Genomic DNA, 121,896 nt, shown 5'->3' with positions numbered 1-121,896 from the left:
TATTTACACTTTCTTTAACATTGTGAGATCAGGCGTTTTGCCAAATTTTCGTTATCTCGCTGAAAAGAACGCTACATACTTCTGTTCAATTTCCAGGTCACAATATCTGATGGCTTTCATTCTTATATGCTGTTTTAATGGTTTTATTCTGTCTTTAAAGAAGGCAAAAGAAATATCAAGTACCTGATAATTGCTGGATGCAGTAGTACAATTGCAGGATGCTCAGGCTGCCTCTCTCGGCTGCCTGTGGTCAAAGGTCAAAAGAAATCAACTCTATGGCCGATAATTATTTCACGCAGCACACTAGAGACAGACATTTGATCGTTCATGTGCGAACAAAAAGTTTAAGTGACTTGTGTTTGTTTTAATGGATGTGGTTTAAGTTAACCCATAATAAAATACAGATTATCAGAGTTTAGTTAAGTTTGTTTCTGGCTCATTCAAATAGTACAGAATGTCCTCAAAGCACATTTTTGGACGTTATCCAGCTTCAACCAGTTCCAGCTGTGTCTCACCAGAGAGCACCACACGTGGCTGACACCAGGGGGCAGTCGCGTCCAATCAGCGGCGTTTAAACTGCTGAAAATAAAGAAGAAGAAGAAGAAGAAGGTAACCCGGAAGAAGGACTGTAGCTGCAGCCTGTAGTGTCCACATGTATCCACACCGCTGCGATTGCTCACATGCTGTCTGATTTAAAAGCTGTATAAAAGTGTTTAAGATTGAAATGAGACAAAGACAAGTCCTGTAGCTCTTTTAAGGTAAGATTTTTATACCTTACGGTCATTTTCGAGAACAGACATCAGTATCAGTGGGCTGACGAAACATTTCAGCAGACGAGTTTGTCAAACTGTCAGAAGATGTCTGTAAACTTTGTCCTCCTGTGTGGAAAGTTAAAACATTTTAAAGTAATTTAACTTTATCTGCTGTCGCTAGCATTGTGTATAACATGTCAACAAGCTATCGTTAAACACACTTTTACGCTAACGTAAACAACAGCCCTGACCTGGCACTGATAAACATGCATGATGACTTACAGTGTCGTCTTTAAGTAAACTTAATTATAAAGTCAGCTATGTTAAAATAACAACAGCTAAACCTTTGCTGTTGTATGGCAATAGTCAGGTAATTACACAGATCTGCAGTGTAATAACAATGTAGAAAATGAAGCTGATCACAGCCAGAACATGCACTGATTATTATATTACTATTACAGATCACACTGTAAGCGTTTTCTCTTTAAAATCCTAGTTTCACCTTCATTTGTGTTGCCTAACAGCTGGGTTCACAACAATCATAATGATAATTGAATACATTGAAATACATACACTAAAGAATAATCTATTTATTCTTGGTCATTATACTATTGTGATTTTCTTTCATGTGGAGTTTAAATTTACTGATATCAGATCAGTCAGTGAGGCTTGTTTATTTGACAATACATATGGGCATTGTTACATATGATTAAAATGCAACATATGTAAAGCGTCCAGTTGTTACTAATTTGCATTCCTTGTCCCTGGTTAGGCTTCTGTGGAATAAAACACATGATACAACACTTATTCTGACATAAAAACTATCGATACATAGACATAGTCAAGCAGCCGCTACAGACGGTGATTGTAACGACAATGACAAAGAACAACAATTAAGAACAATGACTGAAAATAATGACGAGAACAGACAAAAGTAGTCGTTAAATGTGCTGTGGTTTGAACCAATGTTTGTTTGTGGTTTTATTCTGTTCATCAGACGCTGTTAAAAGATGTTGAGTGATACTGAGGCTGCAGAGCTGCTCTCCTTCCTGGCCCGCGACACACGTCCTGATGTCAAAGGTCAGGCCACAGAATACATCCTGGGACTGTCTGGAAACAGGTAGGAGGAGGATGATGGTGATACCATTGATAATGTCGACCAATAAAAATGGTAGAATATCCCTCAACCAGACCAGAGTAGGGCTGCAACTAATATTTACTTTATTTTCGATTAACCTGTTGATTATTTTCATAATTAAAAGCTTAATTGTAAAAATTGTAAAAAAAATGCTTATCACAATTTCCGAGAGCCCAAAGTGACGTCTTCAATTTGCTTCCTTTGTCCAACCAACGGTCCAAAACCCAAAGACTCTTCATTGACTTTCATAAATGAAAAAGAAAAGCAGCAAATCCTCACATTTAAGAAACTGTTTGAAAAGTGACTGAAACGAATAATCGATTTTTCAGATAGCTGGTGGTTAATTTTCTATCAATGGACTAATCAATTAATTGACAAATCGTTGCAGCTATAGACCAGACTCTGATTCCACCGCAGCCCGATGTGATAAATTGATTTTATTTAAACTTGGGGCAGGATGCACATTACAGATGTGTGTGTTCACATCACAGATGATGATCAATGGCAATATAATTAATACATGAATATATTACTGTTGTGGTGAACTGTAGACTAACTGGGCAGTGGTTATGAATAACTTAGAATTTATAGTAATGATTGGCAAATGTAGAAAATGCATCACTAATAATGTGTAGCATTAAAAGACTAGAAGTAAATTATCAATAAAAGCATTCAGAAATAAAAAGGTGTTTTTATGTCAGCTGCTAACGTGTGTTAAGACACACAAGGAAAATCATTTGCAGGATTTATTTGGACAGATTTACATCTTTGTGCACCGTCACTCAGCTTAAAGTTGGTAAAGTAACTCACTCTCTTTTTCATTTGTGTTTGTTTGTTTTCAGGGATGGCTGCCGCTTCCTCCGCACTAAACCCGACGTACTTGCCGCCCTGTTTGCTCTGACCTCTGACCCCTCCATTGCTATTGTGAAGGACTGTTACTACATCCTCGTCAACTTGTCAGCTGACGAGACCCTGCACCAGGTGATCAGTGAGCTCTTAATAAGTCAGCTGTCTGAGAGTGAAACACTTGTGAAAACAGACATATGACAAATAAAACAAAACAAAAACAACAGTACATCTAAATAGATGTGTTGGATTTGGTGTTGATTTCCTCCTTGAAGACAAACATGTTACAGGTGTCTGTTCTTGCTTTTGTCTCATTCAGGTTTTGGTGGCAGATGTCAAAGTTCTTCCAGTGTTGTTGAAGAACCTTGAGGATCCAGAGTACCCGTTCTCTGACCAGATCTGCACCATCCTGTCCAACCTGAGCCGCCATGACAAGACCTGCAAGACCGTTTTCAAGGTGATTGATCTAGAAATGTTACAGGGATTGAACAAGGTTTTGACTCACAGCTGCTGAACCTGTACAAAGACTCTCAGGTCATAAGAACAAGTGCCTCAGGTCAAAGTGCTGGATAGTGAGAGATGAGGTGTTCCTTTGCCGTTTTAGGTCCTCCAGGAGGGAGTTGGTTTGGCTCAGCTGGTGGAAATCTTCTGCACTGAAGATTTCAACAAGAAGGCGAAGCTGCACTACCTCGGCCCTCTGCTGTCCAACCTGACACAGCTGCCCGAGGCCAGGAACTACATAACGGACAAGGACAGGTGACTGATTGCACAGAGGAGAGATCTGTGTCTCCCAGTTTTAGTAATTTATTTCAAAACTGATTATTCACAGTAAGTTCAATAGAAATCTGGACGTTGACATCATGTTGTAATCGCGTGTGTTGCAGGTGTGTAATCCAGAGGTTGCTGCCCTTCACTCAGTACCAGGCATCAGTGGTGAGGAGGGGCGGAGTCATTGGCACCCTGCGCAACTGTTGCTTTGACCACAGTGAGTCACACACGGAGACCTCACTTACACTTGATCACTTCGTATGATCGGGGAGTTCTTATTACACTGGGGACTCTCTTAGACACACAGGCAATATTTACTCCTCCTAACTGTATCTAAAAGTCAATAAGCCCTCTGGGGAAGTAGCATCTTTAGTCCCCAGTGAAAACACCAGTCAAAGTGAACCTGAAATCCGAGGCATTAGATCCTCTAACATTTTGACTGAGCGCTAAAATCATAATAATAAAACAGAAAGAATAATTTAGAGAAATATTAGAGATGTTGCACCATGTTTGTCCTCCCCGATCTGTAGTCTAACAGTACTACGAGTTTTCTTATCAAACCTCTCCTCAACCTGTCCAGCACATCACGAGTGGTTGTTAAGCGACGCTGTGGACATGCTGCCCTTCCTCCTGCTGCCACTGGCCGGTCCAGAGGAGCTGACAGAGAAAGAAAATGATGGTGAGTTTTTGTTTCTGATAGTGACCCGTTTTGTTAATTCAGTCGTTCAAATTTTAGAGGAGTCTGATGATATTCTCGATTTCTCTGTTTTGTCAAAAAATCCAATGAACAGACAAAAAAGCAACAATGACTTCATCCCACGAAAAATGTTTTATGTGTTTATCTATAGCCTGATGCATCTTACAGGGATCCCTTGAAAGTGTTTGGTAATAGACATAAATAGACATGGGTCATTGAAAGTGCTTGAATTTAAATATTTTACAAGAAAAATCTATTTGAAATTCTTTTGATATATTCTCAGCTTTGTTACAGTAATTAACCTTGATTGGTGTCTCAAACTATGCCATGTTGGGTCCTCCTGATCTTCCTCCTGCACAGAGCTCCATTTTTGTTGTGAAAGTATGACACAGTAAACACATTAGTGGGTCACACTGTTGCAAAGGTTTTTTTTTAAATTAAACTTTATATTTTTGACAGCTTAATTAAGGTTTATGTCTTCAGCAAGAACCATTGTTGGTTCTGCTCAGATTCTTGTAGAGAGAAAATGTTTTTAATGAGCACAATTCAAAAGTCCAGATGAAGTAATGCTGGTTCTGACTCTAACAGAAGTTGATGTGATGTTCAGGTCTGCCTGTGGACCTGCAGTACCTCCCAGAGGACAAGAAGAGAGAAGAGGACCCTGACATCAGAAAGATGCTGCTGGAAACACTTTTCCTGGTAATACTGCAAACAAACACGCACGTAGACTCAGTCTTGTTTTCATGTTGAGTTCTTGACTGTTTTGTCTCTTGTGCACTTGTGCAGCTGACAGCGACCAAAGACGGCCGGCAGACACTAAAAGACAAGAACATTTATTATATCCTGAGAGAGTACCACAAGTGGGAGAAAGACGTCCATGTTTCAGCCGCCTGTGAGAAACTGGTCCAGGTAGGAATCATCAAACAATCTTTTCTGCTTAACCTACGAATAATGAAAAGTACTACATCCTTCAAAATTACCATAAAATTAAATCAACACCTCTGTAAAACAGTCTCAAAAAAAGCTGAATTTTGTATCCCTCATGGGGGCAGGTGTTACTGTTTGATTAGACCTCATTAGTTTTAGCTTGGTGGACCTAATTACCTGGAAACTGTGTTCGTATCCAGGTGCTGATAGGAGACGAGCCGGAGCAGGGGATGGAGAACCTGATGGAGGTGGAGATTCCTGAAGACGTGGAGCAAAAACTGAAGGACGCTGACATCAAAGAAGAAGAAGAGCTGCGGAAGGAAGAGGAGAGGATGAGACAGGAGGAAGAGGAGGAGAAGAAGAAGAACAACAGTGAAGCAGAGGGGTCAGACAAAAAACAGGAGGATGGACTGATACGATAAATCCTGTGTTTGAATCTGGAATCTGTAACATTTGTCACTCAGACATGACTTTCAGTTAAATGTTCATTACAGCGTCATTCAGACATGAGAGGACATCTACAGAAATAGACACAATGCTCCAGAGTGAGCTGTGTCACTGCTGGAGAAAAAGTAAAGGAGTGTCACAGGCTGCAGCTGTGATGGATTTTAAAAAGATACTCACCATACCCCTCACATTGAATCCACTGATACATTTCTGTAGTTTGAACAATGGCTGCACATCACGAAATTGAGTGTAAAGGGTGTTGTTGCTGTCAAGCTGTTTTTGATTGACTGACCAGCAGGGGGTGTCAGAGCATTTACTGTTTCTGTCATTTCTCTACGCTGACATTCAATCTAAAACCATTCAACAGTTGCACCACTGCTCTCCTCTCTGCGGTTCAACTTGAAAATAAACAGAAGAAAAAAATGTACAAATGATTCAGATCTCACAAGCACCTCACGAGATGACTAAGTAGTAGGTCAAAAAGCTTAAAGTTGAATCATTTTAACATAGAGTAATGCATCATAAATAATTGTGTGACTATGTGTGAGAATTGTGATATTGATACGTGCTCTGATCACCTTGGGTTGAAACAGACTGATAGAAAACTGCTGTAAACTTTAACCTTTACACAAGAGACAAGATAAAACCAGGAAATACAACACAGCCTCTCTTAAACTTTCAAAATGTCTTCAGTCTCAGTGTTCAAGCTCAAACTGGTACTCACAAAGACAAAAAAAACAGAGGACACACACACACATAGGGTGGGGGCCGTTCTCCATCAGGGATAATAGCTTAGCTATCGTCCTCGTCATCTCCTTTCTCCTCAGCAGGTACAGTCTGAGAGTTTTCGGTAATTCGTACAACACTGTTCAAAACAGTCCTTTTGTTACAATCAGCGGAGTCTTTATATAGTTACAGCCCGGACACCGAACAGCTTGTGGTCAGAAACGTACTCGTCCCTTTCTGGACGCGAACCTGCCACCTCCGTATCTCACCGGCTGAGCGCATGCGTACTGGGGACATTCGAACTTACATCTACGTAAACCGCTCGGCCATCGCGGATAAGCGGCCGCCGCCGTGAAAAAAAGGTGTCACCTGGTGCTCTTAGTGTCGGTTTCTCAACCGTGTCTAACGTACATGATGAATTAGAAATTGACAAAACACGGACTCACTCAATGACGCCACTATTAAAGGACACAATCTAACGACGTTTTGTCCACCTGCCATATCGATGAGGCACCTGCCTGCAGGCCCAGGTGTCAGAGGCGGAAGATCTCCTTCTCCCTCCAGATGCGTCATTTTTCCAACCTCCCAAATAGTTATTCGCTCCTCTGAACCGTTTACACATGAAGTGAAGACACTCAAGGAATTCGTGGTTCAGCCTCATTTCAAGGTCAGGATGTGGGAGAGAGCAAAAAAAGCCAAACAAAATAAAAACGAAACACTGATAACTGATTGCTGCTGAGACGGTCTCAGATGATGAGATGTGTGGATCATTTTCTCATTTTGTCAAAGTCTTCAAAAATGACTTTTCTGTCAAACTCATCGCTAAATAACTCACCGCAGCCTCTCTGGTGGCCTCCGGCTTCAGCCACAGCCGACATGCAGGGTGCGTGACCAGCCTCCACAGGAGGCCCTCCGAGCGCGCGCTGAGCGAGCAGACATCTCGCCACTTAGCGCACGATCGTGAGGACGGTGTGCGCCCTCCATGCGGCTCTGGGTCCGCAGCAGCCACGCGCTGCCCTGCAGGTGCACGCTGCTTGGCAGAGGGTGGCTGTTAGCGGGATCTGAGCGCCAGGATGGATACCTACGCACAGGTGAGGGTGGTTGCCAGTGTCCCGGCATGCTTCTCGGCATGGCCGGGCTCGTAGGCACCCTCTGGGGGCCACGGCCGCGTCATCAGATATATATCTCTGATAGATATCTATGATGACGCGGCACGTCGGCCCCTCAGTGCGTGAAGAGAACTGCGGTCGAAATCAACTCACTTCAAACTACTGAGGAGTTCCTGAGCTATTTAAAGGCCTCCACGTCGTCCTCGTGTCACTCATGGTGCCAACTTTAATTTTTTTGCTCATTATTTTGTTTCTGCCTGACGCACAGTCACAAACAAAACTCCCTCATCACACAGTTTTCACGTTTCAAACTGCTTTACTGTTCAAATGATCGGCCTCCATTTGGCTGAGAGGCCTGAAAACAAGTCTCATGACGCAGGTGCATTTTTAAAATTCCGACTTGTCTTTGTTTGCAGTTGTGAATCTTATTTACGGCATTTTATCACAAAAACATCAAATGTCATGATGCTGATGATTTATTATTGATATTATTGTGATGATTATTTATTTTTTATTATTATTATTATTATTATTATTATTATTCAGTCATGTTGTGATTGGTGAAGCGGGCTACAGCCTAAAGCACAGTCATTAAAGCCAGAGCACGAGGCGTCTGTCTGTTGTATGCGCACACATACAAACACACTGGAGGCCTTTAGATTCACACTTGTTAGACTTTGGTGCCCCCTGGTGGCAGCATCAAGGAGACACTGTAGTTCATCTACAGTGTCTCCTTGATGGATCTACGAAGGAACCACATATTATAATGTATTGTCACGTCTGAGATGGAGAAATTGTTGCAGATTAGCATTTTAATTAGTTAGGTGAACACCAACATTGTATTTATAAAGATGATTAGCCTAATACAGTTTCTCAGAACACTTTAAAGTATCTTGTACACCTTCAAACACCTGAAATGTCTATTGGAAAAGACCGGTACTGGTCAAAATGTACATAAATGATAACACATTCACGTTTTAAAATCCTTGTCACTATCTGTAGTCGAATAAAATGAATTTCTGCTCACTCAACACATACAATGGATGAGGTGTCGACCTGTATGTTCGTTTTTGTGTGTGTTTATTTATTTTTTTTCAAGCCCAGTATTGATTATTAGTGATCAAGCAGACAGAAAACCCACATTTGGAATCACGAAACCAGTAGAAATGTAAAACTCGGTGTCAATATTTACAATTTGGAATAACTCAAACTCCAACACAAAGTTCAGAAACAGTTTCTGACAGTGTTGAAAAGTGAAGACATTTTGTTAAATGAAGAGTCAATTTTGGACATTTTTAAAAGTGAGGAAATTTTGTCCTTACAAAAAGAGAAGTATAAACCTTTTTTCCAGTTGTTGATTTACTTTCCTTGAGGTAAAAAGGTCAAGAAAAAACATTATTTCAAACAGCGACCTGACAGGTATAGAGGTCAAACAGTGTGTGTGTGTGTTTAAGTCTAACACACTGACTGGCATCTGTCCTACAGTGTGTGTGTGTGCTGACCGGGTGTTTCTTTATCAGCGTCTCTGTGAGTTTTTCCACCTCGACACAAGGTCAGATCCTAACAGTGAAGGGGAAAAAAGGCACCGTCAGAGTCAATCTAACCGTCTGTCAAGTGAGGAAATGAAGAGAAACAAAAGTCAAACACCTCAGTCAACCATCAGTAACAGACACAGAGGAATGGCTGTTACATAAGTTACTGTTCTCTTTCAAGTAAAGTCAATCCACATTGATTAGATGTCCTGTCGCCTACATATAAATGGTTTGACTCTGGTAGTATGTAATCTGCTCCATTACAGATATCTGGTGAATAAGGACACCTCACACTCAGTTGCTTTATGTCACTTCTTCTACATAAATTCTACAGAACGTCTCTTTAATTTGTAGATTGATGGTGTCACTTGAGCCGGCGTTGGCCAGGAGAGCTGCCCTAGAGCCTCGAGTAACATGTTGAGACTGAACACACCGCTGCATATTTGCTCGCTGGAGGGTGAACACAGGAAGGAGAAGAAAAGAAGACTTGTGTTGAACGGATGAGTTCAGCGTCACCAAGCTGTTTGGTAACCAGGCAGATCTGTGTGTCCCAGCCAGCCAATCGGACGCTGAGGTTTCCTGTTTCACTTCCTTGTGTGTATCCTCGGTGCACACACACACAAGCGTTACGTGTCAGATGTGTACCACACACCAACAGTTGTGCGTGTTGTTTGTATTGTCAAACTTCTGTCACAGCTGGAAATGAAAGTACTGTGCTACTTTTACTACACACGTATCAGACAGCTGGATTTACTGAGTGCTTTATCACAAGCTTTAACATGTAAAACATAATGCAAATCTTTATTTTAATATTTATCGTTGACTACGTGCCTTCACGACTGACTGACTGTTCTCAAAGAATGAAAGACTTTGTAATCGTGCTACAAGTGCAGTAACTTCATTTTCATGCTGATAGCGCTGTAAGCTGCAGACACAAGACACTCTGTCAACCACACAAATGTCACGACTCAAAGGACATTTTATCCTTAATGAATTGACCAGTTTTGTGATTGTTGTGTTGTAGCAGTGCAATTTTATGTTATACCTCTGACCCAATCACATTACGGCAAAAAAACAGAAAAGTTCGAAGTCAACTTTGCTTTATGTTCCAACTTTACCTTTGTTTATATTCAGTTTTCTATTTCTCAGTTGTCACAACGCTGCTGTGCTTATGGTCTGGTTAGGTTCAGGCACAAAAACACTTAGCTTTAGATTGCGGCCTGTAACACGACACGTTTTTTTCACAATTTACAGTAAAGTTTTGTGCAGTGATGGAATGTTAATCAGCACATTTACTGAAGTACTGTACTTAAGTACTTGTACTTTACTTGAGTATCTCCATTTTCTGCTTTCTGAGGCAGATATTGTACTTTGACTGCACTTCCTTTCTCTGATAAGTTAAGTTACTAGTTACTTTGCAGATTACATGCTGTATCAGAGCCAAAGTAGCACATTTTTAAATTAATCCATTAGATTAAATATCAGAATATCAGATATGACAATCAGTCAACCCATACGATACAGTATAAATATCTTTATTTACTTGGAACAAATCGAGGGTCGAGTGAAAGAGTGTTGTCAGGAACATACTACAGGCATATAGCAAATATGTACATCAGTGTTAGGGTGCACAGTGGACTTCAGCAGCCTGAGGTGAAGCAGGTGTATGTGGACTGACTCTGTTGTCACACAGAGTGCAGTTAACTATTGTTGCAGTCCAGGAAGTAGCAGTTTTATGATGAGGCAGTGTTGGATTACTAGTTTTATATCCTGTCACAGTGTAAATATACGACCAATATATGACGCACACCATATACAGCCCTCGACAAGCTTTGCTGAGAGCTGTTGCACAAATATCAAAATTATAATATGATCTGACGAGCTGTGGGTCATTTTTTTGAAACTCAGCACGTCTCTTCTAAAAGTAAACTAACTTTTAATCAGGGTCGGACCAGATTACTTTGAAATGTAGTTGGTTAATGAAAATTGTATTTAATCAGTTACATAATCCATTGGATTACAAAAAAATGTAATCAAGTAACCCTTGACGATGTAACTGATGTAAAACCATATTTTTATATCATATTTAGTTTTTTGTAATGTGACTACGTAATCCTGCCACCAAACGATGATGACTGATGCTCTTTAAAGACCCGAGAGCGGCTCTCAAGGATGGTAGTTAAAAAAACTACCAGTATAAATAGTTTATAGTTTCTAGACTGTAAATTGGGAAGAATCACACTGTACGTTGCAGCTTATTGTAGCATTACACCCTCACATGACTCTCGCTCTGCTTTCTCAGTCCAAGCTCATTACACACAGCCAGTGGAATCCGTGTGTGTGTGTGTGTGTGTGTGTGTGTGTGTGTGTGTGTGTGTGAGTCTTTGAGTGTGTGTCTGTACCTTGAGGGGGATTGTCAGTCCTGTGAAACATTCACCACACTGCTGAGAGGATATCAACTCCCTCACTCTCTCTCTTCTTGAGTTGAGCTTGTGTGTGTGTGTGTGTGTGTGTGTGTGTGTGTGTGTGTGTGTGTGTGTGTGTGTGTGTGTGTGCGTGCGCGCAGTGCAAGCTGTCAGGTCAGTGGAGCAGCAGGATCACACACTCACACCGGTGAGTAGAGCTCAAGCGAGATCTGTGAGACTGAATTAATATGAATAAATGAATTTGACACACAGCTGAAGCTGCCCGGCTCACACTGGTTACAAGACACCCGACTTCAGAGGCAAGAGAAAACAAGAAGAAAGCAAGAGGATATATGGTACTGTGTAAATGTGAACACACTATATCAGAGATAAACTTAAAGTGGCAACAGACAACCTTTCCACCCGAGTCACAAATACTGTAGCAACAACAACACAGGACGTCATGAGTTTATTCAGACACTGAGTCTATAGTAGAAATGGATCTCCAGTTAATCTTCCTTTACCTGGTTGACTGTGCGCCTGGAGGCAGACAACATGTCCAGCGGTAGCAGAGTTTATAGGGAATCAATGTTGGAGACAGAGCATTTCATTATTCTATATCCATTATCTGTCAATCAGTCAATCAATCTTTATTTGTAAAGCGCCAATTCACATAATCCTTGATTTATTTATTTACAGTATCTCCTTTTTCTGGTTTTATTTCCTTTTGTCAAGCATTTTGTAACATTGTCAAGAAAAATGTGGATAAATAAAGTTTATCATGAATATTGTTGTTATTATCATTATTATTATTAGCAGTAGTAGTAGTAGTAGTAAGTGTCTGACAAACACATGATCACACGTGTTCATTAGCAACAGCAGTGGTTCATGTGTAACGTGAGCATCAGTGCTGCTGTGATTTAAACAGTCACACTTTTGTTCAGTGAATCTGTGAATGATCAACAGCTGCTGTGTTCTCTGTTGCTGGTTGACGGGAAACACTCATGAAACAGGAGTGTTTCAGATTCAGCTGAACACTGAGGGGACTTGATGATTGGTTACACATATTAACGAAGGAGGATCGATATAATCCTCACACTTTTGTTCTTGCGTAGGAAGGTGAGACTCACTACACCCCCAAACCTCTTTGTTTACTTTCTCTGAGTGTGTCTACTTCACCACAGCTCCATGAACCACATGTCAACATGCTGGTGAAGCCAAATCCTGACATGGGGGGGAGGGGTTTAGTGAACGGTTATTAATGATTCAGTTCTGATTTACTGTTTTGAAGTCTTTTTTAACTGTTTTAGTAAAGTTGCTTTAACATCTTCACAGTTCAGCTCAAGAAAAATATAAACTTTATCACAGAAGAAGCTGTTTCACTTCACTGGCTGATCTTTGAGACTGAAGCTTCTCACTGGAAACACTAATCTAAAGTTTACATGAAGACAGAGTTCAGACTGGGAGCCTCACTGTTGGTTTGTCATGCCGCTGAGCACGGCTGTCAATCAATGTGTTTTTCTGCCTTCTGATTGGCTGGCTTGTGTATTCAACAGAGGAGTCTCCGCCTCTGGAGCGGACAGCTGTACTTTTCCACTCCAAACTGAGATAGCATCCAACTCCATCCACTCCTCCTGCTCCTCCTCCCTCCATCACTTCATGTATTCATAACACACACCCCCTCCCCAATCACACACACACACAAACACTGAGGTAACAGAGGTTTCTTCCAGGATTAACCACAACGGCTGAGTTTACTCTCTGATTGGTTAAGAGTTCTGGTCGAAAAACACAAACCAGTATGCTCCATTTCAGTCTGGTTCCAGTGCAGATGTTTCTTCAACGTGACAATAATTCTGTCATTTGCTTGTCATGTCACGTGACCTTGTGAGGAAACACCAGGCAACGACCACGGCTTATCTTTCCAGGCATTTATAAAAACGTATAAAGATCACGATCTTCATCCTGTCACATGAGAATGTGTCTGTTTCCTCAGTCTAAGCAGGATCCGGTACAGTCTTGTTGCGTTGCTGCAGCAGGTTTCATGTAAATATGTCTAAAACCCACAGTGGATCCAAGCAGACTCTATCAGCTCTGATCACGTGGTGCATCATCAGCACCATCATCACCACAGGAGATTTATTTATTTAGTTATCTGGGTGTTTTCTTTTTATTGGACAGCCGTTAGTAGAGACGGACAATAAAACAAGTGTAAAGAGAAATCCTGGCGTCACATCCGATTTCCTTTTGGTTTTCATTCAGCACTTTTTTCATGTCTTTGTGAAAACATACAGTGTTATCTGTGTGATGTTATCACAGGCTGGTCTGAACCGAGAGCATCCTCTTCAGTCTTTGTTCGGCTCTTTTGACGAGCTGCGACTTCAAAAAGGTGCAATATGTAAGATATGGTTTTTGTGTTGCTTTATCAACTGAGCTTACTGAGCTAACTGGCTAACAGCAGCTAGCTAAGACTATTGTGAACAGTGGTTACTTTGATGTTTTCCTGCCACTTACATTTTTGGTGCTAACTTTGAATTCTGGCCATATTTTACTCTTTGGCCCCTTTAAATGCTTGATTTTAGTTTGCAAGTTGAAAGTTTCAGTAATCTACAACTCTGCAGTCGGCCTATATATCCCAAATATATTCCATTATGGTCTATATTAGCATATATTCCTCAATACTTTGGGAATGTATTTCGGGGCAGCCCTGAGGCACCAGGGGTCAAGACAATAATTGAACCACATTGTCTACAGTTTGGATTTGGCTGGGGACTGTTGTCGACTTGTTGTTGCACCTCTCTCTCTACTGGTTTCAGACAGCATCTAATAAAAATATAAACTAAAAGAGAAGATTTTGAAAGTACTCAGGTTCTAAAGCCTTTGCAGACACCTGCAGGCTGTCAGCATGACCATGGTTTTTCAATCACATGTTCAGCTCTCACACACCAGCTCGATATTCAGTGTATTTCTGTTCTACTGTTTATGTGATCATCACCAAATCACCTGCTCTTCTGAGCTCCCTGGGAAAAAAGGTTTCTGGTGCATTGACACGCAGTGACCTGATTATAAAAGACAACAGATATAAATAAAATATCAAACTTTAAAACTCACACGGTGGAGTCTTGTCAGCAGCAATTATAGGGCATTGTATGTGTGTGTGTGTGTGTGTGTGGGTGGGTGTGGGTGTGTCAGTGATTTCTCTAACCGTCGTCAGACTATAGCTCTGCCTCTACTTGTTGTTGGACGGCTGCCCTTTCACCAACAATTCACACTTTATACGTGGTGATGGTCATGTTGTGTTTTCTTGTCCTTCTTTGTGAGCACCAATTTAGGTTAAAGATTATGAAAGTGAAAATACTTTGGGGTTAAGACTCAGTTTTAGCGTTAATCAGGTTTATATAAAAGTCTGGATGAGGAAGTGTCAGAGTGGGTCGTCACAAGCAGAGACACACGAACGCATATGTGTCCACAGATTAGCATTAGCGTAGCTAGCAAAGGAAGTGTTCTGAGGCTACTGATCTACTTTCTGTAATCTTACACACACACCATCTTACTGCCATGGTGTGTGTGTGTGTGTGTGTGTGTGTGTGTGTGTATCAGCTCACTCTCTCTTCCTGTTTGGCAGAATCAGCTGACCAATCAGAGGCAGCATTGCACAACGGCAACTCACACTCAAAAGCAGAAGCTGCTGCTGACTGATGACTGCAGCAGAAAAAATAGACTCAAGAGCTTCAGCAGGCATTTTCTTCATGGCCTGCCCTGCTCTGATTGGCTGATACTGGTTCCCTTCGTTGGTTGGGTTGGTTATGTTTAGGTACGATTAGTGACATTGGTTAGGGTTAAGGAAGGCAATCAAATGCAAGGACAGGCAATGCCTTTGCCATCCTGGGAAAATAACATTTTAGTTGAAAAAAGAAAGACATTTAAAACAGAAGAGCTGTGACCTGCCGTAGTGTCCCTGAGCCAGGCAATGAGACCTCTGATAAGATAAGACAGTACAAACACACTGTTTGGTCAATGTGTCTGAATGTATGTGTTCTTGGTTAACACGCCCTGATCTGAAGGTCAAAGGTCAGTCTGAGGAGGTCAGACCTGTTTCAAAGCCTGGGCTCAGATGTTTGAATCCGCCCTGCCTTCAAGCAGTGGAACAGGTTGACGGTTCTGCCTGACGTCGGACAACCTGCTGCTGTCATGAGGTCACTTACACAGCACGTTTACTTTCAGGCGTGTCTTCATTGTGACACAAGTTTGTAGGAGTTACTGTAATGATATTCATTTCATATGTGTATTTATAAGGACAATGAACATTAATCAACATCAATTAGATGTCATAAAGATCATCCATAACAAACAGAGGGTCACTTATCCAATTTCTTTTTAATATTTCTTTAAAACACACTTTATATTTTGGTTGAAATAGGCTGTATTTTCTTTCCAGTTTCAAGTTTTGATTGTTCTGTTGTTTATTCTCTGTCTGTCCCTGTAGTGCCTCAAATTACATTTTTATGTTATGTATTGTAGATTTGGAGAAACAGGGGCACAGGGGTCCCACAGCTTAATTTTGCCCCAGGGCCCCCAAACTGCTCATCCCAGAGCCAGATACTAAAATTGGTTGCACCACAATTACTCGTGGCATGAGCTAACATGTTTGGAGATAAAGGCATAAGCCAAGTGGCCAACCAAGAGTTCTAGCATCAGGTGTGCACGAGCTTTCATGCTGGCAAGAGCAACTTGGCACATCGTAGCATAAGCTAGATCAATATTGAAACATCCTATCAATAAATTTGGTCTAGCGTGTTGCAAAATGGCATATAATTACTTAAGAAATGATGCTGTGGGCAGAGAAAACCGCTGTGTTGTGTGTAACTATTGTGTAACGTTTTAGTTGTGGCTTAGAGTTATGTTGTAATCTGTCCCTGGTGCAACCACTTTTATATTAGTTAATAATAAATCATGAGAAATGAAAGCCGGGCTAAATTTGAAGTTACACAGCTAATGCAACAGGCTGCTGCTCTTTTGTCACTTTTGAACTTTAATAAAAAAAAGCTCTCCACACTTTCAAAATTAAGTGGACTATTATTGTCTTGTAAATCCTCTTACATCACTGTAAATCTGGTTTAGAGGATGAAAACTGAACGGAAACCTGCTCAACTGTCCAATTAACAAAAAAATTAAATATAGCCTTAATATTCTGCACTACAAAGCCAAACACAGCAGGTAGGCCTATTTTGTGACATGTGTTACCACAGGCTATTAGAAATTGTTGTCAAATAAATGTATAATTTAAGTAAAAGCAAAAAAACAAACCTCTTCTACAGACAAACAGCCAGCTAAAGCTAATTTTACTTTTATTTCTCCCCTGAGTTGTAATATGTTATTGCAAAATATAATCAGAACATCTGATTCATCTGATTCATTCATTTATATTATATATATAATTTATTTTATAATATTTTATAATATATATATATTCATATAAATTAAAGTGAATTATCTTAGAGGCTGCTAGTTCAAAGGTATAAGAACATTTAGTTTATAGATGCAGCGTTCTCCTCTCACATGCCCTAATGTCTAAATGTACTGCGAGACCTCCTCTGCATTATGTAGGACAGTCTATCCCACTGGGGGGTAAAATAATCTGGCATAAATGTATAAATGTAAGGCACTACAACATTTCTCTCTATCGTCTACACTTTACCAGCCAGCCTGAAATCCTACAAAGAAAAATCCCTGATTTTCTTCAACATTTCTGCTACTTTCTCACACTGAAGGCCAGAATAACAGATCTTATGAATCAGAGCAGAAACATTTATAACCTGCCTGTTCCTCACACTTTGACCCGCTACCATTATTAGTTTATGACACACCAACACAAAGAGGCTTATAGCTGCCGGCCCGCCCACAGTGGGTGTGACCAGCCCACTTCACTTCATGTAATCCACTTCATCCACACAGGAACACAGTGTTCCTCCTGTCGCTCCTGCTTAAATGCCTCTAACATTCCTGAATAGAAAAATACAACTTTCACTACTGGTAGTGACAAGAAAATGTTGGATAAACATTGCCAGTTGCATTACTGTAAGTGTTTGGCAGCAGGGCATGTGGATGAATGTCTAAAAAAGTTTTATATATATTTGAAAATCTGTACATTTATAGATGTCTCTGTTAAAACCCATTTCAGTAAATGGGGACCAAGATAAAGACCAGCTGACTCAATGATTTAAGCTACTGAGGATACTTAAAAAAAACTTTTTATCAAAGAAAATAGAGGAGAAGACATGAGTATGTATGAATGACTGTATTCATTATGTAAAGGATCACAGTGGAAATAAGTTACATAAGCAAAAATTAAAGTGTTTTATCGTGTGCCGTGCAATTTCATTTATAACACCTCATTTGTGTTACATGCTTTTAAGTGTTTTGTTGATTTATTGCAGGATTAATGTCAAAATGTATAAATTTAACCGTTAAAAAAGTTAAGAAATGCTTATTTCTACACTTGTGTTATAAAGTTTATATTTATTGAACATGTTTTTCTTCACTGCTCGTCTCTGTTCCTGCTGCTCCTCTTACATATTATCATGTGAGTATTTACTTTCAAATAGTTTAACTGTTTAATTCAGTCAGAGCTGGCCTGGTGACTCAGTGACACACTGCCCTGATAACTCAACACTCACTCAGTTAAATCCACAAAGAAAGAATCCATACGCCCACATTACACCAATGAGATATTTATTTGTTTTTTATATTTTTATTCTGTACAGTAAAGGTTTTTTTTTTAATTTTTTTTCGTTAATGACAGTCTGCATCAGCCAATCATCTGCAGCCTAATCCAGGCAGCTCGATGCTGATTGGCTGTCAGGGCTCACTCCCACCACCGAGCCCATCTCCCTTTGTGTGCAACAATAACAACAGAAAGGCAGCACTTTACAGCATCCGGACACACTGAACATGACCAATCATGAACTGTAAAAAAAAACAACATCTGTCTTAATAATGTCATTAAATCTTTACATTCAATAAAAGTTTGTCCTTAAACCTAGAAAAATACAAGCAGGGTGAAATAGTTTCATGTGGTTCCCCTTGTTGTAGTCAGAACATCAGTGCCAGTATCTTAAAAAAAAAAAGACAAAGTAAGGCAGGTTGATGCGCGTTAAGAAAAATGACATTTGATTTTTAAAAAATGTTTTTAAAAAGTTGACTTCTGCTGGAAACTGATGGAATCGTCACACTCTGCGAGCATATTCGTAACACTTTAAGGCTGAACGAGTCAATGAGATGGAGCTTTTTTCTTTTAAAAAAAGAAACATTTTCTGTGAACATGAAGCAGAAACAAACCTGTTCAGTCTGAGGTTTGAGTCTCACACTGCTGAGGACAAAATGGCTCCCTGAAAGTTTCCCTTCAGGACGTCAGGATGTCACAGAACTCAACAAAGTCCCTCTGCATGAAATTCTGGCTCTGAATCAGGTCGTCTTCAGAGGGGAAATACTGCATGCTGTCCTCCTGCAGGCGCAGACTGTCCTCCTCCTGCAGGCGCAGACTGTCCTCGTGCAGACGCAGACCGTCCTTGTGCAGTACCACGATCTGTCCTGGTGGTGTCGTTGAGCCGTGCGGGTTGGGACTGTCCAACAGGGCTCCTCTGGCATTCTCCAGGACACCCAGGTACGAGTCCATGTCCGTGAGCTCCATGTCGCTGTCGGAGCTGCTGCCGCTGTCGCTCCCGACAGAGTCGGAGCGCATGTGCAGCATCTGGTACTTCTCGTGCATTAAAAACTGGTTGGTGTTCTTGGGTGCACGCATCCCCCTCGCTCTGTTCCCCTTGACGTTAACGGGCCGGAGGGACATCGCCGGCCTCTTGAGTTGGAGGGGATGATGGTAGTGAGGATGAGGAGGGTGCTGGTGATTGCGCCCTCTCGGCCACCCTCCCCCTCCTGTCCTCCGCCCCTGCAGGCGCCCCCTGCAGCTCTTGGACCAGCCGTGCTTCCTGCGGCTGGAAGGGTCCCTCTGCGGAGCCCCTTTGCCATCCTGCTGCTGCTGCTGCTGCTGCTGCTGCTGCTTCTGGCAGCTCCTCCTGCACATCATCTCTGAGAGCATTTTCTTGTCTTTCTTGCAGTCGCCTCCCTTCCTCCCTGCTGCTCTCCTTCACATCCTCCCTCAGTGGCCCACACAACAACAAAGAGAGGCTGGTTACTGGTTTTTCTGGCTCAGATCACAAATGACCCCTTTGACGCTCTGAGTCTACCTTTTCACTATTCTGTCGCGTTTTTTCTTGACCTCTGGCTTTGGCCGATGCATAGCCTGCTCTTCCTCCCCTTGCAGCAGCAGCTTGCCTGCTCGGCTGTCTGCCTGTCACGCCCTCCTCTTGTCTCTATAATCTCTCTTCTTCACTTGTCTACAAAGTCAAATCAGCTCTTTTCAGCTCTGATTAGTGAAATTAAGTGAGGTTAAGGGGTTTAAAGCGCCTTCTAGTTGATTTGAAGCAGTTATTTTCTCTGATTTAGGCTGTAGGTTGGTGGTTCACTCAGCTCAGACCAGCTCTGACTGTGGCTCTGCCTTCGCCTCACAGCCTGGATAAAGACACGGAAGGATCCATTCACAGGTTTAACAGAAGGAGGGGTCAGAGTTTGTAGGTCTGTCCGCTGCCTCGTAATAACATTGTAATATCACAGATTTCTACTAGTTATTACCTCTAGATACATTTCTAATATATTATAACACATGTGTCGGTCTGTAGGTGCCTCAGATCGTGTGCTGTGGTTGTGATTAGCAGACAGCTCCCCCCCCTGCAGCAGGATGGTTCACTCCGCCTCAGCTTTAGCAGCTGAAATCTGATCCACAGCTGCTGCTGCTCCTGCCCGCCCCTCTGAGGACAGACAGCAACAACAACCAGCAGATCTGGGGCAGGAGGGCTGGAGGGCTGTCATAGCAGTGACAGCAGTCAGTTATTGTGTCATGCACGTACAAGTACCACCCCCACATGGGCACCAAAAATACAAGTTGCAGTGGTGAAACGTTTGTCTCGAAAGGAAATAGTTTCCTATTCAAGAACATGAGATTGAAAACAAAGAACTTCCTGACCAGAGTTAACACATGAAACCTGCCACAGATAAGTTTAACTTGTGAAAGTTCAACTCAAGTGGTAGCAATGGTAGTAGTGACGCTCGTTCCAGCACTTTGGTCCAGGCTGAAAGATCTCAACAAATATCAGATGGATTAAGCTGAAGTCTTTTACAGACGTCAGCTACAGGATGTTGTCATGAAATGTGGTTCAGACATTCACATTCCCCTAAGTATGAATTGCTTTAGCTTCAGGATCACTTGACTTTGCATCAAGCGCCCTCATCAGGTCAAAACCTTTATTTGGTACGTTCCCATCAGCCTCAGTTGCACTTTGTGTTTGAAGGAGACCTACGAGGCATTTTTGGTTGAGTATTTTTCTCTCCGTCAGTGTTTTATACGTGTTCCTGTGCATGTAAAAGTTTTTGAAAGTAAAAAAAAGTCTGCACCAACAGAAGCTCCTCTCTCCCACAGAAAACACTGCTCCTGAAACGCCCCGTCAGTAGTCCCACTTTTAATTCCACGAGCTTGTGACATCACACTATGTCACATTGTCTCAGATTTGCTGATCATCTAGTTTGGCCTGTGAGAATGGATTTTGCACAGCTGCACTGTTGTTGTCAGCAGTGCTGGCTCAGGCGTGTGTGAGCTGACCAATCAGAGCGGCCTGACTGTTCTGGAGGTTGATAGTGACCCAACAATAAAATTATAAACCTGAAAATAAGCAGAATATGTCTCCTTTAATGCAAATTAGCATGCCAAACAAAGATAGTGAACATGGTTAAACATTACACTACACTAAACATCATCATGATAGCATTGTGAGTGTGAGCATGTTAGCATGCTTACATCAGCATTTAGCTGTACAGCCCGTCAGACCTGCTTGGCTGTAAACTCGCAGCCCTGATTATAATCATCCAACCAGAAAAAGTATTTAGACAGAAGAGTACAACTGGTAAAGGATAAGTTCACACAAAAAAATGGAAATTTAGTCATTATCTATGCAACCTCATGCTGATGGAAAGTCAGGGGAAGTTTTGTAGTCCACAAAACATTTCTGGAGCTTCACAGCAAAACAACGCTTCAGCTTTCTCCTTTCCCCTCCGATGGGGACTTGTTTGAAAACCTTTTTATCTTACGTTGTTAAACAAGCCTCCATCTTCTTCAGCTGTTTAGGAGAATGCTGCAATGTTGTTTTGCTGTGAAGCTCCAGAAGATGTCACCCTACTATCCATCAGCACGACCAGGGGAAGATAACAACAGAATTTTCATTTTTGGTTGAGCTTTTCCTTTAAATCAACACATAACAATGAACATAAACTTCATGTTCAGTGTTGCCTCAATCACATAACAAAGCATCTGCTCTTAAGGGAGACTACTATAACTAGTACTGCAGCAAACACATTTACTGAGATTACCTCAGTTCAACACAACAAAGACCCTGACATAATAACATGTCTATAAATTTGCAGCTGCACTAGTGACCCCATGTGGCAGAGATGTATATTACACAGAGCAGTTTGAGGCAGAAGGAGGGTGCTCAGTGTGGATTACAAGGGACTGACTTGCAAGTATTAATGGAGTCGTGAGTAACCTGCAGAGCAAACACAGGGCGTAGAGGACGATGACACATACAGTAAACTATGTACTGACTACTTCATAATTATACCTTCTAATCCAGCTGTTGCCATGGCAAGTTTGAGTTTATGAGTCTTAAAAGAGCACAAAAACTTCTTTTTTATGTTCTTTATTGGTCAAATGTTCAAGAACATAAAGTTACAATAACAGTTAAACACACTCAGGGTTAGACACTAACTTAAGTCAATAAATAAAACTAAATAAATATGTCAGGCAGCCTAATCTGACACTTACAGAAGATAAATCACACAGAGAGCTGAATCCAGCACAAGAAATCCAAACTGTCCTCCCTTCGGATCAGAGAAACAGGTTTCCAAAAATTTAGGTGGGACAAGTTTAAGCTTTCATTTATCTTGTGTGCAATAAATACTTTAAATTCTTAAACATTATAAACTGCCTCATAGTTCGCTGTACAGCTTTGTATTGTACTTTTCTCATCTTTAGTCTGTGTGTTGCAGCTTTCATTGTTTTTATCATACAGCCTTTAGTTTATTGTGAATTGCGTGCAGCACTTTAAATCTTGCCAGTGTGTTTGTTTCGTGTTTTATGATTTAATGTTGCCTTGCTGTAGAAAGAAGATCAGGAGTGAAGGTTATGAATGCACAGAAATCACAAACATCTTTACCAAAATTAAGATGTATTCGATATTATTTCAGAGTGGTTTCAAAAGAGGCAGCTGATGTCCTCAAAACACTTGAATTTCCCAAATAACGTATATGATTTTTTTAATCACACTACTGCTATGGTTCAGCTGATCCTCATATTAACAAATTTATGATTTTCTAATACCTTTTATTGAAAAGAGAACAACTTACAAAGAATACAGGTAAACCAAACAGTGGCACATACAAAACAGATATAAGTAATGAGAATACAAATAAATATATCTACAAAACACAAAATGAAAATTAAATAGAGAAAAATGAAGTAAGTAGACGGACAGATGGGTCCATATATGGATCAATATATGCATAATTAGACAGAGATCTCAGGATAAAAGGTTGCAGAATGACCCATACATGTATTAAATTGTTTTTGTTATTTATTAATTTAAGTGATTTAACTAGTGAGTTTAGTTCTGTAAGAAAAAATGGTATTATTACTCAACACTGCTCCTCATAGATGGATGTATTAAGTCTATTACATCATACTGCACCTCCGCCCGCCGCTGTCTGTTGTTAATAAAGATAATATCATCATAATGCTCGCGATAAACACTTGACAGACGAGGCATAGTCCTATTATCGGACAAAGGTCGGTGAATCACGGTCGTGTCGGTCGTTTTTACTTTTACTTTCGGATTTATTGTGGCTGTTAGTTTACTCACCTTGTCTGACTGCTCAGACTTTGCACGTATGTTTCGGGAAAGTTAAACAAACGATGTTTTTTTCACGGAATTAAAACCGTACTGAGAAAATTGTCACGGAGCTGTTGTAAATAAAGTTTGAGCGTTTTTTTTAAAGCGGTCAGCTGCTTCGCTCGGCATCACAACAAACATGGCGTCGGGAGGCGGCTAACTGGGAAGGAGCGCAGGAAGATCCTCCACAGCCGTTTTAACTAAGAGTTTTTTTTGTTTTTTTACTGAATCGCAGATTATATTTGCTCGGCCCGATCTCAAGATGGAGTCCACCCCGTTTCCAGAAGAGGTTTCGGAGAGGACAGTGTGTGTTGTCGGGTCGGAGCTGGTGGAAAACTACACTGTAAGCTACAGCTACGTCCTGGCTCCCTTTAGCTTAGCGCTAGTTAGCTTAGCTTGTAGCTACCCTGGCTTCAGGTCTGACAAAGTGACAGTGAGTTATTGTTGGAGAAATTACTTCATCAGTGAATACACAAACTGTGCACTTATTATACTTATTTGTTAGTGAGTCGTTTTGTCTTAATCCAGTTGAGGAAGGACTAAAAGGACGCAACAGAAATGTCATGCTAACTGCTAGCCGCCGTGCTAACCGAGCTGTCACTGCCGGTGTCAGTGTACAAAGAGTTTCCTCTGCAAGATACAGACGTTACAGCCCACTGCAGCCTTTTACATCTTTGCTAGGAGTTATATTTTATGTCTCCACGATGTAAAGGTCTGTACTGCAAGTTTTGACAGACAGCAGCCAATTACATGCCTGATTAGAAAAGCGTGACAGTTCCCCAGCCCCACAGCTCCTCTACCTTTATTTTCTGTCCTCACGTTTAGACTATTTTTCATGAAAAGTAATTTTCGTGCTTGAAAAAACGGCTCAGTTAGCAATGATCATTTCTAGCGTACTGTACCTTGACATTGCAGTTTTATAAACAAGTCTTTACACAATGTCTGCTTACTGGTAATGATTATGGAGCTTTGAGCCTCAGTGGATGGAGACTTGATGGGGATGGTTCAAGTGTTCATTAGATTTAGTTTCTCTGATAATCAAACAGTTTATTACATTTAATTTCATTACAACATTACAAATTATTTTGCACCTCGGTCTTAAACAATATATTCTGCCTTCCCTCCCGAGCTTGACAAACAAAGTCTCCTGCAAAAAATGTTCCCTTCCTAAAGCACAGCTCAAGTTTTTCATCGTCATCCAACTGAAAGAAATCATCATAAATGCAGAACATTTAAGGAAACAGTATTGTACATCCTTTACATCATCAAAGACAGGACAGCAAAACAAGAAATGAACCTCATTCTCAATTTCACCAAGCTCACACAACCAGGTTGTCATCCATCCATGATTGTCTGTTTTTCAGGTCTATATCATCGAGGTGACAGATGGAGAGCACAAGTGGACTGTGAAGCACCGCTACAGTGACTTCCACGACCTCCATGAGAAGGTAAGAGAGATAAACTGGAGCAGGTGAGCTAGTGGCCGTTTGCCCTAATCAGTCATTAATGTGCTTAATGTCACAGGTGTGATCGCTTTCATTACATATTTATTTTGTAGTCAGTCCGGGTGAACTAACAGCAGAACAAATGTGATTTTGTTTTGACTTCAGGTCGGTGCTGTGATGCATGAAGCAGTGTTTTCTTGTTGATTTGAAATAGACTTATTTTTATGCTGCAAAGCTCAAAAGTTGACGTTATACTTATTACACTTACGCTAATTATACTTGTGGCGTTCATTCCCAGTCACAAAGGAACCACACCCAACAGCTGTTGTAAGAAGAGACTCCGTGTTCTCAGACATCATTATTTCCTGAAATGCCATTATCAGAACAATGATTAATAATTCAAAATTTTCATCTACTAGTGGATAATACACAGACCGCAGATATATCATTCATCCACACTCATTAACAACCATAATGCATTACGTCAGTGATGCACCACATCCTTTCATAGAGTGCACTATTGCACAACTTGGACCAAACAATGTTGACTTAAAGTTGTCTGTGTTTGATAAGCAATCTGTTATTTCAAAAATGGTTAGCAATGGTGTAAAGTAAACATGACATAAATTACAGCATGGAGACTCTCAAAAAAGATTCATGTTTTATGTGATGTGTGTTTCCCTTCAGCTGACCGCAGAGAAGAAGGTGGACCGGCGGCTGCTTCCTCCAAAGAAGATGTTGGGGAAGAACTCGAAGAGTCTGGTGGAGAAGCGGCAGAAGGAGCTCGAACTCTACCTGCAGACGCTGCTGCTGCAGTTCCCACAGGCCACGCCCACTCCACTCGCCTGCTTCCTGCACTTTCACCTCTATGTGAGTACACCTGAAGCTACTACAACTCTACAACCTCAGCACTTACACAGTAAAGCTACGTTAACTCTACCGGATTTTGGCCCTGATTTTCTGCTCGCAGGCGGTTGTTTGGAGACAAAACACCCCAGATCAGAAGCAAATCAGTGCCCGTTCCCGTGTGTGATGATCATCATGTAGTGTGCAAAACTCCCGATTACAAGACAGAAAGTTGTGTAGTGTTGTGTAAGCGATCCTACAAATTTGAAAGTCATGCAGCGTGGCCAAGACATTACCTGATTAGATGCTTCAGCCTTCTAGTACTACACCTGACAGTACTTAGCCTGTAGGTACTTTAATTATGACAAGAGGAAACTATAACATGAGTATATGCTCAGATACTCCAGATTTCCTCCCATTCAGCCACAAAAGAAACAGCGAGATTCACTCCTAATGTTTGGTGATTGAGTCTGGCTCACACTCCCACAGATGATGGATGAGTTCGAGTTCAGGACTCTGCAGGCCACCTAAGTTCTTCCACCCCAAACTGGAAAAACCATTTCCCAATGGACCTGGCTTTGTGCATGTTGAAACAGGAAAGGACCTCTCCCAAACCGTAGCCACAATACTTTTGAGAATAACAGCAAATTACTGGAAAATCACCACTGATTTATTGTTCTGCAAAGCTGGATGACTATATAAAGAAAAATTGACAAGCATTCACTGGCTGCTGCATGAGGATATGCTGCTTTTTTCTGTTTTATATAGTTGGAAACTGAATCCATTTTGGGTTTTGACTGTTGGTTAGGGAAAATGAGGAACTTGAAGTTGTCAACCCTGGGAAAGCTGCATTGTTGTTCACTGTTTTTAGACATTCAATAGATTATACAATTATGTTGATGTTATTGGAAAAAAAAATTGACAGATTTATTTATCATTTGTATCTAAATGAGTGTTCGGTGCGGTAAATCCCAATGCTAAACGCAACCTGTCCTACACTAAAACCAGTTCAAATTGTTTTTGTTTCACTTTGTTTAGTTTTGTCTCAACTTTTTGGTGTTCTGGTTTTAAACATGTCAAAGTTGCTGATAGGCACAAACGGTTCGGACAGTGATATGTGTGCACAGTAATAGAGAGTTTGTTTTTCAGTTCAGTAAATTACTATTATTTACCAGATTTAGAAGTGCTGCTCCAGGCTGCCGTCAGCTGTACTTTATGGCTTTGTGGTGTCAGTGACTGTGATCATATGATGTTGTCAGTAGAACAGCAGACCAGTGTTTTCTGAGTCCTCAGGTCTCTGCAGAATAAACAGCCAATAGAAAATAATTCTCATGTGACCTGAAATGATCAACACATCGCTGTCACAGAGGAGTTTAAACGATCACAGAAAACAGTTTTGTTGTTGCGTATTATTCAGTTGCTCTAATGCTGCATTAGGACATAACTACTGTGTAATGTCACTGTGATGAAAACAATGATGTCCACAGCCTGAGGTGAGGTGTCTCACTGAGCCCTGTTCTTTCAATGTTGTGTAACTAATCGAGGATAACATCATGTTATCCAGCTTTGCTTCACTTGTTTTATTTTTTTGTTCTTTTGTTCTTGTTCTTAGCTGGTTGTCTGCTTTTAATGTCTGTTGCTCTCTCTTATCTTAGTATTTTTCCCAATTTCTTTCCTGAGGCGCAACATCTGTTTGTGAATGGTGCTATACAAATAAATTACATTCTTATCATAATGACTCAAACACAGTTAGAGTTTTTGTTAATCCTTGATTAAGATTCTTAACAAAAAGCATCTTTGAACATCATTAAAGAGCAGTGAGGAAATGAGAGTATTTAACTCTACAACTCTACTCTTACCTGTTTGTTATTTTGGAGTGAATCCAGTTTTTAACAAACTCTCTTTTCTCTTTCAGGAGATTAACGGCATCACAGCAGCACTGGCTGAGGAGCTGTTCAACAAAGGTTTGCTTCCTTTCTGACCTTTGACTGTTTTTCTCTCATCTACTGTTTCTACAACTCTGTTAACAATTAATGAGACTTCTTTAGAGTGGTGTGTTTCCGCTCCTTGTTGCTGTAGAGGATTTCTCCCTGTAGTTCTTCATATACTTTTAATGTAAGAGATCATTAAGAGATTATTTAGGAGAACATCATAAGGATGTAAACGTGGCACATAGACTGGGTTGACTCTTTGATTCCACAATGACTTGATGTGAAACAGAAGCCTGTTAAGTTTACATTTTTTCTCCTGAAAGACTTTGCTTTTGTGTTTTGGTTGCTCAGAGCCCCAAAATATTTAGCACTTTTCAAAGCTTATGATCTGTTGCAGCTGAACCCTGCTACTCTCAGCAGCTGTAACCATCCAGTTTCCACAAAACAGTTATTCAAGTTTAATCTCTCCCTGGTCGCCAACAGTTCATGTTTGTGCACCAAAATATAACTTGACTACTAATAAAAAAACATTTTTGTTGTAAGTTTCAGTTATTGTCAACATCTGGTTTGTAGATGTTCTGTGAAACAACAGCTGTGAACAGTAAACTGACTAACCTACAAAAAATGTAATTGTTCAGATGAAATCTTGCACTGTGAGCAGCTTCAGACCGCTGTGTGTTTGTTTCTTGTAGGTGAGCAGTTGCTGCAGGCTGGCGAGGTGTTTTCTCTCCATCCTCTGCAGCTTTACTCCGTCTCCCAGCAGCTACGTCTGGCCAAACCAACCTGCTGTAACGGAGACGCCAAGACAGACCTGGGACACATCCTCGACTTCACCTGCCGGCTGCGATACCTCAAGGTCACACACATCTCTTTATTTAACTCAAGTCAACTTCATTCAGTGTAGTGTTGTTTAAGGAGCAGAGGTAGTGAATGTTCTGACTGGGATTTTTCTCTGTTCAGATGTCTGGTACCAGAGGTCCAGTAGGAACCAGTAACATCCAGGAGAGCAGTCTCCCCTTCGACCTGTCTGTTTTCAAAGCACTTCTGCAGATAGAGGTCTGGACCTGTCTGTTTTTCTGTCTTCGAATTACTCCTGTCTGCACACATGTAGAATTGCTGCCTCATTCATGTCACACACGACCCATATATTTGATAATCGGATAATGAACACTATTTATAACAGACTGTGGCCCCCGGTTAGTGCAAATATTATGGATGGATACGAAGAGGAAATCTCTGCTGGCGTTGCTTCTCATTAGACCGAGCAAGGTTTTATCAAAATGGATGGTTTGATACAACCAATATGATAATTTACTCCATTCCCTGCAGTGTTTTACCCTGGTGGGGAATGACTATCTGTGGTATTACTCTGATCTATCTTTTTTTTTTTTTTAACTGTGCACCAGCAACAAAGGAATACTAGATTCTGAGTGGTTACAAAAATTATTTGATAATCAAACAGCTCACACACAGCAGCCGAATGATTCTTAATTTGTATTTGCCACAGAATATTAATTATCAGTACTTTTATTTTTATCGCTGGCAAGCAGAATAATCTACTTTTTTTAATAAGAGACTGTTATAAGAAAAAATAACACACTTGATTGCATGAAATAGCCTCTTTATATATATTATTTTTCAATAACTACAGTTAGACACCCCTGCAGTTTTGAGTGTATTCATAATGGTGTCGATCAGTAAGCAATGCATTTTGATGGAGATTTTATTTTGACTTTACAGAAAATCATTGAGATATAGATTGGAACAATAACTTCTGTCCCTCCCGTCCCTCTTTAGATCAGCGAGTGCAGCTCTCAGCAGATTCGAGGTCTGCCGTCTCTGAGGTCGAGTTTGGCGACTCTGAGTATCCACCGCTCCACGGAAACTATGATGGTACAGTTTGGACTAAATACTACTCAGCCCTCTGCCCTAACCCCGATTCCCAAAAAGTTGGCACACTGTGTAAATCGTAATCAGATGTTGTAAATCAAACATTCCACAGGTGAACAGGTTCATTGGTAACACGTGATAGTATCATGATCGGGTATGAAAGGGGCATCCTTGAAAAGCTCAGTCGTTCACAAGCAAGGATGGGGCGAGGTTCGCCACTTGTGATTGTATATAGGGTATTACTACATGGGCTCAGGAACACTTAAAACTGTTGCTGGTAAATACAGTTTGTTTGCAAACGATTGGAATTTGTTTATGTTTCACACAACGTCCCAACCTTTTTGAATCAGGTGTTGTATGTTGTGTGATATATGTTCTGGCGTCCTCCAGTCGATTCTGGTCCCGGAGGCGAGCGAGTTCTCACAGTGGGAGGCTGAGGGGGCGGAGTCTGGCTGTCCCGTCACAGCTGTCATTCCTGTGTGGAGAAACCTGACCACGCTGGACATGAGTCACAACTGCATCAGCACCATCGACAACTCAGTGGTGAGACATGCCCACCAAACCTAAACATAGTTTTAATCTTCAGTCAGATTACAGTGTTGTATCAGGAGGTCAGGTTGTTAATTTGAAATTTGAGGCTCCATACAGCAGTACATGTGTGCTGAAACAGGGTTTTTCTCTGTTGTAGAAACTGATTCCTAAGGTGGAGTTTCTGGATCTGAGCTACAACCAGCTGTCCACAGTGGAAAACCTCCAGGTACGTGAACATGTGACGAAGAACACGTTGGCTCTGTGAGGACACTCGTCCTTTTATATTAGTGTCATTATCATTTCAGAGGTTGCAAAAAATCATCATTTCCACTGTTGATTATTGTGATATACCTGTAGTTGTTTTTAGATTGATCAACATACCAGTTAGTATTATTTTACACTCAAACCTAGAATCAAAAGGCAGCTGCTCTTGACAGGTGCAGCAAGACGTCCCTGCAGTTTGTCATTAATAGCTGTACTGAAGTAACTGTTCTGTGGTTGCAGCACCTGTACAATCTGGTGCACGTGGATCTGTCTTATAACAGCCTGAAGGTCCTGGAAGCTGCTCACACCCGTCTGGGCAACATCAAAACCCTGAGCCTGGCCGGCAATCAGCTGGACCAACTGACCGGCCTCACTAAGCTCTACTCTCTAGTCAACCTGGACCTCAGCCACAACCAGCTGGCTCAGGTGATCACATTGTGGATGTCTCGATGGTCTCGTAGTCAAAGTGATGTAGATACATGCAACGATATCTTTCTTTTTCCGCCTTTATTGTAAGAGTGCAAGACACATTTCCCACATATTTTTTGTATTCAAAGAAAGTCATTGATTATCCATATTAATTGCAAATACCCCAAATGTATCATCTCTCAACTGTTCACTCTCCAATACACACTAATTAAATAAACTTAAGACCGTGAAGAAAAACATCCGACCATAGCTCTTGTGTAAAGTCCAGAATTTAACGAGGGTCTTGTGTGTGTTTGCAGTTGGAGGAGATCAGGAACATCGGCTCTCTGCCCTGTTTGGAGAAACTCAACCTGTCCAGTAATCCCATGTGCATCATTCCAGACTACAGAACCAAAGTCCTGGCCCAGTTTGGAGACCGTGCAGCAGAGGTACACCACCAAAACAACAACACTGTTAAAATTCTTGCTGAGCTAAGCAGGCGACTGAACCAAAATGTTTTTCTTCCTGTACTGTTACTGTTGCTCGTACTGATAATACTAGTGGGGTTTTCTTTATTTGTTTAACTTTTCTTATCTCAGGAAGTTCCTTGGGATTAAAATCTCTTTTAAGACCTGATCAAGAAAGCACCTGATTACAGAGTTGCAGAGACAACAGACAAGTCCAGCTTAGGAACAGCACTTGTACATGTTGGTTTCTCAGAGTTTCATCTGACTTTTGACCTCTCCCAGGGAGACCAAATCATTAAGATGGTTATTCCCTGACTAGGGCGCGGCCGAATTGCTACTATTAGCACTGCACAAATAAACAACCAGCGCCACCACACTGCTTCTCTCTCTGGGCTGCTGCTCACGCTGATACTACTTCCTGCATTTGAGAAACATTTCTAAAATAAGACCGTTCCTATCAAATCAGGATCTCATTAAAGTTGTTAATGCTCTGGTCTATCCCGGGTTAGACTACTGCAACGCTCTCTACTGTAATATAACTCAAAGTCCATTAGATCACCTGCAGCTAGTACAGAATGCGGCAGCCAGACTTATTACTGGTACAAGGAGATTTGATCATATCACTCCATTTATTTTTAGCCTCACTTCACTGGCTACCGGTTACATTTAGAATTGATGTTGAACTTTTAAAAGACCTTCCTGGTCTGGCACCTAGCTACCTCACTGAGCCTGTGGTCCCATTTGTGCCAAGCTGTAACCTGAGGTCCTTTTTAATAAGGCTCTGCTGGTTGTCCCAAAGTCTAGGGTGGTGACTGAGAGTGACCGGGCTGTTGCTATAAATGCCCCCAGACTCTGGAACAGCCTGCAGGAGGGCCTCCGGTTGGCTAACTCAGTAACCACTTTTAAATCACATTTTTACATAAAATGGCTTTTTAAAATTCGTAAGGTAGCTGGTTGGTGTGAGGACATTTCCTTTTTTAGGCTAAGTGCTTGTTGAAGCACCTTGTAACCTTGTTAAGAAAGGTGCTATGTTAATAAAGATATGATGATGATGATGAATATTATTAGTATTAGTGTTAGTATTGGTATTAGTACCAATACTGCCACTAATATAGAAACTGCTTATGCTACTATTTGTAGTACTTCCACAACTGTTTCTGCTACTTCTGATACTAAGAAGAATGTGCGCGCATGTGTCTCTCTGTCTTCTTTGACTTTGTGTCCTCAGGTTTGTCTGGACGGTAAAGTGACGACAGAGAAGGAGCTGGACACAGTGGAAGTTTTAAAAGCCATTCAGAAAGCCAAAGAAGTCAAAGACAGGATGAGCAGCAGCGACAAGAAGGTACGCTCTGTCACACTGAATCATACCGCAGAAGGCAGTACCAGACCTGCAGTGATCCCTTTTTGTGGTCAAATTGTTATTATTTAAGTCAGTTATCTTTACATACTGGTTGTACAAATGTTAAAATGTTATTTATGAATCTCTTTTCAGACTTTGACACTGTAGAGCTTAAACCAAGGCTGTTTACTTTAAACATCTTTGTGAGGTTCTCCCTGAAACCTGCTGTAGTGGTTTTATAATTCTAACCTGATCATAGAACAATAGTCCTGATATCAAGTTAATTACTAACAGATCTCTGAAGCCTGAAGCCTGACCAGCTGTTACGAACACACACTCTGTCAGTCACTACAGCAGCCTATTTTTGTTAAGCACCGTTGTGTAATAAGCTGCTGACGTGTTTGTTGGAGTCACAACCTGCAGATCAGCAAATACAACTGGACACCAAAAACAAAACAAGTTGACCTTTTTAGATTCAAGAGATGCACATCAGCAGCAGAGTTAATATAGCCAGTAAATTAAGAAGTAGGGACATAAAAACAGGTACGATTGTGTGTGTGAGGTTGTAATCTTGCTTGGAAACTTGTAACAAAAATGTACCAATGTAAACTTATGAGCTAAATCTGTGCATTTAAATAGAGACTGCCAAACTGTTGGAGTCTGTAGTTATATATTTATTTTTTTCTGTAAATTTTTAGAACATAGTTTGTGGACCTTTTTGTAAGAAGCTAAAATTATTTTTTCATTTTTTTGCAAAGAGAACATATGTGAGCCAAATGGCTTCCTCCTGCACAGGAAGACTGTACGTTTTCTGTTTGTTGACCATTGTCAGGGAGTCCAGAATAAACTAGTTTACTTCCTGTTTGAATGACGAGACTTTCAGGGAAAAAAGGCAGTTTAAAGCTCCTGTTAGTAAGATAGTAATACTGACGCTTTGGCAATGAGACTCGGAAATCAACTAGAGTGACAACCTGTACAGGAAGAACTTTGCCTACAAGGCTTTGATTGACAAATCATAGATGTGGGTAACCATTCAGAGCTCTGGGACCAGACTGGAAAGACGGACTTGAATGTGGCCAAATTATCTTTAGTTAGAATTGTATTTATTCATGAAATGCGTCTGTGCACATCACTGATGGTTTTTGTTTTACTGTAGATAAACTTACAGGTCCGAAGTTTCTTGATTTTGAAGCAAAAAATAGACGTCGCAAGGAATCAGGAATCATTACCATAGTAAATAACCTGAATCATTATATATTTTAGCTTCATGTTCTATCTTTAAAACAAAAGGTACCACAACTACTACTACTACAACAAACCTCTACAAAGTCTTTCTACTCAAGAAAACTGTTGACAACAAATGTTATCAAGTGTTCACAAAAGCAACATATTAATTGCAGTTTGTTTGACAGATTTCTGCACGTTTACAGAAAACCATAAAACCTGTTCAGAAGATCTGAAGGTTATGTTTAAAGTGTCAGCACACAGATTTAGCTCTTGAACTTGGCTTGGTTTTTCACACAACCTCACACATGTACAACTAGAGCAGCACTAGGCTAAAAATCAGGCTGAAGACGTCTGTAATAAACCCCGACTGACTGTTGCTCTGCTGCTGATGGAGCTGCTGGTTGCAGGTTTTAGGATGTGATCTGGTTGATGATGTAGGTGACTTCTTCTCTCTGAAGGCTTCCTCCTCTCTGTCCTCTCGTCAGATCAGTGAGGAGACCAGGCTGTCTGCTGCTGCACCTCCTCACCTCTCCTCCTCCTCTCCTCCTCCCTCCTCCTCCTCCTGCTGCTCCTCTGCTGTTGCTCCTCCTGCTGTCACCTCCTCTTCCTCTTCCTCCTCTTCCTCCTCCTCCTCCTCTTCCTGTCCGGCCCAACAGGCTGCCTGCCCCAGCCAAGGTAATCATGTATGTATCTGGCTGTGCAGGGCTGAGGGAGGGGGGACAGTGATTTTTACTTCTGCTGTAAGGCAGCGGTCAGACAGACCAGTATGTTTCTCTGCTGGAGCTGAGCCGCTGATAATTATCAAATTGTGGTTTGAATTGATAATTTCCTGTCCGTCAACTAATCAATTGATTGACCTATCATTTCATCTGTGCTACTTTAAATTTAAACAAAAATATTTTTCAAATGTATTAACATTCTGCTCCTAATGTGTGTTTCTTGTACACCTGTTTGACAGATAGCTCACAATTAGTGAACGCCAGAGGCTTAAATACGTGTTTAGTCTAGCTTAGCACAAAGAAAGGGAGCAGTGGGAAACTGCTAGTGTAGCTCCATCAAAAGTAAAAAATAAAATAATAATCCACCTTCTGAAGCAGTCTGAGGTGTGGAGAAAACATAAGATCTGTCTGGCTGCTGCTTTCAGTGAAGTTTAGTTTAATTCTCACTGACTTTGTCTACTTTCTTCAGATAATGAGGATAAGCACTAAAGCAGCTAACAGTGAAATGTTTTTCCATCGCAGTCATGTGATGATCTGGGTTTGGTTAGGCACAGGGTGGGATTCGTAAGTTTTCCTTCATGATACGTGTCATTTATCAGAGCTGTTAACATATGAACAAGTCACAGGACGTCACGTCTGCTGCAGTGGAAAGATCACAAAAGTGTCATCAGGTTAGCTGATGAAGCTAACCCGCTAAAGAGTGTCTTGTTTTAGCCCTTAAATCAGATCTCCTCAGCTGTGTATTACCTGTTGTAGATGCTTTGCTTTATACTCAAACTGAAAGGAAGACTGATTTTTTTCACTGTTTAAAACTTATTGTGATCAGTTGCATGTTGTTTCAGCTGTTTATATGTTCAAACTCTGCCTGTCAACATAAATGTTCACTAAGCTGACATTTATTCATCATGAAAGTTATTTTTTAAGTCAGCTATTAGAGTAGCCTGGTTCTAGACTTCCTAATATGAATTAAGATAGGGTGAAATATATGACATTCACCACCACTCGATATCAAACTCTAAAGCACCAACATCTCAGACCAAAGCAAATGCATATATTTTTTACTCAGTAGAGGTGAAGGAACAAAAGAAAGCAGCACCTAAATGCACAATACACATGAGCTCAGATCACTGTTCTGTTACTGGATTGTTTATTTCTCGCCTCAAATGTTTTCAGAAACATGTTTTGTCCACCAGGGAGCTCTGACAAGTTTATTCCTGAGGAAAAAAACAAACAATCCAAGGCAGTCTTCTGGCAGAAATGTTAAAAAGCCCTTTTTTGGATGGCTCTTTCATTCTGAGTAGCAACCCACGCGTAGCGGCTGAAACCGCCAGAGCCTAAAAGTGCCTTCATCACATTTTTTTTTGAACTTCCTAAAAGCTGTAGACTTTTTCTTTCTGCTCATTCCTGAAGAGTTTTGCAAACACACATTGAGTTATGTCTTAAAAAACAGCTGGTGAAGCACAACAGGCGAATAGTTAATCAGATCTGATATTCACTAATGTTTGGCTGGAGGCTGTGTGACACCCTGCTCATGCTCACTAACCTCCGTCTGTGACACTAATATTTGTTCTGGCTTAGAACAGGCTGCTTTCTCTGTGAATGTGAATCGAAACCGTAAGAACCAAACGCATGTCTGTGTTTTTTAAGCCTGATCTGTAAAACAGGATCTGACTGTTCTGTGGTGTTAATGTTTTGTTTTTGTTTTTCATGAAATTTGACATTTGTATATAATATATTTAAACTCTGCATGATGCCCAGTACCATGTCAACACATGTCAGAACCGAGTATGCATGAATTTTTAAGCCTCTTGTGTAGGGTTGTCACCAGTGATCATTTTATATTTCATTAACCTGCTATCGATTATTGTCTTGAATAATCACAATTTCCTAGAGCCCAAGTTGTTAAAGTCTTAAAATGTTAAGTCAAGGAACAGAATCAAATATTCATATGAAGAAACTAGAGCCATGAAATCATTGCAGCATGTGAACACAATTCATTCAGTTAAAACTTTGTGAACACTTGAAATTATTCTGATCCAAGATAGTCGAGAAATATTGACATCAGCAGCACCAACGCTGTCAGTCAAACTTTGCTCCTCACCATCGGCGTCGCTGATCTGTTTGATTTCCTGTTTCAGAAGTGACGAGCAAAGAAGAAGCCACCGTTCCCCCCAGTGTCCTCCCTCCTGTGGACGCTGCACCTCCCCCTGCAAGCTTTAACAACACTACACACCTCCTGTCTGCTGACCCTACGCAGGTCAGACGCACCTGAAACGCCTGAGTATATGATCAAATACCTGCAGAACTTCTGACATTCCCATTTGCCTCAGCTGTACCTTGACTTTACTGCTAATCTGCATATTGCCATGTAAGTTAACCAGGTAAACATGGACAGCATAACCTGCTAAGGAGTTCTGACATAGGCATTGTGAAGTTTGTATGCTAATATTTAGCGTTTAGCTCAAGCATTGCAGTGCCTAAGGAAGGCAGCTGAACATGCGGTGCACAGACGGAACTAGATTCTGTTTAGATGTTTGTGTTCAGCGTGCTTCTAATGTTGCTTCATGTGTTTGTCTGCAGGTACAACAACCTATTGTCAGTCTGTCTGAAAACACACACTGTGGAGCTCCCACAAGTATTACTACTACAACCCCTACTATTACTGTCTGGTCAGTATCAAATAATAGTGCTACTACCATAATATTAATTAAAGACTCTAAATAACTATGTAGCCGCTTTTACTTTAATCTACCGTCTACGAACTGAGCTTCTTGAGCCATGGGAAGGCTTTTAATGTGAAAAATCTGTGCAGGAAGTGTTGATGTTCAAAGAAAAAAATCTAAGAAGTGTCTGAAGACTGTGATCTCTGTTGCATGTGTAACTTAATTGACCTTTTTTATTGACCCACAACAGTAAACAAAATAACAAAAGTTACGAACAGTACAGATACAGTCGGTTAAATAGTGGCAGACATGTTTATGAAAGTGAAATTACGAAATCATCTTTCGTGACATTGTGGGCAATGAAAAGAAACCTCCACCTCTGTCTCTCTCTCCTCCAGTTGTGTCTGCTGCTCTTCCTCCTCTTCCTCCTCGAGACCAGTTGAAACGACTTGCTTCTCCTGCAGCGCTGCCTCGTGTCCTTTACTTCCTACTCATCTGCTCTCCCTCTCCTCCTCCAACAAAGACTTCATTACCCAGCTCTCCCATCTCCTCAGCTCAACCCTGAAGGAGCAGAAGAGGACGACAAAGGAGGACGACGAGAATGAGGAGGAGGAGGAGGAGGAGAGGGAGGAAGAGAAGATATCTGAACCCATAGAGGTTCAGTCCCATGTGGAGGGCACTGAGGTGGGAAGTCCCAGGTATTTAACCAGCAGCCTTCCATAACTGTTTTTTTTTAGATTCACAATGGGATCTGTGATCGCCTAAAATCCCCACTGGTTTCTGTGATTCCCTCGAGTTCTTACTCGTTTGTGGGATCCCAAATGTTTTCCGAGATTTCCTGAAATTAATGCTGGCTTCAGTTCCTGAGCCTTCAGAGATCCCCTAAAAGTCCTGCTGTTTGATGTTATTCCTTTAAGTTATTGCTCATTTGTGGGGTTCCCAAAGGTTTCTCTAAATTTTAAGCTTGTTTCTGGCACTATCATAAGCTTCTAGTCGTCCCAATGTTTTATGGAGCGTCTATAACTTCCTTCATTGTCAAGGGTGTCTGACGGTTTTCTGCTCATTTTTCCAGTCTGGGCTCCAGGGACGGATACTTTGAGATGGGTCTGGATGACTCTGTCGAGGAGTCGGTCTGCTCCTCCTCCACGTCGCTCCCTGTTCCTCCCGCAGAGGAGCCCGGAGGCCACCAGGGGGAGCTGTGTGACGAGGAGGAGGAGGTTCAGGTCAGCAGGGTTCTGTGGTGCTACTGTATTCAGGTGAAGGAGGAGGTGGAGCAGAAGGAGGCATGTCTGGTGCTGACAGACCGGCTGTTTGGCCTGCTGTACCTATCAGATGACATCACCAATCAGGATGCAGGTAAGCACCAGTTCAGCCTCAGTTAAACTTTGTTTCTACACTTGATGCAAACACATATGGAAGTTGTGGATGTCGCTCTTGTTTGTTAGCATGAATTGTGTTTTTCCCATCTTGGTTTGAATTAATTTACCATCAGTTTATTTATCATCCTTAACGCAACACAGTTGGACTGACAACAAACAGAAATCTTAAAATGTCCCGCTGCTGCAAGTTTGGACAATTTTGAAACAAGTTCAGTGTTCTTCAAAAGACAAACAAATCTGATGCAGATGCAGCACCAGACCTAATGCAGAACTTTGTTTAGTAACTGGAAGTGAAACAGAGCTCGAGTTGTGTGAAGACACTTCGGAAAAGCTAGTTAGCCTTCCTTAAAAGATGGAACAACAACAAAGACATGGAATTATTGAACATGACACAGATGACCTTTTTGTTTAGAAGTGAACAGAGGAAATGTGTAACAAATTAGGACATGACTGTTTTGTTTTTTTCAAATAAAAATGCCAAACATTTTCTAGTTTCAGCTTCTTCAATGTGACGACTTTATGCTTTTCTTTGTTTTATGTGATAGCAAACTGAATATATTTGGGTTTTAGACTGTTGGTTGGCCAGAAACAAGCAATGTGAAGATGGTATTTGGACATTAGACCCAACAATTAATCCATTAATCGAACAGAAAACAATCTGAAGATTAATCGATAATGAATCCTTAGCAGCAGCCTTTATGTGCAGCAAATTACATGATGTGTGGTAGAACTGTAGTGCAGAAATGATTTTGCTACATGTTGAAATATTAAGAGCAATCTGTTCTCCTGTTCTCAGACCGGGAGCAGAGCCCTCCTGTCGAGGAGGTGCTGTCCAGTCTGCAGGTGGACCTCCTGGTGCCATACTCTGAGCTCCTGCTCTCCTTCCAACCCGAGCTCCCCGACTCCTGCCTTGCCTTCGGCCTCCAAGCTGGTTCGACCCGCTGGTACATCTTCTCAGAGGCCGATGAGCTCCGGCAGACCAGGACCGAGCTGAAAGTGCTGATCCAGGTCAGAGAGCAGCACCTGAGTCATTTAGAGTCTTTAAAATAAAAGAACCATCACTGTTGATTTTACAGTTTTGATGAAATTGATATTTAATGAATATATATTATATAATGTATAAGTATTTTCAAAATGTGAGGTGTTAAAAACAAATGATTTTATTAGATATTATATGTTTCTCCCAGCAGAGAGCAGTTAATGACTTTATCACCTCAAAAGTGAATTTTAATTTGCGTTTTTGGCATAAAATTGATTCAGTTAGCTTTAATTTCTGCTGTATAGTTGTGAAAATGATGAGATGCATAAAGGACACAGGTCTTGCATGTTGCCATTTTTGATGCAGGAATCAGGCTGAACCTTGAGGCAACATCTGTAAAATAAAAACCTTCTCCTGTTGTTTCTCCAGGCAGCAGAGTCCCAAACTGACCCGGAGCCTCCCAACACTCCTCAGCTCCTCCCCCGCTCACTCATCAACTCCTGGGAGCTGGAGGAGAGTCAGGGTGCCCAGGGAGGCTATCCTGCCCACCTCCTCCCCTCCTCCTCATCTTCCTCCTCTGCCACAGACACCCATCCCCTCCTGTCAGACATTTTACCCAAGAGTGAGGATCCCAGCCTCCCTTCTCTCCTCTTTCTTACCCACCGACACCTCTGGGTGCTGAAGACAAACTTCAGAGAGCTGGCAGAAACGGAGAGGAGGAGTGTTGACCTTCATCACTCTTCCTCTTCCTCCTCCTGGTGCAGGCTGGTCCGTGTGCCCCTCGGCTCTGTGGTGCTTCACCCAGGAGAGAGAGCGTCTCAGGTTGGGGACAGAACCAGCAACACCGCCTGCCCCGACCCCAAACACCACCACAGGTAACTAATTATCCTCTATTCTTCAGTGTCCTAGCTCTGAAGTATTGTTTTTAATCTGCTTTTTAACCATCGTGTTGTGTCCAGGAGGAGTCACACCGTGGAGCTGCTGCTGGGCGGCCAGAGGCTGCTACTGCTCTTCCCTCTGGCCCAGGACAGGAGCTCCTTCCTGGTGGAGTTGAGTCAGCGGAGAGCCTCTCTGGAAGGGCTGAAGATGGTGGCCCTGCCCCGGGTCTGCACTCCCTGTCCACACCAAGGACCACACGCACAAGGTGAACACCAACTTCCTGCTCATACACTCAGACCAAGAAGGCCTTATTTCAGCTGATGGTTTCGTTGAGTTGGACCCTTGTTTGACACCTCCTTGTTGTTGTGTTCTCAGGCCGTCACAGATCCAGAGAGCAGTGCTGCTGTACCAGTACCGGGAAATCACACAGCAACAGCAGGTGCACTTCTGAAGCTCGTCTGTTCAGTCCGAGATAGATTACTTTCTCTGCATGTAACAGCAGCTTTCATTGTGCCTTCATTTACAGCTACATGCTAATACCAAGCTTGTACTTAGATCAAGGCCATGCAGTGTGACTCAGTTACACTGCACTAGTACTGTAAACACAATGTACTAATCTTATCATTTATCTGTGAGTGTATAAAACATTTATTTATCTAAAATAAACCATGAAGCAGTGCAAATGCTGATCGACGTCAATGAAGCTGCAGTTTCAGCTCTTAATCATAAGAGTCTGACTGATAGATTGGCATTGCCGATATTATGGGCTGATTTGATCTTATCACAGATAAGCATGTATGAGCTTTACGTGTGTTGGGTGATAAGTAATAAGAACATCAGAGATATGTTAGAAGTAATTCACAATCCGTGTCTCACTTACAGATAACAGATACTGTTTAATAGGTTTATTTTTACAGTGTTGAACTATGTTCAAGTCATATGTTATTGTTAAACGAAAAGTATTAGAGTTTTCAAAGTCTAAAATAATATTATTGGTGTACAATATTGGTATCAGTCAGGCTGTGATTATCACGTAAAATGATTTATTTTTAGTTGTTGAGTTTATTTATTATGAAATTATTTGCTGGAGCCGTCAAACCACTGCCTGGTATTTTTTTCATTTCATTCCAGTTGTGATTTGTCGTTCTGTTGCCATTAAATGTTGTATCTGCCAATTACACCATAATAGTCAAATAATTATAATTGCAGCGACACTGTGAAACATTTGTCTCCTTGATTGTACAATCTGACAATCAACACAGTGGTAGAGGCACAATGCTGTTTTATCTGTACAGTATTAACAGTTTATCACCTCAGTTAATCAGACCCAGTGAAGAACTCTGAGACCTGACCCGCATGACCTGAGTGGGACAAGGTCCAAATTATATTTAATCTGATCTGATACTTTTTTTCCTCGCTCCTCTCTCCTCCTCAGCTGGGACTCTTCTCGCCTCCAGATGGAGGACAACCAGCCGTCCCCCCACCTCACACCCGGTCTGTCCCCAGGATTGAAGCTCCTGGCTGGGCTCGGAGGACAGCAACTGCTGGCCTACTTTCACAGATATATAGCAATGGTAGGACACACAAACACACACACACACTGTTGTCTTCCCGTGCTCCCTAAACCCGTGTCTCACTATCGAAGGATGTGATGCAGCTGTTTGACTTCGAATGCTGCTTTTCCTCCATCAGGTTTCTATTTTAGACCAAAATCACCTTACTGCCGACCAAAATAACCACAGCTGTCCCTTGTATATCAGGAAACGACAAAAAAGTGTCAGTCAGAGGTGCAAAGAGCCCAAAGTTCTTCCGGAAATGTTCTTGTGCCATCTTTTTATTTTTTTATTTTTTTATTTTAAAATTCAAACAATTATTTCTTCTTCAGTCTGAGGCGGAGGAGGTGAGACAGGTGTTGTGGCTGTCTGTGGTTCTCTACAAGTCTCCAGAGTCTGAGCTCACCTGCTGTCTGCTGCTCTCCACTGATACGATCTACTTCCTGTTGGAAGACCCTGCCTCCTCACTCGGTCATCACTCAGGTAGGACAAACTGACACGACAGGTTCAGAGTGTAAAAAAAAGATTACATTTGAGATCACATAATGTAATGGGAGGATGCTTCTGCTCCTTCTCTCTTTGTATCTCTCTCCATCTCTATATCTCTGTCAGTGTTGGACATCATGGACTCTGGAGATCCAGATGTTTGTCTGTGCTGCTGTCTGTCCATCAGACTGTCTGAGCTGCTGTCTGTCAATGTGGGACTGTTCGACCAGTACTTCAGAGTCGTAGGTAAGTGGAGATTCACGCTCTTCAGTGTTTGCGGATGTCATAAAAAGTCATATCAAACTGCTGCTTAGTGTTCACATCACTCCATCTCATCCGCTTACCTTCTCTCTCTCTCGTTTTGTGTCTGCAGGTCGTTCGGCCGATCACATCGTGTGCTGTCTCAGCAGGGACAGTTATGGAACAGGCATCTTCCTTCAGGAGCTGATGTCAGCTCTCAGTCTGCAGCAGCAGCTTCCTGCTCCAGAGCCGTCAGATCAGGACTTCTACTCTCAGTTCACCAACACAAACACGGGTAACTACACAGGGATTAAGTGTATCTCCCTTTTACACATATACTGATTATTATACTAATTGCTGACCACATGATTTTTGTCTTCCTCCGCAGGTAAGATGCAAAACTACGAGCTGGTCCACAGCAGCAGAGTGAAGTTTATTTATCCCAGTGAGGAGGAGATGGGAGACTTGACCTTCATCGTGGCAGAGAGGAAAACTCCAGTCAGCACAGCTTCCTCATCCTCGCGCTCCTTCAACGTCCTGCTGTACCTGCTGGTCTTCCAGGTCAGAACTTCTTCTGTTATAGTTTGTGATTTTGGGGGAAGTTAACATGCTGGAACTATTTCTAGAAGAGCTGCAGTGTATCCATCTTCTGCTTCTTCTGTGCATTGTCTCCAGCCACAATGCAGTTTGCCAGATATGATCAATGCACATTTGGTTTTGGCCTCTGTACAGGCTTGATGCTGCCAAACCTGGCAACCTCAGTGTGGCGACAACAATCCGGGACGCTGCACATAGTGACTGTGCCAAGCTGTATGAAAAAATTGTTCCCACATATAACTGGAGAGTTAATGTTGCTCCATATCTGCTGAATGTGTTAAAGAGCAACTGTTTGCAACAAAGTTTGCAGTATCTGTTTAGTGATTTTAAACTCACTCATGAGATCATTATTACTCGTTTCACCTGCTGATCGCTCGTTTCCTTCAGGTCCAGATTCCCAGCAATCTGCCCAGCCAAGGCTCGACTCTCTCAGGCCACTCCCCCTCTGTTTCCAGCTCCGCCCCGTCCCCTGTTCTCCAGCCCAGGACTTTGATCCTGACCAGCACCGATGTGTTCCTGCTGGACGAGGACTACGTTAGCTATCCTCTACCCGACTTCGCCAAAGAACCTCCCTCCAGGTGAGCACACAGACCATTTTAGAAACTTTACCTATCTTCATCCAAGGGAGTGACTTAAAAGCAGAATTATTTACAGGGATGGCCTCTGGGCTTAGGAGGCAGAGCTGACAAACATTGAACAATATAAACTGTCAAGCATGTATTCTCCCCTGAATGCAGCAGATTTCTAATTTGGCAGCAAAAAAAAAAAAAAAGAAGAAGAAGAAGCTTTTCCCTCATGTTTGTTCTCGTCTGCTGTAGGAAAAGAGGAAGTAGAGCAGACACTGGCTGGCAGGCAAAATACTGTGTGCGAGTGTGTAGACCGTTCAATCACAAATACTGATGGTGTCACAGGGGAGATGGAGCACTCAGGAAAGAAAACAGCTGAAATCAATATAAACTGAAGCCTAAAAACAGAGCATCAGATCAGTCGCTGTAAGGAGGAACGGGAGACTGACTGAGCAAGAAATCAAACATCATAGTATCTTTGTTACAGACTCACCAGTAACTTTGCCAATTTGTAAATTATTTCGCAAATCCATCTTGCCAGGCTTCAAGCTATTCTCTTGTGGCTGAACACATGGAGAGTGAACCAATCATCATCCTATGAGGAACTACTAGGAACCACTGGGGGCATGGTTTAGATTGTGAGAGAAGCGACTGTTCATTTGAAAAAACGACTAGAGGTTAACGTAGTTGCTTCTAAAGCATCGGCATCACAACTGGAGCAGATTTCTTAATTGAAAGAAGAGCAAAGAACGACACTGAAGGCTTTTCTCACTGGAAAAGAAGTTTCCACTCTTCTGTCAACTTCGGCAAGAGTTTAATTTACCAACACGCTCCCCTGGCAGGGCTCCCCGACGGTTGATCTCGTTGGTTGAAGTTAGCCAGTGATAAAGTGCCTTTGCTTGCCCTTTTCCAAACCGTTTCTAGCGGCGCCTTTCCAGATGGTTGTGTGAAACGAACCATCTGGTGCGTCAGGTTAGTTAAATTACTCTTGAAACATTTTTTGCAAGCTTGATGAAACAGATGCACAACACTCTGCTCCCTCTTCTACCAGCAGAACATGTTTAAAAAGAGGTTTCTGGGGTGAGCCCAATGTTATTATTATTTTTTTTTCAGTTTTGAGTCAATAAAAGTTCTTTTAAGATTTGGCTACGAATAATCCAACACTGTTATTGCCTTTCATTTTAATGCTTTCTGGACTCCGGGGAATTGAACCCTACTTGTCACTGAAGATTTTAACACATCAGTATCAGCTCTGGACTGTCTGATAACATCAAAAATCTCCTACACATTAAATATGATGATTTAGCCCCTTTTGTCAGAGAAAAGAAGGATTACTTGATTGAAGTGATGTCTTTAAGGTTATTGTGATGGTTTTTGACAGTATGGTCATTTTTCTCATCATCTTCCTCATTATGTCCTCTTGCAGGGAGCGGTACCAGCTACGCGAGGCTCGGAGGATCCGCGACCTGGACCGGGTGCTGTTGGGGTACCAGACCTACCCTCAGGCTCTGACCCTGGTGTTTGATGACCTGCCCGGCCCCGACCTGCTCTGCCACCTCACCATGGACCACTTCGCTGCCGCAGAGGAGGCCCCACTCAGAGGGGGCGGGGCCAGTGGGGGCGCAGAGGGCGAGGTCCAGTGGTGCGTGTTTGTCCCGGGAGCCGACAGCCGAGAGAGGCTGATCTCACTCCTCGCTCGCCAGTGGGAGGCGCTGTGCAGCCGGGAGCTTCCTGTTGAGCTCACTGGTTGATTGGTCGAAGAGGATGACAGACAGATGGGTGACTGCTCAGCACCTGGGAGCTCAGCCTGCTGGTGGAGTCGGCGCGTGACCAGGATAGTTTACACAAAGATTCAGGGCTTGGTTGTCTGTTTAAAGGGCTCAGTATGCTTCAAACAAAGTCGTTTGTACAGGAGCAATAAATCAACGGTGCACAGTGATGCGCGCTGTTCACATGAAAAGATACAGATGGTGTGTGAAGAATAATAAAAGAGAGCTGGAGATTGTTTTAAACCACCAGTGCAGAACTTTTGTCTCCCCCTTCTGGCAGTGACAGTGATTGCACACAATTAAAAACCGTTTTGACTCCAAAGGCTCCTCCATACTCTTAGTCGCTACAGTTGTGTTCCCCTTCTGCCCTGGCAAACTAAACTTAGTTGGTTAAGTTAAACGCATCGCTACCAGGACATCAGCGCGGGAAAGTCGCCTCACACTCCAGATTTAAAAACTGTGGTATAATGCAAAATACAGAGAGATATACCTGGAGGTAAAGTCTTGCACTCTGGCTTTAAATACGGTCTACATGCACACCTCCCCACAGGTGTGCATGTAGACTGGACAAGTCGCCAATCACATCATATCACTGCATGGTAAATTTGTTTTAATCAGCTGTCTGTGGAGATTACTTACAGGAAGTCTGCTAGAGAAAACAAATAAGGGGGTTATCTTTAGGTTTGTCTTGACATTATGTTGCAACAAAAGATGAACCAGGATAAGTGTTTTGCCGGATGGCCCGGTGTTTTATTGTTCTGCTTGTCATTTTTATACTACTTTCAAACCAAAATTAGCATGTATAGATGTTTTTTTTAAACAAGCGTAAACCCGCTAATGATTTGCAATTAACTCTTTTCACATTGCGAGTGGACGGTGTTGCCTCTCTGTTTTTTGTGTGCCCCGTTCATCTTCTCGAATGAGCCAGAAAAACAGGTAACAGTAGGAAGCAGCAGATCACATATCTCATCAGAATACATCCAGAAGGCATTAAACTTGTTTTAAAAAGTCTTTAGCAAAAATACTCCTTACTTCCGTAGCTCTTGACAGAGAAAGGCCTTAACCTCAACACACGTCATAGCACCTGAGAGGGACAGTTAATTAGTGTGTTCACCCGGTTGTTGTGTTCGTATCATGGCCGAGCCGAACCAGAGGAGATAACAACCTGTGCACAAAAGTCAGATGTTTGTAGTTGAAGCATACTGGGGTCTTTAGCATTACTTCTTCAAGGCTGAAAGGGATGTGACTCTGAAAAAAAACAAAAACTGAGGGCTTGAAGGACTCATCGGGCACCAGGCCGCCATTACAGTCAGAAGAAATGGTCTCTGACTTCACACGGAGCCGAAATATAGGGAGTTTCTGGCACAACCTCATTTTCTTGTAAACTGTCTCACACAGAGAAGATTTACTTATTTGGTGGATGACTTGATTGACAGACAGACAGACAGACAGGCTGGTGTTGCACAGCAGGGGGCGCTGCAGACAGTCCACAGAAGTTCAACTACATTTTAATCAACATTTCCTTAAAGGACCAGCTTGACATTTCTGGTAAATCCTCTTGTCCTCTTGCCCTCTCCAGAGTCAGATTAAAAGATCAGTTTCATGTGTGTGTGTCCAGGACAAAGATAGGTCCAGGATGTGTTAGCCTAGCTCAGCACAAAGACTGGAAGCAGCTCCATCAAAAGAGAAAATATCCACCTTCCAACAACTCCAAAGCCGTCTGATGTATATGTTGTTATTTATGTAAAGTTGCTCTTAAAACCAAAAAACACTTTTATATATTTCCATGTGTACATCTGTGCAGTCTGACTCTGGGTAGGGTGACGAGAGGATATCCCAGACTGATGTTTTAAGTAGGACACACACACACACACACACACACACACACACACACACACACACACACAGCTGCTCGGCACAATCTGCTCTCTGAACGTTTTATTCCTTGCACATTGTAATTAATTAAGCAGTATTGTTGAACTGTTTATTGTTATTAATATTGTATTAATATAATTGTTTTGGGACGGACGGATGTTTTCCATCCTGAAGCAGATTTTGTACTAAACATGAAGGTCCTGATGATGTTTCCAATATGAACTCTGAAATGTCATATTTAGTATTATCATCGAGTATTATTTTTTATATTTTCTTTGTGTTTAATTTTTATCATTTGTTACGTGTTTTTGTACTCAACTATCGACGAATGGGAAGCCAACCAGTGTTGGACCCCCACCCCCCACCCTTCACCACTGTTGTTTATGTCATATGTTGTTGTCTTGTTAAAGGGGAATGCCACTGAATTAAAGTGTAAATGAAGACATGTAACAATATTCCTGTTTCGTTATGCGACCGCAGTTGGGTTCTTTGAAAATCAGCAGGATTTGACCACAGTCTGCACGCTTTTCAGCTGATGCAGCAATGGAAACCACAAAAACCGAGCTGTCTGTTGGGCAGAAGCTGCAAGAACTCCATGACATGCTTGACATGCTCGACAATATGATGGACACGGTCACTGAAAAAAAATAGATTTTAACATGTCTGCAAATGTTAGTCGCTTACAACAAGTAAAAAAATAGCTGGTGGTGTAATATTATTCCCTATTTTTAATAAGATATTCTTATAGTAGTGCAGTGATCAAAAGATAAAACATTTCAGAGGCGTAAAATCCCATCTCACAGTATTATGAACATCTATGCAGCGTCTGATAGGCCTTAAAATTCATGGACATGTTACCAGACGTCAAGACTGCATTAAAACAAAGCAAGGCCTTGTGTTACAGGCGAGTTGCTTCAGGTAACAGTGAAAGACGAGGCGAGTTCAGTTCACTCTGTACCTTACCTGACCTCACAATCAGTTGGTAACTTGTTGAGTAAATTATTATTCACTCCGCACGGGAAGTTAAAAGTTGAGCCGGATGGTTTGTCAGCAGGATTACACAAAAAAATGGGTCTCAGCCAAGATTAGACCGTTCCAGGAATTTTTTCACACTTTCTTTTACATTGTGAAATAGGTTGCGTTTTGACAGTTTTTGTTAATTTCTCAGGGAATAATGCTGAAAAACAATCTGGCGTAATTAGGTGGCTGGTATCTGAGTGAGTACACAAGGGGACTGTCGGGCCTGAGTGCCATTCTTCTTACTTACAATGACGGACACAACTACCGAAGGAGGATTTAAGTTGTAATCAACCAGAATGATCCTTCAGGCTCAGTCTCAGTGGGTCCACTGGAGGTCAAGCATTCAACAACAGATGATGTTTCTACTCTTTTGAAGACAATTTTGGGGGGCTTTCCCTCGTAACCTCAGTATTTCTAAAGTCGAGAACCTTTTGTCTTCCCGAGGAGACAAACAAACACCTTTAAAAACTTGCAAAGAAAGAATTTACTCGAAGTTCCCGTCAGCAATTCACCGCTCTCTCTGCTCAGCAAGGTTTTGATGACTCGGCGGTTCAGCAGCACGAAAAGTACCGCCACCTTTCAACTCGTTCAGCTTCCTCTATTTCCTGTCTGTTGGAGCAGCTCGTCATGAAATTCAGCTGATTTCCTTTTTCACGGACACTTTAACAGACTGGGGACAGAGATACTGTACCAGGAAGTGTCTGATCAGCAAAACCGGCTATCTGACCTTTGATTGGTATTCTCTGGGTTCCAGTGGGTCAACGGACCAATAGGAAAGAATTTCAGATCCAAACTCTGCTTTTCATTTGAAGATAAAACTGTCACAAAACAAACAAATTAAGTTGCCCGAAACTTCATGACACGGAGAGGCTGGATCCAAACAGGATTTCTGTTTGGAACAAAGTGACATGATGTGCCGCGATGACATGACGATGCGTTTTGAAGAATAAACAGCGTCGACAGTCGGGCTGGGAAAACTGTTTATTAGCTCTGCCCAGGAGGTTTTGTGTGGTGTCCCATTAGTTGTTAGCAGTATACCATCTGTATTAAACTCCTCAACATGGTTTTACTATTTTCTCATGAAGTGCTGCACTTACCGAAATGAAAACAATTAGCTCATATATGCTATGAGTGTTTATCATTATCTAAATAAGATATTCTGTGATCAAAAGACATTTAGAGGGATGTGCTGCCTTGTTGCCTATTAGCCTGTTATGTACTTGGACTTTTTCTCAGGCTATATGAACTTTAGGTTACCTGAGCGTGTAGCTAACTGAGGCCTTTAGAGGTCTTTCGGGGTCAAAAACATTTCACCCAACCTGAAAGTGTCGGGTTAGGTTAGCTAATAGTTCAGTTAAGCAACTAAAACTGTTCAAACTGGTTCATGTGAGCTAACAACTCAATTTAGTTGCAAAACACTTAGGTTAGCCAACGTTTTTAGCAGTAAGCAGTTTTATTCACGTTAGTTATCTGTCCTGTACTCAGATTAGCTAACAGGTCAGATTTTCTGTTAATATCTGGTTCTGCTGAACTCACTGTTCAGTTTAGGAAAAGTTTAGGAAAATCTCTGATCCAGGTTGCTAACAGTCGACACCGACAACAGTTTGGTTCAGGTTATTAAACAGTTTAGCTGCTAAAACAGTTTGGTTCAGTTGAATTTTGGGTGGGTTTGGTCCTATAGTTTGAGATTCAACTGGCGACCCAGTGTTGTTGAACATTAAAGTACATGTATTCATGATACTGGGAGGATTTCCGGATATTCTGTTGAATATCAGAGTCCTCATTGATAAACAGTTGGAGCAGAGAGACTTCAGGGAACACCAGACGGATGTGACACTGATAGTAAATCCTCTCTCACTTCCTCTTATCTTTCATGCCTTCTTTTCTTGTCTGTTCAGCTGTTTTCCAGTTCAGAGTGCTGATTGGAGGCATTTAGCGAGGTTGAGACGGTCACCGGGACATGGGCCGAGAGACATCCACGACCTCTGGCTCCGGCCCAAGGGTTTCTCTTTACTCCTTGATTCATGTTTTTCCTCACATTTTCAGGAGTCAGCAGTGACAGCGAGTGTGCGAGTGTGTGTGTGTGTGTGTGTGTTTGTTGGTGCCATTATGCCACATTCAAAGATAACAATTATCATGGTGTCCTTCTCACCATGTTTTATTTATTTGTTCTTAATCATTCAGGCTCAAGGCATCACAGATATAAAACCACATCACAAGTCAGGACACCATATCAGCCAGTCGGCAGCACGCAGGGACGGCCAGTATCTCAAACCGTTGATAAAACAAACTGTGTAACAGAATTAAGCCTTGCGTGGTCCAACAGTAACCCCTCTTTATAATGTCAGTATGTACACTGATCAGTACACATCATGCAACCACCGTGACCTTTACATTTTTGGTTATGAATTGGTTGTAATAATTTCGATAATCCCCTTAATTTACCTTCTAGCATCATTGTTGTGACAGAACACCTGTAAAATGATGACTTTCCCAGCAGCCTCAGCTGTTCTTTGCATATAATGCTAATTAGCAAATCTTAAAATGCTAACAGCTAAAGCAAGATGATGAAGATGGTCATTTTTTTGTTTGCATGACGGTTTATGCTCCCTTTACGTATGAGAATAGATACCTACGTAACGAGCCACATGCTTCCACGCATCCTCCACTTTGGCGCGGATATTAAGCGATACAACCAGTAGAGGGCGCCGCTCAGTCAAGTCGATCCTGCACCGAGCTTTTCCTTCGCCACCGTCCAACTCGCATTTAAATCCTGTTCAACCTCCTCCCAGTTGTTCTGTAGTAACTGTGTGTCTCTGTCGGGGCGAAGTAACATCATACAGATGTTTAAAACTTCTCACCAATTCGCATAACCTCTCCTCAAAAAGCCATTTTTGAAAAGTTCCTCTTGCCTCTTGGCTTAAACGGTCGGCTAAACAGCTGCGCTTCCCCCCAGGACAACTGGAGCGTGGACAGACGACTCCATCTGCATCCATAAGCGTTGAGCATAAATTAGCCTTTAGTCTCGTTAGGGATGTAATTCTGGAGGACAAAATTCCTGTCAAAAATGTCTCTTTAAACTGAGAATTAAGTACATTAACCATTTTTACTTTGTGCTAAAATTTCTAAAAATAATGTCCTTAAGAAATATATTTCTCAGTTGGCTAAATGGGGTCAGTATCATCATTTAATATTTATAAAATGACCTTTTAAGGCCGTCACGTTGACATTTTATATATAATTTATTTTAAACTCATTTAAAGGACAACTTGTCTAAAGTCAAAGCAGAGACAAGAGGAGACTCTGGGAGGAAGAAGTGAAAATCTGAAATTCTGGTGAAATTTGTGGTGACTGAGTTACTGTGTGACTGTGTGACTGTGTGACTGGAAGGTTGCTGATTAAAATCTCCCATCTGTGTCTGGAAATCTGACAGGAAGAATCTACTGCAGGAGACCCAGTGAGCAAGGCAGTAAACCCCGGCGTACTGCAGCAGTTTATTGTCCGCCTGCTTCCTGCAATTGTTCTGCCTGCTCGCAGTTTGACCTTTGACCCCCCCCCTCTCCTGTCAGGCTCACCTCGTCGCGTCTATCATGTGATCATAACACTGAATTGACAGAGGGACAGAGACTCGGCTTTCACATTTGTTCCCTTTCATTCTGAGAAGCAGACGAAGAGTTGTGTGAGTTGACGAGGAAATCCGTCCAGATCACGCCGCCCCGCTGGGACGACCAGGAGGGGAAATCCGCCAAAAACTTCCTGTCAGGAAGAGAGAGGACTTCTCACAATCTCTCTCTCTCTCTCTCTCTCCCTCTCTCGGCAGACAGACCTCATTATGTTATTTGCTTTTCTCAGTTACTCAGTAGTAGTGATGAAAGAGTTTTCTTTTTCTATCCGTACATCCACTTTGTTTAAATCATCCAAGAAAGACAAAGAACAGTTCCTCAACAAAACCCTGAGCACGTAAAGAAGAAAAGTAAAGCATCCTCAGGAGAGGGAAGATGTCCCCCGTCCTCAGACAACCTGATGTGCCCTCGGAGGGAAAAGGCAAATTACAGATGATTTTTATTTGACATGCAGTAATCCCACTATAATAACTTGAATCCAGGGTTTGAATAAATAAGAGGCTATGTAACAGATAGAATAAGCCAAACAAACATTCCCAATAATGGCAAAAATAATAGTATATTGTTTTATTATGTCATATTAAATAACTGTTTAACTTCCAAACAGTCAGAATGTTTAAGGGGCAGGGCCCAAGAAAATAAATAGGGCTTCCCAGAGGGCACTTTATCATGTTTGATCTGCATATAGTAGTACAAGAGTGTGTGTGTGTGTGTGTGCATACCATAGATCGTTAGTGTGTGACAAGTTCACTCAGTGTGACATTCCCGTCTCAGATTGTTAAATTGGAATCGTTTTCTCCAGTTTTTCAAAAGTAAGAAGCAAAGATTTGATGAAATGTCAGAAAAGTAACCATAATTTGTGAAGTCGGAAGTTCATTTTCTTTCTTTTTTCCTCACTGGTTGTTTGTCTTTTGTCTGCTTGGGTGTCCCAGTCCCAAAGTTGGAAACCAGTGGCCTATAGGAGCTGCAGTCCATGTACAATAGTCACCAGAGCTCTTGACGGAGGGAGGGAGTGGTGTTACTTTAACTATTGTGACTTGAACGAGTGCTACTGTTACAACTGCTGCTGCTTTGCCAGGACTAATACAGCTACTACTTGTCCTGCTGCTGGTACAACAAGGGGAGTTGTAGGAAGAGATGACCTCTGCTGGGAGGTTCCTACTGTGCCAGTTTCTGTTGTGTTTTTTTTTTCTTTCTCTTCCTCGATTAGAGAGGAAAAGACGTGACGCCAGCAGCAGCTCCAGCCTCTCTGGCTGCTCTTTGCTTCGTAGGACACTGAGCTGAGAGTTAATTTGTTGGCTGTAATTTGTTTGTTAGTTTCTACATTACAGGGTTTGTTGCCTTCAGGCTGAACATGAGCAAACAATACTGCTGATAATCCCAACTCTGCGTGGATCCACCCTTTAGTTGTTTTAGGTTTTTTTTAAACTTTTAATTACTTATATTTTTCCGTCTATTCACAGCAGGTAGCGTTCAGTTTTCCTATTGCTCCTGGAGTACAAGTCTATTGTTTTCTGATAGTTTTTTCCTGCACAGAGGATGTTGTTATCTGTGTGTTTTTTCCTGTAGCGAGTAGAGCTGGTTGTGAGAGGAGAAAACTGATGTAAAGATCCGACGCTGCCTGAATACGTCCCCTACTTTTTCTGCTGTTTCATTGTACTGACTGAGGAGGACGCCGGGTTGGTGGATTAATTGTTCCCCCTGGATGTGCCACTGTGAGCCATGCTGCTGCTCCTCCTGCTGCTGCTCTGCCTGCAAACTTCACTGCAACAACAGGTATCACACCTCCAACTCCATTACACTGAGATACTGTACCACCTGTTTATTCTCTCAAGGTATTTTTTTTGCTTATTTCTGCAGAATCTAAAACCATTTTGTACACAACTTTTCACCTAATGAATGAATGAAACGTTGTGGATCATATGGACTTTTTAATAAAAGTGAAAAATTCAGGTGTAAATGACTGTTTGTTGTACAATACCAGTAACTAATACAGTGCTGACAAAAATACAATGTAATGGAAGTGTAAAAGAGTACTGTAGCAATTCATGATCATACTTCTGCAAAGTTGGAGGACTCACATGAGACAGATGATCATTAGAGGCAGCGACATGCTGACATAGTCTCTAGAATAGATCAAACTTTATCCAGACTAAATCTTTCAGCCGTGTTTGCGGCTCTGTGCTGAGCTACAGGCTTCTATCAGCATGCTAACATGCTTGCAACAAGTGCTGATGTTTAGTCATCCAAAAAAGTGAAAGGATCTATGTTGTCACTAACGCTGGTGGAAGTAAATCTAAGAACAAATGGCTGTGCATTAAAAACAGGGTTGTTGCGATGCAGCTGCACCATCTTCGAAAAATAAGTTTCTGCACACATAAAGAGAAATGTTGAGAGAAAGTGATATCAGATTGTAAACATTGGTCGTGCAGTCACAGATTTCCTCTGCTCCCTCAGACTGCTCCTCCTGGTCGGTGTGATGTCTCACAGAGGGAGAGCCTGTACACCTCCTGCACTTCTTTGGCTGCCTGCGCCACCAGCAGCTGCCCCCATGGCTTCAGCAGCGTGAGCGTGACCAACTGCAGGTATGTGACGGGTTACAAACACACAGATCTTTTAAAGTAGCACATGATTGTTTTCACCTCTAATGCACACGCAGACCTTCAACGTACTGGAGTCAACTGTGGCTGAGTTGTTCACCTCATGTTCACTGTGTGTTGCAGTTATGTGGTGCAGATCGGTGGCAGGGAGACGGAGCTGGAAGGATGTCAGCACCTGTGCGTGAGGAGGTACATGCAGCCACGATGCTGCCCACAGCACTGGGGACCTCTCTGCCTCTGTAAGACACACTAACACACAAAGAGTGAACTCACATTAAACATGAGTGAAACCTAGACCCTATTTTTACATTTTGTTGATGGACTCGCTTTTCCAGTCTACTGAGGCCCACAGCGCTTTACAACACTTGTCACATTTACCCATTTTACACACACATTCATTCACTGATGGCAGAGGCTGTCATGCAAGGTGCCAACTGCTCATCAGGAGCAATTCGGGGTTCAGTATCTTGTTCAACTGAACCAAGAATGCTTCGGCACGCAGCCAGGGATTCGAGCCAGCGACCTTCCGATTACTGGACGATCCGCTCTACCTCCTGAGCTGCAGCCGCCCCACGTTTTGCTGCCTAAATGACTAATAGCTACAAAAAGATTTGCAATTGGTCTAGTGGATCGTCTCAGCCGGCAGCTGTGACACAGCTTGTAATGGCTGCAGTGTAATCCTTTGGGGCAACTGTGGTAATAATACAAACTCAGAAATATTTATTTTTTCCATAACTGCATAATCATAATAACATCTTTTAAGTAATTCTTTCAGCAAAAATGGCAGCCAGGCGCTCTCGCTCTAACTTGATGTTACAACCTGGCTCAGAAGGTCGCAAACAAAAAGGGCGACCACACAAAGGCAAACATTTTAAATAATATTTCCCTAAATCAGATTGATTAGACCAAATCTAAAGCATCTCTAAATGAACACAACCAAACTAAAACCGTGCTGGTCGGGAGCACGGGAGACAGAGAGAGAGCAAGAGGGAGATATCCTGCCGTCTCTTGCTTTTCTAAGTTTTCTATCATTGTAAACTGACTATATAATATAGTTAAGGTAGTTATTTATTTAGATAATGACTATATCTACATTGTCAAGAAGAGACAGAGAATAAGCTGTCGGACAGGACACTGTAAGCGCCATTTTCCAATTGTCTTTTAATACAAAACAGTTCTGCTTATGGCCAAAGCTTGTCTTTGTTTGGCTACATTTTTAAAACATGAGTCGTGCAGATAAAGCTGAAGACTCATCTCTGCTTAATGCTTTTTCTCTTTACACTATCGGGCTGAGATTAACCAGACATTCATCTCACAATCTGATGTCCCTCAAAACTGATACCGTACAGTTTGACACATTGAGACCTCTCTCATTATTATCTCACACAGTGTGATGTGACATAGGTTGTTACTAATACTGATACTAAGTGCTTTTTATGGTTGTCAAGGCCAGAGAAAGGATGCGGGCCAACCTGAGTCCTCGTCTCCCACAGCCGCTGCCTTTCAAGTGGCTGGTGGGAACGTGACACGATGTCCTCTAGTCTGTCATCACACTGTGCACTGCCTGCTCTCAGCTTGGCATTGATCTCATTTAGGTTAGCATCTAAAAGCAGACAGAAGTAAACTAAAATACTTCAAGGATAAAGGTTATTATTCACTGTCATCATGGTCTCAACAGAAGAATTCCACTCTATATCTGCAGCACTTTCCTGCGTTTGTGTTTCCTTCCTCCTCTCTCTCTTTCTCCTGCCGTCTGCCCTCAGACTAATCAATAGGACAAATGACAACCCTGTGACTGGGACACATGAACCTGCAAGATTGCAGTTACAAAATTGAATCTTTTAAACAGTGAATAGTGATCGTTTCTAATCACCTGTTCACCTGTCTGTCTCTAGCCTGTCCCAGCTGGTCAGGGAAGACCTGTAACTTCCATGGAAACTGTCAGGATGGAGACGTCGGTAACGGGACCTGCGTCTGTGATGTCAGTATCCTGTCTGACTGTCTGTCTTTGACTGTCTTGCCTGTTTGAGTTAAGAGATCAAAATGTGTACAGGGACATAACCAATGTCATTTACATTCCTAATTGAGAGGCTTGACCTCAGCTCAAGCTCGTCTCTGACAGGAGTTTTAGATGTTTTTTGGTGTATGTTTGGTGTGTTTCTGTTATTGTGTTTGGGTGGGGAGGGGACACGAGGGAAGCTGGAAACATTGTGGGTTTGTAGGTTCAGATTGTTGACATATTGGTGATACTGCAAAATGATAATTAGAAAACTTTTCTCTCTTTAGGAGGGCTTCACAGGCTTTGCCTGTCAGGAGTGTAAGAATCCAAACCTATATGGAGACAGGTGTGATAAAGGTAGGCTCTCTCACTCCTGAAGTTTCTGGTAAACATGTGGTCTTAAAAAATAAAAGAATAACACCTCCAAATTTGAAGACTACTGTATGTTTAACAGCTGCTCCACAGTTGTTTGACTGTTTGTGTGTCCGTCTGTACAGTGTGTGACTGTCAGCATGGAGTGTGCAGCAATGGTCCAGAGGGTGATGGACAGTGTTTGTGTCAGCCACCGTACACCGGGACACGCTGTGACCAAGGTGAGACCATGACATGCTGTTTTTTTTTACATAAACCAGCTGTGCAGCTGTGAGTTCATAGTAACAATTGAACACAAGCTATACGATGTTTAATTGTTGTCCACACTGAGCTGCTGTTGTGTCTGTGTGTTTGGCAGTGAGTACCAGTACCAGGTGCAATAACTGCAGCCCCTACTCGTACTGCAAAGGAGAGGGAGACGCTGCCGACTGTGAATGTTTGCCTGGATACAGGAAGAGTCCGCAGGGAAAATGCGCAAGTAAGCGCACAGCTCGACAGCCATCTCCAATTCCTGTTTGATTTTATCCCAACGTTTTAGTTTAAGGTGTCATTCATTTGGTCCATTTGTCCCATTTGTGTTATCATGCTAATATTAGCATTCAGCTCAAAGCGAATGAGGCTGTTCTTAGCCTGATGAAAGTTAAGGTAGGTCTGAGATTTTAGAGCTGAGATTAGGTAGTCTGAGATGTCCTGAAATGGCCACCATACACGGGATAAATCGATAGCAACAAGAGCTTTCCTGTGGTGCTAGACTCAGGACACACTTTCCATTTGGATCATCAGCTATTAAACAACTTTCTTTTTAATGAACACAACAGACGTCTAGTCGCGTTTTATCTGTGATTTTATCAAGTTTTGATAATGCCTCTAAAGTCCAGAACGATTTTCTTATATTTTTGTACAGTTGGTCTAGATCGAGAACCAACTCTAGAACCAGAACTACAACTAGAACAAGGTTTCTTTCTTCCTCTCTCTGTCCGTTTAGAATCAGAACTAGAATCTGGACCAGGACTAAATTTAAAATCCCTAATGAACGTGGTTTGTTTTTGTGTTGAGGTTTCAACTCATCTGGACTGAGTCAGATCTTCCTTTTCCTTGTCAGGTTATTGCTCGGCGAGGGACTGTGACGTGAATGCCCAGTGTTCCTCACAGGGGTCAAAGGTCAGCTGCGCCTGTAAGCCCGACTACCAGGGCGACGGCAAGATCTGCGTACCCAGAAACCCTTGCTCTGAGAACAACGGAGGGTGTCCCATCAACTCCACCATCTGTGTCTTCAAAGGACCCAACAAGGTAAGGACACCTAGAAAGGCAGGACGAGGACACGGACTATAACCAGGACTAGAATGACCATCGGTACCAGAAGAAGCAACAGAGAGAGTTGATGTCTAAAATTCACAAGTCCGAAATCAAAACCAGAGTGAAATCCTGACACTGTTGAACCTCACTGTGTCTCTGTCTGTCTGCCTTTCCATCTGTCTTTCAGTCCAGCTGTGAGTGTATGTACGGGATGTCCCCTGTAGGTGGCAACGCTGCGTTCGGTTGTCAGCTGGTCTCTGCCTGCTCAGCGGACACCTGCGACCCCACAGCTGTCTGTCAAACTGAACTGAATGGACAACCCAGGTCAGACACACCAACAGTTCTCTGTAGACACAAGACTAGAACTAAACAACAATTAGAGCCAGAATCAAACCCAGTGCTGGTGTCTTTGTCTTTCTTTGTCTGTCCCTGTTGCTCTTTAGCAATAGAACCAGGTCTCTGTTGCTTTTGAGACCTCTCTAGTCCTAGAACCAGATTTTTATTATCTCTGACTCTCTACAACTACAACTAGCCCCATGTTGAAATCCACGAGCAGGTCTAGAACAACACCCGGACTCCAAAACTCTTCGTCTTCTCCGTGTCTCTGTTTCTTTCCCTTTTAGAAGTAAACAAGAACCAGAGACGAGCACTAGAAGTAAACACAGATGTAGTTTTTCAGAACCGAGTCTAGAACCATTGATAGAACCAGGTTCTAAAACCAGAAATAGAACATGGTTTCTCTGTGCCACACTGTTCCTCTCTACAGCTATAATTAGGACCAGGCTAAAAACCAGAACCACGGCGAGGATAAGATCAAGACTCAGAACAAATTCTTATCCTCTGTTTCTTGCTTGTTCTTCCACCCTTAGAAATAGACCAGTCTGTCTCTCTTGTGCTCTCTAGGACTACAGATAGACCCAGAACCAGGACTTGAACCAGAATTACAACTAGGTTTCTGTCTCTCCCTGCCACAGGCCAGAAACCAGAAAAGATCAAGGACTAAATCTAGACCCAGAGCCCAGACTAGTGTCTTTGTCTGTCTCTAGAACCACAGACGCTGATGCCAGACACTGTTTCTCTCTCTCTGCCTTCAGCTCTTTGTTGGTTTGTGTGAATGTGTGCGCATTATAGTGTCATTAATTCACCCCCATCTCTCTCAGGTGTGCGTGTGATGTGGGTCAGATTGGTGATGGCCGGCGTTGCTATGGTAACCTGATGGAGCGGCTGATGGAGCTGGACAGGAGTGGGAGCCAGAGAGAAAATCTGACCGGAGCCGTCGCCCTGTTCGGTATAAAGACACACAAATACGCTGAAAATAATGTTTGACAAAAATGAGACTATTGAAGTTGATTATTCAAGTTAGGGCTGGGAGATGTCTGCTCGATCGGCATATGACGATGTCTACAGTGAAACGTCGTGATGGACGATGACGCTGTGTTTATGAATGCGAGGCAGCCTGTCCCCACAGTGTTGTCACAAGGTAGCAGTTGCACGGAGACGTAACGTTAGTGCACTGAGCAGCAACAACTTTTCATTTCCTCTCCCCACATATCACAAACAACAACAACTCTTGCCCTACGGCAACTCTGAGGGGACACGCCTCTTAATTGTGCTCTCTGGTGGGGAGTTAGTGATTTTATTTGAGAGCAATTATTATTTTCCTTTCATGATTTTATTTTGGAAAGCACAATTAGGGCCCTTCACAGCTTTCCAGATACTTATTAGATAAACGAGCGATAATGTGGGTCTAACTCTGTTTTGTAGCAGTATTGTGAAATAGGAATAACCATATTTGTTCGACTTGTTGTTACCGTTGGAACGCTTCGCTCTAAATATGAACCATTTTTACATTTCCACCTCAGGTCAGGATGTCTGTCTGTGTCGTTTGTTTCTATGTTGAATCTTTTCTTTGACCTTTGCCCTCTTTTATATGTGTGTGTGTGTTTCAGAGAAAGGCTGTTCACTGCTGCTGAGTCACAACGGACCCTTCACAGCGTTCTTCCCTCTGCTGAAAACACCTCTGACTGTAGGTCACCTGTCTGTCTGTCTGAATATACTATTTCCAGCATTTTATTTGAATGATTGCTTCAGTGTTGCTCAGCACAGACACACACGTCTCCTGGATTTCTGTAATTTTGGTGAATGGCTGTAAAGTGGTGTGAATCAGAGCTCTTTCAAATTCAGATCAGTTGGGGACCAAACGCCACTTTTCATCTCAAACTGATCCAGAATGTAAAACTGAACAGATTTGAAACAGCTGAACGTCTTTTCAGGTTTCTTTAAAGAGTAATCTTTAGCCTCAGCTCGGTAAGTGGAGCCCACAACAGCTCTGTGATTGGATGTTTCTTACATAAATGCGCTTTGGGAGTTGTTTTCTCTCCCTCAGTTCTTCAATAAGGAGAGTTTTGTGTCCATCCAAGTCTCGAAGAGCTCCAGCTATAATGAAATTAACCACGTCGTTACTGCAGAAACCCTGGATGCTCAAAATAACTCACACTTCACTGTATTGTTTTGTCTGAGGTGTTGCTCCCCCATGCTGTGGGATATGTGACTCACAAGTTTAAACTTTTCAGTCATCATCAAGCTGCTTTGCACATCTGATGCCTCCCTGTGTAGCCGGCATCCATCTGTTTGTAACTGCACGTCTGAACGTACCACAATGCCGTCCTCGTAAATCATCAACACGGTGAAACAGCATCAGCAGATAAAGCAAAGAATGTCAGATGATATAAATTACAGTCCTCTCCTGTCGCCTCGTCCCATCCCAGTGACACACACGCACACACACACACACACACACACACACACACACACACACACACACACACACACACTCAAACACTCAGCTCGTGCTGAAAACAGACAACTAGTGACAGATGGTCAGTACAAACTAGAACAAACAAGAGTGTGAGGCCTCTGGGCACACACACACACACACACACACACACACACACAGAGTCAACCTGACTAAAATCTGAAGTAACCATAGAAACCTGAGTTAGAAATTTAAATTTTCGATGCGTAAAGCAAGAATTCAAAGAGAAAAATGTATAGAAGTGCCTGCAGACTATAAAAGAAAGGTGTTTGAAGGTTTCCGTCTCAACTTGATAAAAAACAAAAAAAGACTTGTGACTTTGACTCAGTAGTTCTGGTACCGGGCTGAACAGCACCGAATCTTTAGAGTCTTTGCTTACAGAACTTCAATCATCTCTAGTTAATTTGACTTATATTTTCTAATGAATACTACTGGAGCCTCCACAATCACTAGTTGGGAAGCCTTCAAAGCATTGTGTCATAAGAAAGGAAAATAAGTCAAGTAGTGAAACTGCACCTTTAGACCCCCCTACTTACCGTACTTTGTTCACACCTTCGCCTCTGACTGGTTTACAGACGGAGCTGCTGAACCTGCCCCAAAGAATCTGAGCAGATGTTGTTTTAAATGGTGGCAGCAGTAGCCAAAGATTTGTTCACACCTCTATTATAGGGAAGGAACAAAATCAAATCAAAGAGGGGTTAGGGAAGGTTTTGTCTGGGATCTGTTTAATCCTGGCTGAGTCTGTCTGACGTTAAAAGACCCAAAAACCCTGCGATCCCAGGTTACATCACGAGTGTGTGTCCTTGTGCATCCTAGGGTGTGTCTCAGAATCATCAGGGCTTTCTGTTGGATTATCTTCGTTTCCAGCTTTATTTCATTTTCCAGTTCTTTAAACATTTGCACAAATAAAGAGTGCAGGTGTCTCCTCGGTTCCTGGTGAACAGCTGTAACGTACAACACACCTCTAATAGGCCGTTTTCACCAACTAGACGGTCGTAAATCACCAATAAATATATTACAGATTACTGATATACTTAATTACATTGTCTCTTCAGGGTGTTAATGAAGAGCTGGTGTGTAAAAACCACTTGATCCTGGGTCAGCACCTCTACAAGAATCTGGAGGGACGAGACTTCAACCTGTACGGAGGAGCCAGGCTGAGGACCAAAGACAACAAGGTAATACCTCCTCTCCAGAAGTCACAACCATGTTAACAACCATTCAAACTGGATGTTACGACACAAGACGAAGCTGCATGCTTGTTTCTTCAGACAAGTATAAGATTAGGACTTGCAGTGTTTTGAAATATGGTTTTCAAAGGGCAGTGTTCGATCTTTGATGTGTGGAAACTAAGGAAAACCATTTCTTTTTGACATCTTAAAAAAAAAAGAGTATTATGATTGTATAGCAGTCAAACTGAAGATGGAAAAGTCCTCATGAGGTATGAATGTTCAAACTGTCTAGATAGTTGAAGATCATTAGAAGTACAGAAACATCAATGTAAACTGTCTTTTTTACTTATTTTTTATTGGTCCCCACAATCAGACTGATCCAAAGAAGCATAAGAAACTGCACAATGTGCTACAGAACATTTTCATTTCATTAGTTTTTGTCCTACTCTCAACATAAATTAAGTAATACCACCCTGCTGCCTGGGTTTGCATCACACAAAGAAAGTAAACATGGAGTCTAATGGTATCTGTAAAAACATCACGGCTTTCTCACCATCATCACCACTGTACTTATCATAAAAGATCATTATGCTTAGAATCGGTATTATCTACAATGTGATCATCATCCACCACTACCTGCCACCACCTTAAACTTAATAACAACTTAATCATCATGCCAGTGTCAGTCACCCCATTAATCCCATCATTTCCCAAGTTTAAGTCTGTAAATTAGCAGATTTGTTAAGCAGAAAAAATACATTTACATACATACACTTCTAGCATCATCATATGTAATTATCATAACCTGGAGGTTGTGGAAAGGTATGATACCCATCACAGTATAAAACATTTCATTTCATTATATCAATAAATGTATAGTATTTTTTTGGAAACTCACTCAAAGGGTAACTCCACAGATTTTACACATTAAAATGTTTTTTTTAAACTATTACATATGTGAAAAAGAAGTATAAATCCAGAAGTATAAAGCTGCATGTAATCTGAAAAATTGCCACCAGTGATGTCACTCAGCGGCTAAGTTGCATTGTGGGTAATGTTTCTCTGTGACAGCATTACACCCAACGCTATCATAATAATCTCTACTTGGGCTTTTCCACCGTCACGGAGACCTTCACTGGTAAAATCTTCAGAGGGACGTGATTCTCGGTGTAGATGTACGGAAACAGGATGTCAGTGAAGGTGTGTGTGAAGGTGTGTATGTGTGTGTTTGTGTCAAGATCGGAGAACGACAGCTTTCCTTTGTCAAAGTCCAGACGTACTCTGATCTTCTGGAGCTTCTTCGTCACTGTCAAATCTTTCTCGGGATCTGAATTGGAGAATGCTGTGAATTTGCCGTGAGAGAACATAATTCTCCACAGTCCAGACTGTAGGCGTCCGTTCATCAAGACGTACTCTCCCAGCATGCCCACTTCCCAGTCCTTGTTGTCTCCAACCTCAACGTCCCAGCTGTGAGTCCCTGAGTTAAAGCCTTCAGAGCTGTGGACGCAGCAGGAGAACTTGGTCCTCTTCGGGTTTTTTGGAAGCAGCTCTTTCTCTCCAGATCTCACACTGGTCAGATCTTCAGACAGGATGAGTTCTGGGTCGGCTGTGTTTGGATCCAGAATCACAGGAGTGTAGGAGACCAACTTCTTCATCTTGTTCCAGATGTTGAAGGTCAGGTTGCCCAGGTGTTTGGCCACGTCTATCAGAGCTCCTGAGACCAGCTGTGGATCATCCAGCAGGGGGCGCTGCTGGACTCTCTTCACTGCAGCCTTGTAGTTTTGCAGGAATGAGACGTCTTCAGCTGTCAGCTCCCTCTCTGTGGCTTTGATTGTGACTGACAGAGCTGCTATCTCGCAGCTCAGAGCCTCAGTTTTCTCCTTCATCATCTGACTCTTCTGCTCCTCTTCCTCCCTCAGAGCAGTGATCCTGGCCGCCTCCTCCTCTTGTAGAAACTGGTGAAGGTTCCTAAATTTTTCCTTAATCTGCCTCTCTGTGCATTTAGCCTGGACTTTAATGTATTCTGCAGTTTGATCAAAGTTTCCTTTAACTTGTTCAAAGCGCTTCAGTTTCTCCTGTAAGGGTTTCAGGGATTTCTGGAGCTCCTCTTTGTGATCTTGTGCAGCTTCATCGATGGGTCTGAATCTGTGGTTGTTGTGTATTTTTGAGTCTCTGCATACGACACACACTGGCTGCTGATGGTCCAGACAGAAGAGTTTGAGTTTCTCAGAGTGCAGACTGCAGACAGCCTCAGACTCTGCTGATGCTCTCTGATCCCTCTCCTGTAGAAAGGCCTCGCACAGGTTCTTCAATGCCAGGTTACGAGGTGCATCGCTCCTTGAGTGTTTTGTCTTACAACATGGACACTCAAATGTGTTTTTCCCCCTCCACCACTTCTGCAGACAGTCCTTACAGAAGCTGTGGCTACATGACAAGACAACAGGATCTTTGAAGATGTCATGGCAAACAGGACAGGAGAGATTGTCCTCTGATCTGGAAGACATTTTGTCTCTGAGTTTAACTGAAAATGCAGCAAGCAAACAGGGAAGTCGGTCACTATAGAACGGTCTTGAAAGTTACTTTCACTTTTAGTTTTGGCTCATCCAGTTTCTTACGTAAACTCAGCAGCAGGCTGAAGTGCAAGTGCTCAGTATTCCAGTAAATCCAGTGTTCCCTCCTGCAGCTGTCCTCTCTCAGTAGACGTCGTGGTTTTGGTGTGAATCTTTCAGTGTGTCTCTCAGTATGTGTCTCCTATCAGGAACAAGGAAGATGTGTTTCCTGTTTGTCTGTGTTGAGTCTAGGAGGGGGTGGAGCTTTGTTACGACATTTCTCCTGACTGCACTTGTTTATTATAGCGTCTAGGTCTGTAGTCTGTTTTCATCCCAAGTTATTGCATGTTAAAGTACAAGTCCAAGGACGTGTTGTACTTCTGTGTCAACATGACTTCCAAAGTTCAATCAAGTGAGAAGTCAAAGTCTGCCTAAACTTTCACAGGTTAAAATCTTTTGCCTTAAAATGTTCAAAACCTTCATCGGAGTTGTTGTCCTTTTGCTATGATTATTTACTATTCATTTTTCCTTAGTAAAACATATCCGAAGTATTTGCCAGAAATTTAAGAAGAATTTGAGAAAGAAAAGATGGATGGATATTTAATTTGATTTTTCTATATATTGCTCTCCTGACATGATTTTTTTTTGTTTCAGAACAAAAAATAAAATGGAAAAAAAATTGCCCTCTGCGTTTCCTCCACTCGTTTCCAAGTACCACTTATTTAATACGCTGGAGACAGTTTTCATTGGCGCTATGTTCTAACAAAGAAATAGTCCCTGTGGGAGATCATAAAGGATTGTTTGATTCTGTGTCATCGTTACTCACTGACCTTCACACTTCCAGACTACCTTAATAACGAGCTAAGAGACGACATTGGCCATGAGTTACACGCGTTGTCTGGTGCCCTCCTGTCTGATGACACGGCGATAGAAGAACGTATGAAACACTGTTTAAAGCTCAGCGAATGAAATAGCGAGGCCTAGTCCCTCCCTTTACTTCTGAAAATTATGTACAGAGGTAAATGGCAAGAGACGAACATTTCTTTCATCCTGTTGTTGTCTGTTTGAAGATGCTGTCAGGCACATTTTCACTTGGAAACACTTGTTTGGAAGCAGGTTATCAGCCTAAACCTGGCTCCTCATTTCCACAATGATTAAGTAATCAGATAATTGTCTCAATAACCACAACATACTAGTGCTTATAAACAGTTTATCTGTGTGTGGTTGCTTTAGAGGTTCATCCTGATGGACAACCCCAGCAGACTGTACACTGTCATCCAGGAAGACCTGCCAGCAGCCAATGGGATCATCCACATCATCGACCGGCCAATCACAAACACACTTTCTCCTGACAGATCTCCTCGTGATGAACAGGTGGATTAAAGGGTCACTTCACTAAATCTGAAAAACAGACAAAAATATAACATCTACTCAAGTGTTAACTAAAATACTAGATGATTTCTGGAGTGTCACCTGCATTAACACAGTGCGCAGTCTAAGTTTATATCTTCACTCAGGTGATTTTACAGCAGATAATGAGAGTCGGCCATTTGATCATCTTCTCTTTGTGTCCAGTTTGCTGATAAGACGATTGGAGAGATTCTGACCAAGGATGTGAAATTTAACCGCTTCCTGTCTCTGGTTGATGTGAGTATTTTGTTCTGGCCAGCACACAGGTGTTTGTTTTTAACCTCACGTGAAAGGATTGTTTGACAGTGATCGTCTAATCAAAGCTTAGAGACCATAACTAGGCACAGCAGGTTTGTCAGTATTTAAAAAGTTTTGAGGTTTGTGTCTCTTTTAATTCTCTAAAGCCAGAAACATAAGAGCAAAAGTGTTTTTATCTATGCTAATGTGAGATGCTAATGTTAACATGACAGTGTTATGTCTGAGGACTGCACGACATTACTTTATACACCACGCTGTTTGTAGCAACACATCATGTACTGTATGTACGTACGTTAGCTTGTAAAAGTCTCCTCAATATACGCAACGATGGCTAATTGTTTTCAACAGGTCATCTAGAAACATTGAAAATTCAGCTGGAAACATTTCAATCAACTCATGGAAGTAACATTGCTTAATTAGCCAGCTAAGCTACAGCTGCCAGCAGTTATCATTTTAGCAAAATCCTTGGATTCTGGCTTTAAGTGAGAAGCAGCGTTTGATTATTTCTCTCTGAAATCAAGGACTCGTTGTTTTTGAAACGCTAATACATGTTTTGAAGTTCAAATCCTCCACTGCTCGTGTCAACCGCATGTTGTGGGAGAATGAAATGATTGACAGCCATAGAAGCTGTAACCAAGGAGGCGTGGCTTTGCGAGCAGTCAGTCGTCAGACAGGTTGTAGCCAGCTGTAAATCAGATCAGATGCCAGATCCTTGGCTCTGATCACACACGATGTCATTGTGTGCGTTTGCAGAACTCTGGGTCACCCCCTCCTCTTCGGGGTCCAGGACCCCTGACTGTGTTCGTCCCCACCAACCAGGCCGTGGACCGATCCAGAGATGGCAGCTTCTTGTACATGCTGAGCGATGTAGGTGTTGTTAGTATTTATGTTTTCATGTATTCATTGTATTTGTGATTAGTGCAGATAACATACAGGTTACTTTAAAGGTGCAATATGTAGTTTTGGAGAAGAATTTTAATATTTTGACAATATTAATGAGGTAATAATTCAAATTAAGATTTTTTTTTTTTCCATAAATGAATAAACAAGCTGTTCTCAGAGGAAAATAAGGTCCCCAGAACCCTGTTTGAAGCTAGAAAGGTGGCAGGGTCCGCCAAATATAAACAAAGTAAAACGGTATGAAACTGTGTTGTCCTTTAAGGTCAGTTTGTTTATTCAGTTTATTCATGAAGACAGAGTTTGTTTATTTTGTTTGTTTAGGCATAAAAACACCAATGAAGATTTTTATTTTCTGATTTAAATGTTTTCCCCAAAACTCCAAAGTGCACCTTGTTAAAGGCGTCTTATGATATCATTATTATTTTCTTATTATCTGAAACACAATGCGCTCAGCTCCAAAACCATTGGTTCCTATTGGAGATATAAATCTTAAAGATGTCTCCCAAATATTTTTAACAGGCTTGACAATATCAACAACTTCACATCCATTTTAGCTGTAATTATGCGATGTGAAGGTGCTCCGGATATTTATATTGATGTTCTGCTCTTTTTCAAGGCCAAACATAAACTTCAGGAGCTTCTTAGACACCATGTTTACTCCCAGGCTGCGGTAAGACTCTCCACATCTGTCCTTCCCTTCTACTTCTGTCTTCTTTTCGGTCTTTTCTACACAGGATGAACCCTTTAGATTTGATTATTCTACGACCTTTCCTTTAACGTCACCCTCAGGACATTTGTAGCTCCACCGCTGATAAGTCCTTAAGAATAACAAAACTCCCAAACATCAGGAAACAAAACAAAATAAACCTTTGAGTTGATGATCATTTTTTTTCTGTCCATAGCTGAATGTCGATTCGTTGGCTGCTCTCCCTCGAATTCAGACGATGGCCAATCAGATTGTCACCATCACTGTGTCGGATGATGTAAGTGTCACACAGTTGTCTCTCATAATTAGACTTTTTTTCCCCACACGTTAGCAGGATCACATTAACACTAGGTGTCCATCTCTTCCCTGTCCAGGGTGAGATCCTATTGGGCGAGAGCGGCATCCATCTGGCGAGCACCAACATTGTGGCGTCCAACGGGATCATCCATATGATTGACGGGATTCTCTACCCGCCCTCCATCCTCCCCATCCTGCCTCACCGCTGTGATGTCACTGAGAGCAAGATCACCATGGTGAGCAGAGGGAGGCTGAGAGTCACATCAAACTCTGAACAAACAAACAAACAAACAAACAAACAAACAGGGGAGAACAGAAACAGATCATTAACTAGTTACTACAGTGGCTAATGTTAGTTTGCTAATTTATATTTTACAGATAATGTTGTCAGATGTTTGTCCTGGTGGAGGACATTTGATTTGTTTTGGCAGGTAAAATGGTTTCAGGTGGTTTTGGATAACTTTGGCTGTTTCCCCCAAAGAAAAGTTTTATTTTAGATCCCAATGATTTGAGGCAATGATCGCCCAAATAATGTTTTTGGCACTGATGGGTTCTATGAAGGTTGTTTTTGGTGTCTTTTATTATGATTGGCAGGATAATTGATGTTGACTCAGCCAAAGGTATGAATAACATTTGTCTTCAAAGTGTCGGATTCTCCTCATCTGTGAAGAATCTTCTTAAAACCGTATCCTTCTGAGGTTTTTCTTTTTTTGTTTCCCTCTACAATGTACAGCAGCAACAGGTCTTCAATACAAATGCTCCTAAGCTGCCGACACAGATTGCACCGTGCGTGCTCGGCGCCGCTGGACGTTATCGTTCATCAGTGTGGACGCTCTCATTGTTATCTTTATAGTTATTTTTATATGCTAAGAGTTAAAGCTGATACTCATTTTTTGATATTCAGTGTGTTTGTGTGTTTTCAGGGTCCCTGTGTTCACTGCAGTTACCTCTATGAGACTGAGTGTCCAGAAGGTACCGTTGAAATGGTAAACACATTGTTATAACTGCAACGTTTCTATTCTATGCTGTTCTGTTCTATACATCCCAGGAGGGGTCGTATGGCAGATGGAAACTATTGATGGCACCATGAGACCTTCAGAATATAAAGACTGAGGGTTTGAAAGTGTAATGGTGATATAATATGTTATGTTGGTGTCAGAAAAATAAAACACTCTAACACCTGTCCTCTCAAAGCAAAGTGACAATCATGGCAAGGTATGACAAAGACACTGAGAGCTCTCTGACACCAGATGTTAGTCTGTGCTGTAAACCTGCTGTGACAATTTATTTTCCCAAAATTACCAGCGTTTATTTGATTCAGTTTAGCAATTTGTGCACAGAATTTCCCACAACATTTTTTTCTCTACCCTGTGATATCTGGTGGGTAGCATAGACAAGAACAGAAAGCCAACACATCTGTGTGTTTGTCTCCAGGAAAGTCATCAGATTGGCTGTGGTTACACCACATCTCCTCTCAGACCAACACTGAGTACAGGCTGTGCCAAATACTGCAACGCCACCAGAAAGGTGAGAGTGAGTTCAGTGAACACTTCATCAGCAGCTTTATTTGTTAGCTGTCTTTACCATGTTGACTTTACGATGATGACTGAGTAAGTACATATGAACTGGAACACACACGTGTGTGTGTGTGTGTGTTTAACAGGTAGCAGAGTGTTGTAAAGGTTTCTATGGTCCGGACTGTAAACCCTGTATCGGAGGATTCCAGCATCCCTGCTACGACAAAGGAACGGTGAGCAAATAACAAAACTCTTCTGTCACTAAAGCCGTGTTTCTCAACTGATTTGTTTAATTTATTTATTTATACTATTTTTTTTTTTCTCTCTCACATGCAGTGCTTTGACGGTATCCATGGCAACGGCTCATGCAGCTGTCAGTCAGGCTTCACGGGCGTCGCCTGCCACATCTGCTCGGATCCGTCCAAGCACGGAGACAAGTGTGACCAAGGTAACGGCTCCTCCTCGTTAACAGCCGGAGACCAGCGTGACAACTGTTTTTAGATTGAGCATATCTCTTCACATGTTCAACCATATATAACTCTATAATAAACACTTACACAAACACACTTTCAGAGGGAGATTTTTGTCACCTGTTAATCATTGTCAGAAGTGACAGCTGTTGAGTCCGTAAACACCTGTACCAAATTTAAACTCCCCCCAGATGACAGGTGATAAAACTATACGCCTGGTGTGACACTATTGAATAACTTGAAAATGTCACATGATGTGTGTGTGTGTTTGTGTGTGTGTGCCTGCATGCAGAGTGTACCTGTGTCCACGGTGTGTGTGACAACCGTCCAGGCACCAATGGTGTGTGTCGGAGAGGTTCCTGTTCGGAGGGCTACCAAGGGTACAACTGTGACAACACGGCTACGCCCTGCGACTCTGACGGACTGTACGAACACTGTCACATCCACGCATACTGCATAAACACAGGAATGAATACCAAGTAAGATACTCCCTCTACTGCAACTGCCTGCGTTAATTTGCCACCTGATTTTTATTCTTTTAAATCTTTCAACTAGTGTGTGTGTATTAGTTTGAGTCACATTTTAGTCATTTTGTTAGTTTTAGGTAACTAAAACAAGTTAATTATTCTTTTTAGTCTCATTTTTGTTGAGCATTTTGATTTAGTAAACATACAGCCCTCACCATCTTGATGTTGACAGAGTGCCCATATCACTCCTAGTGCAGTATTACAGCAGAAAACCTCAGTGAATCCAGCTGTCATCACAAACTCTGGCTGTTTGAACAGAGCCACTCGGTCCTCGTCATATCGGCTGATATTGTCGCAGCCATGCGTCTCCACTGCCGAGCTAACCTGACGCACCAGATGGTTTGGTACAAAAAAACCATCTGGGAAGTCGTCCTTGAACATTTTTGGAATAAGGTACTTGGCAGATGATCGGACAAACCATCTGCCTGTCATGGGCTGACTTCTACAAATCAGATCAATGGTAGCGAGTTGATAAATCAAACTCTTGCCAAAGCCCGTCGAAAGTCGAGTGCAGACTTCCCTCCACGTCCTTTTGTTTCCCAGTGAATTTCACCCTGCAGTTGTGTTGTGGTGCACCATTGTTGTTTTTGAATGTCACTTTTTGCTCACCAACAACTGATCGCTGTGTAGGTGAAGCTTCAGGTGAGCAGCCAAAATTTCAGACAAACCGCACCAACTACACAACCATTTATACATGTCGCATGCTCATGTGACTGCTGCCGACTGCGTGCTGAGATGATCCAGCTTACTGTAATCATCCTTTACCATGATTTAAAGGAGCATTCAGCAGTTTTCTGCGGGGCTTCACAAGTGGTCAACACCAGTAACTCCTGTCACCTCAACAGCTGGTGAGTTTGTTCATCAAAAATCTGTGTGTGTGTTGCACCAGGTGTTTGTGTAAGGATGGATATGAGGGTGACGGTCACGCTTGTTCTGCCATCAACCCCTGTCTGAAGAGCAACCGAGGAGGCTGCGACACCAACGTAAGACTTACTCTTTATGTGTGTGTTTGTCTGTATTGTCTGTGTGTGTTTGTATAGTAATAACTGTTGTGTTGATGAAGGTTCTCAGTCATCCAGGTCGTTGGTATTAGTGCTGTATCGTAGGCAACTGGACGTGTTTCAGTTTCTTGCAGACGTTTCACCTCTCATCCAAGAGGTTTCTTCACTTCTAACTAACAGGAGGGGAGTTGCAGGCTTTCAAACTCTGAGTTTCAGAGTCGTTTCAGAACTAAAACTCAAAACCATGACAGTCCGACTAGCAACTTAACATCTGCTTCAAACATCAGCAGTATTGGATATGGAAATGGATTCATCAACAGAAATCAAATGTATAATATAGATAAGCTGCCATTTTCTGTGTTGTTGTGTTGTGTTGTGTTGTTCAAAGCTGTCTTCCCGTCTTAAAACATCCTCTCTCTACAGGCAGAGTGTGTGTACAAGGCTCCAGGCAGCGCATCGTGCACGTGTGGTAGCGGTTGGACAGGTGACGGGACAGTGTGTGTGGAGATCAATAACTGTGAGTCGGACAGTCGAGGAGGCTGCAGCCCCAACGCCAACTGCAACCACATCGGACCCGGACAGGTCATTTACTAAGAATTAATGATGAATGATAAACTGTTAACTAAACAGCTTTTAACACTTAATAGCATCTTCTTTGTGCCTGTTTTCTGTCTCAGTCACGTCTGCCGAGCACTCCTCGTCTTCCTGAAGAGAAACTGCCATTATCTCCTTTTGTCTATACGATCAATAAAGTGGTTACTATTCAGCTGTCTGACTGTAAATATCGTGTCCGTGTGTCTCCAGAGTGAGTGTGTCTGTAAAACGGGTTACATGGGAAACGGCATCGTGTGCGACCTCATTAATCCCTGCAGCAAGAACAATGGAGGCTGCCATCAACTGGTAAACACACACACACACACACACACACACACACACACACACACACAATGTTACTTTTGGATTACCTTCATACCAACCATATGCAAATAAAGACAAGAAATATGACAGGAAATATCAATAAGATCAAGTGTGTTCAATCTTAATACAATTCTTACTCAGTAAACACTTGGGTATTCGATGTCTCTCGAGATCAAATCGATGTTTTGTGAGACTCGTGAAGTGTTTTTTACCAAATACATCTGCAGTTTAATTATTACCTATTTTTTCTGTAACCTTTTTTTGCCTTCTTGTTGAAGTGCTGTTGCAGAGATGAGACTGTCACAGCTGACTTCCCAAACGGGAGGTGCAGAAACAGATAAGAGAGGGAGACACACTGAAACAAACTTTCAGAATAAATGTCTCTGGATTTCCCAGAATATCATCAAGAGAATATTTTGTTTCTTTCAGGGGGTTTGGGGGGTCCTGTTGTTGGGTGTGGGATGCACCCTCAAGGCAAATGTAGAGGAAAGTCGGAGAGATTTCTGGCCTCAGGCAAAATCTTAGCTACATGTTAGAATCCGGTCCACGGCTTTATAGTCTCTTTGATCCGACTGTAGCAGCGGGGGTCTGCTTTGTGTGTGTGCGTGTCGGAGACTTGAGTTGATCTCCAGCTAAAATAATCAAAGGAATAATTTTATTTCCTTCACATCCTGCTGTTACAACGTGATCTTCACAAGACATTTATTCTCTTTATTGGGGTGAAGGGCTGCTCGGTCTGGCAAGTGTCAGATTGATACTTTTACTATCGAGAGGTGAAAGGGCCGATTCAGTGAGACACTCGTCTCCCTGTCAAAACAAATCTGTCCTCCCCACAGAACTGAGAATTGTGGGTAAGGCTGACAGTCTCTGCATAACTCTGCAACTCACACCCAATCAATCTAGACGGATAAATGAAACTACAGGCAAGAGGAAATATTTGTAACTTTGATAAACTATCCCTTTAATGGCGGTAATTAGTATGTGGAGTCCAAAGCACCCACAAATTACAACTGAAGCCGTGTCCCGATCTGCTCCTGCCTCTCCTTCAGTTTTTGGTTATACTTACTCTTACCACCATTTTGGAAAATTCATGTTGCTCTTTAGTTTAATTTCAAATTCTTTTCCCGACTTTAAGAGATTAAAACTGTGGTATTTCTTCATCTGAAGGATATAATTGTGTTAATAGTGGTTGTTAGATTCAGATAATTGTTTGTGATTGCTGCAGTGTCAGTAGGTCAAACACATTTCCCATGATGCCTCTTTGCTGTACTCAGGCAAAGTGTGAGAAGAAGGAGAGTGGATCTCACACCTGTACCTGCCCCGACGGCTACGCTGGAGACGGAACCACCTGCTATGGATCATTACTGGATGTAAGTAGTCAGACCAGTATAATATAGCGATGTCTCAATCGAGTTGTTTTTCTCCCCATTTAGGCCCCTTAACAGTGTGTCCCTGCCAAGTCCGATTCAGTGTTGATTAATTATGTATCCAACAGATTGAAATTATTCCTCACAAGCTAATTAACCAAACTACTGGACGTTCTGGTTGAAAGCAATTCAATTGGTTGCAATTTGATGCATGAGAGATGTCAGAGATGTCATGTTTTGTACACTGCAACCTATATTTGTCTACAGTGTCCAGTCCGACGAAATCCCATAATAACTGTGTGTGTACGTGTGTGTTTGTAGGAGCTGGACATGGACATAAAGCTGTACAGTTTCTACCGACTGATCCAGGTGTGTATGAACCAGACTCTCTATATATAGTCAAACTAAGCAACGTTATACTTAGCTGGGCAGCCAAACTCATTTTCCCTGTGAGGATTAATAAAGTTGGTTTAACAAATAAATAACTCAGCAACAATAAAGATGATGTCTGTTATGTGTATGTTTTCAGAAATGCAGTCAAGCCGCAGAGGACCTGAGTGGGAACCTCACAGTGTTGGTTCCGTCCAGAGACGCTCTGAGGAACATCAGTACATCTTCCAATACATTCTGGACCAGCCGACACCGCCTGCCTCACTTCCTGCGGTGAGTCACATGGTGGTGCTTGGAGTTTGTGTGTAAGGATGTACAGCATCCATCGGACAGACATGTTATCAGAAAATAATATCCACTTAACACTATGCTCAGAAGCTTGCTCCGGAGGTATGATGTGCTGCCATCGTACATGTGATGGATGGTTGTTGTCCTGACATACAATTCCAGATAAAACACATATCGAGCAACTTTATGTTATGACTTCATGTCATGTCAAATCCCTGAGTGATGTAGAATAACATGAGAAGGGCAGGAAGGACCATTTTCAAGTTAACGTGCAGGTCATGGACGTTGATTTATCTTTGTTTTCATCAACATCTACGAGGGTTTTTGCTTACAAATGTACGGGCGTTTTGCGTCAACGTTAGCCTTGTTGAACTTGGATATGTGAATAGTAAACTCTTGCCATGAGTATAGTGCTGCAGCTAGCTCGATGTGGCCAACAAGTGCTCTCATGTTCCCGTTTAGCTCACCAGTTACAGTAGTTGAAAAGCCCTACAAGTGAGGAATGTGGAAAACTCCCCGACAACAGTACGATTTCCTTTGTGATTAAGCTACATTTGGTGAAAACTAAATTTCCCATCTGTTTTCAAGATGATGTGTATCTGTGGGCCATTTTGACAGATTTATGTAGCACATTGGTTTGTCTTATCAAGATCTTTATTGACAAAAAGAAAAATGTAGACGCAGCATTGTACTTTGTCAATGTCCTTTGACCTGCTCAGGAAACCTTCTGTTTTCTCTGATAAAGCTGATGCTTGATCATGCTTTACTGGATCCACCAGGAAGCTGAGCAACCACCATTCTCCAAACATTTTGACCCATCTGTCATGGTGTAAATCGGATGTGATGGACCGCAGATCCTTCAGGCTCAAAGCTACATCCACAGTCTCCCGGGAGCGCTTTGTGAGTTTGTTTTGGTGAATTGTGACCTTTACCTTTTCCACCTCCTGGTTGCAGGGCCCACTTCCTGCCGGGCATCTACTCTCGAGAAGATCTCGACAGACTCGTGGGTAAAAGGCTGCCCACTCTGAACCCTCCGACCTACTGGGAAGTCACCAACAGCAGCGGGGTGAGAATGGGGTAATTGTGACAGACGACTGACTATAAATGTGGGTGGATTTACCAAAACTCATATTTGTGAGAAGGTTGTGTGTGTAAATTCCCCTGATGTTCAAGTGCAAATACATTAGTTAGACATTAGTTAAATATCTCAATCGCACCTGAGATATTTTCCGACCTTGGATCGGAGTTCGATAAAGTGTTGTTCTTTTGTTCCAGGCGATCCGCATTGGAAACGCCTCCATCCTCACCCACAACCATCCTGCGCTCAATGGCTACATCCACGTCATCGACAAGGTGAGAGTCAGCCACTTCACAGTCAGGGGGATCCAGAGCAGAGCAAACAACATGCTGCTGAAGTACTTCCTCACCAGAGGAAAGATCATGGGGTTGTTGAGGATTGATCCTCTGGAGGCCATAAACATTTAAACGTGTTGTAAACATGACTATTTACAGCAAATTTCCTGACAATGTGATGAAAAGGCAGACAACATTATCCTTAAAAGCTCAGTAAAACACTCTTGGTTTCCCAAGTTTCTGAGTGAAAATGAATTTGAGGGCAAGTTTTTTCACTTTTGGTTCCTAAATAAAACTGATATCCTGTTTGTTTGTTTGTTTGTTTGTTTGTTTGTTTGTTTGATTGTTTGTTTGTTTGTTTTGGTGTGGTCAGATTCTCACCCCATCACGCTCAGACCTCCCCCCCGAGCCCCCAACCCTGATGGCTTTCCTGAACTCGTCTTCCAACTTTACTCTGTTCAGACAGTACGCCCTGGTAAGATTTCTGTCTGTCGGTCTGTTTTTCTGTCCGTCTTAACACAATCTTGTTAATTGTTTCAGTGTGTCTTAGTGTGAGTGGATGTGTGTGTGTTTTCACAGTTGTACAATATGTCAAATGAGCTGGGTTTCGGTGATTTCACCATCCTGCTGCCAACAGATGATGCCATCAGGCAGCACCTCAGCAGGACCAACACCTCCCTCCTGGTAGGTCCACACACACACACACACACACCCTCCACTATGATCAAAGTAATACAAAAACTGATGCTTTGGTTATTTTGTTTTTGCCAATTAGCAGCCAAGCTTGTCATGTCAGTGTTTATTAACAGCAGCCTGTACAGCTGCAGGCCTCTCATCCACACATCAGTCTGGCTCTGTTACGTGATGATGACGTTCTTAATCCCACCGAAAATGCTCTAATTGGTCTCATCGGTTAGTTGTTTTTTCCGACTGGGGAAATGAGTTGAACTTTAAAACACTTCTTCTGTTCAGGACTCTGATGTGTTCAAGTACCATGTGATTCTCAATGAGCTGCTCTTCCCTGACCACCTGTTTGACGGCACGTTGAAAAGCACAGCGCTGGGCATCGACTACCAGGTCATGTTCCACCTAAACAACGACAACAAGGTACTGTAACAATAGCCGGACCAGCGCAAGCTTCACGGTCATGTGGCCAACTTTCCAGAAGGTGTCTCATATCAGAGCATTGAAGGCTTGTCTGTTAGTTTAAGGGGCTGTGTCCACCAAGGCATTTTTTCCCAGCTGAAAACACCCAGCTAGGAATGCTTGAGAGGGCTTTTGAGCTGCAGTGTTCAGCTGAGATGCTTAGACATGGATTATATGCGGACGTAACAGTTAATCTATGTGTTGCATGTACATATCTGCCAATCTGAAGTCTTTGTTTAGCAATTGTACATGTTGGACGTGACGGTTGGTCGTTGTGGTGTTTGTCCCACCCCTCCTCCACTGTGATTGGACGGCACGAAAAAAAAAACACCTTATGAATTAGCGCTCAGCACAGAAAAGATGCTTAGCGTCAAAATAAGCTGGCCTTGGTAACACAGCCCCTTTTGCATTCAGATCAATTTTTGAATAGAGAAATTATTTTCAGTTCATGCATTTTTCGTTAAAGTGAAATGATTTTGGCGGAGCAGTTGAGAGCAGTCGTTTCCTCACATATTTACCTGGTGGTGTGTTCAAGGGCATTCAAACACATCTAAGAGCCCGCTGCAAAACAGCAGAATTAATATAAGAAACAAGTAAACTCACATTACCCTTTTCACAACATCCATATTTGCATAACATTTATCTCCTGAGTTTGATTTTATGACAACAATCATTGTCAATAAAATGCTTCTCGGCAGCAGACTGAGGAGAAACTCCTCTCTGAGGAGAGTTCTCGCTCACTGCTGCATTATTCAGGTGATGATAACAAAACTTTGACAGAAAATTGAACCTTCCAAAATGTTGACTGTAATGGACTATCTATATGCAGCAAGCTTTAAATCTCTGCGAGTTTATTTTAATGGAAATTAACTTCCTGTGGCTGCCTGGAAAGAGAGGAGTTGATCTAAAAACGGATGGGATGGTTGGAAAAAAAAGTGCTTTTTTTATTTGTACCTTTAATAATGTATAAATCAGACTCAGCGTGAAGAGTCTGATTAGTTTCTCCTCCTCTCGTCCTCCAGACAGTTGTGAACGAAGTTCCTCTTGACGGCAGTTTCATTGAGACCCAGACCGGCATCATCATAGTCCTCCCTCAGGTCCTCAAAGTCCACCGCAACAGATGCAGTAAACAGGTCACCGTGCAGGTCAACGTAAGGATGGAGGGAGTGAACAATCGATGGATGGATGGATTGATTGATTGATTGACTGATTGATTCCAACCCTTGTGTCTCGCTCTCTCTGTCTTTGTCTCCAGGGAAGGTGTTCAGACTGTGAAGGACCACCTCGATGCTTATTCAGCTACAAACCAGTAAGAAGGCTGCTAGTTTACAGGGAGTGGACACAAAAACATGAACTCCTTTTTTCAGCATTCTCCAGAAACACAAACTACAGCTTCAAAAGTGACCACAGAGATAAATCACCTACCAAATTCACAAAGTAAAGCTTGTTGGTCAGGTGCTGCTGTTATTATTTGCACTGCACTGAAAATAAGCTGTTACTGTGGGTTATGTCTTTACTTTTTGAGCTGGTTTAATTTGACAAACTAAAGTCAAAGTTGTGTTTCTGTGCTTGTGCCGTTGTTCTCTTTCAATCTGTCAGTCTGTGTTTCTGCTGTGTTTCACTGCAGATCAGAGAAAAGTTTCCACTCAACATGAAATCCAACTGTAGATTCAGGAAGCGAATCGGATCCAGGAGGAAGTCGGTGCCAGGCTGTCTCATCAAATGTCTTAAGTTCATGACGGTATGCAGACGCTCGTACTAGGACTTTAGTGCTACAAATATAAAACCGGCTCTGAGTCGGGAGTCAGTCTTATTTAATTATACTGACAACCACTAATCATTTCCTGTTTTTTGTCAGAGGAATTAACTCTCAAATAAGCAGCTCATTTAATGTGGTCAGTCATTCTCAACACTTTTTAGTCTCCGTTTTCATTTTAGTCTCAACGCTGTTTTGTCCTAAACTCTATCCAGAGACTTACAGTCTCACGTCTAGTACTTAAACTAGTAGTAACAGTGTTGCTCTAATGACTGCAAAGACGTCAACTACTTGCAACAATAAGCTAAGAGTAAGAGTCCGTCAGCCAAAACACTGTTGAGCGATCAAGATCAACTGCTCTGATTCTGCAAAAACTGAAATACAATTTGATATTATTTTTGTTGTTTTTATATAATTATTAGTTTTTATTAAGTTATGTTCATTTTCTTCCGAAAATAAACTCATACATTTTATTTTCCTGGTGTTACACATTGCTCTTGCCCATGTAAAGACATGTGGGTTGTTAGAGTGAAGGTGTAATAATTATTTATATCACAAACACTAACAAACAAAACATCACTTTACCAAACGATGAAGATTCCAAGTCTGAAAAGGGCGTAATGACGATGATGATGATGATGATGATGATGATGATGATGATGATGATGATGATGATGATGATCATGGTCCGTCCTGCAGGATCATGCCTGTTGCCCCGGTTACTATGGCCATGAGTGCTTCAAATGCCCCGGAGATGTTGGCAGCTGGTGCTCCAATCATGGGGAGTGTCAGGATGGTAACGATGGTAACGGGGAGTGCCGTTGCTACGAGGGTTTCCATGGCACTGCGTGTGAGGACTGTGAGCCAGGACGGTATGGAGTCAACTGCTCCTCTAGTGAGTAACACACACACACACACACACACACACACACACACACACACACACACACACACACACACACACACACTTTGATCCTGTCAGAAACACTCAGTCTGCCATGATGAACCACAAGGGGGCAGAAATACAAGGCAAATCCAGTTTTGCTGTCTTGTACACCAACAGTCACATTTATTGAGCAACATAACTGATACACAACATTACCATGGGCAGCGACACAGACATTTAAATACAATTTGCAAAGCTTACAAATCTACCACATTAAAAAACCTCAGACAGTAACACACCTATGGTATAAGGCTAACAAACCTCTGATGCTAGCAAAACTGTGACACACTTGCAAAAACTAAACAAACAAAATCATGAAACTAGCAGAGGCTGCAAAAAAACACACTTTCTGTACTCAAGTAAAAGTAAAAAATATCCCTCTGAATGACATTTCGACCGGCCATTTCTGTGCATACTTGACTGAACCTCACATCATATTAATATAATTCAAAGAGTAAGTAACTGAAGGGTAGATCAGTGGGATGGATATTTGTGAAAAACTGTAGGGAGTAAAAGTAATGAGTTGTCAGAAAAATAAATAAGCACAGATACCTGAAAAAATTACTTAAGTAAACTTGCTAGCAGGCTAACAAACCTGTCACACTAACATACCTTTGAGGCTAATAAACCTGCAATGCTAACAGTCGCAAAACTATCATGCTAACACACTTGTGGACTAACAAACCCATGAAGCTCCTTAAGCTCACAAACCTACAACTTTAATCAACAAACAAAAACCAATGATGATGAAAAGCCTCTGAGGCTGCTGTCTGCTTTCACAGTTAATCGGTGTGTGTCTGTGCATATGTTGCAGAGTGTGTGTGTGACCATGGGAAGTGTGAGGACGGTCTGGCGGGAAGCGGCAGGTGCGTCTGTTATAAAGGCTGGAAAGGAGCTTCCTGCTCTGTAGGTAAGACACACACAAACACACACTCGCGCACACACTGAAATGTAACTACACTCCATACCCTGGTGTCACCGCAAATCTGTCTGTGTGTGTGTGTGTCTGTCACAGAGATTAAGGATGACGCCTGTGGAGGTGTGTGTGACGAGAACGCCAAGTAAGTCCTCCTGTTGTTGTGCCTACAGCTGGTGTCTGTGTGTGTGTGTGTGTGTGTGTGTGTGTGTGTGTGTGTGTATGTGTGTGTTATAATTCTAATATAACAGAATACACTGGGATGAAACATCCTACCTGGCCGGAGCTGCAACATTTTACTGGTTAATTGAGTAGTTAACTATTAAATTAATCGCCAACTATGTTTTCAATTAATCAGTGTGAGTATTTATATATGGAAAAAGTCTAAATTCTCCATTTCCATCTTCCTAGAAGTGAATATTACCTGTGTTTTTTTACATCATAATAACAGTACACAAAATGTGTCGTATCTGTCGTATCGTATCTGTTGTATCGTATCTGTCGTATCGTATCGTATCTGTCGTATCGTATCGTATCTGTCGTATCGTATCTGTCGTATCGTATCGTATCTGTCGTATCGTATCTGTCGTATCGCATCGTTGTGTCATATCTGTCATAGCGTATCATATTTTATTTGTCGTATCGCATCGTCATATCATTTGGGAAAAACACAGATCGACATTTCTAACTATTTTTTGACATTTCTTTTCGTAGCCAAATACTAATCGACAACTTGAGAAAATAATCAGCAGATTAATTGACAATAAAAATAATCGTTTGCTATGGTCCTACCTGGCTGTCTGAAATCATTCGTATATATGTAACAATGTAATGCGCACTTCAGATACACAGACGGTAGTTGTTTAGTAGGATCAGTTCATTGATTTGTTGATAAGAAAAACAGAGAATATTGCTAGACTTTAAATGTGGCAAAATGGTAGCAGTTGATCGCTGCTGTCAGACTCATCATGATGTGTCACATAGTTATTGAACAGTTTCTCCTCTGCAGCTGTATAACAGGTCCACAGGGTACAGCTGCTGCCTGTGTGTGTGTGGCTGGATATGTAGGCAATGGAACGCACTGCAAAGGTAAAAATGTTGAGACACACACACACACTCACACACACACACACACACACACACACACACACACACACACACACACACACACACACTCACACACACAGACATCCTATACAAATGTTAAATATGAAATCTGGTTTAACGAATCTTTCTTTCGCTCGTTGCTTCTCAGAGCTGGATATGTGCAGCTGGTCTAATGGTGGATGTTCAGAGTTCGCCATCTGCACAAAGGTCTCAGCAGGAATGAGGACCTGTACCTGTAAAGAAGGGTACACTGGGGATGGGGTCGTCTGCCTGGGTATGTAGTCCTGACCGTTGGTGCGTTGATCTAGTCCAGTTATACTGTACGATTCTGTAGATACTACAGAAGGGATTGATGATGTGAGACTTCACATTATGCATTTATTGCTCATTACTCCTTTCAAACGCTCAGAGAGTACACAGCTGCTCTTCCTGGCTGTGATGTTTGAACCTGTGGCTGTGGATATGGTTCATGCTTTGGCCATCGCTACAGTAATGGTTGAATCTATAATGCAATTAATATGGCTGGGATTTTTTTTTAAAATGCCACCGTGACCTCTTGGAGCTCGGTAGCTATTGTATTGTGTCATAACAATTCATTTCCAACGTGTTGTGTGTTCACAGAGGTTGACGGTTGTCTAGTCAACAATGGAGGCTGCCATAAATCGGCAGACTGCATCAGAGCCGGCCCCAACACTGTAAGACAGCACCGTACTGCAGTAAAATGTCAGATTTTCATGGCACACACTGACCAAACACACAAGCCAGCACTGTACCTGAGACTCCGTTCAGTTTCAGTCAGGTGAGGGCACGTCCGATCACGTTTCAGGAGTGAGGACCAAACAGCATCTGGGAGCTTCCTTAAAGTAAACTTTAGTTTTTTACAATCTTGTTATTATTTTTATAGTTCTGGCAACCAGACCAGACTTTGCCAAGTCAGAGTACGTCCACGTGACGCTGGTTACATTTGTCTTTTCTTCCCGGATGTATTAGCGAGACCAGAACGCTCCAACAGTCAAACAAACTGCTCACGTGACGTACGGTGGAAAAATAGGCGGCGGCGACAGACGATTGCCCCAAAATTGCAGCGGGAAACAATTATTACAAGACCCTGTTTAAATGTATCTAAAATAAAAACCCTAATAGCTGGAAGAGTTATTCATAATTACAAAGTTCAAATACGTTGTGGAGTGCTGAAATATTGAAATATTTTATTCATGTCTCTAAGTTTAAAAACAGACGGATGAATTGATTGTTTTACTGACTGTTTTCTTACTGTTTTGTCGTCTTCAGACGTCCTGCCGGTGTCGGATGGGCTTCCGTGGACCAGGGAGGTACTGTTACGCTGTCAACCCCTGCAAAACTGTATGTATACTGTATGTGTCATTTTGCTGATTCTTCTGCCAGACATCTGTTGTATTCTGCGCTATCGTAAGATACTGATACTTGTTTTCTTATAATAAAAAAAATATGTATTATTGTATCAGAAAGGAAAATGGTTGTAGGGCTGTTAATGCCTGTCCTGTATCAGTGATTTAAGGTTGTGTGTGTGTGTGTGTGTGTGTGTGTGTGTGTGTGTGTGTGTGTGTGCAGGACAATGGTGGCTGCAGTAAGCATGCTCGCTGTGAGTACTTTGGTGATGGTCAGAGGAACTGCACCTGCCTCAGAGGTCACTTGGGCGATGGCCTCGAGTGTCGGGGAAACACCCACAATGTGAGTCACATGACCTCTGACCTCTCTCTGACTTCTGACCCCCAGCTGCCACACCCCTCCCCCCCTAACAGGAAGTGTTATTGTCTCTCTGTCCTACAGGAAGTGTATCGGCAGCCGGAGAATGCCTTCTTCCGTCAAATGTTTTCAGTGAGTCATATTAAAACCCACCTTGTTATTAAAACGTTCACTTGCTCTCTGCACTGTAGGTTGGACTTCATTTAATTTTCAGGTGGCACAGAGCTTATATGAGGGACAAAAACATGACAGTATAATGAAAGCATAAATAAATGAATACATGCAGAAATAAAAAACTGCAGCAATAAATAATCAAATGCAGAAATAAGTGAAGAAACAGATAAATAAATAAGTAAGCAACTGCAGAAACATATAATTAAATACATGAGACCTTTCAGTCCAAAAGGAGCATAAGTTGAACCCGCCCTGTGGTACCGGCCCCTGATCTGTCATGTAAGTGAATTTTGTTTTCTTTGTGTTTCTCAGAAATCGGGGTCTCGTGGTCTTTATGGTGACGGACCGTACACTGTCTTCAGCCCTGTAGAGCAAACCAACAACGACTCCTCTGTATGTGCATCTACTGTTTGTATCTTATCTAATGTAGCAATAATTATACGAATCATCTTATCCCGTGTTTTTGTTTATCCTTAAGATTCAGTGTCTTACCTAAAACAAACAATACAGCCATTTAAAGCTGAATCACAACATTAATCGTACAATATGTCAATATTTTTATGTGAGTCATCAGTCTGGAATATCACTGACTGGTGTGTGTCTGTGTGTGTGTGTGTGTGTGTGTGTGTAGTATTATGAATGGGACCAGTCTGGTCGTCTTGGTGATCTGGTTCGGTACCACATCGTTTCCTGTGAAACTTTGACCTTGGCTGACCTCAAAACCACCAAGCTCGCTGTATCAACGTCGGGACACACGCTGAGCTTCAGCCTGCGAGAGGTAACACACACAGACGAGCACAGGCACGCACACACCACAATAAATAAACACACAAGTGGTGGACTGAATAATACAGAATATTTATCAACTTAATACAGCAAAAGTCAGCCCCCTCTGGAGGACAACCACTGGAGCTTATTTCAGAAAAAATATGACAACTGGATAAAGTTTTTTACCTTTTTTAATACTTTTTCCGAGCCGAGGGGACGGCCATGAGGCAAATGTAGCTCACTGAGCAGTTTCACACAAAACTCTATGGTATGTTACCATCTTGGGGTCGATTAATTATTTGTCTCTCACCATCTCTCAAAATGTTTTTCCAGAATAAGGTCCCATGGGGCACGTTGAAAGGAGCGTGACTTGGCCTCTTTATCGCTATTTTCAGGTTTTAATAAAAGGAAACTTACAACAGTTTGTCATGGATCATAGCACAGGGACCAAGGAACAGGGTTTTTCCAATTAAAGGGACACTATGTAGTTTTGGAAAATAACTCAGAATTTCAATATTTAAAATATTAATGAGGTAATAATACAAACTCAGAAAAACAAGCTGTTCTCAGAGGAAAATACGGTCCCTAGAACACTGTTTGAAGCTAAAAGACACAAACACATGAAAACAAAGAGAGTTTCTTTATTTAGATTGTTTAGGCATAAAAAAATCAGTCAATGAAGATTTATTTCTTCTGATTAAAAACTTCTTCCATAAAACTTCATAGTGCACCTTTAAACAAACAGTAAGTTACATCCAGTAGAGTATGTAGTCCACTGTTCCCAGTGTCTTCAGGAAAGACTGCAGTTGTCTTAAAACATCCATGATAAGAATCCGCTGTTATTGCTGTTGCTCTTCAGCGTCTGTCTTCTGCAACAGAGCCAGAAGCAAACATTTTACAGGAGGTGAGTGTGATTTTCAGTGGAGTATATCTTTAGTAGCTCCACATGGAACAGGTTGTCATGGAGCTGTTAGCAGACGGTGTGACCTCTGATGACATGTGTGGCTTTTTATAACTCAAAATGACACGAAATGACTCAGGTCTGTCAACAGATGACTGTTGAGAGTGATGAGTATGCTTGAGTTAAGTTAAAAATCCCTCTCTCAGTCTTCACCTGTCTCACAATCCAACTTTCCACTCGCCTCGTCTTTGTTTCTACCTGTCTGCCTCACTTCTCACTCTCTCCATCATTGTCTCTCTCTCCCTGCAGGGCTCCGTCTGGATCAACAACAGATCGAGGATCGTGAAAAGTGATTACACCACATTTAACGGCGTCATTCACCACATTGACACGATGTTGACGCCCTATAGGCTGCAGGGCAAACCAAGCATCAAGTCTAACATGGTGCGCTGAGTTTGGTTGAAATGAATAAGTGATCTATGATCAATCAGGCTTGAGAGACAGGAAGTGTGACCCCTCTCTCCCTCTCTCTCTGTTTAGATGAACCTTACCTCAGCAGCTGTGTTTTATGGCTACACCCGTTTCTACAAACTCGTGGAGGTACAAAAAAGATGAAAGTATCAATAACCTGAATATCAATACAACAGAATAACTCTGCAATGTTTTTTTTCCATTCAGTTTAATATTGTACAGTATTCTGAGAGTTAGCCTCATACGTATAAAAGTAAACGTAATTATTAATATAAATATATATGAGGTCAGACTTGGTATCAGAGTGGATGTGGGGCAAAAAAGCCTCAATGTATTGTAACTACATCTTATACTGCTTACTATACAGCACTGGTCTGTACCGTGTACTGTTTGTGCAGGATGCAGGGTTACTCCCGGTGCTCGGGATGTCCATCCACCAGCCGTACACAATGTTTTGGCCCACAGACGCGGCTCTCAACTCCCTGCCAGCTGAAAGACAGCACTGGCTCTCCAGCCCCGACCACCAAGACCTACTGGCTGCCCTCGTGAAGGCTCACATCATACGCAACTCCAGGGTAGGAGGAGGAGCGAAGATACTTATTCATACTCTGATACTCAGAAGGGACTCTTTTGATATAAAAAGTTGAATTTAAAAAGGACAAAAGGGAAAAAGGCATCGGTATCGTTCTGCAAACTACATAGAGAAATACTCTCTTGTTTCATGAGACACGTGCGTAGGAGGGACTAGTAGATCAAACATTGCAAGCCATCTCCCGCACACTGTCGAACTTGCAATAACACATTTATTTGCAACATTTCAGTACTAGACCTTTATCAGGCAAACCCGAGGCCTGAACCTTTGCCTGATGACGGTCTAATACTGAAGTGTTGCAAATGTATTTTTGTAAATTAAACAGTGTGTTTGCTTGCGATTATTGCATTTTCCCAATTACTCCTTTTGTTGAGAACATGTCAGAAAATAGTCAAAATGTAAATCACAGTTTCCCAAAAACCCAAAGTGACTCGAATGATTAACCAGTTATCAAAGTAGTTGCTGGTTAATTGCCTCTCAATTAATTGTGTGTGTGTGTGTGTGTGTGTGTGTGTGTGTGTGTGTGTGTGTGTGTGTGTGTGTGTAGGTGATGGGTCTCAGTCAGCCGGATAAATACTCGTCGTATCGCACCATGCACGGATCCACCATCAGGTACAGCTGTGACAAGACCATGGTGGTAAGAAAACACTCACACACACACCAAAAAAGCGGTCATGTCGGCTTCTGTATCCGGCTGTTGCTATAGTAACTGATGTTGTCTCATGTTACCATGGTGAAGTTGGAGAGAACAGTGTTTCAGCCTGACGGCGACGACTTCCTGGATCCTCTCAAACATTTTTTTAGTTTAGTGCTGGTCCAAAGAGATTCAGATCGACAGGTGACTCAGTGATTGGTGATCGTTGGAGATGTCCTCCTGCTTTATCAGCACCTCATGGACCCACAGAGGAAAATCAAAGCTGTGTGACTGACAGCAGGTCATGCTGTCCTGAACATGATGTCTGTTTATCTTCTCTGTTATCGAAGAGAAATAGAGAAAGTAACTGTAACTGGACCTCACACAGTCGACATCTTCTGCTCTCATATTACAGGGTTTAGTTGATGTGTGGTCACTACGTCACATCAGCTTTGCTTGAACTGATTTTCACTTTTTGCTCTATCAGAGAAAGTTCTCACCCTCAGAAAGGCGGTGACGCGTTACTGTCGTCAGCAAATGATCTCACAGGAATTTAAAACCCAAATATAACGATCGCTTTCTTCAACATTCACGATAAGCAGATGGATTTAACGATAATTAACTTGAATTCAGATCGGACCGACAAACCGAACCGAACAGATCAGATGTGAAAATGTGTTTTTTTTCTATTTTATCTTGTTTTTATGCCCTTCTGTTCTGGTTGTGTTATTCTGTGAGGCTGTTTGAAAAGAAATTGATTTTGAGTTTGTATGTGTGTGTGTGTGTGTGTGTGTGTGTCTGTGAGTGTTCAGGGGGATGTATTGATTAATGAAAACGCAGCCAAGTTAGTGGAGCGCTACCTGACCTTCCAAGAGGGCACTGCTTATGGCATCGACCAGTTACTGGAGCCACCTGGCCTGGGAGCACACTGCGACACCCTGGAGAACAAAACCACTTACGTTAGTAGTGCTAAGACAATTACTTTAAATACTGCTGCTGCTGCTTTAGGACTCACAATACAAATGTTAATTCTTGTACTAGTTATGATAAAATAATTACTGTTATTATTACAACTATTTTTACCTCTGTTGTACTTGGATAGTCTGCTAAGATCAGAACTTTTTTTTTTATTGGATGTTAACCAAAACAGTTTTTTGTACCAGGCTGTAAACATGTTTATTTATTATTATATGTATATTCATTTTACCACGGGCTCTTAGGGGATTGACTTGCTTTCGGAGCCAGACTCAAGTGGCGGTCGGAGGAACTTTAAGCCCCTTCAGTAACTCTTGAATGATGACAAATGAAAAGACAACCCTACAGCTATTGTGAACGACTCGTGTTTCTGACGTGACACAGCTTCTGCCATGTCTCCACTACTGCAAATACCGTTACCATACAGCTTTGATGTTAGCCTTGATCCTCGTATTGGAAGCTGGACTGAAGTTTTCTGTCTTTAAATGTCTCAGGGACGCTGTGGTCGCTGCATCATCCCTCCATCGTGCCCCTACAGGCACCAGGACACGGTAAAATCTCTGCTTAAAAAAATCTTCACATTATCAGCCTGTTCAATACATAAACTATGCAGAGATACATCTCAGTCCTGCCGTCTTCCAGGGAAAGACGGAGAGTTGTCATAACTATCGCTCCAGGTTTGGGAGAAGTTACCACCTCGACTGGTACGGTGGCCTGGGCAGTTCTTTTGGCCGAAGGGGCTGTAAGAGGGTTTGTCAGTATCCTTCCTGGGTCCAGAAATGCTGCAAAAACCACTACAGCCGAGATTGTCAAGGTATGTAAGGAAGGATGGAAGGACGGCACGTAGAGAAAATGCTCCTGTTGTCCCACAGCTTGGTTTATAAATCCTCACCTGAGGCAGATTGGGTATAAGTGGTTATGAACATCTTTGTCGGAGTGTAATTTTCTTAATGGCAGACATTTTGACCTGTCGTAGTGTAAAAGGTACAGTTCATCGCAATATCAAAGTCATATATCTCTTACCTTTGTCCCGTTTAAAGTTATAAGTTACGTGTGTTTGACAAACCAGACTGTCAGCCATGATATGGAGTATACGGTTTGACGCACCGTGACAGTTTAGTGTCTGTTTTGTAACCAGGAAGCAGCCTCCTTGTCCTCACTGTGTTTTCTGATTCCCCACCTCGCTCGTGTGTTTCAGTTTGCCCAGGTGGCGTGGAGGCCCCTTGTAGCAACCACGGTGACTGCGATGATGGCTTGCGTGGTTCTGGGGGATGTCTGTGCCACACAGGATTCAGAGGAAAAGCCTGCGAACTGTGTTCCACCGGCTTTTATGGCCCCAACTGCACAGGTAGAGCATAAACAGGAAAAACACACAGTCGGGTTGGATTTTAAGCCAAAGTAGAAGCTGATGAAGTTGGTGAATCTGGGCAAAGACTGGGCGGTGATGGGAAGGTGGAGGGCGCTTGCAAAACAGCAGCATGAATGAACTAGAGGAAGGAGATTTAAAAAGACAGCAGCAAGATGATAGGCTGACAATGAAGGTGTCTCGCTGTGCTGTTGGATAGATGTGACCGGCTGATGTTAGCAGCTGATATCAAGTGACAGCCACAAATAATGACAGGTCATTCAGAGTGAGCATCAGTGAGAGGGGTGAATGACAGGATGAATAAACTAAGGACTGAGCAGGCGAAAGAGTAGTCTTCCTGTTTGAACTTTCGCTAGAGCTTCATTTTACTAGTTGATGTGGGATTAATGACATTACCTGCAGCGATCCTCCAGCAGCAGAAACAATATGGGTATCTCTACATTAACACTGAACAAGGAACAGCTGATAAACTTCGTTGATTATTTAAAACTCCGGACACGCCGACAGGATCAGTTAGTATTTCATGTTAATTAATGTTCTGTGTTCTCCTACACATCGAAAGGTCACACACGCCGTCCAGATTCACACAAAACTATTAAAGCGGCTTTTTGTTTTCCTGCCTTTTTTTGGGTCTTGCATTTGGGTCTTCATCTTTTTTGCAAACTATGACATTTCTGAAATGTTAACCACATCTTAGAAAAAGGCTTTCTGACAATCACAAGGACGCGGTCGAGGCAACGCGTACTAGCCAATCACAGCACAGTAGAATGGGACTAAAAAGAAATCACTTATTTATTAATTAACTAATTAATAACCCAACCTAGCCTGCACACACGTAGCCAACACAGTTACAGTGTAACCTCTCACAATTATAATTACAGCTATACAGCCATAACGGACATGAGAACTTTTTTTATCCTCAATTAAGGTTTTTTAATGAAGTCGGCGTTACAGTCTCATCCCCATCAGCTCTTCTGCAGTCTGTCGCTATGGCAACGCTCCGTACTCACCATCACACAGCTGGGTGTGTTTCCAGCTCAGGACAAACCCGCCAGCTGTCTTCAGTCAGAGTCACCGGCTGCTGATCATCTTCTGCTTAGTTTCAAACTTGTTTGCCAACACACAGGTCTCCTTGCTGCGGAGAGGAAGCCAGTCAGAGGTGTGAATCAGTTGCCAATTCAAAAAAACTCTTTATCGTCGCAGTTGGGAACAAAACCGGTCACCATGGTTACTAAATTAATCAGAAACTGATCAAAGTCGGAGTGTAAACTGATTTAAACGGCTGAATGTTTCATCAGGTTTCCACAAAATTACATTTCTAGCTTCAGCTTCGCTGCCAGCGGAGCACACAGCAGATTTTGAATCTTTGTGATTGGATGTTTGTCACTGAAGTGCACCTTGGGAGTTGAAGTTAAATTCCTTCCTTGGTGTTTTATGCGCAGAGGCTTGTACATTTGACTTTTACAGATATTTTCCAACACAGTTATGAATTCATATTTTTGTACTGGCGGCTCAATCGAGAATGCTTCATGTCTGTCCGTGCCTCAGAGAGCTCCCAGTCACCTGAGATTGTCTATGAAGAAAACCACTGTTACTGCAGGAACCCTGACCGCCTGAAATTACTCCTCCATCCTCACAACTCTTTTGTCACGGAGGTTGAGTCTTGTCATTTCTCTTTCTCAGCCTGCAGCTGTGGGCGGCAGGGATGGTGTGATCAGGGCATTGAAGGTTCTGGAAAGTGTGACTGTAAACCGGGCTGGAAGGGTGATCGCTGCGAGATTGATATAGGTGAGTTTCCCTCCTGAATGTGAGGAATGCATTTGATGTTGTAGGATACTGAAAGGGTCAGTCTGGTGATTTTCTGTACCTTTCTCATTATCAACAAATCCACGAATGGACCAAAACTAACCATGTGTGAGTCCGTCTCCTGATACCTTGACTTCTCTGCCCCGTCTGTGGCTCTTAGCCCCAAGCACATTTGAGACGTAAATCTTTAAAAACAGCTCACAAATATTATAGTTTGATTTCTAAAAAAACAAAAGGAGTTGTGCACAAAACATTTGTTAAAATACATTAGTGAGCTTTTGTCCTGTGCCAAGATAATCCATCCATCTGTAATAATTATTTTGTGTGCATGAAAGTGTTTAATCTCAACATTTTATCTTTTTAAAATTAGTTGAGAGGATTGTGCAGCCCTCTAGATAATTCTGCTCACTCTTGTTTTATAGTTTACTGATCTAAACCTCCTTCATTGATGAATCATCCATTTGTCTGTCTGTCCAGGCTCCATCCCAGAGGAGTGCCTGCAGTGCCACGCTCAGGCCGGCTGTGTGCCAGGTGTTGGTTGTCAGTGTAAAACTGGTTTTCAGGGGAACGGCACCTTCTGCAGTCCAGAGCCACGTGAGTGTTCTGCAGCTCAGGACGATTTATCAGCCGGAGCATTTTTGTCTGCACGATGATAGTGATTTTTTTAATAACACATATAAAACAACCAGAGCATGGTAATGGTGTCATAAAAATAATACATTGAAGAAAGTTCTTTGCTATGAAAGATTGAGAAACTGGAAACGGTATAAAACTCTGACCTTCAAAACTTGACAATTAAAACTAATTGTTTGGCTGAAGGCCTGCTGCAGGATGCCAGGTCAGCCTGACCCTGCTGTGGCTTTTTTCTCATTCAAACAAAAAAAGGTGTGAATATGGAGCGTTTCAGCTTTGAGGGAGTTCACAACTGTAGCTCTTCTTTCCCAAATCTCTGGCACAAGCTTACATAAACTTAAATGAAGTCTTAAGACTGCTGTTATCTTCCCTGACATGCTCTGTCAGGTCTGGAGCACAGCTTGTTTTCAGATTTTTGCCTCCCGTCTGGTCTCTAGCAGTGAAACATATGATCAGGTGGTTTGAGGCAATACGTGTGACATTTGTAAGACTGATCCACTACGGTTTCCACACCCGGTAATGATGCAGCTGGTCTCAACATGGCTGCAACAGAAGGTGATGAGGATGGGGGAGGGGGGGCGAGGCTCGCTTTTTGTTCAGGTGTCTGTGTGACTGTTTTTTGTCCTACATGCCGAACAGTGTTAATCCAGTCGGGATATAAAAACCTTCAAAAGCTGAACGGCCGCACTTCACTATTTCATTTAAAATCCAATGTGATAGAGTGCAGAGACAAAACAATAAAAAGACGATCAAAATACATTAAAAACTGATATATTTTTACTTATATTGTATCCTTTCTCTGTATCCAAATATTCAAAAATAAATTGCATAAAAAATGATAAAAATCTGTAAAATTTTAGTTATGTGTATAGATATCTGCTGTTTGCTCCCAACTTTGTGTGTAATAATGAAATGGATGTGTAAACATGACGATCACACACACACACACACACACAGATCATCATCTGTCACTCGCTCTGACATGAACCCACCGTGTGATGACTGTTTTATTAACCACTCTGCAGCTCCAGACCTCTGCGCAGAGTACAATGGCGGCTGTCACCTGAACGCAGACTGTAACCAGACGGGACTGATCGTCAACTGCACCTGTCAAACTGGTTACCAAGGAGACGGCTACTCCTGCCAGCCCATCAACAGGTGGGCGTGGCACATCCTTTTCTATGAATTAAGTCTCTGTTTCACTTCTGTGGTTTGCTCCTCTGAACAAAGGAGCTTTTATGTGAATGTTTGAGACGTGACATCAGGATGTTTCTCTGTCCAGGTGTATTGAAGAGCAGAACGGGGGCTGCAGCGACTTTGCCTCCTGCAAGTTCACCGGTCCAGTGAGTATAAACTGTTGTTTATCTTCTTTAAAATCTTTGTTTTGTTCATCATTGTTTTCCTGTGTTATCAGTGTCTAATAATAAAGAGAATTTGTGTTGTAATATGACATAACATCTTACATACTGTACATAAAAAATGTTCCAGTAGTGGTTCAGTAAACAGTTGGATGAAGGGGGAGAAACAGGATCATTGAGGAATAACATCTCAATGCGTAACCTCAATTCCTGCTTTAAACTGATCACTCAGTAATCTGGTTCTTCCAGAACGAGCGTGATTGCGAGTGTCTGCCGGGGTACGTGGGTAATGGAGTCCAGTGTCTGGAGAAGGTGGTGCCCCCTGTTGATCGTTGCCTGGAGGACAACGGAGGCTGTGACCCTGTGGCCACCTGCAAGGATCTGCATTACCATGGTAACTAGGGCTGGGCAATATATTGATAATACATCATTATCGTGATATGAGACAATTTTGGATATGGTTACATCGTGATATGTCATAAACGTGACACGTGCTGTCTTCCCTGGTTTTAAAGGCTGCGTTACAGTAAAGTGATGTCATTTTTTTGAACCTACCAGTCTTTTCGACTAACACTTTTCTATACTCACTCGGTCATTATATCCACATTACTGATTACTATTTATCCAGAATGTCAATGTGTTAATATTTTGTTAGAGTACCAACAGTCACCCCTACAATATTGAGGTATTTGGTCGAAAATATGATATTTGTTTTTGTTGCCCAGTCATAGCATTTATAAAGTACTTTTGAGGAGATTTAAAAATATTAAGATATATATCGTGTATCGCAATAATGACTAAAAATATTGCAAGTAAGAGTAAACTATACATATATTTACATGTATGTATAGCATACTGTATACTATGTGTCCACTGATTATGGGATCTTATAATTATTTTTCTGATTATCAGAATCAATGTTTTTAAACAATCTAAAGTAACTCGTAACTAAAGTTATCAAATAAATGTAGTGGAGTAAAAGGTACAATATTTGCCTCCAAATCTCGTGAAGTGGAAGTATAAAGTAGCAGAAAATGGAAATACTCAAGTAGAGTACAAGTATTTCAAAATTTTACTGATGCACAATACTTGAGTAAATGCACCGAGTTACATACCATCACTGCCTTGTAGTAACACATCAGTAACAAGCTGACAGTCCATTATGTCCAAAGTGTCCATTTTGTGTCACCATGGTAACACTCGACAGACCAGCACATACAGGTAAAACATGGCTGCGCACTATCCTATAGATGTTAAATAAATCTGACGATTGACGATGTGTTCAGATAACAAGTCTGTATAGATTCCTTTTCTGTTGAGCAAGCCTTTGTCTAATAGACACGTCTAATGATAGTGTTGTCTGGTCAGTCGTCGTGCTCCTCCAGTCTCCCCCGTCCAAGGAGATGATTGACCCAGCACAGTGGCCAGATATTGTCGTCTGTAAATAATCCACCTGTTAATTGCCAACTGTTAAATCTGGGCCTTAGGCTGAGATTTAGTGAGAGACGAGGCTATCCACCATTCAGAAGTAGTTGTTTCAGGTTTCTTATTTAACATTATTAAATGACGAAAGCTAGTTACTATGTATTGTTATCAAAAAGAAATGTACGCCTTTCTTTAGAGCCTCACACATTGTTACTGCTCGCTTCATGACATCTATTTTCTTTATAAGAGGGATGGTGGATTGGAGATCTGGATTTGTTTGTTTATTTGTTTTGCAGCTTTTCAGCCTTTTCCCGTTTCTGTCGTCATGTGATAGCGCTTTCCACCTAAAGGGGGCGCTGCCTTGGTGGTTGGCTCTTGATGACCTGATGGCAGTCTGGTCTATTAAAGGTGTTACATCAAAATGAACCATAACTGCAGTGTAATCATGAGTTAAATTGCCTCTGCTGAGCAGGCGCCATCTTGGCTCCACAGCCTACTCCATTGATGTTGGCGTGGTAACGGGTAATTCTACAGCAGGTGACGCTATAACGTCCATCTTACGATGGTGACGTAATGAAGAACTTTGTTCTTTAGTTGTGGGTTTGAATAGTGTTTTTTTTTTCTGGGATTGGCAAACAAACGTCAACAAGCACTCAGCTGGCGTAAAGCAGGCAACGCCCGGAGCTCTTGGAGGCCCAGAGCTCGTTAAGGGGGCATGAGCTCGTTAGTGCTCATTACACATGAAGCTCATTAAGGCTGAGAGCCTGTTAATACCCAGAGAAGGTTCCTACCTGGAGCTCATTAATCAGGGCGTATTCATGATGCAGAGGTCATGACTTGATACATACTGCAGTTTTGTGGTCAAAGTTCATTATGTTTTTAATGAGGCAAACCAACACCTCACAGCCAATCAGAGCCCAGTAATTTATTTAGCTGTTTTATAATCCAATTAATCAGTTTAAACATTTAATATCAGTAGATTTTTCATCCTAACTTCAATGGATTGCCTTGTGTTGTCACATGCAGAGATTAAAGTGTTAGGTAAAGTTAACATAGGTGTTGTGGTTCAGCCAACACAGCTGGAGTGTTCCACCTGCGCTCTCCAGAGGGGAAGTACAAGATGAACTTCAGTCAGGCTGACGCCGCCTGCCAGGCCGAGGGCGCAACGCTGGCCAACTTTACACAGCTGGGAAACGCACAGCAGGTAAACCCACCTACAGAAGGCGTTTCCATAGAGACGCCACACAGGTCAATACACCTCGCTCATACATACACATACAGTATTTCTAAGAAAAAATGTTTGATGAAGGCTGTTGTTTTTAGTAGAGAATGCAGCTATACACTCCTAAACAGCCGAGTCTGACCAGCACCTCGAACTTTTTAATTCCTTGTTTGAGTGACTAAAAAAACTACAGATGATGATGATAATGATGATGATGATGATGATAATGATGTGATATTTGTGTTGGGCTCTGTTTTCGTACATTTGGAGATCAACAATCGCCACCGGCATCAGAAACATGTAGGTTAAATCTCAACAACCAATCATAGTCCCCGGTCAACGTGCTGTCTCAGCAGCTGACGTGCACCTACACATTAGCATCGTTGTGGTGTAATCTCAGAACCGGTACATGTAGTTTCAGGTGGTATGACGTCATAAAGATGTATAAATCACGCTTTACTCTAAGTAGTTTTTGATATATCTGACTATAAACCGAGGAATCTCTGTCTGTCTGTTATTTCTACTGAGGACACCAGGGAGTGGTGCGATTTGGACATGTTCAGGATTAAAGTTTGTAGTTTTGGAGAAGGAAGTCAAACTCAGAATTATAATATTTACAATATTAATGTAAGTAAAACCGTATGAAACTGTGAAGTCCTTTAAGGTCGGTTTGTTTATTCTGTTTATTCAGTCATGAAAAAAAGAGATTATTTATTTAGTTTGTTTACACATAGAAAGAAATCAGTCAATGATCTTTCTTGTGATTAACATTTCTTTCCCAAAACTACATAGTGCACCTTTTATCGAGTCAGCCCAGATGAGCCTGTGAGCAGTTCAGGAGGTTTAAGGCTAGATCTGTAAACCTCTCACATTACCAGATAATCTGTGCTGAACAGACTGTTTTCAACAGTCTTAACAACCTCTTCCAGTTAATTGTGGTTATTATTTTCCTCTTCCACCTGTTCTGATCGCGGCAGTCCATGCTGGGACTCGTGATCCACCATTTATCCTGCTGTTGTTGTTCTCTGGCCCTGACAGCTGGGGATGCATCTGTGCGTGGCCGGCTGGATGGAGGGGGGCAAGGTGGGATACCCGACCCGCTTCCCCTCAGCCAGGTGTGGGGACTACCATGTGGGCCTGGTTATCTACAAAGAACCTGTGGACCAGAGCTCCAAGTACGACGCCTACTGCTACAGGCTCAAAGGTACGACAGCGGCGCAGTCTCTGTGTTGAGACAGAGGCAGGTTTTTATAAACACTCTGTTGTTTTTATCACTGGAGGGTTTAGTTCCTGAACAGTGTTTGTTGTGTTAACGTGTTATTGTTTAGTCTGCTGCAGCATCACAGAGCTCTCTGGGGACTCAGCTCCGACACAAACACGCTGTTTTTGTTGGTTTTACAGTCCAGAGCTGCAACTAACAATTACTGTCATTATTTGTTCTGCCACTTATACTTTTAACTAATGGATTCATGTCAGAATATGGTAAAGCAGATGCATGACAAGTTTCCAGAGCTCCAGGCGACAGTTTACAATATTATTTAGTTTGGTTTATTGACAATATTGTAATATCATATTTGTAAATTCTAACATATCAGATGTAGTCAGGGACTTAATTCCGTCTGTGTTTTTGTTGATGGAGAAGTCGATGTCTGACATCATATGAAATATTAAAAAAAGAGAGCTAAGCACTCCGAATGTATCAAACAAGGAAGGAAATAATTAAAAAGCCTTTATTATAGTGGCTAAATGGTGTTTGGAGCCCTGATGAAGGCCTAGTGATCAAAACATGTTGGCTTTTTTAATGACCTTTTAATAATTAAGCCCCTATAAAAAAGGATTTTTAATTATTTCCTTCCTCGCTTGATACATTTTCTTATATTTGGAGTGCCTGGATTGCCTCAGGTTTCTGAAGCTTTTTACCGTTTTCTCCAGAGCACTTGACAGTTTTTATCTACACTGAATTACAAAGAGCAACCAGCCATGTCTTTCTCATTGTAAACAGTGTTGTTTACTTTGCTTCTGTCCATTGGCTTATCAATTAGTTTACAAATTGTTTCAGCACCAATGTAATAATTTAATTATTCGGTGCAATACACTTAAACAACAGATCAATGCATTAAATTTGTGTGAAGCAGTGAGTCTAATGGCTTAGAGTTTAGAATAGAGTTTAATTCACTGCAGTGGGAGTGAATAGTGAGAGTAACTTGACGTGTGAAGTGTATGGGCTGTCATCCTCGAAAGGTGTCGGCGTGTAGTATGTTGATAAAGATTCTGCGGAGGCAAGGCTGGGTGGATTTGACAGAGCAATCTTTATTGAAACAGATTTCAAGCCAGCGTCCGAACCAGAGTGTGCACTCCCTGGTATTCTCAAATCTTGGCAAAGTGATGCCCAAAATACTTTGCCCTCTGCTCTATCAGAACTCCTCTCTGACCATCAGTCTTAGGAGATCAACCAAAATCACCCACGTTCTCTGGTGTGTGTGTCTTTTTAGAGTCTATTCGCTCAGGTCCGCCTGTTTCTCTAATTGTTTCCTTTTTGGGGAACTGAGGGCCCATCTATCCTATTAGAAAAGGATGGGTCTGCATAACATCTCTCTCTCAAGGGAATATGTGTACATGGAGGTGTGTGCGTGACTATGTTGATGTTAGTCTCTATATACTTAAATGGAAATGTGTACATTAAATCAACCCTGAACCTCTTCCTATCCTTAGATGGAAATGTATACACTGAACCTCTGAATTCCTCAGTCCTTGGTGTGGGCCTCTTCCTTTAGCTATTCTCTGAAGCACACTACAGAACTAATGTGTTGTTATCCTGAACATGAGACCTCTACATTGTCTCCTTCCCAAATATACTTAAAGGAAAGCATTTGATCCTGTCCCATCCTGTCCTGTCACTCAGAGCTCAGAAGGTATAAGAAACACTCAGACACTACACGTGCCAGATTGTTTGTTACACAGAAGGTTTTGTTTGGAAAAGGGCAGGAACTTTACTTGGCAGGTGATTGGACGAAACATCTGTCTATCACCGTCTAACACAAGAAGTTAAGCATCATTTCCATCAAGAACATCCTTCAGTGAAGTTCTTCTCTCTTCCTTAGAATGAAATATACTCGAGTTATGATGTAACTGATGCTAAAGCAGCTAAGCTAACCTCTTTAAGAGCCGCCATTGTTGTTCTCAAACGACCAGTCGCTTCCCCCACAGCCGTCGCTCTAACCCATGGCTGTAGCTGCCAGTGGTTCCCCAAAAGGACAGTGACTGGTTGAAACACTGTGGTCCAGACACAAGGGCATAGCTTGAAGCCCGTCGAGATGGATTCATGATATCTCAATTCGAGCTGCCTCAAATGACAAGGTGACAGATGTTTACTACAATAACAGTTGTAACCACAATACAATCCAAACGTCTGGTGAAAATATACCTAAACACTAGTTAGAGGTTGGAGTTAAGACATCAGACCTAACAACTCCAAACTTGAGCAGGAAACACACATGATGCTGCACACAAAAACACATTGTTAGTCATGTCAGTATGTTTGTGTGTGTGTGTGCAGATGTGTCATGTACGTGTCCCGCCGGCTACGTGGGAAACGGCGACTTCTGTAACGGCGTCCTGAGCAGCGTCCTCGCAACATACAGTAACTTCTCCATATTTTACAAGGTGAGTGTGACAGTCGGACCATTTAGTGGTAATACAACAAAAACAATATACATACTGTATCATTTCACTCAGAACTACCAGTGCAAACCTGCTGGTGGCGATCCTCTTCTCTCTCCTCGTCTCTCTCCTCATCTTTGGATCTTTGTAACAGAGTTCATGGCAGTCAACAGACAGAGATTAGCCAGCACTAAAAAGCTGTGAGAGCATAACTGAAAACATTCCTAATTCAACACTACTGAAAAACTTTAAAAGGTTGCAGCTGTTGCAGAAAACAGTGTGTCCCATCACTATCTTGAGTTAAAAAAAAAAAAAAGTGCTTGATTTATTACAAGTACAGAATATGAAACAGCTTATCTGTAGACATCATGTTCCCGACTTCCTGGGTCTGATCCAGGTTGGTTTCATCATGGAGTCATTTCTTCTTCGTCCTCAGACAAAGAGACGTTGTTTTAGTCTTTGTAACAGAATAGTGACAATGTAAACAATGTATCAACAGCTGTTTTTAGCATAAAAACTAGGTGACAGTAGAAATCAACACATGTACTCTACGAAGCAGACGACATAATACAACAAGAACTTTAAACTTAACATGAATTAGTACATTTTTGAATCAGTATACAGTATATTCATGTTAAGATATACTAGTATAAAAAGACAGCAGGATGTTGTTAATCAGATGTTGGTGAGGGAGAAAAACACCAGCGTCACCTCCTGAAGGTAACTGAGCTTTGGAAGACTTCCAGCCAACAAGGAGACATTTTTTAAAAAAGAAGCTGGAGGAGGGTTCAGTCCAAGGTCTGGCTTATAAAAGAGATTAAAGTGTGGAGCTCTAAAAATACAAATCTATGAGGACGAACTTGTGAACTACAGATGTCTTCAGGTTTTGTAGTTATGGAGGAAAGTTGAAAAGCTTGAAGGTGTTGTGTTAGCAGAGCTGAAAGTGGTCGATTTTAGCCCGGTCCCACAAGTTTAGCCTCGTCTCTGTATTAGTTTACACTTCTGTTGTCTGTGCAGGAAGTGCTGCGACTCACTTGTTTTGTCTTTTAACTTCCTGTTTACAACAAAAGCAGGAATGTGTCGCATTGTCCAGATTAACATCTGCTGTTTGCGATTAAATGTTTTTTTAATTAAATGTCTAAATAAAATGAGACTTTGTTCGACAGCAGTCACAGAAAAATCTCCCACCATTTATATAAATGTGTTAATTAGATTAGTTCTTCCCCAAAATACCAGGATCAGTTGTTACTGGTACAATAGTCATGGCGACTGATCAACATGTGTTGGTATTTGTGTGTTTTAGAGTCACACTGGACACACATTCACAAGAAATGTATAAATCTAAATAACTTCACTGTCCTCTCTCTCTCTCTCTCTCTAGATGTTGTTGGACTATAGCGGCTCGTCGTCGGACGGCAAACAGCTTGTTGATTTTCTGTCTCACAGGACGTCTGAGGTCACGCTGTTTGTTCCTCATAACTCCGGCTTCACCCAAAATAAGGTGCTGTACAGCCCAACCCTTCAATGATAATTACTTATCCATTAACCCCACATTTAAAGTTGTAGTTCAACGACACATAATAATAATAATAATACAGCCTTCAAGGAAAAGTTAGTAGTTATAATTTTAATACTGTTAGTTTTGTATTATTAAATTTTCTCATGATAACTACGTCTGTATTCTCAGTAGCCAATGACGACTCACCCTTCTGATTGGTAAATATTTAGAGCAAGTGACCACTGTGTTTGTTCTGCAAATTAGATGAAGCTACGAAGTCTGGAGAGCACTTTTTTATTTATACTTGGAACATGTGCCACAGAGTTTTATTGAAGCATGCTTGAACTATGTGCTTGGATTTTCAAGAGACCGACAGATCCGCACTGATACCTATTAACCTTTACTTTATAGTTCCTAATTAAATTGTAAACCTTTACAACTCAATTGGTCCAATCAGAATACCAGCAGGTTCCAAGTGGCAGAGCTGTCGATGAAATCTAATCTATCTCAATGTACTGTGTGTGCGTGTGTGTGTGTGTGCGCGTGTGTGTGTGTGTGTGTGTGTGTGTGTGTGTGTGTGCACGCGTGTTTAGACTCTGTCTGGTAGAGATCTTGAGTATCACATCACAGCCAATCACAGCAGACGGCCATTCAAGGATCTGAAACACAAGGAAGTCATCATATCAAGGCTTGGGTTCAACCTGACTGTTACCCACGGCAACAACGAGGTCAGACACTCATTCACACACACACACACACACACACACACACACACACACCTTCCAGGTTTATGAATCCAATGAAAAGATGAGAGATTTTTATTATTTTATGTCTTGTACTTGATCTCTCCTCAGAGCTATAAGCTGGTGAACCAGCGGCTGCTGTTGGATTGGGACATTCCTGCTGTAAACGGGATCATCCACGTCATCGAGGCCCCGCTGACAGCGCCCCCCGCACCAGTGAGTGAAAATGGTTTATCCCAGAGTTGCTTGACAATTATGCCGCGTTCAGACCAAGTAACGTGAATAAAAATAAACGAGAACCACATCGGTATGAACCCAAAACGAAGATATTTCTAGGTGATCTGACTGCAATAACGTCATAATGCCGCCTTGTAAAAAGCCTGAATTCATGTTGTCAGGTCTGTCGGCCAGAAGACAAGCAAACAACCTTTAAAATGCTTGTTCCCTGAAGCACCCTCATACGGATATTTTTCTAAGTGGATGCGTAAGTGTACATGGCCTTAGTTTCAAGCATTTGTTCCCTTTCTGACCCTCAACAGCAATATTTTAACTTAAATGAAAATAATTTAATCCTGGTAAAACCTTCTTGCTCTCTAGGGAGAAACTGAAATTTTGTCGCACTGAAACCAAAACTTAAGTCGTCGCTAACGGTGAGATAAAACGTCTGCCGCATCGTCAGCAGCTGCAGTTCTGACCACAGCCACCAGGAGGCGTCGTGGCGCCTGCCCCTCCGGTCTGAAGCACTTCCTCTAAGAACGGTCTGTCCGTTGTTGCCAGGCAACAGCTACGGTTGTGGGCAGAGAGCAGATGGCTGTGTTTAGTTTTCAGGAAATTAAGATTCAGTCAGCTTCGGTTAACACTGATAACATCACAACTCTGATCAATATTCATGACCTGAGACACAGAAGATGATGCAGACTAGATCACAAGAGATTAATCTGAATTATATTATTTTATTCCCCCAAAACGTTCACAGTACCGACAGTTTTGGACGGTTGCTTTGACTCATTTCGATCTCAGAAGTGAATCTTCTTCAGGTTTTGAACTTCAACAGGAAAGGGTTATCTGTGATATTATCGCCCACGTGAATTGCAAATTGACTTGATTGTTTCGCTCATGTTCTGTCTGAATAGTTCTGTATCAGGATCTCCCGTATTTGGATCAAGTGGCTGGTGAACACTACGGTGTAAAACTTAGTAGCCTGCAGCTGTTACTACAGTGTGACGGATCCATATCCTGTATGACCACATGATTACAGTGATGTTGACACAGCTGAAGGATGAAAAGTCACACTTTGGCTAATATCACAGGTCAGGATGTCCTGTTGTGATGTCGCAGTGGAGAGGGAAATGAATGAATGGCATGATGATAAATAACTCAGTGTTGTTACACGGTCGACGTCACACATCACACCTATAAACGTTCAGACTTTGGCTGAATCCAAATTTCCACTCTCTGGACTTGCGGACTGACACCTCGTGGACTTGAGTCATACGTACTGTAATGTGTTCACTGTCATGACGTCAGGTCTGCAAGTGCATGAGACCACAAGGCAAATATAACAGAGTCACGTCACCATGCCGACAGTACAGCACAGTGAAGCTGCCATGGTCATAAGTGCTGGACAGATAAAATGTGTGTGAGTGCTGAGGGTTAACAGGTTTCATTTGTTTGTGTTTGTCGAACCTGTCAGATCCCCCACCATGATTCACGAAGCCACGCCCACAAGACTGGCACTGTGTCGGCCATCTTGGTGTCTTTGTTGCTGCTGTGTGTGCTGGCTGCGCTCGGCTACTACGTCTTCAAACACAAGACCGACGCCTTCCGCTTCCACTACTTCAGGGTGAGACACACACACACACAAACACACACACACACACACACACTGGTGTGAGCTGAGATATTTCCCAGTGAGCACTGACGTACTGCAGTTTTAAATTCAACTAAATTTGGTTGAAAAACTGATTTTAGTTGTCAAGGTTCAACGGGGCATTTTTATCACCTAACTAATGACTGTAGGGTCCCATCTCTGAAGTCACGCGTTAGAGGTCCATAAACTCAGTTATGGGAAGTAATGAAGTACAAATACTTTGCTACTGTACAAAGGTAGATTTGTCAGGTATTTGTACTTTACTTGAGTATTTATTTTTCTGACAACTTTTTACTTTTCCTCCCTACATTTGAACACAAATATCTGAACTTTCTCCTCCTCACATTTTCAAAACAGGCTTGTTACTTTAGTTTTAATGCATTTGAGGGGACTTATAGATTATTTTTATTTTGTGTCATTGCACGCCCCCTTACCAACATCACAAGACTGATTTCAACCTATCAGTGCACTTCACGCACAGCAGACGCAGCAAGACGAAACAGACAGAGAGTGAGACTGGAATGGGGAGAAAAGGCGTGTTAGTGTCTCATATCTGCAGAGACCCTGCAGCCCTCTGCCTGGATTTTCTTATTTTCTCACCTGTTGCTGCTCGGGAAGCTTTACCAACCCAAATTGTGGCTATTTGACATGCTGGGAATGAGACTCAACAATCAACTATCTTTGTGGAGCATACCCCAATATCCCCAACCAATTTTGAATAATTATTGTGGGGAAATTCTTTAATAAAGAAGAACAGTCAAGATTGTCTATTTTTTATCTTTTCTAATATTACAAGTAATAGAAGAAGCAGTGCACAACAGATGTTGGAGGCAAGATTCTCCATGAAACAAAACTCTAACATTTATGGTCTTAAGCTGATTGGTCCCCTGTGAAGTCATGCATTAAGATAAGAGGAGAAAAAAGGGAGTTTTGGACAAACTGCAGAACAGCAGTAAATTCTAGCTCATGCCCCAGACTGTGACAAGCCAAGGTCCGTCTGTAAGAAAGAAGGCACTCTGTTCTGTTCAGTCTGTCAGCACACCAGTAAAGATTAGATGATATTATGTGGTTGGCTAGAGTAAAGCACATCTATGTGACTTTTAGCTCAAGCTTAACTTGATGAAATAAATAACCATTCCTCCAAAATATGTGAGCGTTTCTACGCTTGCTGTTCATTTTCACAATATTTCTATTGTGCTCCAAAACAGCAAGTTGTCCTGTTTCCCTCAGGCCCATGTAGGAGAAGTTTTGCCTCAAAGGTGTGAAATGAAACAAACATGCATCCGTGTTCGTTGTGATGACGTAATGTCCATGACAACGTCTGGGAAATCTCATTTTGACACTTGTTTGCAACCACGGTTTTTAGGACATATAAAAGCTTTATAATTAAAATGTGGGACATTTAATGATGTATTTTATGTTGCAGAACAAAATGTGTAAATATCTTCAGCCTGTGGTAACCAGACCTTATTTCAGGCATTTAACCAAAAACCCAAAGACTTTGAGACGAGGGAACTGGGTGTGCAAAAGTGCGACCTGATTTCAGGGTTTTAGGACTACAAACTGCACCGCTCTATTAATGTTCACATCTCGCACTGTCACAAGCACGAGGCTCTCATCCTCAAGAAGATGCACGCCTCCTTCAGCATGGTGATACGATTAGCAGGTTTCGTTCAGTAGGAAGAAAATAGTTCCTACATCAAACTGCTCACATCTTGCTGTTGAGCTTTTCAGTTGTACAAGCCAAGTGCCATTCCATTATATTTGAGGGAAAGCAGACATCTTTGCAGCCGATATTTCCATAAACTGCAACTCACATCAAAACAATAGATGAATAAATAACACTACTGATCAGAGGAAACCTCTGTATTTGTATCTGTGTTTCATATGCTTTGTGCTTACAGCTGATAGTCATTCCTGTTGTTTCCTCTGTGACAGAATGAGGATGAGGACGGTGCGACAGGCGGCAGGAAGAAGCCCACGCTGGTCTCCATCCCAAACCCTCTGTACAGCGGCTCCAGAGCCTTCAGCGAGCCGTTTGGGGTGAGTCGCTCAATCAGTCTGTCAGAGTCGCTGTGACCTCTCTGCTGCATATTCAAGTGAAACTAGGGAGTGTAATATCTTTATTATTACATTTATATTTATTAATATATTTATTATTATTATTTGGAGACACCAGTGAACGGCCGCTGACCGTCGCTTTCACCGTTTAAAATGAAAGCGAGGGAACTCAACAAGGAAGCGCAGTCCGGGAGCAGTATGAGGAGGAAATCCTGTACTAAATAGACTAAATAGACTTCAGGCCTTCGCACGCCAATTCAGTTATTGTCGTCCAAAATTGCAGAACATTTAAAAATACATCCGTTTTCATTTTCTCAGAACAAGTGCAATTTTCAGCGTTTTTTCGGATCCTTTCCTTGATGTGATGTGAGCATCCCTATCTCAGAGATATACTGCCAGCTGATGTTCAGGGTCAACTGATTAGCAGAAAAGGGATGGTCTTCATTTTTTATGTCTGGTTTCAGTATAGCCAGCAGTTTATCAAACCGGACCACTGACATCCTGAAATACCACCTGGAAGCAATCAGGATAATTCTGCATTCTGAAGACTGACCTCGCTCTGGTCTTGTTTTCAGGAAAACAATTATCACAGCAGGTTTTAAGATGGACTTGAGAAATTGTGACTTTGACCAGTGATTCGGTTGTGAGTCTTGCTCTGTGGTGTCCTTGAGCAGGTTCTTTCCACACTTTCAAACAACCTCAATGTGTAGTTTGAATCTCAGACTGGCTTCTACAACATCCAGATCTTCCTGCACTCTGAACTCGTCTGAAATCAGATTTCTTGTATAATTCTGTGCATGTCAGTACCTTTTTCCTAGTCTGACCGTGTCGTCTCCTCCCTACAGGACCCCGGTCAGGGGTTGGAGCCAATAGAACCTGAAGAACCTCCAAAGATTCTGGACCTGGACCAGTAGAACCAATTGAACCAGTAAAACTGGAGCTGTCTGTTTACATACCACAATAGCTTGTTTTAACATGGTTCAGCTTTTTCTCAGTTCATCTGTATCCAAAGAAGAAATAAAGCCTGTCTGTTTACTCAACCCAGATGCTCTCTGGGAGAAAAACCAAATCACTGTTTTGTATTATCGATGGATCAAATGATTCTGTGCAATGTGAAAGTCACCAACTCTGCAGCTCTACGATGCACTTTAGCCTCTTTTAGCTGCAAGTTTTACATTTGCCATTTGGTTCAGTCTCAGTGTTTCAAGCAGCAGCTGTTTCCATCAAACAAGCTCTGGTTTGGTCTCCACCAACTCCTGATAAAATTGTATTTTTTGTCCACGAGATGTTTTACTTTCTTCACCAGCTAATCTGAGTTTTTGCTGCTTGATGCTGGCAAGGTATTGTACAGTAGGTTGCTATGAGCAGGCTGCTGTGAAAACGTATTTACAAGTGATGTTTCGTCAGTCCAGGACGCCAAAACAAGCTGCATAGAGGTGCAGAGTTGGTTGATAATTCAAAGCCAAAGCCTGATATATCTTTTTCCTCTGTGCCATAGAGCTCGACTGTTGTCCAAATAATATTAAAACATCAATGAACCAACAAATGTTTAACTGTGTGACGTGTTCCTTCATCATCACCAACACAGTAAATGTGGATTAACCCTCCGCTGAAAAAAGTCCCCAGCAAATGTAGTGTTTCCTCCTGTCTCAGTCACACTTGCTCGAAACTAGTAACCAGATATTTTAGAAAGTCACAGACCTTTAAAAAATAAAACTACACGGACCAAACAGGATGGGAAGAACGTCAGCCTTATCCTTCAATGTGACACACAGAAGAAAACGGGCAGAACCAAAATCCGCCACACTTGAACAGCAGCATCATTTCCTCATACAAGCCAGAACGTCTGCTGCAGCTTTGTCATTAATCATTGATGGTGTTTGTCTGTCAGCAGAGCGGCTCTGTGGACAAGCTGAGTTTGTCAGGAAACATTTAAATGACCGTAGAGTGTGGAGGAAATCACTGCAGGCCCGTCTCACACCGATGACACCACCGACCTCCACAAACCTCACAGACAGATGGCGATCTGATGTCATTATGCACTGACATCACGTGACAACAGACGCTCCACGATGAATCACCAAGTGATGACAGGCCCGACTTACCTCGAGACGCACACACAATCATGAAGAGGAAACAAGATCAAACCTGCAAATCTGGGCACAATCAATCCTGTTTTTCTGAACTCATTTCTGACATCATTAACTAGTAGCACTGGAGAACAATAAAAAAAAATGTCTGATGTGTATTGAGCGAAGGAACTACGTTTATTACATCATCCAAAGAAAAACAAGATGGTATCATCTAGTATGCAACAAACCAGGCACATACAGGCTGTAACTTGAACATTTCCTGAACACCAGAACAGTCTCATTAGTTATCACACAAAGACAGAAAACCTTGAAGTCAACACAGTACAAGTATCTACCTATGAAATAAACCACTGAAACACCAAGGCGTTGTACTGAATGCTACAGCCAGTGAGTATGAGAAATGATCAAACGATGAAGGAGTAAAAACATATATACTATAAGCGCTTTCACATAAAAAAGTTTGCAGGAAATTAAAATAATCCGTCTTGGGAAAATCTACAGTCAAAACATCTGGGTGGGTTTCTCATCCCTGAAGCTGTATTTAGACGTGTGGCACTTAATTTTTTTCATCCAGCACCAAATAACTTCCAGATGTAATAGAGCCATATTAATACTACACAGAGTGAAAACTAGTGGACATGTTAGATCTGAAAATGATGATTGATGATTCTTCTTTCGAGTAAAACTGATTTGTTGTTTATCTGATTACTGTTAACAACTAGTTAAATGAATACATGTTGCATGTTATCATCAGGGTTTCTTTGGACGTTCAGGACAGATTTCTATTCAGTCCAGTGAAAAATAAGAAACTGCTGAGGCTTCGACACAAAACTTAAATAATTCTTAACTAAAAAATGATTTGGAATACAGCGATTTCTACAGCTATTGGCTAACTCTTGTCTCATAAAGGCTCGTGTCCACATAGCGGTTTTCGCGGGCTCTCAGTAGCGCTGGGGTTAAGAGAGAGAAAAACGCTGCACGTGCATCACTATGACAATATCTTGACAACCGCCGCTGTATGACCGACACTGCCCCCTTGCGGTTCCACTATCCATTTTTTATTAGACATCGGGAGATCAGAGTAAGGAGGATGTGGCTGGATGACACGATCTGTAGGAGACAAAAATACGGTGACTATTATCACCTAGGCCAGGAGAAAAGAAAAAGAACAACGGTGACGTCCCCAGCATCTTTCTGAAAAGTTGAGAGATTTCCAAATCGAAGCGTTAGGAGCGGCCGCACAAAAGAAACATGCTGGGTGCTGCACCTTTTCTCTGGGCAGCCACCTGGGAAAAAATGTTTTTGCTCATCACTTAACCGACTCTGGCCAGAGTTTGATTTACCAACTGGTTCCACTGGTGGTAGCTCTCACCTACTGCTGATCTGACTGGTTGAGGTTAGCCCGCGACAAACAGTTATAGACAGATGGTTCGTCCAATCACCTATATCACCTATAAAAAAGTATTTTTTAAAAGTGCCTGCCCTTTTCCAAACTGTTTCTAGTGTGGGTTCCCTAAAGCTTCCTGTGTAATAAACCATCTGGTGCTAGTTTACTAATTAACACATTATGTCTGTTTGTTCAATCCAGTCCAAAAACTGATGTAAAAACAGTTTGTGCCGGACGACTTCTTGGCTCTGAGTAGTTCCTGAGCGACCAGGAGAGACTCAAAGAGGTTACTGCTTCTCTGGGCTGTGCTTTTATAAACTACTCCAACAAAACAAAAAGCTGAACCCATAAGACTCTACCTCATCCTGAGCTGCATCCCAGCAGACAGCCAGTCAACTAAAGTACCAAAAGTCACTGATTAAGAATAAAATGCCAAACAAAGTCATCAAGACATTTTTCTCTATTTTCTGGACCCTTCATTGGAAAAACAAAATGGTGCGTTCAGACTGAATGCAAGGCAGATTTTACAGGGAACTGGTAAAAGGTCACACTTTGCTGTCTTAACAGACAAAGCTCCTTAACGCATTCACACACATGGGAAGGTGTGTCAGTGTCATGAGACTTGAATTTGCCCCAGGTGTTGCAACTCTAAAATGTTTCACAGCAATGTTTCATCGCAATCCATCTTATAACTGTTGAGATATTTCAGTCTGAACCAAAGTGATGGACCACCAACACCACCATCCCTAGCATCATGCTGCTAGCATGGCTAGTAATCAAAAGATAGATTGATTGTTAAAGTAATTATCGGTTTCAGTCCTGGTCCAAGGCAGATGGTCGCCCCCCCCGCTGCCTGGCTGAAGGTTTCTGCCCGTTTAAAGGGAGTTTTTCTCTGCTGCTGTCACCGAGTGCTTTCTAATGGTGGGAGTTGTTGTCTCAGCAGAGATCGTTTCCAGATCTGGTCACATGAAAAGTGCCCTGAGATAACTTCTGTTACGATTTAGCACTTTATAAATAAAATTCCCTCGACTTGAAACATATGATGGCAACAGCTGTTAAAGCCGAGCCTGATGGTGTTCCAATAAAAAAACATGAAGTTTTGATCCTTTGTTGGCTTTTCTCTTCACGTCTCTGCTGCCGGAGCTGAATATTTACCCGCTTTGTTTAAATCAAAACCACAGACGTCTGCTTCAGTCTCGTCGCTGAGTGTATTTGATGTGCCTGTGTCTCTCGTTGGCCTCCACATCTGTTCTTCTCTCAATTCTGCTTCTCCTCAGTGCTGTCTAAACAGAAGAAACGTGTTTTGTTTACACAGCCAGCAGGTTTTTTTCTTTCTCACGCTCAGGTTTGCACTCGGGTTCTTTGTGAAAGCAGCCATGTTGTTTATGATGGAAGGAGCCAGTTTGTGTCTTCTTCTGTCTCTTTTGAATCTCCAGGCAGAAACAGAGACTGTTGTTATTCTGCTGCGCCCCAAAACCCCAAATGCTTCCTCTGTCTGTAGACCTTCACTTTAAATCGCTTTTCACCTCTGCTGCTGCCATTCGAGACAAAGGCTGACCTCCTCCCTCTGCTGTCCATGTGGCTGTCTGACGGTTTATTGGTGTGATTGTTCAGTACAAAGCATTGCACTCATTGAACATCAAGTGTAATTGTTACATGGACGCCATATTGAGATTAGAATATCTGTGATGAGGTAACCAATCCAAAATGGAGAGCGAGCAGCTGTGGAGGTTACTGTTACGGCTGTTTCTCCGCCTGCTGGGCTCCCTTCCCCCAACACACAAAGAGCTGAGCGGCAGCGCTGGCTGCAGAGCAGAGCAGCTTGGAAATGGTTCTGCCTGAGAAGCAACGCTGTGGGGGAGAAAGGAGGGGGCAGTGAAGACCACAGACCCCGACCTCCATCGCTGCAGGCTGGCTGCCGCCACTGCAGATCCCATTTAAAACTGGTGTTGTTGGTTCATGCCCGACCTCGTGTCTGACGTAACGTCCTGATCATGTCTGATGATCAGCTGAGACAACACGGAGCAGAGTGTGACAGCTGGTTTCTGTGCAGAGGAAACGGAAGAGCTGATCTCCTCTGGTGCATTCACACATACACAGTCAGTCTCTCTCTTCTTCCTCATTAGTCTGAGGCTTGCAGGCATGTTTGCACTGAGCACCGAATTTACATACTCTGCTCTGATTGGACGGTTAATTTCTCATGTGGCACAAGCTCGCACACAACAAAGTCGTTTATTTCTCTGTATTTTTCGGTTTTTCTCATTCGTGGCTCAATCCCATTTCCAATTTTTACCCCGACCCTTCGTTCCCTAGAACGCAGTTTACGACGGGTCGTAGTAACGGGACAACCATTCAACACCCTCATACATCATCTGTAGTCCTCGATGGCGTAAACAGACGCTACAACTGGAAACAGACAACTTTTCAACGTTCCCTCCTCCTACGGTTTCCCTGTTGGCTCAGCTGTAGCAAACACAGCATTAACAACATGGCTACCGTTAGCAGCTTGGCTACTGTCCTGAGCAAAACACAACCGTGAGACAAGGCAGACTGAAACACCCGAATGTCGTTTGAACCGTCTCGCTAGTTAGAGGAAGCACATATCTGCGAGGTAACAGACCTCGACGTAACACCAGTGCTCTCCATCAAGTGACTGGCCGTCCTTTCACCCTTTTTTAATCACTCTCCCTCTTCACCTCCTCCATCAGCTGTGTTCTTTGTCTTTTGCAGTGCTGAGTTTCCAGTTATTCCAGTTGTTCCATCGTTACCTGATGGTCATGACCAGGGACAACGATGCCTCTTCCTGTTTTGGTTGCACAATGGCAGACACGCTTCCTTTGTGCCCTAATTTGACCTTATTTTTTGCAGGGGAGAGAATCGAACCCGGTGGCAGACCAGACAGCACAGTGAAAGCGAGGTTATTGGGAAGTAATCTTACTATTCTACAGACCAATGGTGTCATTTTTTCGAGACTGTCATGCACAAATCAGGAACAAGTATGTAATGTTAGCTAGCTGGCTACCAAGACATCAGCAAACTAGTAGCGATAGGACCAAATGGGATCAGATTTTCAGCCACGCAATTCGTAGTCTTCAATAAGATAACTGCTCAGAATCTGACATGAAATGGATTTATTGTTACCAAACACAGAACACAAGCCGAACCAGGAGCTGAACTAATTGATTTTGGCTGGAGTACCGAGGTGATTTATGGAGATTCCTGGTCGACAGATAACAGTAGCTGTGCTGCTAAAGCAACTGTAACTGCTGCTAAATGAAATTAAGTGTAGTTAAAATTGAACACAGTAAAACTTCCACTTTTATATCTTCCTTAACTCCTTCTTCTGTGGGACACTGATTATTACACAGATGGTCCCTTCCAAACCTACACTGCATGACTACCTTAATAAAAACACCATTTATTCATCACCTCGAATGTTTTCTCTTCACAGACTTTGACATTCATCTCTGTGCAAGCAGCGTTCCAACATCGTTCAGTCAGCATAAGGTTTGAAAGACTGACTGACGTAAAAGATATAAAAAGCAACCACAGCAACATTGTCACTGGCATCTGTGCGACACACACAAGAAAAAAACAGAAAGGTAAACTCGTCTACTGGCAATGGGAAAGACGTCAACAGCCTATTTTGAGCAGGTTTACCATGTTTAAAAAAAACATGCATAAATGCACCAATTATGGCATTAAAATGGTAATGTTGCAATTAGTAACCTTACTGCTAGATGCCGATAAATCCTACAGACTGGCCCTTTAACAAAGTCGAACGTAGTAGAAAACAACTCTGTACTTCTGTTACACGAGGGAATCGAATTGGTCAGCCGGTTGTCGCTTCCCCACGTCAAAACATCTGCATGAGTCAAATGTGGATTGATACGGAAACACTGATACTTCCAATCCCAAACATTTCCGCTCTAGGATCGATTCTCATATTAAAAGATTGATATTTAAAGACAGGTTTTTGGGGTAAATGTTTGTTTTACCATCAACAGAGACACAGTAGAAAGTAACTATACAAACACTAGGATCTCGTCTAACCAACAGAGTGATAGGAACTACTACTGCCTGTCATAATCATGTGCAAACTACAGGTATATAAATGCATGAGGCGCTACTGAGAGTTGACGCTGATGGCCGACCACAAACACATTTGTGTGTGGAGCTTTTTCAGTTCTCAGAAAGGACGCTGTGTGTGGGAGGACTGTGAGGTGCTGTGGCAACACCACAGACCTCGCTAAACCTCTGAGATTTAATCACAAAAAGTGATGAGGAAGCAGCTGCGGTCGAGAGAAGAGAGGATGACAGGTGGTGAAAGACAGACTTCAACAAATGAGTCCATTATCTAGGTGGAGGGAGAGAGTGTTGCTATTGGCGACGCTAAGGGCTGTTGGAAAGTGATTCATTTCTGTCGAGGCTTCAGTTTGTCTGTTGATGTTCAAACAACGGGAGTTTCGAGTTTGTTGTTTCGAGCTTTTGTTCAAAATATCTTATCGTATTGGTATCGCCGCTGCTGCTCGGTGACTGCATTCAAGGTTCAACTCAAAAATGACCGGCATCCTGTCACGTCCCAGCGTTCGAGCCTGTATGTGTGAGCAGTGGGTGAAGCTTGCTGTCGGGTTCAAGTCCCCAAAAGTTAAAATTGCTGTTGAAGTGTTTTGATCACAAACTGTATGTCTCCCTCCAGATCTCAACTGTACGCCAGTATCAGGCCCAACAATGGCAAAAAAAAGCTGTGTTGAAGGTGTTTTTATGGTATTCTATTTACTTGTTGCTAAAGTAACTGCTAACAAACCCACTGATAACCAGCAGCTTCTGCATAAACACCTCCGGACCGAAGCCGTAAGCGACCTCTGAGAACGACGACAGAGGCCAGCTGGAGTACCGAGGTGATTTACGAAGTTTCCTGATAGACAGATAGCATTGTTGCTAAAGTAAGCTCGAACTGCTGCTTAATGTAGTTAGCTGCCGTTAGCTGGGTAAGGGGCACTTGCTGACTCAGCCCCAGGTTGCCAGGTTCCAACCTTGGTGCTGTATTCCTCGTCAAAATAGCCTCGATCTTCTCAGAGGCGGTGTGTTTCAGTCCTGGTCTGGCCGTGTTCACTGGGAGCTGCCAGTCCGGGGAGAGTCAACTTGGGCGACACAGTGTTTAGTGGTTGGGGTCGGGCGTATCGTACATTCCACGTTATTGGCTGCTGCCTGTTTTCACAGGAGACGCGTAACTATGCCAAAGCAGCTGCTTCGTAGGGACTTTAAGTGTTACGCACATGACTTGCCTACTGAGCTCTGACTGTTATTTCCCCACTCTGTCACTATACCGGCTTTCAACAACGTAGTTAAGCTGCTGTTTTTCTTGTTGTAACCTTAGTAGCTTGTCATAGAGAGCTGCTGACCACAACAATCAACTTTTCCTTCATTGTTCATAGTTGTTGTGGTGTTGCACTATGGGCAACCACTGAGTCTGAGTAACAGTGGTCAGCACCAGCACACATTTACACATTAGGACTCAAACACTGGGGCCATGACAAAATACAGAAGGGCTGCGTAAAGTTAGGGTTAGGGTTAGGGTCTCTCAACTTCCCCACTTACTGCTGAGTTTTGAGTAGTGAGGAGTTAAAACAAGATATATATCAAAGTTCATTCACAATTATTGATATCTTGCCTTGCCCAAAGTGTTTAAAAGTCTCCAAAACTACCTGAAAAATGTGTTAAACTGTCACTTTCTTCAGCAGTTACTGGAGTTAATCTTCCATTCTGTGATGTATTTGATACATTTAATGTTTTTAAAAAGGCAATACAGATTTGTTTCTTGCATGACCCAAACCACTTGGTCAGTTTTCTCACAGGAACGAAGACCTGTCATCTTATGAGTCAAGACCTTTGGGAAAGTGTGAACCAGTTCCTCCCTGAACAGAGATGGAAGCTGCAGTCCAGATGTGGCCAGATCACTGAAAACCACAACATATGGAGGGCAAACACTGATCACTAAAGAACTGAAAAACATGGGTGGGTATTCTCATTTTTCAGGCTCCATCAGAAAGCACAAAGCATCGACTCCCCAGAGGCACACAGGTAAGCCTCCGCCTTGGCGGAGTAGCATCAGATTTCCTTAAACACCCTGGGAATGAATTCTCCACTGACTCATCTGGAAATCAACTCCATCACAGATTTCATGGTGAAACTGCCCAGAGCGAACGAATGTACTGACCAACCCACAGTGTCATCAGAATGTGACCAGTCATGGCAAGTTTTTGTTCTAACTGTTGAGGTGGTGATTCAACTATGTGGTCATTCTGGTGGGTATAGGATAGGACTTATATTTTACTTAGGAGGAGGTGGCCTACGACATTACTTATCACCCAACTACAATGCAGTACCGAGTTCCCTCCCCAGACAGCTTAACAACCATTCACACCTGGGCTCACCTACCCTTAGCAACCCACATGAAAGCCCGGCTGGGTCCTAATGTCTCTGAGACTCAGAGCTCACATGTGTCCTGCCCCTGCAACAACATGGCTGCAATGTGATCCTTTGAGGCAACTAGGACTATCAAAGTTATGTCCAGTAAAAGCGCTTGTTTTTGTCACTCACAGGCTGAGATTGATATTTTAAGTGCTGACATCACTGAAAACGTTCTCTTCACCGATGAGAGCGGGTTCACACTGAGCACATGTGAAAGAGTCTGGAGATGGCGTGGTGGACATTGTGCTGCCTATGACATCATCCAGCATGACCAGTTTGGAGGTGGGTCAGTGATGGTCTGGGGAAGTGATTCCTACAGAGAGCGCTTTTTGTTTAATAATAAGATCATTTTTGTAACCAGAGACATAAATCTCGTGTAGCACCTGTCCCATGTAGCTATATAAGGTTATACTTACCGGGTCTGTGTAGTAGTACTATGGGCGGGGCCCTGGGTACGTTTTTTAAATTAATGGCGCGTTAACCTGTATTTACAAATTATAAATGGTGGTGCCTCCAATAAGATAAAGAAAATATACTCAAGAAGTCCATATGCTATTTCTTGGCGATTTTTACAGTAGCTTGTTTTCTCCAATGTCTTAAAAATGCAAAGCTAACAGTTTGAAAGCAAAGCTATTGACAGTTATGCTAGGCTAATGGCTAATTGCGATTAGCGACACACATCGTTTTCCACTATAACATGTAGTCACAGTATATAAAACCATACAAACACTCATATTTACCTCTTGTAGATCATTAACATCAAAACCCTTAGGATAACCGGTCGTCAATCCCTGCAGTTTGTAGACTTTATGACTCGTTAATTTTCATGTTCACTCTGCGGTGATAATCTGCATCTCACCCGGGACTAGCAGCTACGACTAAGCCCCGCCCCTCTACCTGAGAATGGAATTGGGTTGGCTGTTTGTTTTAGGACGTTCCAATTAAAATAAAGAAAACAAATGATTGACATATTGGGTTGTAAAGCAAGTTAGACTGTAGGGCTGAATACAGGTGCAGGCATAGACATAATAAATTATGTAATTATATATATAAATTATTATTATAATTATTATTATTAATAATAATTATTATGTAAATTATCTTTATTATGTCTATGCGTGCAAGGCTCACTGACTCAGGCACATTTCAAACAAACTATGTTACTTTGCATGAACTACGAACTGACTTATGAACTATAAAAATTAAGACTCATATTTCTACATATTTTTAAACCTTTGAAGTTACATTTTTTTACTTTATATATATCAATGTTTTAACCATATTGAAACATTTTTTAAAACTCTCTTTAAGGCTGATGCGTCTACATTGTTTATCTCCAGATGTCTAAATGTATTTTAACCAACTGAGCTACTGCAGCGTCCCTATGCAACCAATTTTGACAATCTAGATGAGACAACAACTTTAATGACCTTGCCAATTTTGAGAGTGAGACACCTCCTTCAGCAATATTTTTGTTTCTAGTTACAAAAAGGATCTTACTTTCAACAAAAAGGTCCATCCCCATAAAAGATTGTTGCTGTACTGTTGTTAGACAGAGTAACAATCTCAGCCTGTCAGTGTCAGAGTTGCCCTATAGGATCACACTGCAGCCAGCTGAGGGGATCTACAGGACCGATTTTGAAACTTTTGCAGAATCTGTAAATATAAGGCCCAAAATACCTGAATTCCCCTTTGATATAAATATAAAATGGTGTGCAGATGTTATGAGAAGTGATTTAAAACATGTCACTGATTCTGCAGCCACATTCTAATCTTTTATCAAGATCAAGAAATATCTTCCAAATTCAATCTTGTAAAAAAAAAAAAAAGACAGTTTGAGATTTTTCTATACATAATTTAAATCACCACATCAGAAATCAATTTTCACCTTCAAGGATGGTTTCCTCTTGTGAGAAAACTGGAAAAATCTGGACCTTTCCTTCAAGAAGTAGTCTATAAAATGTCAAAATAAAATAAAATGCCTTTTATTTTCCTCTCAAGCCCAGTGTGACGTCTTCAAAATGTGCTTATTCTGTCAGACAAGCAGCCCGAAACTCAAACATATTCAGTTTCCTGTCACAAGAGAATAAGACAGGCAGCAAATCCTTTCAAACAACAAGTTGGATTCAATAATTAATGCGCTTTTGTCAGAAAAAAATGACACTGACTTGATTATAAGCATTGTTGATTAATTCCTGTCGACTGGCTAATCCCTTAGTTGTTTCAGGTCTATCAACACTGTTGGAAAAGAAAAAGGTTCAATTCCCAGATGCTCAACAACAGCACAGTGACACTGACTTTTAGCCTGGTGAGTCAGGGAGCTATGAACACAAACAGGCTGATCACATGATAACGGAGTGTAACTTTCTCAGCATTCGATATCTTTAAAAAAAAAAACCCAACAGATTCTTTTCATATCAGTTTTATTGAACAAAAAACTTTTCAAAGATCATGTAGGAAATACATTATAATACAAGTGTTGCACAAACAAGACTAACAGAAAGAAGATCTAGAAAAGGGAATTGTTGGTGGAGACATGACTGTATAGACACATCGGAGAGGGGCGCGAGGAAACCGAGAGACTCTTCCAGAACGTAAAATTTCACCAGAACAGAGATGTGGAAATCTGCAGGGCCGACCAACAAACACAACTGTCGCCTCAGTTTAAAAGAGGGGAACAGACTGCTAATTCATGGTGAATGGATCTAAAGTCAGAAAGCACATATTTCCACTTTAAATCTGATTAGTTATTTCTACCAAGTGGCCTGTAACAGATTCCACAGCATTTAAACATGAAACAGATGTTTGGAAATCCAGTTTTATTTTTTTGTTGCATCTTTTTCACAGTTTTCTACTGTCCTAATGGTGGTTTATTTACCTAGACCTTAACATATGGTTCATGTAGTCAATATTTCTGACACTTGTTTTTTTCTTTTCTGGAAAAAAGGAAGAATTAAAATGTAGTTTAACTGAAAAATCTTAAACCAAAGTCTGCTCACTGGCTTTTTTACAGAGCATTCATCCACATTTAAAAAGGAGACATATTATGAAAAACTTACTTTGTCAGTGCTTGTGTGTATACATTTGGAGAGCCTACCAACCCTAAAACTGTTACGATTCAGGTTTTGTGGGCTGCCTAGGTCAGAAAACTCGGGATTCGGCAAGTCAATCAGGTTTTGGCCACAGACCACTCAGCAATTGTTAAATGATTGAAGCGTGTGTTTGAGCTAACTTCCCAAGCTCAAGGATGTGTGAATTTTACCGATGTTATGGACTACATTACCAACGAGGGCCAGTTACTGCACGAGCTGAAGAATAGATCTATACCGGCTGTCTGTGACCTGACTTCAAACTTAGAAGCTTTGAGTTTCGCCTTGTCTTATGTTGCTTTCCTGTTTATTTTGCAGCTCAACCTGTTGAATCAGGTTGAATCAGGTCGCTTTTTCTGTTTGTAATGCAGCGCAAGCTCAGTTAGCTCTGGCTTGCTTGTTAAATGAAGTGTGTTTTAATCCGGGCACCTCACCAGTATGTGTGTCGCTGCTGTGTGTTAATTTACTTGATAGAAATGCCCTGAATTTAACGGAAACACGTGAGCAGTGGTGGTTCAGGCCTGTGAGAGGTAACCAATCAAAACAGACTGGGCTTGTTAGGAGGGGGGGCCTTAAAGAGACAGGAGATAAAACAGAATCTCAGACAGAAGGCGAGTACAGTGCTGCAGCACTGCACAGCATGACAAAAAACATGATGCATATTTATTTAACATTAGAGCATGTAAACATATTCGTAGCATAGTAGTTACCCAAAATAGAATTATGAACCTGGAAATTGACATAATATGTCTCCTTGAATGCTTTTAAGATGTGTGAACTGTGAGTTAAGATCTTCAGTTGAAGCACTGTTTCGGAGGTAGCGCTCAATAATGCGTTTGTCTTCTGTAACGTGATTTTGTCCCAGACATCTCAAACAAAATTTTCAGGGGAATACACGGGGGTTTCTCACAGATGATAACATGAACATGGATTCAGGTGGTTCCTCACAGAAGGAACCCTTTGGAAAGCACACAAGGCGGTTTGGCATGCTCATCCCAACCTGCAGGGGCAGCAGTGCTAAGAGTCCCTCAAAGAATAACTCACAGGGAGTAAATGCTCCTTAATGCTAAACCATATCTGAACTAGAAGAACATTCTTGTGCCTGTCATTTCATTCAGCACCAACGTTGCAAACTTTGCACAAGTAGCGAAACCAGTGTGGGTTCAAAGAATGTCAAACCAAATTTTACAGAGTGTCAAACATTTTCCACGTCACAGGAAATAAGAATATTAACGACTTCCATGGTCAGGAACAGGCGACGATGAAGCACTGTCACACCCCCAAAGTGCATTTTTATTTTTATTTTAAAGGTGAACAACAGTTTGATCACAGCTGAGAAATTCAAGAGACAAAACAAAAAAATTGATAATTCTTGCCATCAACTTAAGAGAACAGAGCACTGGTGAGTTCTGATGGGAGATAAAACCTTCTAATGCTGCATTTTTTAACATAATTGAACAAACAGGCCTGAAGCTCAAGTTAAGAAACATCATCACAAACGTTTTCAAATCAGCCAAACAAATGTCTTACATTGTACGCCAACTGACAGTTGGCTGCCTGCGTAGTACAAAAATTTACTGCACAAATTAATCCTGAACAGCATTAGACTAGTAGCTGATGGCTGTTTCCAAGCCTGTGCTCACATCTTGGCCTTTTTGTATCTGGTGTAAAACATCTTAAATTTATGGAGCTGGACCAGAGCCATGTCATGGAATGGAAGAATTCTGAGGGAAAAGGTCATAATTCAGAGAATAAATTCTGAAATTACATGTATAAATGTGTAAAAACAGGATTCTGAGATCATTTTTAATGATGAGAAAATGTGAGAAAACTTAGGATCCTTCCTGATTTCCAGTGAAGACACAACAAATTACAAAAAGGAAGACAAACTGAAAACATTTCTCTTTTCCCCTCCTTTTGTTTAGTTTGTTTTGGTGAAACCAACCAACCAACCAACACGTCTGCTCGACAGAAGACTTTTGAAACCTGCCCCTCTCATCCACCAGTTCATCTGGGCGTCAAATGAAAAAATACTTAAACAAAATTGCCGCTATACTTCAAATGACTTATAAATACTCTTAGAACAACTGTGAGTCACTCCCAGTGCCTTATTGAAGGGCAGAAAATTCACCTTTGACATAACAGTCACAGTGGATGCTGCGTCCCAAAATTCAGCAACATCGGCTAGCAGCCAGTCAACCCAGAGCAGAATGATGGTTGGTTGAAGTACTGAGTATAGTAAACTAATGTCGACAGTGAAAATGTACCAGCATTTGGTCGATAATCATCTCCCAGCCTGCTGGGAAAAGCATCACCTAACTTCAAATGCCTTTCAATCCCGAGTGCCTCTGTCAGGAACCAGAGCCTCCACATATTCTCCCTCCAACACTCAGCAGAGATCACAAAAACTCATGTAAGACATCTGCTATGAACACTGGGGCTCAGTCAGGTAGAGGCTAATGGATGTAAAATACTAACATCTGCTAAACGAAACAATGTGTGTGGTTGTGAGTGAAATAGTCACTTATTCTGGTATCTGAAGTCTCTCAGCACATGGTTGAGAGGTTGGATCTGAATCACTGGAGACAGGTTGACCTGGAGGATCTTCTGAGCTTTTCTGCGGGCCTCAGCCACCGAGCGAGAGTCATCCACCTTTATCACTTTCCATCTAAAACTGTTCTTGTCCTTCCAGCCATTTCTCTGCCGGGTCAGTTCCTTGGGGCCCCGACCATCCCGGTGGAGGCCGTTGCTCCTCCAGCCGTTACTGGTCAGCTCTGTGTGAGTCTCTGGGAATGCCCT

The 121,896-nt window shown here is 42.0% G+C and overlaps 6 protein-coding genes across 9 annotated transcripts in view; 3 read left to right on the top strand and 3 right to left on the bottom strand.

Moving 5' to 3' along the window:
• Window positions 1-606: 606 nt before the first annotated feature.
• hgh1 (HGH1 homolog (S. cerevisiae)) lies at window positions 607-6,259 on the top strand. The gene is made up of 10 exons (XM_073469288.1): window positions 607-758; window positions 1,750-1,872; window positions 2,733-2,871; window positions 3,056-3,193; window positions 3,341-3,492; window positions 3,621-3,721; window positions 4,085-4,183; window positions 4,809-4,900; window positions 4,988-5,110; window positions 5,329-6,259. The coding sequence occupies exons 2-10, from the start codon at window positions 1,763-1,765 to the stop codon at window positions 5,548-5,550; spliced, it is 1,176 nt and encodes a 391-aa protein (XP_073325389.1). The 5' UTR covers window positions 607-758; window positions 1,750-1,762; the 3' UTR covers window positions 5,551-6,259.
• Window positions 6,260-18,062: 11,803 nt separating this feature from the next.
• Window positions 18,063-19,863, bottom strand: LOC140998051 (uncharacterized). Its single transcript, XM_073468184.1, has one exon. The coding sequence runs from the start codon at window positions 19,440-19,442 to the stop codon at window positions 18,750-18,752; it is 693 nt and encodes a 230-aa protein (XP_073324285.1). The 5' UTR covers window positions 19,443-19,863; the 3' UTR covers window positions 18,063-18,749.
• A 3,699-nt stretch (window positions 19,864-23,562) lies between these two features.
• nisch (nischarin) lies at window positions 23,563-47,908 on the top strand. Of its 3 annotated transcripts, none has more exons than XM_073468220.1 (28): window positions 23,563-23,743; window positions 24,765-24,848; window positions 25,533-25,715; window positions 27,607-27,655; window positions 28,315-28,478; window positions 28,583-28,678; window positions 29,420-29,515; window positions 29,903-30,055; window positions 30,201-30,269; window positions 30,548-30,733; window positions 31,036-31,164; window positions 32,411-32,524; window positions 34,234-34,423; window positions 36,609-36,724; window positions 37,048-37,136; window positions 37,529-37,828; window positions 38,203-38,486; window positions 39,306-39,517; window positions 39,918-40,363; window positions 40,448-40,632; window positions 40,743-40,806; window positions 41,803-41,941; window positions 42,253-42,403; window positions 42,533-42,652; window positions 42,780-42,941; window positions 43,035-43,207; window positions 43,631-43,821; window positions 45,236-47,908. In XM_073468220.1, the coding sequence occupies exons 1-28, from the start codon at window positions 23,663-23,665 to the stop codon at window positions 45,558-45,560; spliced, it is 4,551 nt and encodes a 1,516-aa protein (XP_073324321.1). In that variant the 5' UTR covers window positions 23,563-23,662; the 3' UTR covers window positions 45,561-47,908. The 3 variants fall into 3 exon arrangements, with proteins under 3 accessions (XP_073324321.1, XP_073324320.1, XP_073324322.1); XM_073468219.1 differs by having other exon boundaries at window positions 36,606-36,724; XM_073468221.1 differs by lacking the exons at window positions 37,048-37,136; window positions 37,529-37,828; window positions 38,203-38,486; ... (9 more) ...; window positions 43,631-43,821; window positions 45,236-47,908 and having other exon boundaries at window positions 34,234-34,431; window positions 36,606-36,673.
• Window positions 47,909-53,357: 5,449 nt separating this feature from the next.
• stab1 (stabilin 1) lies at window positions 53,358-107,594 on the top strand. The gene is made up of 71 exons (XM_073468446.1): window positions 53,358-53,562; window positions 53,666-53,872; window positions 54,554-54,681; window positions 54,820-54,935; window positions 56,592-56,677; window positions 56,983-57,052; window positions 57,193-57,288; window positions 57,426-57,545; window positions 58,170-58,357; window positions 58,551-58,687; window positions 59,524-59,651; window positions 60,313-60,389; window positions 62,234-62,356; window positions 66,133-66,273; window positions 66,475-66,546; window positions 67,321-67,434; window positions 68,084-68,137; window positions 68,370-68,450; window positions 68,548-68,706; window positions 69,394-69,456; window positions 69,905-69,997; window positions 70,134-70,220; window positions 70,324-70,435; window positions 70,750-70,936; window positions 71,874-71,967; window positions 72,409-72,567; window positions 72,790-72,885; window positions 74,178-74,273; window positions 74,592-74,639; window positions 74,800-74,933; window positions 75,903-76,014; window positions 76,224-76,301; window positions 76,675-76,776; window positions 76,881-76,985; window positions 77,274-77,408; window positions 78,470-78,598; window positions 78,703-78,756; window positions 79,075-79,188; window positions 79,903-80,098; window positions 80,964-81,059; window positions 81,165-81,210; window positions 82,075-82,154; window positions 82,321-82,446; window positions 82,794-82,867; window positions 83,463-83,534; window positions 83,763-83,882; window positions 83,982-84,029; window positions 84,384-84,464; window positions 84,703-84,849; window positions 86,050-86,184; window positions 86,281-86,340; window positions 86,610-86,786; window positions 87,351-87,440; window positions 88,250-88,396; window positions 88,907-88,963; window positions 89,055-89,226; window positions 89,611-89,760; window positions 91,462-91,566; window positions 92,062-92,178; window positions 93,243-93,375; window positions 93,500-93,560; window positions 93,825-93,969; window positions 96,071-96,204; window positions 97,261-97,426; window positions 99,779-99,885; window positions 101,264-101,383; window positions 101,974-102,108; window positions 102,235-102,339; window positions 103,817-103,966; window positions 105,932-106,036; window positions 106,900-107,594. The coding sequence occupies exons 2-71, from the start codon at window positions 53,819-53,821 to the stop codon at window positions 106,966-106,968; spliced, it is 7,668 nt and encodes a 2,555-aa protein (XP_073324547.1). The 5' UTR covers window positions 53,358-53,562; window positions 53,666-53,818; the 3' UTR covers window positions 106,969-107,594.
• On the bottom strand, window positions 63,176-65,037 carry LOC140998237 (nuclear factor 7, brain-like). Its single transcript, XM_073468447.1, has one exon. It carries the CDS (start codon window positions 64,852-64,854, stop codon window positions 63,451-63,453), a length of 1,404 nt encoding a protein of 467 aa, XP_073324548.1. The 5' UTR covers window positions 64,855-65,037; the 3' UTR covers window positions 63,176-63,450.
• A 12,770-nt stretch (window positions 107,595-120,364) lies between the features above and the next one.
• Window positions 120,365-121,896, bottom strand: part of ccdc71 (coiled-coil domain containing 71) — a 16,479-nt gene continuing 14,947 nt past the window's right edge. For both annotated transcript variants that reach the window (XM_073468904.1, XM_073468905.1), the window contains exon 2: window positions 120,365-121,896. This exon is cut by the window's right edge and continues 796 nt beyond it. In XM_073468904.1, coding sequence (XP_073325005.1) covers window positions 121,618-121,896 — 279 coding nt within the window. In that variant the 3' untranslated portion in view covers window positions 120,365-121,617.

The sequence above is a fragment of the Pagrus major genome, chromosome 6 (genome assembly GCF_040436345.1).
Source record: "Pagrus major chromosome 6, Pma_NU_1.0".
Classification (NCBI taxonomy): Eukaryota; Metazoa; Chordata; class Actinopteri; order Spariformes; family Sparidae; genus Pagrus; species Pagrus major.
The sequence above is the reverse complement of the archived record's forward strand: the minus strand, read 5'-3'. Positions and strand labels throughout refer to the sequence as shown.

Coding starts and splice junctions, on each gene's coding strand:
- LOC140998051 (XM_073468184.1), bottom strand. CDS start 19,442: ATGCTCTCAGAGATGATGTGCAGGAGGAGCTGCCAGAAGCAGCAGCAG.
- nisch (XM_073468219.1), top strand. CDS start 23,663: ATGGAGTCCACCCCGTTTCCAGAAGAGGTTTCGGAGAGGACAGTGTGT. Junction 39,518..39,917: donor AGCTGAAAGTGCTGATCCAG/GTCAGAGAGCAG, acceptor TTGTTTCTCCAG/GCAGCAGAGTCCCAAACTGA. Junction 40,633..40,742: donor CCAAGGACCACACGCACAAG/GTGAACACCAAC, acceptor TTGTGTTCTCAG/GCCGTCACAGATCCAGAGAG.
- LOC140998237 (XM_073468447.1), bottom strand. CDS start 64,854: ATGTCTTCCAGATCAGAGGACAATCTCTCCTGTCCTGTTTGCCATGAC.
- hgh1 (XM_073469288.1), top strand. CDS start 1,763: ATGTTGAGTGATACTGAGGCTGCAGAGCTGCTCTCCTTCCTGGCCCGC. Junction 4,184..4,808: donor GACAGAGAAAGAAAATGATG/GTGAGTTTTTGT, acceptor TGTGATGTTCAG/GTCTGCCTGTGGACCTGCAG. Junction 4,901..4,987: donor TGCTGGAAACACTTTTCCTG/GTAATACTGCAA, acceptor GCACTTGTGCAG/CTGACAGCGACCAAAGACGG.
- stab1 (XM_073468446.1), top strand. CDS start 53,819: ATGCTGCTGCTCCTCCTGCTGCTGCTCTGCCTGCAAACTTCACTGCAA. Junction 70,221..70,323: donor CCTGCTACGACAAAGGAACG/GTGAGCAAATAA, acceptor TCTCACATGCAG/TGCTTTGACGGTATCCATGG. Junction 88,397..88,906: donor TGGAGAACAAAACCACTTAC/GTTAGTAGTGCT, acceptor TAAATGTCTCAG/GGACGCTGTGGTCGCTGCAT.